Below are 144,179 nucleotides of genomic sequence, written 5' to 3' on the forward strand. Positions count from 1 at the left end.
GCTTGTGGGCCAACAGAGAAGACCCAGAAAGGAAGAAGACACTGGGAGTAAGAGAGAATCAGTGGGGGGCCAGCAACAGAATGGGCTGGATCATGGGAATCCTCCTGCGTATAGTCTAGAGGTTGAAAGGGGTCCACCAAGGACATCTGACCCAAACTTTGGTGGTCTCTGATGCGACTCGTCTGCATCTCACCTCTTGCCAAGTGTCACCTGGCTTCTGGTCGTATGTCTCTAAGTGACAGAGAGCTTACTGCTGCGGAGGCATCCGTTTTAGAAATGAGTAGACGGGTAGGGGCCCAGAGCGCAGACTTTGATTAAATGAGTAGGAAGGCTCCGTTCTCCATCTCCTGCCCTCCCTCTTTCTCCTTCATTCTTTCCCTCTGCACCTCTGTTTCTTGAGGTGCCTTTGCCTGTCTCTCTATGGCACTGTGGTTTCCTCTGACTCAGCTGAGGAATTCACCCAAATGATGGCAAAGCACCGAACTCAGTGCCCTGCACACCCTGGACCGCGGTACGCGGTGAGCATGGTTGTGGTTACCAGTCAGATGACACAGACGACATTTGCAGCAAACAGATGACGGGAGATATCCAACACCGATAGGCTGTCTCTCTGAGTCTCTCAAAACAAGCTCCCCAAGGGCACTGAAAACCCCAGCCTGGGGTTATATAATGTGCAACCACCTTTTGGGAGATGAATGTTGCACAACTCTGGGAACTCTCACAAAAGCTCCAAGAGGAGCCCATGAGTGATGGGATCCAGTTTTCCCGGCTGTTCCCCAGACCCCCACCTGTCACATCCCAGCTGCACACAGAGACCAACACCTCAGGCCAGAGGGCTGCACCAGGGGACACCACAGCATCGGGGCAGGGGGTGAGCTCCCTGCATGTGACCCCTTAGAGGCAGATCTTCGGGAAAGGGAGCCGGGGAGCGGGGCCTGTCAGGGCATCAGAACATTTCTCTTCCCCAGGAATCGGATTCTTGCGCCTGTGCCTGCAAACAGCTGCAGTGAATGAGACAAAGTTCACCGGCTTTGCCCGGCATGCAACAGTGGGACTGCTTTAATGAGCAGAGTACTTGGTAATTAACAGGCGAGAGCAATTAGTAATCAGCACCAAAGCAAGCTTTTTGAAAAGTTTCTCTCCCTCCATCCCAACATTTATGTTTATCTCTGATCATACAGGACTATCCAGTCATTGTAGAAGGTCTGAAAATACAAATATGAATAAAAAGGAAAAAAACACCCCTCCCACAGTCACCCTACAATTTCACCACCCAGACATGTGTGGCTGATATTGTGGTGTATTTCCCTTAAGTTGTCTCTCTAGACTTCTCCTTTCTTTAAAGAGTCCCCACCCCCACCCCAAGACTTACTTGCTCAGCAAAATCCTTCTTCGGGGAACAAAGAGCAGTGTCAGTGCAGCCCCTGCCCTGGGATCTGAGTCCTGACCTGAGGAGTGTTCTCCTGAACTTCCGAGCTGGCCCTCTCTGTCATTGCTGTGTCCAGGCAGGTGGGACAGGAGCTGAGGGACAGGAAACCCAGGGGCTTGGCTGTCCCACCCCAGCCAGGCCAGGTGTCAGGAGCAGCAGCCAGCTTTCTTCGGTGACTTCTCCGGGGCCACCTCCACCAGTGAGCCCTTCAGGTGATCTTCTTGTATCTTGAGAGACCTGCAGGAACACACCCAGGCATCAGTCCTCTCTCTCACCTGCCAGGGGCAGCAGGGAGGGGCCCAGGGGTGAAGCTGGGGGGCGGGGCACGGGGCTGCACCCCCAGGGTTTCCTCTCTCCCACCTGCCCTGCCCCTGCCCTACATTCCACCTAGTACCAGAAAAATGGGGCCATGGAGACTTTGTCTTTCTGTCTTTTTTCTGGCATTCTTTCCTGCCTACTGTGTGCTGGGTACTGTGCAAGGGACGTTGATTATGATGCGAAGCCATCATAGGACAGCGAAGCCATCCCCACCCCAAGGCTGAGCACATAAGCCTTGGGGTGCGGGCGGAGACTCTTTAAAGAAAGAAGTCTAGAGAAACGACTTAAGGCTTCACTGTCGGAATTGGGGAATCGGAATCGTGCCTTGAGCAGTGAGGGAGGCAGAGAGGAAACGTCAGTTCCCAGGAATGGGAAGCACCCAGAGGGACTGTAGGCCAGGTCCTGGAGGGCTTAGGGAGGAAGGAGGCAATGTTGGGGCTGACATGAGCCGTGCACAAGGGTTTGCTAGCAGAAAAGGGGGGTGCATTCTGGGCAGAGAGAGCTTGGGTGTCCCACCGAACCTAAGGACTGACTGAATAGAATGGTCAGAAAGAAGGCTTGGAGGCAGCAGGTTTCAAGGTTCTGTGGGCCTGGAAGGAGCTTTGGTCCTAAAGCAGAAGGGAAGCCATTGAGCAGTTATTTGCTGCAGCAGCTTCGCAGGCTCACTCTAGTTGCTTTGTCAGCAGAGCTTAGAGACCACCTGGTCTGATACCTTCCCCCCTTACTCATTTCATTCATTTACTGAGCACCCAGTATTTTCCAGGCCCAGCGGTGGGGAGAGGGGACGAGCAAAACAGACATGGTCCCACCCTCCTGGAGCTGTAGCCAAGGGAAGGAAGAGGCAGAGGAAACAAGAAAACACAAATGCGTGTGTAATTCCAATTTGTCCAGAGGGGCTTTGAAGGAGGCAAACAGAGCACAGAATCGTGGTGGGAGGGGAAAGGGTCAGAAAGGGCCCCTCTGAGGGGCTAAAGCTCAGTGAGTGAGTGACTGAGGGAGGGAGGGAGGGAGAGTGGGAGGGAGGGAGCGCGCGCACGTGTGCAGGCAGGGACAAGGCAGAGGACACAGGAGACAATGCGGGACATTGTAAGACATTTGGATTTTGTTCTAAATCCAGTGGAAGTCACTAGAGGGTTGGGAGCTGGACAGTGACTCTCGCTCTCCCACTGCACTTTACAGATGAGATGACTGAGGCTCAGAGAGGGGACGTGGCTTTTGGGAGGTGATGCAGCGCATGGGACTATGGGACTGGCAGAACTGGAGTCAGGAAACTGTCCACACAGCGCTCTCCTTCCCCAGACTGGCGAGCCCTGTGGTTTCCTAGGCGCTTCCTGGAATGGGCTTTCCCTTCCCACCTGAGTCAGCGGAAGGCTGCTCAGGTGATTGTGGGTGGGAAGTGGCAGGGGGCACTCACCGGGCCAGGTTCACGATGGGCTCCAGGATGTTGTGCCCCAGGGTGGCACTGCACTCTGCAAAGGAGACCCCAAGCTCCTGCGGGCCAGAAAGACAGGGGTATCGGTGCCTTGGGGGAGACCACTGGAGTCCGGCAGCAGCCCCACCACCATGGGCCTGGCCGGCAGACAGAGTCCCACCAGTGGGTCCCTACGCCAACCCCAATGGGTGAGGCAACCCCATCTCCATGTGGCCCCTGGCCCCCAGACTCACGCCTCTGCCCACTGCCCTTCCACCCTGGCTGACCAAGGTGCCAAAGATGACATCCTGGAAACATTCCACAGCCTTCAGAGTGACAGTGAGAAGTTTTGGTCCCAACTTGAAAAATGTCCTTGAGATTTTTAAACCATTAGTTATGTTTTTTTCTTTTTTTAATTTCAAAAATATTTAATTGGGGGAAATTTTGGAAAATACAGCATAAAAAAGTACTAAATATAAACCACTCCTGTTAGTGTTTGAGTATATATTTCCATTCTGTTTTATATAACTCTTTTATTAAGTGGCAAGGGGATCACCTAAATTATACTGTTAGATTAAGCCATATGAAGTTGCTGTTTTGGTAGGCGCCAAACAAGTATCGGCAATCTTATAGGGGTCAACCTAAGCTGTACCCAGATTTGCAGCTGCTTTTCTGACTTCACATTATATTGCAAGCACTTCCTCCACGCCCTTAAATATTTTACCAGGACAGGACTCTTCATGGCAAATCCTAACCTCTCCCACGAACCTCCAGAATTTAATCACCAGCTGCTGTCCAGTGTTTGTCCATACAAACACTACTGTAAAGAACAGCCTCATAAAAGAAAAATGAAAAAGAAGAAAAAAAAGAAAGAAAAAAAAAGAACAACAAAAAAGAACATCCTCATATAAACTTGTTTGATTATACATTGTACACAAGTAGCCATTACATTATTCTCTTAGGGGTTACTATTTCTGTTTCTTTAGGATACGTTGCTAGAGGAGGAATTACTATGTCAAAGAGATGAGCTACTACTTTTAAGAGGAAAAAGAATTCCTGCCAACCAGGCACCACAGCAATGACCTCACAAGAATGAGAAATGAGAGGAGAAATGGGAAAGAAATATAGTGTGGAAATGCCAAGAGGGGTTATGTCAGAGGTGGGGCAAGGAGTGGTTCTTTTTTTCCCCCCCCTTATTATTCTCCCAATTTTCTGGAATGTGGTCAAATTTTAGTCATAAATAAATAGTATCTACTGTCTGGTCATGGGGCTTTTGATGTAATCTTCCTGGGGAAGAATTTGAGTCTTAAGATAGAATAAATTAGAAGGAATGTTATGTTAATTAGAGACCAGAGATAAAATTAAGATTTGATTGGGAATTTTAAGTGAAGCTTTTAAACCTTTTTACTCTGAAGGTATTTTTTATGTAGGTCAGGACACTGGGTGGGGATCTGCTAATTCAGCAGTGAGGTTCAATATGACCCCCACCATTACAGCCCCATGTTTGGATCTAAAGCTGGGGTGGGTGGAAGGCAGAGGTGGTCAGGCTTCTGTCCGCTCTGACCTGGCCTTTGGCCGGGCAGGGGTAGAAACGGTCCATGGGCCTTTCTTGGTTGCTCAGGCCAGGGTGACCTATTCGCTACCCTCCAGGGAGGGCTCTGCCCAGTCCAGGCGGGAGGAGGGGCCAACACCCAGGTGCTCACCTGGGCCAGTTGCTGCCCAGCCTGAGTGGACACCTGCCGCTCCTCATCACAGTCCATCTTGTTTCCCAGGAGAAGAATGACCACTCCGTCGGATCCTGAGTCCTGCACACAGAACACATTTCTTCAGCCACACATATTGAATGCCTGCTGTATGCCAGGCCCTGGGTGGATTTGGTCCTGCCCTCCAGGAAGCTGGCAGTGGGCCTCTTCTTCCCACACACGTCCACCTTTCCATGTCACACTCACGCCACACCCTTCCCACCTTGACACTTTCCCCTCCATCTGCAGTGAGACTGCCCCTCCTATCTGCCTGCAAGCATGTCACCCACTTTCCAAGGCCAACCTCAAAGGTACCTCCTCCAGGAAGCCTTCATGGATTGCTCCTGCCCATGCCCCTCTCTTCCTAACTGTGCTGAGCAGCCCAGTGCTTGATGACACAGGATGCCTTGGCTCATTTCCTAATTGTTTCATGGATAACAATAATAATAGTTTCTGTTTGCTGAGTGCTTACTGTATACCAGGTGCTGTGCTGAAAGCAAGCATACCAGTTAACCCTCACAACTCCTCTATGAGAGAAGTTGAGAAATGGAAGTTCAGAGAGGCTAAGTCGCTTGTCCAAGGTCACAGAGTTGGGGTGGGGTAGTTGGGTCCTGTCTGACCCCAGAGCCCAGCTCCCTACTTCTTTTGCAACTCTTTGACTAGACTAGAAATTTCTAGGAAGAAGAAAACATGTCTTACTTTATATCCCTCTGCTGTACTAGTATATGCTGCAGAATTGTAGCATATATATATATATCAATTGAGTACATGGGAGAAAGAACTAGAGATGTGTGGAGAAGAATTGCATTATTCCCCAGGTGTTAAGAAGACATCACAGAGCTGCTGTATGTAGGAAAGAAATGTTCATAGGATAAAGGAAGTAGTTTGTTTTGGAGGCTGTACTGTGTGGTTGTGGTTCCTTTGGACTACTCACTCCCAGCCCATCCAGCCACATGCCCTCAGTGGGCTGTGTCACCTATATGTATGTTGTATCATTTGTAATCCTGGGAGAAAAGGGGAAGTGGGCAGGATACAATTTCCCTCTGGACTTCAAAAACTGGGGCCAGCTCCAGCAACCATCTGCTCACCTGGAGACAGTCTAGCCAGTAGCGTACGTGGACAAAGCTCTCCTGGGAGGTGACATCATACATGAGCACCACTCCATCAGCCTTGCGGAGCAGCTGCCGTGTCATGCTGTGGTACCTGCCCAGAGAGTGGGTGAGGCCAGGCCTGGTGGGCTGACCCAAGCCCTGGCCTCCCTCCTTAATCCTCAGCCATTCCACCTACAAAGTGGGTGAATTAAACTTCCCTGCTTCTAATTGTTTCCCAAAGAGAATGCACATATGCTTTCCTTCTTACAGCGGAGTTATTGTTGAATAGGTAACAGTTCTCATGGCTTAAATTTCAAAAGGTACAAAAGGGCACCCAGTGAAAAGTCTGCCACCCCCAACCCCACCCCCATCTGCAGCCAGCCCGTCCCCCTCCCCAGAGGCAACCAGGGTTACCAGTTTCTTAAATATTTTTCCGGAGGTATTTTATGCACGTACACTTATCTATACACATATATAACACCAAACCTTTGTCCCCTGTTTTACACAAGCAAAGTGTAAAACACTCACTGTACTCATTCATATTCAGCAATCTATACTTTGCTTTTTCCAGTCAATAAACTTTCTATTTCCCTATTTAACAAAAAGAGGATCCTCAGTCTTTTTTGTGGCTTCCTGATATTCAAGTGTGTTGACAGACCCTGACTTATGATTCTGGTCCATTTTTGATGACGTTTAGGTTGTCTCCAAGGTTTCATAATATAAACGCTGCTGTGAACATTCTCAGTCCCGTTGATATTATAGTTATGTATAAGTTTATCAGAAGAATGAAGTTCTAGAAGTGGAATGGCTGGGTCAAAGAAGAAGTGCCTTTTAAGTTTTGATCACACTGCCTAATTGGAAAGTGGAAGTCTAGTGTTGTCAGAAGGACAGGCGATTGTGTCGTTGTCCCTGAGGGCCATGTGGGGATGGCCCTCACAGATGCCCTGCCAGACCGAGGGGGCCTGTGGGTCTGCTGCCCGTCTTCCCCACTGGCCTGGACTCACCCCTCCTTCCCCGACTTCCTATGGCCTTCAGGGGTGGATACCCCTTTTGCACTGTGTAGTCTCTTGCCCATGTTGAACTCCTCAAGGTCGGGCTGCCATCCACCCCTTGGCACCCCAGGCTAACCCCGGGCCTCTGACACCACTAATGTAGGCAGTGCCCATTACCTCTCCTGGCCAGCCGTGTCCCAGAGCTGGAGCGCATAGCGCTTGTTGTCCACCAGCAGGTTTTTGACCTGAAAATCCACTCCTAGGACACACAAAGAGGGAGGAGTTAGGCCTACTTTCAAGTTACCATCCAGGACTTCCAGCCAAGGCTTACCCAAATACAAAGTCTGACAATTACGTTTGCGAACTTGTTGCAACGATGTTGCTAACTTTTTTTGATATCAGAGGGATTATTCATTATGAATTTGTACTGACTGGGCAGTTAACCAAGTTTACTATTTGGAAGTGCTGAAAAGCCTGTATGAAAAAGTTAGATGACCTGAACTTTTTGCCAACAATTCACGGCTCTTGCATCACGACAATGCACCAGCTCACATGGCACTGTCTGTGAGGGAGTTTTTAGCCAGTAAACAAATAACTGTATTGGAACAGCCTCCTTACTCACCTGATCTGGCCCTCAATGGCTTCTTTCTTTACCCAAAGATAAAGGAAATATTGAAAGGAAGACATTTTGATGACATTCAGGACATCAAGGGTGATATGATGACAGCTCTGATGGCCATTCCAGAAAAAGAGTTCCAAAATTGCTTTGAAGGGTGGACTAGGCGCTGGCATTGGTGCACAGCTTCCCAAGGGGAGTACTTCGAAAGGGACCATAGTGATATTCAGCAGTGAGGTATGTAGCACCTTTTCTAGGATGAGTTCACGAACTTAATTGTCCGACTTTATATATACCTGTCTCCAACACCAGCCCCAGGGGATGGGAACTTTCAGCTGCTGGGCTTCCCCTCTGCTCCCCAATCCCATCCATATTCAAGGGCCCATGTCTTCCAGGAAGCCGTCCCTGACCACCCAGCCCATGAGGTTCACTGACCCCACTGCTCTCCTGCACCCTAATGGTGGTGCCAGCGTGAGGCTCCTTGCATTGTTTTGATGTCTTTGAACTTATGTGTCTTCCCAACTGCACAGCAATGTTTATTCCTTAGTTTACTCAGGAAAATCTGTTTCATTATTTTATTTTTATAATACTTATTGTTTCATTTCCTAATTATTGCGTGCATCTTCCCCCTTCGGCCAGACGGCGGGGTGGACAGGCAGCTTGGGGGTGGAAGGAGCGCTGGATTGGGCTGTAAGATGACTGATCAGGCTGTAAGTTGTCCACCTCTGTACCGGCTGTGTGACCTCAGACAAGTCATTCACTTCTCTGAGCTTCCCTTCCTCATCTGCCAGGTGGCAATTTATAAAGACTCACAGTGCAGGCTAATTGGGAGGATAAAATGACTTACGTCCAAGGTGTAGCCTAGTTTGGGGGAGTGACGCAGTGCTTGAGAGGTGGTAATTTTTATTATCATTCTTAATTCTCATCTCCCTGAACCCCAGTCCCTCAAATTTCACAGCCTCCCCCCGCCCATGGACGTGGTTCCAGACCTTCTCTGTCCCTGGAAGTATGGCGATAATAGTGACATCCCAGGGAAATTTTGAATCTTTGGGATCCACCTCATGCCAACGCCCATTTCCTAAGGAATCCAGGTGGAGTGGGAATGATGGAGAGGGGCTTCTTTGCCCCATCCATTTTCCTAACAGAGCCCTGGATCTGCGGAGCCCACGGCAGGCTCCAGGCCAGCTCAGGACAAGGGTGTCTCTTCATATGAGCCTTAGCTGGTAGACACTTTTCTCAAGGCCTCTTGTGGTGACGACCCCCATGAGCACCTGCTGCTGGCCCCTGGTGGTGGCTGAAACCATAGCTGCCCTCCCCCCACCATCATACTCTCCACAGGAAGCTGGGAGAAGTGGCAGCCCAGGACATGTAACCTCAGCAAAATGGTGAAGCAGAAGTTTGTCTGTAACATCCACTTCTCTTTACTGCCCTCTTTCCTGAAGGTCTTAGGAAATTCAGGGTCTGCAAGAACCTCTGAGGTTATTTAATCCAAACCCCTGTAATAACATCCAGCCTCTGCTTAAATACCCCCTGTGTAATCTACTGAACAGCTCTTAACAATTATTCTCTGCATTGAGTCACTCCTCCATTACTCCCACTTTTCTACCTCCCTTCCAATCCCCCCTCAATCCACCCGTGTGTGTGCTCACACTCTCCCCCCAAACAGATTACGATGTAACCACATAAATGGTTAGGACTATAATGTTTTCTCCTTCCCAAGGAATCTGTTCTTTTACATGAGCAGCCCCAGAGAGAGGGAAACGCTGAACCCAAATGAGAATAAAATTTCTGGGTGCATGTGCTTGGAAGGCAGGTGGCCCCAGGTATGAACTTTGGGGCCCAGCTAGGGCAAGAAATTGAAGCAAGTCTTCAATTCTCTGTTTTCCTCATCTGAAAAATGGGGATAGATATGGAAAAGCCTAGCAAAAACACACATTCAGATATAACTCAATTGGCTCTGGGTCTGGTGCTCCACCCAGCCCTGTTCTCAAATGCAGGCAGGCTATCGGTCTTATCTTCTGAGCGAGGGGGATGGAAATGGAGGAGGGTGACACTGAGTGGGGGAATTTTCATGACTCAGGAAGCCAGAATCATCCCCAGCAATGGGTAAGCAGATGGATGACAGCCACCAGGGGGCACCAAACCTCAGTTGGAACTGAGACAGATTTGGATCACACATTTGGGATCTCAGATACTCTGGGCTGGCTACCGTGTTTCTCCACAAATAAGACCTAGTGGGACCATCAGCTCTAATGTATATTTTGGAGCAAAAATTAATATAAGACCCAGTCTTATTTTACTATAATATAAGATCTGGTCTTATATTTTACTATAAGAACGGGTGTAATATAATATAATATAATACAATATAATATATATTGGGTCTTATATTCATTTTTGCTCCAAAAGATGCATTAGAGCTGATGGTCCGGCTTGGTCTTATTTTCAGGGAAATGGTAGCCGTGCATGCTAGCTTGCTCTGTCTTTTTATAATTATGTGATCTGTGTTTTTCTTGATTGAATTTTCTGGAATCATCTTACTACATAATAATGGGGGAGAGACTCGGTTATAGGGAAGACTGTTGTAAGGAATAAGGCATGTATGTAAGATGCCAGGTACATTGTAAGTGGTCAGTAACCAGTAACTTAGAGGATTAATAATGGTGGCTCAGCAGACTCCCTGACTCTACTCAACATCAGGCCAGGCCTGCTATGGGTTCCCCACTCCCCAGGACACTGCATTTTTAACTGACTGCCCAGGTGAGGATTCTTAGGCAAAAAAAAGTTTGAGAACTTGTCCTGGGTCTCAGTTGTGTGGGGGCTGTCATGTATCCACTGGTCTGGCACTGGTCCCCAGTCAGCATGCACCCTGGCTGACACAAAATCGTGGGTCACTCCATCTTTGTCCCCAAGCGGGTTTCCTCTTCATTTCTGTGAGCTTGCTTTTCTGTGGTTCTACACAGCGTTCAAGCAGCCATATATCCCAATACTTTTAGGGAGAGGAAGCTTTGTGCTTTGGGACATTTCATTTGCAGGAGCCACTGATTTCAACACTATGAAATATTTACTGATAATAATAACAAGAAAAATAACTAATATTTATTAGCACTTAGTATGTGCCCAGATATTATTCTAAGAGCTTGACATGTATTAACCGAACTAATCCTCAACAACCACTTCTAAGAAGGCAGCACTAGGGGTGGCCAGATGGCTCAGCTGTTAGAGCGCAAACTCTCAACAAGTAAAGATTGAAAACGGCGACTGGACTTGGAGCTGAGCTGCGCCTTCCACAACTATCATGCTTTCAAGACTGGGTCTCAGACTAATTTTTGTTCCAAAAGACACATTAGGACTTATGTTCAGGGAATGTCATCCTGAAAAATCATGCTAGGGCTTATTTTCCAGTTAGGTCTTATTTTCGGGGAAACACGGTAGATTGAAGGACAACGACTTGGAGCTAATGGGCCCTGGAGAAACACACTGTTCCCCAATATTCCCCAATAAAATTAAAAAAGAAAAAGTCAGCGCTATTGCTGTCCCCATTATGCAGATGAAGATTTGGGGGCTGAGAGTGGACAAATCATTTGTCCAAGTGCCTATGGCTAGTAAGTGGCAGGACTGAGATTTGAACTCAGGCACCAAGGTCCCTAACCTACCACACTCTACAAATACATTCTGTGCAAGATATTCAGCTTGCCCAAGGAGACTTCCTGTCAGGGCTTGGCTGGCTGGCCTGGGCCTAGTCATGAACAAACCCAACCAGTGGGTGGAGACTTGCTTGTTTTCAGCATCAACTAGCACTGGCATCTAAATTGCAGGGTGCTTTGTTGATGTGGCACATTATAAGCTAATCAGATCAATGCAGAAAAAAGCAAATTACCTGTAATTAGACATGATTAGTAAAATAGTAAGTGTATGCCCATATAAAACACTGTCTAAGGCAGGGCCTGTGGCCAGGACAGAACCTGCAGCTTCTTCAGGGATGGCTTGCTCCGGGCCTGCTCAGGCTCGTTGACAGGGCCCCTGAGTTTCCCCTCCCTCCCCCGCTGCCCTCTCCCAAGTGGGCTCTTACCCACAGTAGCTGTCAGCCCAGTGGCGAAGGTGTTCTGGTGCAGCAGGTGCAGGAAGGATGTTTTGCCCACATTCGAGTCTCCCAGGAAGATGATGTGGAAGATGTAATCAGGGTCGGCTGGAGGCTGGCTGGCCGTGGGGTCCCCTGGGGGTGATGGGGTCAGCCCAGCCTCCCTGGAGTCTGTTCCTGGGTCTTCAGGCCTGTTCTCTGCCCGTGGCTCCCTGGATTGTAGGGCATCTTGGTCTCCCTCTGTGTGAGCAGTTGTAGGTGGAGGCACCAGTTGGGTTTCCAGCTCAGCCGTGATGGGCAGGGTTTGCATGGGCTCCAGGGGCCCTGCTCCACCCCTAGGCTGAGCCCCTCTCAGAGGAGAGCCCCTTGGAGGTGACAGTTTTCCAGAAGCAGGGGCTTCTGCTTCAGCCAGAGCCTGTGGTGTGTCAAGTGGGTGAGGAGCAGGCAGAGAATCTCGCTGGGGGTGTTCTGAATGCCCAGTTTTCAGGCCCTGAGACTCAACTGACTGCTCTGAACTGAGGCCTTGCCCTCCTCCGCCCAACTGTTTCCTTTCCTCAGCCCTGAGCTCCTCTTCCAGACTCTGGTGGGGGAGGGCAGGCAGCCCATCTGGCCCAAGGACCTGGCCATGATTTTCTCTCAGCTCCCCACGAAGACCCTCCTGAACATCTGGGCCTGGCTTGCCTTGCTCTGGTCCCTCTGTGGGAGCCTGGGCTCCAGGCTCCAGATCCTGGGAGGGCTCAGCCAGCCCTGGGGTGAAGGCTCCAGCTCCTGGAGACCCCAGTCCTGGCTCAGAGCCAGCACTGTGTGGGTCCTGATGGAAAGTTTCTCTCTGCCTGGGTGGCTTGGCTGGGACAGGCCCAGGCCAGGAGTCCTTATCATCTGCATATGAGGCATGGAACTGTTTGCTGGGACTAGCTGGGGCCTGGGGAGGGGGAGAGGTCACCTGGGGAGGTGGTCCATCCTCCAAAGGAATAAGCACTTTGAGTGCAGCTGCCACCAGGCTCCCTGACTCCCCAGTTGGGGCCCCGGGGAGTTCCCAGGGAAAGTGGACCTCAGGGCCAGGCCCTGACTCCTCCTTAGGTTCCAGGCCGTGAGGCTGGACAGACTGCTCTGGCCTGATGTCTTGCCCATCTGGGTCCTCTCCTTTCCCTTCCTTGGCCCTGGAAAGCACCCCAGGGGGGCTCGGTGGAGCTCCGTCTGGATCTGAAGATGGCTCCTGACCAAACAGCAACTGCTGATCTGAGATGGAGATCTGCCTGACCACTCGAGGTGTTTGGGGGCCTGAAGGGGCTCTCGGGCTTGGGGGTGGGCTCCAATAGAGCTGCAGGGCTCTGTGTGGGGGGCTGTTGAAGCTGCTCAGGAGCTGGTCCCAGTCATCGTTGTCCCCAAACAGTCCTGGCAGGGGAGCCTCCTCAGAGGAAACTGCCTGAGGGTCGGGAGCCTTCTCCTCACCTGCTCTGGGGACGCTAGAAAAAGTGTGGGAAACCAAGCTCAGGAGAGGGACAGGTAGATGTCACTCCTTCCTGTCCCTCACCGTCAGTTGCACACCTCTCGGCTAGCCCTCCTTCTCAGTCTTTGCTCAGTAGTCCTTCTCACCTGGCGTGTACTCCCCACTCCTCCCCCTCATCCAATCCTGACCATCCTTCAAGGCCTATATGAAGCCTCATCTTCTCCAGGAATCCTTCCTTGACCATTTTGGCCCGTCCCACTTCTCTGAACTGTAACAAATAGAGTGAGTGCGTGTGTGTGTGTGTGTGTGTGTGTGTGTGTGTGTGAATCCCAGTTGTGTTATCTTGAGCACATGACTTTCCCTTCTCTGTACCTCAGTTTCCTCGTCTGAGAAATGGGCATGATAATCTCAGCAAGGAAATATTGCCATGAGATGACGTCAAGGAGGGGGCTGTGTGTTCCGGGTGGTGACCAGAGCCTCAGAGAACTCAGAGCCTCCCTCCCCTCTTCCAGGAAGCCTCTGGTCTTCACGCTAAACCAGGGATGGCAGTCACTTGCCTTGGTTCCTCCTCCATCTGCCAGGACACACGGCCCTTAGCGACGTTCAGGTGCCCCCTGGTCACCTGCAGCTGCTCCTGCACCTCCTCTAGCTGCCCAGCCAGGTCACGCTTGGTCTGCCGAAGCTGCTGGTTCTCCGAGCTGGCATCCTGGTGTGTGCTGCTGAGGCGGTGGAGCTGGGTCTCCAGCTGTAGGAGGTGGAGGGTGAGGACGTGAGAAGCCCAGCTGCCCTCCAGGACAACAAACAGCCACCCAAAGCCACTGTGGAGCACAGACTCCAGGATCCTGGAGAGCCAGCTTAAAACAGGAGTGGGGGCGGGGCGGTGGTTACCCCCCTTTGACCTAATTAGCTCCATGACGTCCCACCCAGGAGAGACATTTGAATTGTTAGGATAGGGACAAGAGAGGGGACTGTGTAAGAAACACAAACTGCCAGCTCCACAAGGGCCCGAAACGTAAATAGGACCATACCGTCCTCTGCTCAAAGCTCTGCAATGGCTGCTCAGCCCCATCTGGTCTGCAGGGAGCACCTGATCCAGCAGCAAGTCATGTGACTTGGAGATGGAGAGCTACTTGACCACAGAGTGGGAAGCAAAGCCCTCACAATGGCCTCCAGGGTCCTTAACAGACTCTCCTAACCCAGCCCTGTTACGTCTCCGACCGCCTCTCCCACTCCCACTCTCCCCTCCCTCTGTTCTAGCCCACATGTCTCTTTGCTGTTCCTTGAACATTTGTAGCTCATGGCCACCTCAGGGCCTTTGCTCTCACGGTTCCCTCTGCCTGGACTGCTGTTCCCCCCGATATCCCATGGCCCACACCTCACTTCCTTCAGGTCTTGACTCCAACGTCATCCTCTCAGTGAGGCCTTCCTTGGCTCTTCTATCAAAACCCTTCTATCCCCTGGCCCTGAGTTATTTTATTCTCCTTGGCACTTTCATTATCTAATATTTACTTGCTTATATTGTTTATCATCCGTCTCCCTGGCTAGACAATAACTCCATGGGGAGGGGTTTGTGTCTATCATGTTCCTCAGAACCTAGAACTCTGCCTGGTACATAGTAGGTGTGCCCTAAATAGTTGTTGGGTGAAGGAATGAAGGGCCTGAGGGGAGAGGCTTCACATCCACAGGGGACAGGACAAAATTGTCCCATGCGGAAAGTCCAAACTTCTCCCTTAGCAGAAGGGGACTGTCTCAGTTTCCAAGGAGCAGCTGCTGCAGAGGCGCCTGGGACATCAACCCGCTTTGGGAAGGCGAGGCCAGGTGATAGGTCCAGCCAAAGCAATGGTGGGGGACCGTACCCAGTGCTGAAGGGACACAGATATCCTGGTCACCATAGATGGCGATTTTACTAAGGTCAGTGGTTTGGAAGTTGAGGAAAGAAGAGACAGTGGGGCAAAGTCTCAGACCCAAAGACTTAGCCACGATGCCAACTGGAAGTGACCATAGGCTGCGAGAGCTGGGGTGTCAGCGCAGCAGGTATTCTACCAGGAAGCCAGGTCAGATTCAGAGTCAATATCAACTGTGATGTATAAAACACCTACTATGTGCCAGGTACCATCTCAAGCCCTCAAACATAGTATCTCTAATCATCACAGCAGCCTGCTAAGGCAAGAGTTCTGATCTCCATCTCTCTGATGAGGAAACCAAGATTCAGAGAGGTTAAAAACTTGCCCGAGGTCACTCGGCTGATAATTGAGATGAGAGCTGAACACCAGCCTATCCCCGAGCCTCTTCAGCGTGCAGACCTTATGTTTGCCCAGGCTAATTATGTCCCATTTATTACCTCACTTGACATACTTAGCCTGGGAGATGCAGTGGATTTGGCTATTCCCATTTTATAGATGGAGAAGCTAAGGCCAAGACAAGCAAAGATATTCCCTCAGATTTGCATGGCTCTTCACTGGAACCCCAGAGATTTGAACCTAGACCTTCTGACTCGTGTCCCAGTGCTCCCACTGTACTACCTGGCCTCGTCTCAGAAAAGGGCCCAAGACACCTCTTTCCCAACGGGCTACTCTCATGTGGGAGCCCCACCAGCCCAGGGAATCCTTAGGAGAGGGGTGTCAGAGGCTGTGAATCGTCAGAAACTGGGCTCCCGGGGAGGCCCTGTCACTCACCTCCCTCTGGCCCTCCATCAGCTGGTGCACCTCACGCTCCTTGGCCTCCAGGACCTCCTGCATCTGGGAGCTGAGCGCCAGGTTCCGGGAGGCGCTCTGGGGAGCAGAGAGGTCTCAGCTCCCGTACTGCGGAATCTAAGACCCAGCCGGGCTGGGCTGGCCCTCCCCACACTTCACCTCCACCCAGGCCTGGGGTCCAGGGTCCAGGATGTCCCAGCAAGGAGGAGGTTTCAGGACAACTTCCCTGGCGCAACCCTAGATTGTGGCAACAAGGAAACAGGCCCAGAGGGCGGAAGGACTGGCTTCAGGGGACACAATGAGACCTGGCAGAGAGGGGCAGGGGGCTCAGACTCAGCACTCCTCACCCCACCTCTCTGATGGGGGGTATGAGAGGATCCACTCCCAGCAACTCCTGCTACCCCACACTGGCCACTCACCGGCCCCACTGCTTAGCCCGCAGAGGAGTCCAGGGCAGGGGGAAGGCACAGGCTGCAGCGAGGAGCTCACCTCAGCCTGCAGTCGTTGCTTATCCTGGCGGATCTGCTGCTCCATCTCCTCGTACAGCTGCTGGACCTCTCGGTGGTGGTCAGAGTCCCGCCTGGAAGGGGTGGGAGGCAGGCCAGGCAGCCCATCAGCACCCTGGGACCCTGCTGCTGGCAGAGGGGGACTGCACCTCAGTTTGAAGTCCATCGTACTTACTGCTCACCTCAGGGGTCAGTGGTTACTGACCCCGTCACTCTGAGAACAGTCATCCTAATCACAGCCCCTGACCCCTCTGCCCTTGACATTTGTCACCCTGATCCCATCACACTGACTCCTGTAACCATCACAATATTGGTCCCCATTGCCCCATCACTCTGTCCCCACTTCCTACTGTCACTATCGCCCTACCTCCATAATTCAGATCCCCTGCAGGCTGTGCCCCTGCCAACCCCAGGGCCACCACATACATTGTAACCCTCGTGAGCAGTGCTCCTGGAGTTGGCTGCCACAGTTGCCCGCACCAAGACACAGTCGGCATTCCGACTCCTGCTAAGGGCCCAACTCTGTCCTCCCCACTAAATCACCCCTTCTTCCAGCTCAGCTCTTCCCTGTCCAGCTCCCAGGTCCTGCTGTGGAGCCCTGGACTCCCCTTTTCTGGAGCTGAGGAAATTCAATTAAGGTTCAACTAAAATGTAGAGAGCACCCGCTATGTGCCAGATGCCAAATGGGAGAGGACCCCCGGCTCCCACTCACTTCCTCAGGGTCAGCTCCAGAGCCTCCTTGTCGGCCCGCGCCTCCTGCAGGCGGCTGGTCATCTTGGCCAGGAAGCCCTCCAGATTGCCTGCCAGCTGGGGTTCCTCCTGCCGCAGCTTCCCCCACAGCTGCCAGATCTCTGCCTGCCTGGGGAGGGGAAGAGACATGAGGGGGGCCAGAAGCAGGGGGAGCCCCAGTCCTTGGTGTTAATGGCAACACTCCAAGAGACTTGGGCACCTGGGCTACAAAAATCTATTTACAACCTACAGGTGCAATCAAATGCCACCTCCTCCAGGAACCCTTCCCAGATGTGCCCTCTCCCTTCGCTAACCCCCATAACACTTCGTCTCTCTATAGTTTGGTGATGAATTATACGGAGGGGGCCTTGGAAGCCTGACTGCCCAGGCCTTCCATCTGCCTTCTCTCTTTTCCCACTCTGTAGCTGTGTGACCTTTGGCAAGTCCCATGCCCATTCTGGGCTTATTTGTAAAATGGGGAGGCTGATACCTGCCCAGCAAGTTTGCTAGAAATGAAACTCGGCCAGTGAAAGTACCCAGTGAAAGCTTGGGGCTTGGCACTTAATAAATGCTGCTTTCACATGGATTTAATTAAGTCGTAAAGACAGGTGCCAGAGGGCTGAGCCCAGGCCAAGCTGCCAAGTGGGTAAATGGCTCCCCACCACTCCTACCCCGCCAGCCTGTACCTTATGTCCCACCTTGCCTGCCCCACAACACTGGGCCCCGCCCTCTAGAGCTTGTCCTCACACAACCCTGTGGCGTGGGTGAACCTGGGCGATCCCTTGCTGGCTCTGTAGACCCAGTGGGAACTAAAGGGTGTGACAGGGGCGTTTTTAGGCAGGGCCCCCATTCTCTAAGCATGAGTAAACCACAGCCCAGAACCTGACACAGTTTGGACGAAATGCCCTCTTGTCCCCAAGCCTACCAACCCAGGCCATCACCATGTCTGACATCACTCTAGATGGGTCCCTCTTTTTGGGTTAAGAAAGGCACCCTCAGGAAGCCTTGTGTTTTTAGGACAGTAAGTACACTTGGGAAGCTGACACCTCAGCTCATAATCCTTCTTAGGGCCAGACAGGGAGGGAGGGGCTGGGGTAGGATGGACTCCTCATGACCAGGCATCTCCACACATGGCCTCATAAGAGCTGTTATGCTCACTCTGTAGCGGGGGAAACAGGTCAGAGGTTAGGTCACTTGCCCATGGTCACACAGCTAACAAGTGGCCAAACCAGGATTTGCACCTTGGCACTGTATCCAGGTGAGTCCTCGCCCACACTGACTGGCAGTGCCTGTCCTGCCCTCCCCCCACTCTCTACACCCCCCCCCACACACACACACACACACTGTGCTGGCCTTACTCAGAAAGCAAGTGGCCAGCCCCCAGCTGCTCCATGAAGGCAAAAAATGCCTCCTTCTCCTCAGCGTCAGCCTCCTCCAGGACCGGGAAGCTGGTGGCCACAGATCCTCGCTTGGAGGACAGTGGCCTCCTTTTGCGGAGCCTCTGGGAGCTCGGGCTTGAGCCAAAGATCGTCTCTGTGGGACAGAAGGGGACACAAAGGAACAGCGTGGGGTTGGGCTCAGCCCCTGACCTCCCACCTTACCCTACTCCAGCCATTGGGGAAATAGTTATATCTGTGTCGGTCAGGTTCCTACATTCCTCATGTCAACTTTGGAAGTCTACTCAAGGTAGACATTGTGCCCATTTTACAGATGAACATCTGCGGTCCAGAGAGGCCAAAAGACTTTCTGGAAGTCACACAGCAGCTCCATAGTGGCCAACACAGTCTTCATTCATTTAATCAAGGGATGTTTATTGAGTATCTACTATGTTCTGGGGACAAAATTAGCCAAAATCCCTAATAGAGCTGACATTCATGTGAGTGCTGAAATGGATACACTTTTTAAAATAAATTTACTAAGTGAGCTAAAAGAGTAAAGAAGATAATTTTCATTGAGAGACTGGACAGGGTCTGCTTTAGAGGGAGTGGTCAGGAGTGTCCCAGGGAAGTGACATTGGAACTGAGATGGGAATAACAAGACAGAGCAAGTCATGTGGATTCCTAGGGAAATATACGCCAGCGAGAACAGCACATGCAAAGGCCCTGAGGTAGGAGCCATATTGGCCCTTTGGAGGAGGCGAATAGCATTGAGTGAGATCCAAGAGGTTGGCAGAGTCTGGATGGTGCTGCCCTGTGGGCCCCAGGAAAGGGTTTAGATTTTGTTCCATAGGCATTGGGAAGTCCCCGGCATGGTGGGCACGATTGGATACAGATGTGAAGATGGCCCTTGGAGCTCTATGGACAACAATGTTCTCTCTGACCCCACCCCCCACCCTGATTCCAGGCCCCAATTCCGCCTCCCCACTCTCAGCTTCTCAATCACCAGAACTGGAGCAACCACCTCCTGGGGTGGTCTCAACTTATAAATACAGATTCTTGGCCTCTCTCTCTGTTGTCCCCCAAACTTTTGGAGACTCAGCAGACGTAAGAACTCTGGATGGCTTTGCAGACATTTAAGGCTGAGCCATGCTTTGCAGGGTCTCTAGGAGGACACCACATCTTCCATTCCCTGGGCCAAAAGGTCTTCCCCCATCGAGATCAATGGGAGTACTGTTTTCTGCCAGCCTTGGTCTTTTCAGGTCCTTTTGGGCCTGTATGGAGAAGGTGGTGTCCGAGTAGCCCTGCCCAGTGGGGGCTAAGAACCTGGGAAGTCCCACTCACTAAATTTCACCCTTTGCTGCTCCCTGGGACCTAGAATTCCCTTAACCAAAGCCAGAATTCCACAGCCAGAAACAAGGCCTGTGGTCTCAAGGGTGGGGGGGGGGTGCTTAACCTTTTGCTCAAGAGAAGCCTTTTGTTGGGGAGAAGACAAGCCGCACATCAGAAAGCAAGCCTGGAGGCCTCTCTGGAGGAGGGGGGATACTCAACAGAGCCCCCAACCAATGAACTGCTTTGGCTGGTGGGAAAAGAAGGAATCACATCTGCCTGCAACCAACTGCCTTCCCACCCAGGCTAATGTTCTCATCTCACAGTAATCAGGATTCTCATCCCTGCCTTGAACTCTCTCAAGGATGTTACGAAGATCCTCTGGTTGGTAAAGTGTCACTGTTGCCCTTCCTGTCAGCCCAGCCTCGCCCCGTGCTGGGCAGACTGGCTGTGCAGTAAGTCCCCAGGGGCCCTCCCAGGACAGACATACTGAGCCCAGAGCTGAATTCTTCAAGGGAGAGGCGACCCTTCCGCTCCATATCCACCCAGTCAAAGATCATCTCTGGCTCCTCCTCACCGACCAGGAAGCTGAACTTGGCCATCTGTAAGGAAGGGGGAAGTTGAGTGCTATTCCCACTGGGGAAGGCTCTGAGCCACCCTCAAAAAGGGGATGTTTGTCTTCAGCCATGCCCACGTCCCCTCTCCCCCATTTTGAAGTCCCACGCCTAACCTGACCCACGGCCTACCCTTGAGACTTCCAGCCCCCATGCAAGACAGCCCTCTCAGCAGAGCCTTGAACTTCTCCACACCTGTTTCCTTTCTCCATCCAACATTCATCTGTTCTGAGTCTTATCCCTTTAGGACCCTAATAGAGGACAGTAGCCAATCCTTCCCAGAATGTGTTTATCAGTGTCCAAAAATTATCTGGAACTTGAAAATAAGTCCAGGGGCGGCCGGATGGCTCAGTTGGTTAGAGTGTGAGCTCTGAACAGCAAGGTTGCCGGTTCAATTCCCACATGGGATGGTGGGCTGCGCCCCCTGCAACTACAGATTAAAAACAGTGACTAGACTTGGAGCTGAGCTGTGCCCTCCACAACTAGATTGAAGGACAACAACTTGGAGCTGATGGACCCTGGAGAAAGACACTGTTCCCCAATATTCCCAAATAAAAATTAAAAAAATAATAAAAATTTAAAAATAAGTCCAAAAGGTGCACAGCACTTCCTTTCAGTATTCGACAGAAGCAAAAGCCACCTCAGCATCTTCTAGACTATAGAATTGCGAATACGAGTAATTCATCTCATGGGACTGATGAAATGTCCATGTTAAATGAAGTCATAGGTTAACTTACAGATTTTGTCCAGGAGAAATGTAAATTGTTTTTGTCTGTTGGAACAGGCAACCCCAAAGATTTATGGCCTGTTGGACATTAATCAGCTTTTAAAAATCTAACTCAGCAATCTGATTTTGACATTTCTTTGTTAAATTACCTCGCTTTTAAAATGCTTTCGATCACTCATAATAAAAATTTCAATATGTATTCATTTTATTTTCGCCTAAGGGTCATGATTTACCTTGTTGGAAATGAACAGTTTGAGAAGTTCCATGGAGATGCTCCAAGGGATTCTGCGTCAGAATCAAATAAACTGCACTGTTGGAAAAGTGCCCCCATGGGCTCCGTAAGTCCAGGCACTTTCTTGGCACGTGTGATAGAACTTTCAGTTTGCTGATTCTGTTTCTCTAGTTTCCTTCTTTCTTTAATTATTTTTTTTTCCTTTTCCTTTTTGCTATATTTGTGTTTTTGCTTTTGGTGGCAGCAATGATGGGGAATTCAATTTTATGGACTGACCATTCAGTGATCTCTTTGCCACACATGACGGACCCCTAGTGTCAGTTGGTTACAAGACAATAGAAAATCTGACTTGCTAATCTTTCGTTGGTGGTGGCGGTGTTTGTTTTTCTACATGTGACCTCAAATCAGTCAGGAATTTTGTACCTACTGGGAAGGAGAACAGCTCTGTGAGATCTGGACTGCTGAGTTTTTGTGCTGCTGTGTTGACTCTTGACCTAAAGTTGAAGTTGTAGAAATGAAGCCAGACATTCTCTATGTCAGTGCGTCTACGTGTCTGTAATTCAGAAAAGCTTTTAATTTCATTGTGAGTGTGAAATCTTTTTCTACAGCTGAAGGTTATTAGTAACTTAGAGTCCTATGTCTCTTCCAGGGGTTCTGTGTTCGTTGGTTTGTAGGGACAAATAAGTGCTTATATAAATCTAATGTTTCCCGAAGTCACAGAAAATAAAGAAACTGAACTTCTAATGCTTTAAAGGTGCTAAACGTTTTTTAAAAATCCCTCTTACAAGAAATTGTTTGCTCAGAAAACTTTTAAGGAGCCAGGTTCATATAATTAAGGTGAATCTTTGGACAAATTAGATCGGTTTAATAATTTTGGTTTGCAAGACACACATAATAGTTATCTGTGTTTTCTCTGCTTTATATTTAGTATGATACAAGTATACATTTTATTTTTCATAAGACTTGGATCTGTTTTTTGTGAAGAAATTAGTTAATCTGAATATCCTACACTTCTTATTTTGTCTTACTGATCAAATAAACCAATGTTATCTGCACATAATGCTTAAGATTATAAAAATGTAAATTTGTGTTCAACTATATTGATTAGTTATTCTAACAAACATTATATCAACAGTACTTATACTTTGGAGTGTGTCACCTTAAACAGTTTCCAAGATCCTTAATAATTTGAAAAACCTGAATTAATATTAAATTAAGAACATTTTAATACTGAAACCTTGATTGCTAAGCATAATTTTAAGTTTATGTCGTTTTACTTTCACATGCTGGAGAGCAGCTATATCTTTGGGTCATGTTAATGAGTGAATTCATTTTTGGCACTTTAAATAGTTATGGAGGGGAAAGCAGGGACTCGTAGATATTTGTATACCCATGTTCATAGCAGCAACATTCACAACAGCTAAAAGATGGAAGCACTCAAATGTCCATCAAGGGATGCATGGATACATGAAATATGGTACATACATACGATGGAATATTATCCAGCCTTAGATAGGAAGGAAATTCTGACACATACCACAATATGGATGAATCTGGAGAACATCACGCTAAGTGAAGTAAGTCAATTGCAAAAAGACAAATAGTATATGATTCCACTTATATGAGGGAACTAAAGTAGTCAAATCATAGAAACAGAAAGTAAAATCGGGGTGTCCAGGGCTAGGGAAATAGGAGAATGAGAGTTACTGTTTAATGGGTACAGAGTTTCAGTTTGGGAAAATGAAGAAGTTCTGAAGATGGATGGTGGTGATAGTTGCACAACAATGTGAATTACTTAATATCACTGGACTCCACACATAAAAATGGTTAAAGCAGTAAATTTCATGTTAGGTATGTTTTATCACAATTTTTAAAAAAGTTATGCAAGGAATATGTGTGATTGTAGAAAGTCATGTCATCTGTCCTTGTGAGCTTTACTAGTCTACTAAAATGCTTAATATAAGTCAGTTATTTATTCCCCAGTTCTTCTGTGAAATAGAGGTTAATTACTTTGGTTAAAAATTATAATTACTACAGGTGTTTGAGATATACTGGGAATAATAGTGACAGAGAAATACATTGTGTCTACAATGAAAGTGGGGTGTGTTGTTGCTTTCCAAGGGATAAGGAAGAGGCTTTGTCTTAAAGTGTCTGGTTGTTCCAGAACATGAAAAATATAAAAAGGCAAAACCTGAATAGATATAGAAAATTGTAAAGGGTTTGCTGAAAGGAAATCTTATTTGCCTTGACTTATAATACCTGAGTCTGAAAATGAGCTATGAAATATGCTAGCATTTTGCCAAATTTGCTCAATTTTGATGGGTTTAAAAATAAATTAAATTAAAAAAAATAATAAATAAATAAATAAATTAAAAACAAAACTTGTGAAACTTTTACTGCCACGTGTTACAGTTAATGCAAAACTAGAATTGGGCTCCATCTTGATTAAAATGATAAATTGGTTTTAGAGCTCTTAGCAAGGGTTAAAAAGAAATCACTATTTATCTTCTGTGTAAGTTGCCCAGATAACTGATTCCATATCTCAACAGAATAATTTTCTCTACTATGTTTTGGCTTTATCATGTTCTAATTTTTTAAAAACAAAAATCTAAGGTAACTTTCTTATGAAAGAGCTAAATATCCTTGCAGTTGTGTTACCTTCTTATTTATTTCAAAATGTTTTATTTTATTGTCACTTTGATTAAATAGGTAACCAAGTACTATTTCTCTGATAGCTCTTTTCATTTTGCTCCCCAAAATCAGATCCTAAATTTAGAAAAAAACTTCAGGATATCTTTCTCTATATTTATTAACTACTTTACCACTATTATAAGAGCATCATGGGCAAGAAATAACAAGCGTTGGCGAGGGTGTGGAGAAAAGGGAACCCTCATGCACTATTGGTGGGAATGTAAATTGGTGTAGCCACTGTGGAAAACAGTATGGAGGTTCCTCAAAAAATTAAAAATAGAATTGCCATATGATCTAGCAATTCTACTTCTGGGAATTTAGCTGAAGAAAATGGAAACACTAATTCAAAAAGACATATGCAACCCAATGTTCACTGCAGCATTATTTACAACAGACAAGTTATGGATGCAACCTAGCTGTCTATCTATGGATGAATGGGTAAAGAAGATGTGGTACATATATACAATGGACTATTATTCAGCCATAAAAAAGAATGAAATCTTGCCAATTGCAACAACATGGATGGAACTTGAGGGCATTCTGCTAAGTGAAAGAAGTCAGACAGAAAAAGGTAAATACCATAGGATCTCACTTATATGTGGAATCTAAAAACAACAATAATTTTTTTAAAAATCCCACACTCATGGATCTAGAGAACAGATTGGTGGTTGCTTGAGGTGGAGGGTGGGTAGTGGGCTAAATGGGTGAAGGGAGTTAAAAGGTACAAATTTCCAGTTATAACATGAATGTCATGGGATGTAATGTACAGCATTATGATTATAGTTAATAATACTGTATTGCTTATTTGAAAGTAGCTAGGAGAGTAGATCTTGAAAATTCTTATCACAAGAAAAAAAATGTTTGTACCTTTATGGTGACTGATGGTAACTGGACTTATTGTGGTGATCATTTTGCAACATATGCAAATATCAAATCATAATGTTGTACACCTGAAACTAATATAATGCTATGTCAATTATACCTCAATTAGAAAAAAACATTAAAAATCAAAAATTATAAAGAAATTCTTACTTCAAATCCTTGATGCTGAAATATTTCTAATGTCCTTTTGGACAACTTATAAGGTATTTTAAAAGTTCATTGAGATTTATTAATACAGTTGTGTTTAATATCTGCTCCTAAAATATAATAAGCTGATCATTATCAATAAAGAAAAATGTAATATTTGTTGTACGTAGAAGAAAATAAAAACTGAGGCTTTCACCTGTAACAAAATCTGATATTAAATATGGCTTGGGTGCAAAAAAGAAGAGCATCATGGGAAGAACTGTCAAATCAGAAGAGATGTCCAGCCTTTCCTAGGCTAAGCTTACACAGGTAAAATGCTATAAATATCACTATTTCAGAAGTTGCATGCCTTATGGGAAGGCCCTGGAAATTTCTCAATGCCTTTGCTATCCATAATATGTTATCTTCAGGGCAAATACTGGTGAAACCCTCATGAAATAGTTATGTACTGTATCCCAAGAGAGAACTTTACTCTCTTCCACTCTGATATTATTGGTTACTGTAATAAATAGCCACAGCCTTTCAGTGTCGTTACTAAATAAGTTTCTCCTTTCCTACCCTTGCCTGCAGGCTCAGTTAAAAGCTGCAGGCCACAGTTTGTGTCTTCCACAAAGGACAGACTCAAAGTCTTGTAGGAAAGAACTGCACCAGGTTCTCTGAACAACTGATGTTTCACTTGGGAGGATGCCCAGCTGACATTAGCCAACCTTTAGACTGAGCTAGCGGGCTGACAATTTCTAGGACTCTTTTGAGTCCAGAAGCAGCCCGCTCACCCACGATCCAGCAGAACAAGAATTCCAGGGAACTGAATGAATGATTCAAGGAAATCTAGCTGTGGTTATTTGTTAGGAATATATTTGGTGTTATTTTTATTGGTCTATTTTTATAGATCTATAAGAAAGTTCTTTTTCTGTCTTCTTGAGCTCTCTCTAATCTTCAGTTTAGTAGATTATTGCTTTCGTAAACTGACATTAAACATATTAAATGGTATCTGTATCTCACTGACCCCCTCCTGATTCAAAAACTAATACTTTTACTGAATCTCCTTATTTTCCATGGCAATGTAGTTATTTACACAGGTTCAGTAAAAATCTTTTATGCTAGGATATAGTTAGATAAATCAGTTTTGCAACTGTAGTGTCATACTGGACAATAGTTCTCATTTAATCAGGTGTAAAAAGTCTACTCTAAGGGATACCCAGGGAGCCAATGTCTGCAAAGTCCTCCTAGGAACCAGGTGATAAGGAAAGCCATTTCTGGGCAGGAGAGGGATCCTAGAAAAACTGGGAACCTCAAGAAGAAAGGAAGTCCTTCACATTGATAGGGGCTACAGGTGAAAGTTGGTCGAGAGAGAGTCTTGGGTAGGTTTCCTTGCTTTAGAATACCATGTTTTCCTGAAACTAAGACCTAACTTGAAAATAATCGCTAGCATGATTTTAAAAATGACATCCCTTGAACATAAGCCCTAATGCATCTTTTGGAGCAAAAGTTAATATAAGATCCAGTCTTATTTTTGGGGAAACACAGTAGAAGTAGGGAGGTCAACTGATCACCATCGGCCCAAGACTTGTCCAGTTTTAGCCCTGAAAGTGCCACATCCCAGCTACCCCTCCAGTCCCAGGCAAATTGAGACAGATGGTCCCTTTAGATAGAAGAGTAAATAACAGAGATTTTAAAAGTACAACCTAGGATTCCATATGAAAACTCTGGACAGAAGCTAAAATGGCTCAATGTATCAAAAGCCTAGATTTTCAGAGCAAACTCGAGGAGGCCCAGGCTTCATTTCCACCCTTGCTGTGCCTATGGAAATAATCAAGCCAAATCTGATAAGACCAGCCTTTTTCATATCAAGAAGAAAGTGTGGAGATTATGATCCTAGAAATATTATCTGAAATTTGAAAATAAGGCAAAAAGGTATAGACTAGAACAATACATTTAATTCATCTCACTGTTTACCTTTAATTAAGAGTCCCAGACTTGGGCCAGCCCGGTGGCTCAGGTGGAGGTCGCTGGTTCGATTCCCACGTGAGCCAGTGAGCTGTGCCCTCTATAGCTAAGATTCTGAACAACAGCTTGAGAGCTGGGCTGCCCTGGAGAGCTGGGCGTGGGTTGCTGTGAGCCACCGACATTGACCAGAGACCAACTGCCCCTCCTGGGGGGAGCGCAAGGCTCATAACACCAGCATGGGCTAGGGAGCTGTGTCCTACACAACTAGACTGAGAAACAACGGCTTGAACCAGAGTGGGGGAGGGGAGGGGAGGTGAAAGAAGGGGGCGGGGGAAAAAAGTCCCAAACTTACTGAAGTTACTTGTTAACTTGAAGATTTGTGTCCAGGAGAGATGAAAATAATTTTATCTAGCAGAACAGATAACTCCAAAGGTTTATGGCCTGTTGGACATCAGCAATTTTAAAAATTGAACTCAGCAATCTTATCTTAACACTCTTCTGTCAAATTGCCTATAAATATCCTAACCTCTCAAATGCCCTTTGAACCCATCATACATCTTACTGGTTCCCTCATTAACTAATACAATAATTAATTAGGTAAGACCTTTGATTAGTGTTGATTTTGTATTTACTTGAAAGTCTCCTTTTTTTTTTACCCTTTAGAAAATTATATTTTAACATCAGCCATTCATACTTTGTTGTGGGCCTGAGGCTGGAATATAGAAAAGGTCAGTTTTGATGAGGGAAGCACCAAGTCTGGAGCTTGAAGCAGTATCAGGAGGAGACAGCAGGCCCGGTGAGACTCTAACAATCCACATAGGCCCCTTTGCAGGGAATGAGGAAAAAACAAAGAAAAATCAGACAGTCTGGTCTAGGACACAGCCTAAGACTCCTTATCAGGACACACAACCATGACTGATCTTATGTTTCACTGAAGTTTATAGCCATTGATATGGTTTGGTTTCCAGGACTCTAACTGCTCCCCAAGATTTTCCTGTTCACTGGGCCTGAAATTACATCATTTGCAAGTTACTTCTTGGACTGAAAGCCTTTTCCTTTGTTAAAATGTTAATGGCTCTGGAAGAGAGGACCACATAAAGTTGTATCAGTCATTTACACGTTAGTATAAACAAATTCCTCACCTTTTCTGAAATCAAAGTTTGAAAGAAAGGGGAAAGAGCAGGCAAGCCCCACCTTCCTGGGATGGGAAGTCTTAGGAGGCTGCAGAAAATGGGTTCAGGGGTAAGATGGGGTCTTGGACTCACCGCCAGGTCCTCACGGGTGACAAAGCCCCTCTCCTGGGCACCAGAGTCCTGAAAGAAGCCCTGAAGCTCTGCAGAAGCCTGGGAGGACCAGGAATCTGGCTCTGCAGCCACAGGAGCATCCTGGCCATCAGCAGGCTCTCGTGTCTGCCGCCGGCGGCTGGAGCCCAGCTTCCGGCCTTTTCGGGTCACTCTCAGTCCAGTCTCCATGTTGCTTTTGCCTGGAGATGAAGCATGGTGAGAAGCACTAGGCTGCTGTACAGTCAGTGACTGTTGAGAACCCTCCCATGGCTCCTTATTACCCCTGGAGAAAACCCACCATGGATTTTCCAATTGGATCCCCACTGGCCTCTCTGACCTCATGCCACCCCTCACCCCATGGCCTCTAGCAGATCCCACTCAGGCCCTTTGCCCTTTCTGTTCCCTCTGCCTGGAACGCTCTTCCCCAACTTATCCACATGCCCTCATCTTCTTCAGATCTCTGCTCAACTGTCCAAAGTCTTCTCTGGCTGTTACGTAAAAGAGCCCCTGTTCTATTTTTTGACTCGGGGGTGGTTACATAGGGTCGTCCAGAATCACATTGTCTGAAGGACCAGAAATAGCTTGCTGAGCCCTGTCTCCTGTTCCTCTGAGCTCATTTTCTCAGATCCCACCTTCTGGGAGGGGATTCCTTCACAGTTGACTCTTCCCTCTCTCAGTTTCGCCTCTTTTCCTCCTCAACACCATTTCTCTACTCCTTTGGCACACACACCAAGGAATCAGTAGCTCCCCCACATGGCTCTTATGGCCTTACATGACATGCCCCTTCTTCATTCCCTCACCCCCACACCCCACGGTCCACGTCAATCCTTCTGAGCCACTTGCCATTCCCAGAATGCCAGATTCCCACCCACCCTTCCTCCCTTTGCCCCAACCTCCCTGACTCTCTTATCCCCTCACCTAGCTGATATCTCTTCCTTCCTCAGCTTAGAGGCCACCTCCTCCAAGAAGCCTTCCCTGCTGCCACTCCCCACACTTCAAGTAAGGTTCAGTGCCTCCTTGTCTGTGGTCCCATGATGGCCTGGGGTCCCCCATGGATGTCACTGTGCACCTTGGTCCACACTGCTCCCAGCTCCTTAGCACATAGTAGGTGCTCAAGTAAGGGTTGTCCAATTCATTAATTAAGGTCCTTTCATCTGTTGTTGAAGGTCTTAGGTCAGTCATTCAATTAATAAAGATTTTGATGGATAAGAATTTGCCCAGGTGAAGCCCCAGGGCAGGAGAAAGGGAAGCTGGAATTTGGAAGGGGTAGAGTCGGGGCCCGTCCTGAGAGGAATAAATCTGGGTACACAAAACTATGGGGTGGGAGGGGCTAGGCAGCTTCCTATGGGCCATGGGACTTGAGCTCTAAAGGAGGCGGGCAGGATTTAGAAGCAGTGAGCAGCATGTGCACCCCTTCTGGGCTTCCTTGGATGGGGCCAAAGGTCACAGACAGGCTGAGTGGAAGGGTCAGGGAGCTCTGCTTCAGGGATGATGGTGTCACTCCAGTGGACTGGAGACACTGGTCCGGCCTCCCCTTGGGCAAATTCCTCACACTGGTTGCATAGGACTTGGATGAAGCAATTCCTCGCCCCGGGGAGGCCCCCAAACTTTAAAGTTAAGTAGAGTCTCTCCTCTCCATTTATTTATTTCCATCGCTCTGGCTCTTTGTCTCTCACTCTTGGGCCCTTCAACGTCTGTTTCGGATGCAGTTTTCAGATCATAGATGTAAAACTGCAATGGTGTGTTGGAGCCAGATCTTAGGGGCTCTTGGAACCAATTGTGCGCATCTCTTCCTAACTCAGCGGCTTGCAATCAGCCACTTGCAATCAGTATTTACTCCATGCGAACTGGCAAATGCTACAAATCAGGGATTTTTTTCTTCCCAAAGAACAGTTACCAGCATGCCTCTTCTGAGAAGACTTCCTTCTGCCCAACCCCTTCCCCAGATCTAGCATGCACTTAAGTGACAAGCATTTACTGAGCACCAACTGAATGCCAGCAGAGTGGTAAGCAGTCATGCCACGATGCAGGTGGTTCCCTTGGGTGAATTAGGAAAAGGTGCCCCTTCCTCCTGGCAGTTCGTCCCATGGATGTGGAAAAGGAGACCCAAGAAACGAGGTGACTTCCAGTCACAGTGCTCTGGAGTCAGACGGACTCTGCCTCTCCCAGTCCTGCCACTCACTAGTCATGAGACCTGGAGAAGCCGTTTAACATCTCTGTGCCTCAGTTTCCTCACTGGACCATGAGACCACAAGGTTGTGGTGAGGATTAGATAAGATAATTAAAGTTGAAACGCCACCTCGCATTCTGACTTTACTTTCTCTTAGCATTTGTCATCTTCCCAGAATAGTCTTTTATTCAATTATTTTGTAAATTTTCCATCTCCTCTTACTGAAATATAAGCCTCATGTGAGTCGGAAGTTCACTCTTTTGTTCACTGCTCTATCCCAAATGCTTAGAACAGTGCCTCACATACAATAAGCACTCAGCAAACATTTATTGAATCTATAATCAATGTAAGTCACTCACAGCCATGCCCAGCACATAGTGACGGCTGGATAAAGGTGGCAATGACAGTGGTGATGATGACATGGATGAGGGTGAAATTTCATTTGAGCCCCATACAAGCCAGGTACTGTACAGATACGATTTATCCCCACTTGACAGATGAGAAAACTGAGGAAGGGAGGCTCTGAGACTCAGAGACCTGCCCAAGCCATGAAGTCGGTAGGAGAGCCAGCAGCAGCTCCACTCCCCTGGTTTGTCACAGGAGGGACTTCCCTCCAAACCACTTCCTGGAGAGGTACCTCCTTGATGGGCAGAAGGCCCCTCTGTGGATCACCGATAGAGCAGACTGTGGGTGGGACAAGTGCTTCGTGGAGCAGGGCGGAGTGGGCAGGCTTTGCTCAGGGTGGTGAGACTTGGAAACGCAAGTGTCACATGCATTTCCGTTGATGGAGATAACACATGTGAAGCAACAAGATATGATTCTCACTGCGGAAGCTTCTAGAAACAAAGTACTGGGGGAAGAGTCTACTGTGATATGGATACCACAACGCTGAGTCTGTCAGGCTCCCACAAGTCAAGGAAATTAGAATCCTGAAATAAATTCCCTGTGACCATATCCCAAGACATAGGATGTTTTTAATATCCCTCCCAGCGAGTTCCTACTATGTTTCCCCGAAAATAAGACCTAGCCGTACAATCAACTCTAATGCATCTTTTGGAGCAAAAATTAATATAAGACCTGGTATTATATTATTATATTATATTATATTATATTATATTATATTATATTATATTATATTATATTATATTATATTATATTCCCGGTCTTATATTATAGTAAAATAAGACTGGGTCTGATATTAATTTTTGCTCCAAAAGACGCATTCGAGCTGATTGTCCAGCTAGGTCTTGTTTTCGGTGAAACACGGTAGTTGCAGCACATCCACAGCCCATTTTCAGCAGTCCCCTGACATTTTATAAAAAGGAAGCACCCAGCACCCATTCTGCCTCGGCCCTCATGTCAGCCCTCTGAGCCAGCCCATGGGGGGAGGCACTCAGCGGCTCCCTTTCTGCCTGTCAGGAGGCCTGGGGCAGAAAAGCAGCAGGTGTCCTGCAGCCACCTCAAAGTACCTGTCACCATCAGTCAGAGGCAGTGTACTCCCCCCTCACAACCTTACAACACATTCTGAAAACAGTCTGTGCCCCCTTCACGGCCAGGCGTGGCCATTCAGAGACAGAGGGGACATCCTTCAGTGAATCCTCTCACAGGTGTACATGTGTACGCACATACCCTCTCTCTCAGCCAGCTTCACTCAGCCAGCCATCACCACCACTCCCTCATGGTCGGCTCTCTCACAGTTGGACACGACCACCCTCACAGACGTTGGCGTGTACGGAGGTCTCTGCCCACTCATTCACTCAGAATAACACTCCTCACAGCCAGCCAGCAGGGGCACCCCTCGGTCAGCAGCCCCTCCTCTGCCACATTCCCCAGACTGGATCATAGCCGCCCCACACCCTTACCAGGAGCACCCCCCTCAGCACGACTTCCTCTCCTCACATTTCTCCCCCCAAAAATCACACAAAGTTTAAAGCCAAACTTGAAAGCAAATGAATCCCACTCCCAGGCAATCTATAGGAAAGAAACAGCTCCCTGCTATGGGGTTCCGTTAGGGGAGCAGGCTCCACAGGCTTTCAGCCAGCAAGTGGAAGCTGTACCAGAAGGATGGGGTGGGGACAGCGGCAGAATTGCAATACAGCGTCTGCAGGTGCCTTAGGGCCACCCCAATTCCATCATTCTCTCACCAAACGGGCGAGAGCTAGGTCTACTCTTCACCCTATTTACTTCAATAACTACAAATAATAGCGACAGTCACAGGACCCAAATCGCCCAACATGGTGGGCCTGAGAGACCACTTAGTGCCTTGTTCAAGTCTACTCACCCTCTCTCTTCCCCTCACTAACCTGATAAAGAAACTGAGGCTCTGAGAAGCCAGGTGACTTGCCCCAGTTCTCATGACCATTTAAGGCAGGCAATCTACTCCAGTCTCCTACCCAAGTGCCCTCCATCACCCCCATACAGAGAGCCCCAAATTCACAAGAGAAGAGGACTCAGCCTTTGTACCGTGTCATAGGAGTTGGATGGGGACCCCTACTCCCTCTCTCAGCCTCAACTCGCCAAAGAAAAAAAAAGCATCGCAGTTCCAGGGTGGCTCTCACCTCTCGAAGTCTCCAGTCGTGCATGCAGCCTGTGCCTCCCGGACCTGGTGATGAGGCAACCCCTACCCCGAGGAGCTCACGAGCTCTGGAACGGTTAACAGTCTTGTCGCTTGCTTAATTACTCTTTCCTTCCTCAGAGAGCCAATCTCCTGTGTTAATCTATGAGACTTCCTGTAGAGGCCACTGGTTATCTTGTCACAGCCTTGCCTGGTACTCCTACGGCTCCCTTACTCCCAGAATCTCGGAAAGGGAGAATTCTGGAGCTGGGCAGGAGGTCCTTCTAAATAGAGGCCCCGAGCGTGAGGTAAATTGCTCAAGGTCAGCCAGGCCTCAGAGGCAAAGTCAGAAATTGGACAGGGTGATGCCATGCCTTATCCCAGCCAGAGTCTTGATGGGCACAGTTATGGCTAAAGCTGGGTGCAAACCTGCACACCATGCCTCACCTCCAATCCTCACTCTCTGGCACTGTCTGCAGAGTGTCTGACAGTGTCTGGGGGAGGCTTAGAGGATAGTCTAACCTAACACCAAAATATACTATACAGCTACAACTATCAGAACAGAGTGGTACTGGAGCATGAATAAAAATGGATAAATCAATGGTTGAGAATAAAGAATAGACAGGAATAAACTCAACTACATATATATGGGAATTTAGTGTATGATAAAGGTGGCATTTCAAATCAGTGATAAACATGGTTTATTCAATAAACCATTGAGAGATTGGGCTAGGTATCTGCGAAAAACAAAGCTGGATCTCTGAAATAATTCCATATGGATCAGAAGTTTAAGCATTAAAAACAAAAATCATACAATTATGTTGTTTGGGATTTACTTCAAAATAATGGAGGTAGGGCTGGCCCAGTGGCTCAGGTGGTTGGAGCTCCGTGCTCCTAACGCCGAAGGCTGCTGGTTTGATTCCCACATGGGCCAGTGGGCTCTCAACCACAAAGTTGCCAGTTCGACTCCTGCAAGGGATGGTGGGCTGCGCCCCCTGCAACTAACAACGACAACTGGACCTGGAGCTGAGCTGCGCCCTCCACAACTAAGATTGAAGACAACAACTTGACTTAGAAAAAGTCCTGGAAGTACACACTGTTCCCCAGTAAAGTTCTGTTCCCCTTCCCCAATAAAAAAATAATAAAATAATAATAATGGAGGTATAGGGGGAAGGGGTGGGGTATAGACGAAATAATACAGGCTCTGGTCCTGTTCTGACTACTGTTGAAGTTGGTGGGACAACCACTGGCTCATTCTAGTCTTCTCTTTACTTTTGTGTATGTTTGAACAAATGCCATAAGGAATCATGGGATAATTTTTAAATAATCATAGAGCAGCAAAGCCTTTTCAGGCATATCACAAAGTGTTAGAAACCATAAAGGAAAAGATTGAGACATTCAACTATGTAGAAATTTTAAAATAAAATAAAAAACGACTGAATAGCAAAAAAGAGTCACCCTTGACAAATCAAAAGGCAAACTATAAAAAAATTCACATATCAGAGAAAATAAGCTAATTTCTTCCTTATATCATGAGTTTCTACAGATTAAAAAACTAATAATGTGAGGTTTCAAACCAAGATGGTGCAGTAGGTAAACGTCGTGCTTACCTTCTCTTACAACCACATCAAAATTACAACTAATCTACAAAACAACCATTATCAAGAATCGCCTAAAATCAAACTGAACTGAAGCCCTACAACTAAAGACTTGCAGAAGTCACCTCCAGACTGATAGGAAGGGCAGAGACACGGAATGGCCTGGTCCTCCACCCATGTGTGACTATTAAAGGTCAGGAGGGATATTTTGGCTATGGAGGTCCTCCCCACCCACCAGAGGAGCCAGAGGTCTCAGCCCCACCCCAGCCCAGGGTTCCAGTGCTAGGGAGAGAAGTCCCCATAATTTCTGACTGTGAAAACCAGCGGAGATTGTGACTGAGTGAGACTAACTGAGGCTGCGCTCACAGGCGCTCCTCTTAAAGGGACAGCACACAGACTTACCCACCAACAGAATCACTGGCTCTGAGCTCCAGCGCTGGGGCAGCTCCAGCTGGAAAGGCGGCGGGAACATATGGTGGGGAACTGAGTTGTCTGAGTTGTCTGGCTTGGGATGGGTGCTGGAGAGGCGACTTTCTCCTGGATGGGGAGGTGGTGGAGGCCATTGTTTCTTTGCTGAGCCCTTCCCCTTCACCACTTGCAGATACAGGCAGCCACCATATGTGAGTCTCTGCCATTCGTTTACCACGCCCTGGTGATTCAAGACCTGGCCCCGCCCAAATTTTGGGCACACCCAAGCCACTTCCAGTGGCTTTTTTGTGCAGACCACCAGCCTTGGCTCAAGCTGCAGACTTTCCTAGGGTCTCTCAAAGGTTCGTGGAACGCAGACAAGCAGCATCTGACTTGAGCATGTCCTGTACCTCTGGCTGAGCAGCCCTAAGCTGGCACTAGCGGCAGCCGACCTTGGTTCATGGCTTGGCCTCTCAAGGCACCTCCAAGCACAGCACAGGTGGCAGACATTGGTGGATTTTTTTCTGGCTGCTGCTGGGTGGCCCCGGGTGGGGCATGGGCTGTAGCTAAACTTGACCTACAGAGGATCCCCTCCAAGGTGGTCCTGGGGCTGGTACCCCCAGTGGCCAGCTTCAAAACAAGCTGGAGCATCATCCAGCCATCTCCAAGTATGACACACCCAAGGGGCAGATTGGGCAGGCACCAGAGTCCTGCTGAGGCAGCTCCTGCACAACAACTCTTCCACTATAGTCAAAGCCAGTCCTCATAACTAGTGAGCCCTAGGGTCAGTCCCTTCCGTTGATGCGCAATTATCAACCAACGCTCAACTACAAGAGGAGGGCACACACAACCCACACAAGGGAGACACCTGGAGCGTGTGGCTCAAGTGACCAGGAAGACTGCACCACTGAGCCCCACAGAACACCTACTGCATAAGGCCACTCTATGAAGATCAGGAGACATAGCAGCCCTACCTAATACATAGAAACAAACACAGGGAGGCAGTCAAAATGGGCGGGACAAAGAAACATGCCCCAAATAAAAGAATAGAACAAAGCTCCAGAAAAAGAACTAAGCGAAATGGAGATAAACAATCTATCAGACACAGAGTTCCAAACACTGGTTATAAGGATGCTCATTGATCTCAGGGAGAACTTCAACAGAGAGATGGGAAGCATAAAAATAGAGATGGAAACCATGAACAAGAACCAGTAAGAAATAAAGGATACAATAATGGAAATGAAGAATGTATTACAGGGAATCAACAGTAGATTAGATGATGCAGAGGATCCAACCAGCGATGCAGAAGATAAGGTAGCAGAAAACACCCAAGTAGAACAGCAAAACAAAAACAGAATCTAAAAAATTGAGGAGAGTTTAAGGGGCCTCCAGGACAATATCAAGTGTACCAACATTAGCATTATAGGGGTACCAGAAGGAGAAGAGAGAGAGCAAGGAATTGAAAACCTATTTGAAGAAATAATGACAGAAAACTTCCCTAACCTGGTGAAGGAAATAGATATACAAGCCCAGAAAGCACAAAGAGTCCCAAATAAGAAGAACCCAAAGAGGCCAACACCAAGACACATCATAATTAAAATGTCAAAGGTTAAAGACAAAGAGAGAATCTTAAAAGCAGGAAGAGAAAAGTAGTTGGTTACCTGCAAGTGCGCCCCCATTGGCAGCTGGCAGCTGACTTTTCAACAGAAACTTTGCAGAGAAGAAGGGATTGGCAGGAAATATTCCAAGTGATGAAAAGCAATGACATACAAGCAAGATTACTCTACCCAGCAAGGCTATCATTTAGAATTGAAGGACAGATAAGGAGCTTCCCAGACAAGAAAAAGCTGAAGGAGTTCCTCACCACCAAACCAGTATTACAAGGAATCTTAGAAGGACTTCTTTAAGATGGGAGGGGGGATTAAGGGTGGGTAAAAGGGGAAGTGATTAAGAAGTACAAATTGGTTGTTACACAGTAGTCATGGAGATGTAGGGTACAGCATAAGAAATACAGTCAATAATATTGTAATAACTAGATATGGCGCCAAATAGGTACTAGATCCATCAGGGTGATAGATGCGAATGGGGTTGGAGGCAGGGTGAAAAAGGTGAAGGTATTTAGAAACACAAATTGGTAGTTAATATAATATGGGGAATATAATCGACAATGTTGTAAAGATCATATAAGGTGTCAGATGGGCACTGGATTTATTAGGGGGATCACTTCACAGACTGTGTCCAATGTGCTATACACCTGAAGCTGAAGTAGAATAATATTGAATGTCAACTATAACTAAATATATAGGTATATATAGTCACGGGATGTGGAGTACAACATAGGGAAGATAGTCGATGGTATCGTAACAGCTATATAAGTTGTCAGAAGGGTAGTAGCTTGGGGGGTAGGTTATCACTTTATGAGGGGTTTAAATGTCTAACTAATTACATTGCTTTGTACACCTGAAACTAAAAACAAACAAAAACAAACGAACAAACAAAAATGCATTAGAGCTATTGGCACCATATGTAAATAGACAATTCATGGGGGAAATACCAATTGCTTTCTTTTCCCTAGTAATGTGACATTTATGCTTTTACTTTATCTTTTTTTATTAAAATATAGTTGAAATACAATATATTAGCTTCAGGTGTACAACATCGCGATTCGACATTAATATTTCTTACCATGTGATTACCACGACAAGTCAAGTAACCATCTGTCACCGTACAAAGTTATTACGATATTATTGAATATATTCCCTGTGCTGTACACTACATCCTGAGACTTATTCATTTTATAGCTGGAAATTTGTATCTCCTAATCTCTTCCCCTTTATCACCCATCCCCCACCTCCCTCCCCTCTGGCAATCACCAATTTGTTCTCTGTATCTATGAGTCTGTGTTGTTTTGCTTGTTTGTTGTGCTTCAGATTCCACTGACAAGTGAAATCATACTGTATTTGTCTTTCTCTGTCTCACTTATTTCACTTAGCATAATACCCTCAAGTTCCACCCATGTTGGACAAACAGCAAGATTTCATTCTTTTTTATGGCTAAGTAATCAATTGCTTTTAAATCCATGAAAAAAAATGCTTATCTCCACTCGTAATAAAAGAAATAAAAAATAAAATTACAACGAGCTACCATTTTAAACTATTCAATTAGTAAACCTTTTTTAAAAATGCGCTGTGTTGTCAAAAATGTAGGGAAACACTTCTTCACGCTGTTGGTAAGAACATAAACTGGTACATTTTTCATGAAAAGAAATGTGATATCTATCAACCTTTAAAATGCAAAAATCTTTTTACTCAGCAATTTCACTTCTAGTCAGTTGTCCTACAGGTGATATACAAAATGACAATATAAAAGGATATTCATTACAAGACTGTCGGTAGCAGTAAAGGATTGGAAACAACCTAAATTTCCACCAACAGGGAGGTGGTTAAATAAACTCTGATAGGTCCGTACAATGGCCGACTGTGCAGCTGCGGAGAAAATGAGAAGGAGCCAGGTGGACCGATATGGAACAACCTTCACAATATACAGTTGAATGAAAAAAGCAAGGTGGAAAACAGTGAGTCTAGTATGCTTTGCATGAAAAAAAGTGTATGTGTGTAAATGCAATTTATACTATAACACATGCATCCATATATGTTTGTAAGTGCATAGACTATATCTGACAGAATATACAAGAAACTGGTAGCAGTTGGGATGGAAAAGGAGGGAGATTTTTGTTAACTTTCATTTTGTACCGTATTTATACATTACCCATTCAAACATATATTTAAGAATAATTTGTACATATTCAGAGAGAGAATGATGAAAGAAATGTGGTAAAATGATACTGTTTCGGGACTTGTTGGTGAAGAGTATGTGGGAATTGTTTTAGTATTTTTGCAACTTTTCTGTATGTCTCAAATGATTTCAAAACAAAAGAAAATTCAAAAGTAATAAATTTAATCTCTAAATAAATATATATTCTCACAACTAACCATCCTTTTATCACCTTTTTACCAATGAGCAAATTGATACTCAGAGAGTTTCTATGGCTTTATTGAACTAAATAAGGCATTCATTTTTTTTATTCGACAAATATTTATTGAGTACCTGGTATATGCCAGACAATGTGCTAGGCTCTGAGGATACAAAAGTGAAAAAAAAAATTCCATATGTAATATAACATCTGGTAGCAATAAGTGCTGTGGAGAAACGTAAAGCAGAGTGAAGAACTAGAAAGGTGGGGGTGTGTTTTAGAGGGAGTGGCCGTGAGACCCCTGTCCAACAACGTGGCATTGGAACGGAGTATGTGAGAAAAGGGATCTGGAAGGAGGGTGTTCAGGAAGAGGGAACAAACAGTGAGTGCAAAGGCCCTGAGGCAGCAGCATGCTTTGTGCACTTGAGGAACAGTGAGGAGACTAATGTGGCTAGAACAGGTAATGGAGGGAAGAGCGGAGATGAGGTCAGAGGTAACAGGCAGTGTGACCTGTAGACCATATAAGGACCTGGTTTTACAGTAAGTGAGACAGAAGTCATTTAGAGGGTGATGTGATCCAACATAGATTTTAAAAGAATCCCTCTGGCTGCTTTGACTGTGGAGAACAGGCCGTACAGAAGCAAAGACAGAAGTAGGGAGACCAGTGAGGAGGCTGTTAAAATAATCCAGACAAGAAGGGATGGCTTAGACCAGGTGGGCAGCGGTGGAGGTGGTGACGAGAGGTGACTGGACTCTGGATATATTCTGAAAGTAGGGCCAGCAGTATTTGCTGCTGGATTTGGGCAAATGCAACAAATCCAGGACCTTTTTCTCTCCAATGAGGGGCTCTCTCCACTTCTCTTTGAACGAAGTGAGGTTGGATTTTTAAGACCCAGCCCCCAGGTTCTCAAGGAAATCTCAGTTCCTTTGCCCCCTACCCCTGTCCCCACAGAGAAGGCGGGGTGGGCATGGTGTCACCCCCTCTAGGTTGGAGCCTGAGTGCCCTGGAGTGCTCAGCCTGGCCTGCCCTCTGCACCAGCCCCAGGGGAGAAACCTGCCCCTGAGACAACTAGCAGGAGAACATAACCAAGTCCTAAGAAAAAAGTTAGACCCAGGCCTTTTTGGGTACAGTGGAGCTAATTTTAAACTACAGTGTCCCTGGACTTACAAACACTGAGCTCAGAAACTGCATTTTACAAAAACAGAATTAATGAACAAGGATCAAAGACAGTGAAACGGTCGCACTCACGAATTTTCAGTTCCCTGAAGATACTGGAATTCACTTCACAGTTTAGTAAATCCTGAAGCAAGATACTCTGTTCTGGGGTGCGGTGGTGAGATCTGGAATTCAAACTAGGAGACGTGGGTCCCCCTGCTTTCAGCTGCTGGCTGCAAACTAGGAGGGCTGGCAATGCCACGGGAAACCAGGGCCAGCGAGTTGGTTTGGAAGTTGCATTTATATAGCACGTTTTACATAAGAGTGAGAAAATTCTAAATCATATCAAAGACCGAGGAGGGTCACAGAGGAAATAGGTCCTGGCAGGCCTCCTCTTAGAATTGTCACTGTGGTGGTGGCTCGGGTGAAGCACTTCCCCTTTCTGGTTTATTGAGCAGGCAGTATGACCTGGGTCATCAGGGTGGATATCCTGGCTCTCTACCACTTCCCAGGGGTGTGACCTCAGGCAAGTGATTCAAGGGCTTATTGCCTGAGTTTCTCATCTGTAAAATAGAGTCAATAGTAATGCCCACCTTACAGGTATGTTATAAGTATTCAGTGCTATAAACCGTGTAAAACATTTGGAACCATGTTAGACAGATGATGTGTTAGCTATTGTAATTTTTGTGATCTTGCTAATTTGCAAATGACCTTGGTTATATGCCAGACTGGTTGTCAAGAGATGACGAATAGTGACCGGGATGCTGGGACCGGGTGGGTTAGGGGTGAGGATTGGGGCTGGAGTGCTCAGGTTGTGAAGGAAATGCAAGCCATGGTGAATCATTCAACAAATATTTGTTGAACACCTACTGCATGCCAGGTGCTTTCTGGGTGCTGTGATACAGCAGTGAACAACACAGGCAAAGACCTACCCTCACAGAGCTCCCGTTTCAGTGGGCTGGGTGGGAGAGGGCAAGGCCACATGATTTTTGCCAACGTGCTGACTTGGGCACTAGGCTGGCTGAAGGGTGGTTATAGCAGCCACTGCTGCTGCCACACCCACATCCCCCAGACCCATATCTGTGTTCACCTGAAGCTTTGGTAGATAGTTCCTGGCAGGGCTTTAGCTTCTTGCCTCAAATGCGTGCATCCTTCTGGTTTTCTCTGGCATAACGGGAACCAGCTTCACCTGGGAGAAGTAACCTAAACTTGTCCCTGGTAGTAGCCCTCAATCATCGATGGACAGTGTCAGTAGTTAAGTACCCTAGAGGTACCCAGGTAAGTACCCCAGAGGTACCAGGTAAGTACCCCAGAGGTACCCAGGTAAGTACCCCAGAAGGACAGTTCTCGGGCACGTTCCACATGGTCTCCTCAGACCTGGGCGAGTTTAGGTTCTAGTTACACACAGCAGAGCTTGCTCAACAACACCGTTAGTGGCTTTTACCTTTCCTTCCTCATATTCTTCACTCCTTAACTTGTGCTTCCAGGGACCACCCCCCAAGTAAAGCACCTGCATACAAGTCCTTGTCTCAGGTTGCTTTTGAGGGGGAAAAAATGAAGATGAGCTTCTGAAAATGGATCCCTTGCCAGTGAGATGGCAATAGGGACCTGGCTGCCAGTGGTGAGTAGGGTGGTATCTCCTGGCAGGCTATGGCACCGCAATGCCCGAGACTCAGCTGTCAAGTGGACTGGGGTGAGGTGCGGGTAGGATTCCAGGGCAACACTGACTTCGGCAAGGTCGAGCGCTTCAAAGACGTGGGCAATGCTCAATATGCGGACGTGGAGCTGCCTGGCTTTGGTTAACTGCACTAGGAGCCTTGAAGAAGGAGAATGACGGGCTTCATCCAGGGCAGCATGTGGGAGACAGGAGAAATCCACAAGAGCATTCTAAATGGCCTTCGTCTCGCGTGGCCCAAAGGCAGGCTGTGCTGATAAGCAGCCCCTGGATTTTGTACTCAAGACGGTGGAACTACCGTGTTTCACCGAAAATAAGACCTAATCGGAAAATAAGCACTAGCATGATTTTTCAGGATGCTCATAATATAAAATAAGCCCTACCGTATTTCCCCCCAAATAAGACCAGGTCTTATATTAATTTTTGCTCCAAAAGATGCATTCGGGCTTATTTTATATTATGAGCATCCTGAAAAAACATTTTAATGCTTATTTTCCGGTTAGGCCTTGTTTTGGGGGAAACACGGTACAAGAGAGCCTGAATGCACAGCTCCAGCCAGCAGGGAAAGGGCAGGGCTCCGAGGCCTGTAATGGAGACATTTGGATGGATGCCCAGCTCCCCCTGAGCCTTCCAGTCCTGTAGAAGTGCCCTTTCCCTTGTTAGAGCAGAGTATTCTCCCATCACCTGAAGCCCACACAAAGGGCTCACCTGGGCCTCCCAAGGTGATGCTTATCTTTCTTAAGATCGTCCCACCTCCTCTCACACCTCCAGACCACAGTCAGCAAACATTTTCTTCAAGGACAAGAGAGTAAATGGTATTTTAGGCTTGAGGGCTGTGTGGCCTCTATTGCAACTGCTTGACTCTGCTTTTGTACTACTTAAAATAATAATGTAAAAACAGCCATAGACAATGGGTAAGCAAATGGGTGTGTCTGCATGACAATAAAACTTTATACATAAACAGGCTGGCCTCTGAGCTGAGGTTTGCCCGCCCCTTCTATAGACCAATAATTAGGGTCAGGTCTCAGCATTGCCCAAGCAGGAAAGTACCATCCCTGCTACTGAAGGAAATAACTTACAAAAAAGCTACAGTTCTGGCTGGTATGTATTGGTAGGAACAGGGAAACACAGATAGGAGGAGATCTTAGGGTATGAGGCTGGGGCTAGGGAGAGGAGGAATACAGGGCTGGATAAAGAGAGTTTTAATGGAGGCCTCTCTCTCTTGATTCAGGATGGAACATCCTGGCAATGTCCCCTGCAGGTGGTCCAAACCCCCTGTTGAATTGGTCCTTAAAGCTTAGGCACAGTCATGGCCTACAGTCAATGAGGGGACAATGCTGAAACTGCTTTGGGAGAGTACTAGGGAGGGGTCAGAAGGCTCAGAGAGGTGGGTGAGATAGACTGGACTTACTGCCTGAGAACCCACCAGCTTACTGTCTGCCCCAGGAGGGCCCAGAAGACCCTCCCTCCTCGAAGCAATAAAGGACGCACTAGTGAAAGGACTTTATGGTGGCTGAGGAGAAGCTGCTGCCGTGGAACCTCATGCGCACTGTCAATGGAGACACAGATTCTGGAGGAGCAGAGGCCACATAAGGCCACTGAGTCATCAGAGGTAAGGTGGCCACAAGGCCTGAATGGTCACCAGAGGTGCTCGATCTACAAGGCCCTGTGGCAACGGTGTCCCCAGGGATAAGAAGGATAAAAAGATGAGCATTTAATGAGGATATTGCTTGACTGAACCACAGCAGATCAAGACTGGCTGATGCCAGCGGCTATGATAGAAAGTGGCAGCTTCTCACCCAGTTTCCGGGTTTCAGCCAGTTCTCAGACTGTGGTTCAACACACTGGTTGAAGAGAAAGACCCGTAATGCCACTGTTAAGTGTATAAAATAAATAGCTCCTCAATTCTTCCTTCCAAGGTGCCCTCTGGCTATTTCCCAGAATAGCTGTACAGTGTAGAAAGGGAATAACCAGATCTTTGGAGGTCTATTGGATTGAGTCTGAGCTTACACTGGTTCCACATGACCCAAAATACCAGTATGCCCACCTTTTAGAGTAGGGGGACATATGGTCCTGCCCAAGTTCATCTAAGAGTCCAGTAGGTATGTGGACCCACTCTGTGGTTATTTTCTAGCCTCTGAGTGCAAATTGGGTTGGATATACTTAGCAGCTGGCAGAACCCTCACACTGGTTCCCTGATCTATGAAATAAGAGCCATTATAGAAAGAAGAACCAAGTATAAGTCTATAAAATTACCCCACTAGTCAAGACAGTAAATCAGAAGCAATCCCACACATGCCAGGTGGAATTTCAGAGATTAGTCCTGCTCTCAAAGGATGCAGGGTGGCCCCATCGTATCCCCATTCAATCTACCCCATACTGCTCCTGTAACAACCAAATGAAGCATGGCGATTGATGGTTACCCACGAGGTAGCCCTAATTGTAGCCATTATGTCACATACGGTTTCTTTATTGGAATAGTCTACACAGCCTCTGACTGTAAGAAGCTGATAATACTGTGTTTCCCTGAAAATAAGACCTAGCCAGACCATCAGCTCTCATATGTCTTTTGGAGCAAAAATTAATATAAGACCAGGTTTTATTTCACTATAAGACCGGGTCTTATATAATATAATATTAATATAATATAATACAATATAAATACCGGGTCTGATATTAATTTTTGCTCCAAAAGATGCATTAGAGCTGATGGTCCAGCTAGGTCTTATTTTCGGGGAAACACAGTATGGCCAATGCGTTCTTTCCAATCCACATCAGGAAAGGGACCTATCACAGTAGTTAAGTTTTAAATGGTCAGTGAACTGGGGCATGCTGGGTCATTCCTCCTATGGAAAAGGACAAGTTATTCCTCGTATACTGTGGACATCCTACTACTAAAAAGAGGCATAACACTGGGTGGGCCAGTTTGGATTTGGGAGACAATGTACTAATACTCCAGCCCATTTATTGGGTGACTTGGGAAGCTGCCATATTTGAGCAGAGTCCAAGAGTGAAAGAGGGCTCTGCGATGGGTCCATGCTATGGGACAAGCACTTGGGAAGTACGACCCAGCATATCCCATGGTGCTAGAAATATACATGGGAGATAAGTCAACATCTGGAAAGCCCCAATGGGAGAGCCTCACTGGAGCAAAGCCATGCCCTGTACAGCAGAGAACGATTCAACATTTGAAAAGTAGTTCTTGGTCAAATTGCAGGATCTGTAGCAAATAAATGACTATTGTTTTAAGCCACTAAGTCTTGGGGTGGTTAATTAAGAACAGATAATCAGAACATGCCTGTAACAGTACTTTGTTCTTTTTAAATGTCATATAGTATTCCACTATATAAAGATACGCAATTGACAGATCTACTTGTCTGTTATATGGACATTTAGGTTGTTTCCAGTTTGGGTCTGTTAAGAATAATGCTACTATGAACATGTCTTTTGGTGGAAATCTGTACTCATTTCTCTTGAGAACAAGCATAGGAATAGGAATTGCTGGGTTGTGAGGTAGGAATGAGGGGAGGTATATTTAGAAGATATTGCTAGTTTTCCAAAGTAGTTGAAATATTTTCTAATCCCATCAGCCAGGTATAAGAAAGAGTTTTGGTTGCTGCCTATTCTTGTCAACACTTCGCAGTGTCAGTCTTTTTCACGTTAGTCATTCCGGTAGGTACATGGTGGTATGTCACTGTGGTTTTCATCTGCATTTCCCTGACAAGTAATGATGTCAAACTACAATATGTTCTTAACTAAAAAAGACCACATAACAAACTAAAATATTGACAGTGGCAATCTTTGCAGAGGTGTGATGATTTATTGTTTTTGTTTTGTTGTGTCTACTTTTTTTTTTTTACCTCATGGTCCTCCTGTGTGCTAAGCTTTCTGCATTTTTTTAAATGGAAATGCTTAATTTTTAAAATTATAAAAACAACCGAAACAAATTTCATCTACTTGTTCTTAAAAACGACAAGGTATATTTACAAGTAAAGTCACCAAGAAATATTTATTGAGCACCTGCTGTATACCCAGCACTGTGGGAGGGGCTGTGGAGTACACAGAGCAGTACAGCACATGGTCCCTGCCCTTGAGAGGTGTACAGTCTATGTGGAGACAGGAGAACCAGGATACACGAGGAGCCAGGAGAAAACAGCCCAGGCCAGGATATTATAGGAGCTTGAAGGTGTTTGGGGTCAGACCCACTAAGTGCATCAGTGCTTCTAGGGGCTCTGTGTTGAGTGCCAAGAAAGACAACTCACAGCTCCCAGGCCTGTATTAGCTCATTGGTGTGCCCGATCCACAGCCTCTACTCCCACCATCTTAAAACACCTGACTTATTGCTCAGCTGCTATTCAAAGTGCAATGAAATGGGGGAGGAGTGGGGTTGTTGGGGAAGGTCCTTGGATGAGTTTCAGGTCTCACTCTCCCTCCTAGGTAAAGACACTCCCCACACCCACATACTCCTAATGCAGAGAGATCCCCACTCAAGGAGGTCTGCCCGACCACTCAGGACCCCTACCCTGAGAGCGGAGAGGAGGGGGCGGTCGCTGCTCAAGCTGCCTGAGGTAGAACTGGGGAACCCTACTTCTAGTGTGTCCCTCCCCCTTCCGGTCCACTGAGTTGGGGGGGACAGGCATCCCAGAGCTGCCACTCAGGGCTGAGAGGGGACTAGAGGGAAAGGACATGGGGGGGTGGGGGAGAGGAACAGAGCAGGGCTTGAGAGCCCAGCTGTGAAAGAGGGCCTCCTGGGGCTCCTAGAAATGACCCAACCGGGGGATGCCAACAGGATGGAGGCCAAACACCGCAGTTGGCTTCCCTATGGGCAGCAAAGGGGTGTGAGGGGAGGCTGGGTGATTTGCTACGGGACCCTACCTTCCCCATACCTTCACAGGACAGAGTGGAGTATCAAGGGCCAGGAAGGTGCCAGTCCCCAGCCCTGCTCCAAGCTGTGCCTACTTCAAGGTCACCCTGCCCGACCTTACAGGAGGCGAGGGGACTCCAAAGTTTGGATGATATTCCCACTCTGCTGGGCCCCCTTCAAAGTGCTATTTCTTTACTTCTCAAAATACAGGGAATGAGGGCCTGAGAATGCAAGAAAGGGGCAGAATTTCATACTGTCCGTGAGACAGTGAACAGAGGGAGACAGGCCCCTCCAGAGAGCACCACCTAGCAGGTGAGGGTCTTACCAGCCCCACCTCACTTCCGGGAGAGAGGAGCAGCGAGCATAGGATGAGGAGATTTTAAATAATAGTTTGCATAATAAAAATACCAGGCAATCTAATATGCCTATCATTTTGCTGTCTAATGTTTTCTTTAAATAATTCTAATGCCAGGGGCTGGCAGGGGTGGGAGGGTGGAGGTAAGCAGGCTATGTACATGAGGAGGAGTTTAAATTAAAACACACATAATAATTAAGACACACAAACTGAAAGGACTAAGGCAAAAGATGTAGAAGGGGCCTGCGGGGGGGAAAAAGAGGGGGCTGTTTCCAACAGCATGAGACTTCCAGTGGGTGGCGGGTTAGGGCTTCCTCTTGGAGAAGATCAGCCGGCGTTTGGAGTGATAGAAATCTGAGGAGAGAGAACAGAAGTCAGCCAGGCCAGGAGGAACAGGGCACAACAAAGCTACCCGACCAAGACAAACTGCAGAGGGGCCAGGGACCCTCCCTAGAGCCAAAGAGACACATTGCAAGGACAGGGAAGATCTCTGGCAACTCTCACCCCATCTCCCTGGGTGTTTACAGAGCATCCCATCACACTTGACAGATGTAATTAATAACAAGGCCTACATCCCCGGGCCTGCTCTAAGCCAAGCTGCCAGATACAGTAGCCACTGGTCCTATGTGGCTATTTAAATTAACTAAAATCAAATAAAATGAAAACTTCACTTCCTCAGTCACACTAGCTACACGTGGGTAGTGGCACTGGATATTTGCATCACTGCAGAGTTCTAACAGTTCTGCTCTAAGGATACCCTTCGATGGCCCATGTGTTCTGCACAACGCCTGGGCCATATACACGTTAACTATTATTATTATTATTATTATTATTATTATCCTTACTGTTCTGACCCAGCTGCAAATTTGCTGTGGGATTCTTGGCTGCATCTCTCTGAGCATCAGTTTCCTCACTTGTAAAATGAAGATAACATGGGTATGGTGCTCTACGGATTAAATGAAATGCTCTCTAAAAAGGTTTTTGGTCTAGGGCCTGGCCTTGGAAGTGCTCAAATGTCAGCATCACTCATTCATTATTAATCAAGCACCTAATATGTGCCAGACACTGTTCTAGGTGTTAGGGATTCAGCAATTAACAAGAGAGGTATAGATCCCTTTCTGTGGAGATAGTATCCTAGCAGGGGAGACGGACAATATCAAGATAAGGGAATGGCTGTTGATAGTAAAAAGTACCAGAGCAAACAAAATGGGCAGAGCAGAGGGATGGAAAGTATGTGTGTGTGATGGGGATGGGGAGTTAAGTTTGGATAGGGCAGCCAGGAAATTATTATCATTAGTTTTTCTCTCCATTGCAAATTCACTGTGCAACCTTAGGAAAATCACTCTACCTCTCTGAACTTTGTTTCCTTGCCTATAAAAGGGTGGCAAAAATGTGATATAAGATTACCATAAGAACTAAATGAAACCCACCTTAGAAACTTAGTGAAGGATCTGGCATTTAATAAATGTTCCCAATAAATGTTAGCTAGTCTTGGATGCAGACTTGCTGTGTGACCTCAGACAAGTCGCTTCCCCTCTCTGGGCCTGTTTCTCCCTCATAATGAGCAAGCTGGACAGGTCAGTGCTTGCACCATGAATTCTGAGTGTTGGTCCCTTGCAGTGTCAGTGTCATTCCCCGCATTTGTCCTCACCTGTCATGCTTGTCTGCCGCCGTTTTCGGCCCTGAGAGGTGCCAGGCCCACCTGGGGACTCTTCAGACCGCTCAGGGGAGCGAGGTACCAGGGTGCATGACAGTGACAGGTCCACGTGGTCCTCCTGAGCTGTCCCCTGCAGCAGGGCAGATGAACTGCTGGGCCGCTTGCCTCCTCCCAGGTCATCCCGGGACCCCCGGGGCCCCGAGGTCAGGTAGAGCTTGGGCAGGCCCAGACCCCGCACACGCTCCCAGGCAAAGTCGCCCTTCAGAGGTGTCTCAGTGACAAAGTCGAAGTTCCATCGCTCACAGGCCTCCTGGACACAGCTCGCCATTAATGCATCGCAGTCTCGGTGCAGCTGCTCGCTGTCCACTGGGCCGAAGAGGCGGCGGCAGGCCTTGCTGCCACGGGGGATTGGATGGGCATCTCGGGACGGCTCCGACATGGTGCCTGCAGCTGAAACACAGGAAGGCCTTGGTTACTGGGGAAAACAGACCCTCCCTTACCAGGCCGTGCTTTGCTCAAGTGAGGTCTTCCTACCACGTTTCCCCGAAAATAAGACCTAGCCGGACCATCAGCTCTAATGCGTCTTTTGGAGCAAAAATTAATATAAGACCCAGTCTTATATTATATAAATCCCTGTCTTACATTATAGTAAAATAAGACCGGGTTTTTATATTAATTTTTGCTCCAAAAGACACATTAGAGCTGATGGTCCGGCTAGGTCTTATTTTCGGGAAAACATGGTACTAGAAAACGGGGTGAGAGGGTGCCTCTGGCTCCTTCCAGCTGATTTTCCACCACCTCCCACCAACAGACCCTGGGTGGGGGCAGAGCTCAGTCAACCTGGCACCCCAGGGTGACTGGGAGAGCGGGCAGCTGAAGGGCAAGCTTATGTCAACAAAAGCAAGTTCATTGCAATAGCTGAGATCAGAGGCCTGTTTACCACCAGGTATTATCAGCTAAAATCAATTTACTTTCCCCCCTGAAGTGTCCCTCACGGGTGTGAATGCCCCAAGTACGTGTGAATCACCAGTCCAGAAGTTCACCAGCCCCAGCCCTGGCCAGGAGGTCAGTTCCCAAATAAATGGACAGGTTGACATCTCCTCCAGCTTCCCAAGTCCCCCTATCCAGATGTCCGTATGGGGTAACCCCACTCTGATACTTAAAAGTACCCTGGACTTTGGGGTAAAAAACACCTAGGATCTAAGCCTACTTTTGCTGCTTACTATCTAAACTTTAAAAAGTTATTTAATGTCTCTGAGCCTCAGTTTCCTCATCTGTAAAGTGGGGTTTTATGAAAGTTTAAAGAGAATGTCTGTGGAAGCCAGGGAGTCCCTCTAGGGAAGGCAGATGGAACAGAGTTGAGACGCTGCATCTTGTCGTTAAGAGCGAGGGCTCTGGGTTGGAATCCAGGCTCTGCTGGTTAACCTTGGACAAGTGGCTTAACTTCTCTGGGCTCTACTGTCCTTATCTGTAAAATGCAGGCAATAATAGTTAATGTCTCAGAGGATTAACCGAGTTAATGTAGGTAACGTGCTTAGAGCAGCACTTGGTATGTAGAAGTAAGTGCTTGGAAAACAGAAATATTATTATTTCTCTCTTCCTGCAGTTCTGGCTGAGCCTCCCCGCAGGCCATCACCTCCTTCAGACAGCAGCTGACAGGTGCTGTAGGCGGAGGGCCTTTCCCAAGGATGTCATCAGGCAGGCAGCCTGAGGCTGAGGAAGAACTGGGCAGGGCAAAATGATGATTTCTCCCAGGCTGAGCCACATCCTGCCAGGCCCATCAGGTGATCTGAAGTCTAGACAACCTTGAAGCCCCTGCCCCATGTTGCCTGCATCCAAGGAACTCATTTTGCAGGCAAAGAAAATTAAAGGTGGCCAGTCTACCCAGTTCCTCTTCTCCCACTTCAGGAGAGGGAAAGCCAAGGGTGAGTTTGCCCATGAGGCTGGCACCCACCTGCTCTGCTCTGGCCTAACTCCAGCACTCAGTGGCTGCACAAGCTTGGCAGGGACTGGGTTTTCCTGGGGACAAGTCCTGATTTGCAGGCTCTGAGGGTGAAAGCTCTGCTGAGGGACCTCCTGGGCCCCGGCCATACCTACTGCTCCCCACTCTACTTCTCACAGTGAGTACAGCCCACATCTCAGCTGATAGGGGAGGGGAGGCACTAAATGACCTCAGACCAAGTTTAAAGGACAGGAGTTCCAAGAGATCCATATTTGCCCCCAAACCACACAGATAAAAAGGTCAAGGGCCACTGCCCCATAGAGGGGTTACACAGAGCACAGCCGTCAAATAACCTTTGCCCACACTCTTCAGGGCAAAGATTGGGATTAATTTATATATTTTTATGTGCCAAGGGCTGTTCTAAGAAGTTTATAAATATCAATTTTCCTAAAAAGTGGGTATATTAGCTCTTTTTTACAGAAGAGGTAACCAAGGCTTAGAGAAGTTAAGTAGCTTTCCCAAGGTAACACAGTTCACAAGCAGCACATCCAGGATTTGAACGCAGGCGTATTTGCTCTGGGTTCTGTGCTCTGGTGTTGAATCTTACTCCTTCTCTAATTTTGAGGTTTCTTAAACAGAGAGGCCTATCAGAATCACTTGTGAGCTTTTTCAAAATGTAGTTTGATAGGCCCTAGGGTTTCCAGGCGGGAATTCCTGCCCGTTCTCAGGCATTTATTTTTCACTTTCCCGTTCCTGAATCCCGAGATATAAACTGTTTTCTGTTCTCCACAGTGAATAGTTCCCACAAAGTGACGGCGGATACTACGAACCACCTAGGCTCAAGGAGCCGATTTTCCCAATTTCCCGACCAACTTTTCTCGGGATTCGGGAACGGAAAAGTGGGGTAATTTCCCGAGAACGGGTGGGAATTCCCATCTGGAAACCGTAGCGATAAATAGGAAAAATGTCTAAGATACATTGTGAGTAGTACGTTTATTTCCCATTGTGGGTATTACTGGGTTCAAGGAACCGATTGTCCCGATTTCCCGACCAACTTTTCTCAGGATTCAGGAATGGGAAAGCGAAAAAAATTCCTGAGAACCGGCGGGAATTCCCTCCTGGAAACCGTAATAGGTCCTTTCCTCCCCAGACCAACTTAATTCAAATTGAAGGAGATTTAAGCAAGTGTTTGGCAGTCCCTCAGATGGGCACTCTTGGGATGCCAGAGCGGATCAAGAGGGGATACACAGGGTGCTGAAATGGACAGTCTGGGTCTCAGTGCCTCATTGGTACAAAGGAGCTCACCTAGGACTTTATCAGGTAGTTGGATATTCCTTGTCTTTTAGGAGCTGAAGATGGGACCAGAATCCAGGCAGGAACCCTCTCCCTACCATCCCTTCCCTTATGGCTCTCATAGGGTCCCCATCAAAACCTGCCTATTATCATAACTCTCAGCTCAGAAGAAACTCACAAACACAAACCCTTGTTTTACAAACAAGTAACTGAGAATAGCTTTTTTTCGTTGGCCTTCGTGCTTTAGACTTCAACCAATTTTAATTCCCAAGTAAACAGTAAGCACTCAGTAAACAATGTTCAACCAATGGGGTACTCTTTGGGGGGGGACGGGGGGAGCGACCTGGGATCATCCCAGGAGTAGCCGCGGGAAGGAAGGCGGGTGAAGTCGCATTCCGCGGGAAGGCACGTGTGCTATTCGCTTCGGGTCGGAAGGGGGCGCTGGTGTCCAGGAAATCACACGCGGATGGGCGGTGCGTTGGCAGAGCCCTGGACAGCGGCAGTGAGTTGTGATGAGTCAGTTTCCTGCAAATTACTCCCCGCCCGCCAAAACTTCGCTTCCACTCTGGCTGCGCGTCACCCTCAGCTGAGGAGGGGGGAGCGGAGGGGGACCGGGGGCCGCAAACACGTCACGCTGACCTAGCCAGGCCTTCCGAAACCCCCGCCACTGTTGGGAAACCGCGCGCTGTCCCGCCATCACACACACACACACACACACACACACACACACACACACACACACACTCTCACTCTGGTTCTCTCTCGCTCTCGCTCTCTCTCCTCTCACGCACGCACAGGCGGGCAGTGATCTGGTCCCCCCACCTTATCTCCACGCCCAAAGCACCGATGAGTCAGATCTTTGGAAAATAAAAATAGACAGGAGCAAAGAAAACAAAACCTCTCGAAAGTCCTCCCCGAAACGCGACGTGGAGGGAGAAAAAGAGGGAGGGACGCCCTAAAGTGCTTGGGCGTCCTAAAGTGCCAAACCCAGTTCCAAGATTTTTTTCTGCAAGAGGAGGGCGCTGTCCCCCAAGGGCCCGGGGACAGGGCGGACGCCCTGTGGCCCGAGCTGGGCGGCGGCACTCGAAGCGCGACTCGCCCTCCTGCTCCGTTCAGCCCTGTCGCCCTCGGAGAGGGAATTCTGGACTAGGTCCGGGGCGCCCCAAGACGCTGGATACAGCTGACACAGGCCGCAGCGTTGCGCCCCCGAAGCCCCCGAAGCTTCACCCCTCCAGGTTGCGACCCCACCCCGCCTACAACTCAGTCGCTGGGCACAGCAGGGTTCGGCTCCCGACCGCAGTCCCGCAGCCCAACCCTAGCGTTGGCTGGGCCGGGGTCTCCCGGCGGTGGTGGGAGAGCTGCGAGGGAGTCCTGAGCTTCCTGAACTGAGTGGCAGGCTGGCGCAGCCCACCCAGCGCAGGGCCGCGGCTCCAGATCCCGGAGGACGCGTCGCGGGGCGGGGACCGGACGCCCGATCCTGAACCTCCCGGTGTCCCGGCTTCCTTGGGAACATTTTGTACCAGCCAAATAGGTCACTATGCTGATGGGGGTGGGACAGAGACCGCGGAAGGGCAGGGAAGGGGACTTCTGGGGCGCCACTGTCCCCCAGCCCGGGCGGGGTTCTGACCTCACCCGGCCCGTTCCCCGGGGTCTCCTTGTCACCGTGAGTCACCTCGCTTACCCTAAGGGATGTGTTTAGACTTGTTCCCAAGAGCTGGGGACACAGCCCACTCTGATCTCAGAGCCCAGCCGGCTGGCGGACGCGACGGCGCTGGGGACCCAGACCTCAGGGGTCTGGGCGGGGGCGGTACAGATTGGATCCGAGCTGCCGGGGAGCGGATCCCAGATGAACCTGCTCGGATCCTCGTTCCTCCCCTGCCGGACACCTCAGCGTACAGGGGCTTCAATCCCAAGCCGCGAGCCATCCGCGCCGGGTCCACGCCTTTCCTCGTCCCAGCTGAGCTTTAACGCGAGGGGAGCGTGGTAGCGGATACCTCGTACTCTTGTACCTCTCTCCGCCCGGAGTCTCCGCCACATCCCGACTTCAGTAACACACGCACTTCCAGACACACCCATGGGAGCAAAACCGAGACCCACGCACGTCATTCACCTGTGGACACAGCACACAGACACCCTCGCGGACACACACGCGCATGCATGAACACAAACGCAGACACGCTCAGCTCAGCTCCCAACCGCCGGCCTGGGGTCTGCCCTTGACGACCACGGCTCCCTCACCTCGGAAAGTGTCTGTCTCGGGGAATCCGCGCCGGGCTCCGGAACTCCAAACCACCGACTCCAGCAGCTGCTCACACCTCAGCTGGTGCCGTCAGCCGCAGCCTTTATTCGGAATTCAGAGGCGGGACTAACGGGCTGCTCGGCCTTCTGAGCCTGGGACCGCCCTGCCCCGGGACACCGGCCCCTCCTCCACGCCTGGCTCAGATGCCAACCTTGCGTGCTGCTGGAGGGCGCAGCCCTTCTCCCTGCACTCCGCTCCCGGATTAGTGCGCTTAACCATTTACCCCAAGAACTGAGCCACAAATGTGGATTTTTTTAGTTGGGAAGTGAGTTGGCAATCCCCAGGAGGCGATGGCACTGTTAGAATGAGCCCCCTTTCTGGCCCCTAGAAGATCACAAGGGATGACATGAATAGTAAATAAAAATCCATAAATAATAAAAATGATGTGCCTCACTTTGCAATTCCCAGAAAAGCCCCACTATACCACCATTATTCCCACAGATCCCTTATTAGACCTCCTCTCCCCAAGCACCCGGGCACCTAGACACCCCAACAAAACCTCTTGGAGGCCTGAAACGGATTCACTTTCCTCCATTTCACAGATGAGGAAACTGAGGCTCACAGAACAAAACCTATGCAAAGTTGTTGGTTGGCAACGCCTCAGGGAAGGAGGGAATTGGGCACACTTCTCAGAAAGGGCCAACCTGGTCTCCAGGGCAAATGGGGAAAATCAGCATTGAGCAAATCTCTTTGCACTCTCCCCCTCATTCCCCATACCCACCTCTCTCGCCTCAACAGAGGGAACCTCTGTGATTGTAGCAGATTTGATGGCTAGGAAGGGGAGGAGGAGTTGGTGAATGAGTTCCCTCTTGGATACTCCCCACATAGCCCAGATACACTTCTGGGGAAACTGAGGCTCAGAGTTTAGTGACCTGACTCAGATCACACAGCAAAGAAATGGCTATGGTGTTTTGCCTCCCAACGAGAGCTCTCAGCTTGTTGCCCTCTCTATTTCAGAAGTTCTAGAATTAGGGAAACACCCAGGATTTCTCATTTTTAGACAGCTTACTGAAGTGATATTGATGAAGAACAATTCTAGAAATGTTCCCCCTGGTGCTTCTGACAGATACAGAAGCAAGTGAGGTGCCCACATACTTACACTCACCTCCACACCCTAGCCCCCCCTGACACCCCACTTTTGCTCCCTTCCTTCACCTAATACATTTGCAGTTCCTGCTTTTTAAAAATTGCAGAGAACAGTGTTACTCCGAACAGAAATCCTACTAAAAAACAGAATCCAGGCTTGGAGCAACTTTAATTACTAACATCTAGGGCTTCTCAGTGTCTGGAAATCTCTGCCCGGGCATGCCTAGTCTTCTTCCTCTAACACAGCTGACCTCAGGAGGACAAGCCTCCGTCTCCTCCACTGACAGGATAGCAGCATGGGTGGGGTGGGAGGGCACAGCACCAGACCCCCTTGCCTGCCTGCTATTGGAGTCAGGCCAGGATTGTAGCCTGCCCTCAGGAGGGTCTCAAAAAAGCCAAGACCCCAGGACAGGCCCCCTGCTCCCCAGCTCCTTTCTCCACCCTCCCTTTACCCCCTAACACCTGCATACCCACGCCACCCAAAGGCTGGGCTGTCAAATGTCCAGCTGAAGACAGGCGCATCCTCCTACTGCCTTGAATCCCCTCAGCTTTCAGGCACTTCAAATAGACTTGACATTGTCTGACTGTTTACTTTGAGGGGAAAAATTTAATGAAGGCTTGTGTTGAATTACTTAAAGTTTTGTGGTACTGAGCTTCACAATGAAATAATTCTTTCTGTTGTTTTCGTTGGGAAGTGAAGGTTGTTTCTTTTTTTTATTATAACTTTTAGCTCACCACCACCACCACAACAGAACTCAACAAATATTATAAAGCACCTAAGTGTTTCCAACCATACACTTGAATGTTTAGCCAAGCATGTCCTTATAGGAGGAATTCTGCCCTGAAGATGGCAAAGGAACAGGTTGTTAGAAGTCACACAGGACATCTGATGAGAGAGAGAGAGAGAGAGAGAGAGAGAGAGAGAGAGAGAGAGAGAGAGAGAGATCCCAGGCCAATGCCAAGGGATATGCTTCAAACCACACATTCTGTTCAGAGAAACTCAAACCAAGTTTTCCCTGTGGTGTCTGGGGGGCTCCTGTCTCCCACTACCCCCTTTTCCCTCCAAAGCAGGCAGCAACAAGGACAAAACAGCCATCAGCCTCTTCTATGTCAGGCCCCAACACATTGGGACTTGTTTCTGAGGGCCAGGGGGCCCCGTCAGAGCCACAGCCTGCTGCCTGGGCATGCTCCCCAGAAAGCAGGCGGCTTAGAGAAGGGTGATAAGGCTCAGCCTGGGTGACAAGAGGGTCCAGGTCACCCCCCACCCAGGAGGGAGGTGATGACAGAAAGAAAAGGTCGAAAGCCCAAGCCTGAAAAAGGAGGATGTGAAGAGGACTCAATGGTGGTTGCAGGAGCTGCCCAAGAAGGGAGAGGAAGTGCTGGGAACAATGTCACCATTTCTCAGAAAAGGCCTGGGGAGTCCCAAGTCAGGTTTCAGAGGAATTCACCTCCACACTGGCTCCCAAGAAGTGAGACCCCAGAGAAGAGGCAGAACAGACATATTACATTATTACATTACTAAGCAGAAGAAGCCCTGCTTGCTTTTTTTTAAAGGAAGAATGAGATGAGATTGGGAGCCCCAACCCTGACCCACTGGGGACTTTACTCAGCCAATACAAAAATCAGGACTAACCACACAGTGAGAGAGAGAAATTTGTGTGAGAATTTGTGCTATAAAACACTTCCAGCCAGCCTCCCTAAGCTGGAAATTTCACCTTGCCTAAGCCTGAAATTTCACCATGAGAAATTCATTCCTTTGGCATGAACTCTGTTTTTCATTAAGTAAGACCATATAGGAAAAGTGTTTAGTATAGTGCCTGGCACATAGAAATCATTCTATGAATATTAGTTATTATTGCTATTCAAACACCTCCAAGGAGGGCATTCCTTGAAATTGAGTAATTACTTACACTTCAGTGATATCTTTGGTAGGTTTCCCAGAAAACATACTCTGAAGTGGAGATTTGATTAAAGGATGTTTCTTGAGAAGGGCATTCACAATCAACACCTGTGGAGGTATAAAGGAAACAGGACTGGGATGAGAGAGAGGAGTTGGGCTGTGATGGAGGCTGGAGGCCCTAGAGAGGCCTCAGCTGATCCAATAGGGAGCTCTGGAGCTAAGATGGTCCTGCAGAGTTTCCTGAATCGAAGTAAGGGGGCAGGGCCTTTATATCCTGCTTTGACAAGTCATCTGGAAATGGCTGCCCCTGGAGTAGGGGGATGCATGACCCGGGGAAGGGGGGGGGGGCTCCCTTATGTGAGGCTGATTCCTAAAAAGGACTCAACTGTAAGCATTCGCAACCAATATTTCCGATAGCCAGTGGGCAGGATGAGCGCCTGGGTCCTGCAAGGGGTTCTGGGTGACACAGCATGGTGTGGATGAATTGCTCAGATCAGTTAGGGACTAGAAGGTGGTGAGGAAATCAGTGAATACAGGCCACCTGAGGAGTGAAGGGCTTGCACATATTGTTCCCTCTTCCTGGAGTGAGTGTTCCTGACCAACCTATGCTCTCTCCACTCCTTTCTCCACTGCTTGAACTCCTGTTGATCTTTCATGGTCCAACTTACATGACCTTTGTGGAGAGTCCTTCTCAGGGCTCCCTCTGACTCCTAGAGTTCCTGGTGAGCAATCCAGTCCACTGTGTTTTGCTGGCCTGCTTGCTTTGTGTGCCTGCTACATCCCCTGAGCTGGGAGACTGGAGGGGATGAGCCGATATTTTATTTATCTTTGTACCCTTGAGATCTAGCAGCCTCAGCTGGAGCTCAGTGAATATTTACGGAAATGCCATTTTTAGCCTGCACTCTGAGATTGGGCTTTACAAATCACTGACACCTTCCTGTGAGTTTTTCTCCTATCCTAACCCCTTCCTCCCCTACCTCAAAGTAAACACTGTCTTGAATTTTATGAACTTTTCTTCATTTTCAGTAATTTTAGCACATTAATGCTCACCCATTTTTCTATGTACTCTTCTACATTTCCCAGCACCCTCTTGCAGGTTAGGCAGGGTCATGTGACCAAATCTAGCCAAAGAAATGTTACTATAAGAAACATTTGTCTCTTTAGGGCTGACGCCAAGTGAAATTCTCCATTCTTTCTGTCCTCCATGGCTGTGGCAAAAGTGATGCCTCATATTCCAGATGGTGCCCACTCACCATGGTGGAGCCTCCATCAGCCTGGGTTCCTGAGTGGCTGTGTGGAGCAGACCACCCCATCAACCTGTGTGGGATAGGTATGTGAGAGAGAAGTAACCCTTTGTTGTGCAAAGTCACTGAAATGTGGAGGTTATTTGTTACTGCAGCATAACCTACCTGAGATTTATCCACGTGGCTATGATTTGCGGAAGTCTGTGGCATCCAGTGAAGTATACCTCTGGGTATTCACACTTTTTTGTAGTTGCCTCCCTTGAAAATGTCTGACTTGTATCTCTCTCTCTCTCTCTCTCTCTCTCTCTCTCTCTCTCTCTATATATATATATATATATATATATATATATATATATATACACACACATACACAAACATATATACATATATATACATACATACATACATATATATACCTATACATATATATAAATTTTATTGGGGAATATTGGGAAACAGTGTATTTCTCCAGGGCCCATCAGCTCCAAGTCGTTGTCCTTCAATCTAGTTGTGGAGGGCGCAGCTCAGCTCCAAGTCCAGTTGCCGTTTTCAATCTTTGTTGCAGGGGGCATAGCCCACCATCCCATGCAGCAATTGAATTGGCAACCTTGTTGCTAAGAGCTCACGCTCCAACCAACTGAGCCATCCGCCTGTGCCTCTGGCAGCTCAGTGGCAGTTTAATGTCTTCAACCTAGTTGTGGAGGGTGCAGCACACTGGCCCATGTGGGAATCGAACCAGCAACCCTGTTGTTAAGAGCTCATGCTCTGACCAACTGAGTTATCTGGCCACCCCTTGGCTTGTACTTCTAGTAGCCAACAGAATGGGACAGAAGTAACCTTGTGCCCATTCCAGGCCTAAGCCTTGAGAAGGTCTAGCCAACTTCTGCTTTTGCATTCCTGGGAACCTTGAGTTACATGTGAGAAGTCTGATTACTCTGAGACCGCCATGTTGTGAGAAGTCAGGTGAGGCCACATACATGCAAGATAAGCAAGGGCCTCCCCCACAGTAGCTCCAGCTGATCTCCTAGCTGACAGCCAACCTCAACATGTCAGCTAAGTGAGTGCGACCATCTTGCAAGTTGATCTTTCAGCCCCAGTTGAGCCTCCCCAGTCGAAGCCACATGAAGTAGGGACAAAACATCCCCAATGAGCCTCTGCATAAATTGTAGAATTGTGAACAGATAAATTGTTGTGGTTGCCACTATGTTTTAACACGGTTTGTTATGCAGCAACACATTGTAAAAACAGGGGTCAATCATTTTCACTGTTACTTAGCATCTAATGATCACTTCTCCTGTTGATGGGTATTTGAATTATTTCCAATTTTGTGTTATTATATATAAGGCTGCTATGATTGTTCTTATCCACATCTCTGGTGCACATGTGCAAGAGTTTCTCTTGGATGTCCACCTAGGAGTACAATTGCCCCCCCCCGCCCCCCAGTCTTCCCATCAGGAGAAAAGTGATTGGAGAAGACCCTGCACCCACACTGTCTGTCTCTTTCGGGATTACTGAAACAAATCTGTGGCACTGAACACATGTTAGGGATTATCATTGCTTACATTTTTGTGGAGGAACAAAAGGGAATCCAAAGGAATGAAGCACTAATGGTGGAATTTCAGATACTGTGATACCTGAGAGTAGACATTTGGTGACAAGGGAAACTGCCCAAAGACACTGAGTTCAGTCCTCTGAGTTGGGCTTCAAAGCCCCCAAGATACCCCTCTCCCCAGGCCCTTTAATTCAGAACAGTCTGGATGATCCTGAGAAAGTAGAAATTATGCATTCTTTCATTTTTTTTCTTTCCTCACTAATGATCTTTAAGCCCCTCCCAAGAAAAAGCCCCACATATCTCATAGTTCTGAGGATCTTAGGTTTGGGTCCTCTGATTGCATAGTAGTGTGAAGTCTTATAAAGTGATTTCAGGATCTCAGATCCATTATCTTACTCCTCACCATCCCCGCCTTCCCCCTGGGACAGGTGTTTTAGACTCATATTACAGAGAGAAATGGAGACCCCAGGAGGTGCTGGCTTTGGCTGAGGTGACACAAGCAAGCGAGTCTGGACAGACCAGGGCTCTGGCCGTGGCCCCACCCTCTCTGCTCCCACTTCCTATCAGCTGATGTCCTTGTCTTTGCTTCCCTAAGAATGGCTCTGAGTGTCACACGTGATCATAATGCCACCAGAGCCACTGTGGTATTCAACAGCTGCAACTCCCAAGTCCCAAATGCTAGTGGGCCCCCTGGAGCCCAGCTCAGAGCCAGCGAGGAGATGATACCTCCTTTCCCGCACCCTCAGTGGTTTCTAACAACCTTGCCCCCTCTGGGAGCCATGTCTCCTCTTGGGTATATATGAGCAGCTCAGGGCCGGACTTAGGAAGAAAAGTGGGGGTATGTGTTAGGATGACACTAGCCATTGTAACAAACTCAAATTTCAGAAGTTTATTTCTTACTCACATAGGAAGACAGCTGAGGTGTTCTGGTTGGTCGAGTGTCTGACCTCTTATGTGCTGATTCAGGGGCTCAGGCTCTTTACATCCTGTGGCTCCACCATCCCCTAGGGCCCGTGATCTCTGCTTCCAGCTGGAGGAAAGAGAAGTGCATGAAGAAGGCACCGGCGTTTCTTCACCCCTGTCTCAGAAGTGGTAGCACCACTTCTCACCCACATTCCATTGGCAAAACTTGTCATGTGGCCCCACTTAGATGCAAGGGTCCCTGAAGTCCCTGGATGGCAGCACAGATTTGTGATGACCTGCTAGCCATCTCTACAGCAGCAGAGGAGCAAGGCAGGAGAGAACCCCTTGCTCTCCCCTAGTCCTACAAGAGTCGTTTCCTGCTGAGTGTCTGGACAATGGCCGCAAGAAGAACAGTGCCACCTCTGAGGTGTGTGATCTTGGACCTCAATATCTTCATCTATAAAATGGGTACTTTCATATCTGTGATCTTACAATCTCCCTGAGAAGTTGGAAAAAAAAACAACAACAAAAAAAAACCGAGGTAGACATGATGCTCCCCAGTTCCCAAAGGAGGAAACCAGGATACAAAGAGACAGTGTGACTTGTTGAAAATCACACAGCAGGACCCAATTTCTCCCTACTGGTACACAGAATGGTTTTGTTTTGTTTTTTCAAGTCAATATCAAAGACTGCTGAGAAGTCATTGGACTGAAATGCAGGAAAATCTCTTACTCAGCAAATCCATCAGAAAACTTCCTGGGGCCTTTTACTAAGAAAAGGCCTTTTATTATCCAAAATGCAGGTACAGAGACCCTGACAGGTTCTTGATGGGATATGTAGGACCCGCCTGGACCTGGTGGGGGTCAGGGGGCTTACATGGTGAGACTTCAGGGAAGGCCCAGCACTCCTTTGTGCTGGATGCTCCAACTCCCTCCGTTATAGACCTTTCTTCCCCTAGCTCATTGATTCTCAACCTAGGGAGTGAAAAATGCTCTGGTCCTACATGGAAGAAGACGCAGGAAACAATCACAGTGGTTGCCTCTGGAGAGAGAAACAGGTCCATTGTGTCACCAACTTCCAGGGGCACCATTGGCACCATTGAGTCCACGTGGACAGCGCCCCCTGGAGTTGTGCTGTGTAAAGCCGGCCTGTCTCAGGGTGCAAAGTAGGCTTATTCCTCATAATATATTTTTTTAAATAGTTAATACCATTTTAAATAATAATTAACACAATGAAAAACCTATTCCAATTTCTGGTTCTATCTGAACCTACTGAATTAAAATTGGGTGAGGGTCAGCCAGCTACACAAGTGCACAAGTCTTTTGAAGAATCTCCCTGGTGATTGAAACCTCCTCACTCTCCACCCTCACAGGGAACCCTGATTTAGTCTATCTGCGTACAGGGCCCCCTTCCACTTCGGCGGGATTGAGAGAACTAGGACTAGGTGGGGCGGGAGCTCAAGGCTGAGTGAGAGGAGGCCAGCGTTGCCTCCTGGGTAGTCGGTCCGCATTCCCCTCCCCCTCTCCACCGCCGAGCATCGCATCAACATCTCTGGCCGGCGCAAGTCGGCTGGGTCTTGCCCAGGCTTGCCTTTTGTTGCATCATCCTCTGGCCTTGCCGGTGCCATAGGAGCAAGCCGCCCACTCACCACTGGATAAAACCAGCTAATTATATCACCCGGAGAGCCAGGGTAGGAGCGTGTGGGCATTTTTCAGCTGACCCAGCCTATTTCTACTTGTTTTGCATGATGGTTCTTGATTTTTCAAAATAATAATAACAACTACCAACCAGGAAAAAATCACCTGGGGCTGTGCAGCGTGCTGCTGAGGCAAGAGCCAGCCAGGGTCCACCTGCAGCTCCAGGAGAGACCTACTCCGCACTCTTGAGCTTAAAAAACGAAAAACAAGTCTCTTGATTCCCAAGTGAGGGCGGTGAGGACAGGATGCACTGGAATCAGCAGAATCAGAAAGACAAATATTGTTCTGACAGCAGCACAGTAATTCCTGTTCTCAAAATTCTATTTGTAGTTTAGTCAAAAGTGTGGAGAGTTTTTGTGTTTCCACAATTTCCTGTATTTATTATTTTTTACTTTTTATTTTTATTATTAGTTTCAGGTGTACAAAACAATGTAATAGACATTTCACCCCTCACAAAGTGATAACCCCCCCTCCCCTAATCTACCCCTACCCCTCTGATATCGTATATAGTTGTTACAGTTCCAATGACTCTATTCCCTAGGCTGTACGCCACATCCTGTGACCATATATATATATGTATATAAAATTATACTTGACAATCAGTATTATTCAGCTTCAGCTTCAGGTATATACTGCAGTGGTCAGACATCTACACTGTCCCAGAAAGGAGGAAGCTAAAGGAATTCAACCATGGAATATAAGCTGCATTTATTTTTTGAGGAGAAAATACACCCACATAGTTCACCGTCGTCAGATACAAAATGATATGCAGTGAAGACTCTCCCTCCTGCCCCTGCTGCCCTCCAGCCACCCGTTTCCTTTCCAGAGACAGTGGCTGGTTGCTTTTTGTCTCCTTCCAGAGGCAGTCCCCAGCCCTTCATCCAAAAGCCTGGGAGACAGATGAGTTTCAGAATCCAGAACTTGTCAGATTTTAGGCAGGTACTAAGGTGCATGGACTGTGTATTCCGTAACACCCCAATAGGCTCTGTACAGGATGACCCACCGTCCAGGTTTTAGCACTGTAAGCTCCACGTCCAAGGAACTTCTCAGTTCCAGGCAAGTAGGACGATTGGTCACCCTAGGTCTGCGGTGTGAGGTATTCACACTAATAGGGATAAATAACAACTGCAAATGGCTGCACATCTTTTCAGCTCTAATTTGCTACCAAATAAACTCATCACAAACAAAAGAAAAACCCTTTGATTTCAGAGTTTTTTGGATTTTGGAACTGTGGATGAGGGATTGTGGACCTGTAAGCAAATATGCATATATTCTTTTCCCCGCCCAAATGGAAACACAGTGTCGGGTACCTTGCTTTATTCACTCATATTATCTTAGCGCTGTTCCACATCAGCACAAAGAAAGCCCCCAATTCCTTTTTACTGCGCATAGTACTCCATAATATGCAGGAATATCTGGGCTGTCTCCAGGCTTTTGTTATTACAAATGCACATAGTTTTCGATGTAGCTCACGACACACGGGGTAGTGGGGTAGTAGTGGGGTAGCAGAGGAGGCATCGGATACTCATCTCGAATGCTCATTTGTGACTGAATGTGTAAGTCCAAGCCTGCTCAGAAGTTGGGGGGAGAGACAAGAACACCTGTTGAGGTCTCCCAGATCTCATACACCTGTCCAACCACTTAACATCCTGAAAAGTCATTCACATTAAAAATAATTTTTCCAAGCAAGACAACAAATTACATTCAGACCTACTGTATTAGGGTTCTCCAGAGAAACAGAAATATATATGCATAGGAATTGATTCATGCATTTGTGGAGGTTGGCAAGTCTGACAGGCTGGCAATTTCAGCAGGAGTCAATGCTGCACTCTTGACACCAGAGGCAGTCTGGAGGCAAAAGTCCTTCTTCCTGGTGGTTGGAGATGGACTTAGTCTTTTCTTTTAGGTCTTCAACTGATTGGATGAGGCCCAACCACAGATTGAAGGGTAATCAGCTTTACTCAAAATCTACTGATTTAAATGTCAATCACGTCTACAAACACCTTCACAGCAACATCTAGACTGGTGCTTGACCAAACAATTGGGTACTAAGTTGATGCAAATTAACCATCACACCTATGTATACTAACCAACTCCTCAGCTTTGAGGGTTCATCAGGGATGGGATGTGGAAATCCCCACCTTCCCAGAGTGAACACTCGCAGAGGAGATAAAACTGGGCCCATGAATCAACCACAAAGAGTGTGAAGAAGTATCTAATGTGGGATACGTTGGGAGGTTCTGAGCACAGCCTGGAAAAGTTCCCTCAAATGTAGTCCAGAAAGCCAGAGAGACACTGGGAGTTCATGAGTGACATTAACACATGTAGGCTTCCTCTTCTGTTGATTTTGCTCATTTTTAAATAAAAACATAAATCTTTAATGAAGTGTACCAACATAGCAGCATTCATAAAGCCTAAATGTTAAGAAGAACACAAGCTCTCAATAAAGAACACAGGGACAACAGGATCCTTTCTCCCTGACCTGTGATTGTTCATCAATTTCAGCTTCTGGATAAGTCTCCAGACTTCACTCATTTTCCCAACTAGACATGGAGTTGCGTTCCTACACTGCCAGTCACTCCGGGGTTTCAGAGGCTCCTTGTCCCTCATGGATTCAAACGACCTTCCAGCTTCTCCTGTCTGCCAAGGGCTTTGCTCCACCCCAGGACTAAGCAATTACCCTGCTACTGGTTTTCCTTTAAGAACAAAACAGACTAGAGTATATTTGTTCATTCGTTCATTCGTTCGTTTGTTCATTCATTCAAGATACTAACAGCCCAAATGGTGACAAGTAGAGGCTGTGGATATAAGAGGAGACATGAAATACTATGCACCAGTAACAAAGGAAAACAGGCTCACGTGGGCAAAAATACCACTCAGGTCTCTGGAGACCAGGCCCAGTTAAAGAAAGGGACTGGATTTCAGCAGATGGGGCCTTGGAACTCTAATTTGGGAGCTCCCTTCCTAAAACGAAGGGAAGATCCAGGTGGGGCCGAAGTTGATGCAACGATGGAAGTCTCCCATAAAAATAAAAGAAGACACAATTATAAATATTGCCATGACATTTCCCATGCAAATAAAGAGTTCTGGAAGCCTCCCTTTGTCAGCTTCACCATATGTTCACCTCTATGTGTGGCTAAATAAGGATCAGGGAGGTAGTGGTGTGTGTGCAAGGAGTAGCACTCGGGTCCACAATTTTAAAACTCAGAATAACCTGAGCCGGAGGAAGACACAGGAGAGGCAAGAAAAAGAGGATGGGGACATCCTGCAGTGCCCAGCGCAGCCTGTCTCATGTATCCTGGACACCCCCTGCTGGCTCCACACAGGGTGTTCCGGTGGTTCCTTACCCCTATTCACTGCCTCCCCCAATAGTAGTAATAGTAATAATAATAATAATAATTAGTATTAATTAGTACTGTAGCAACTCACACTTATTGAGCATTTTTTATGTGCCAGGCACTCTTCTAAATAACATACTTTATCCATAGTTACTCGGTTAATTTTCATAATAAGTCTATGAATGAAGCGCCATTACTTCTATCCCCATTTTAAAGATTAGGAAACTGAGGTAGAGACAGAGATTGAATCATTTGCCTAAGCCAGACCGAGACGGAACATGGATTTAAACCCAGACAGAGTGGCTCCAAAGGCAAAGCTCTTAACCACTAATAAGTAATAGCTAACGTTTTGGTCATGATTACCCAGTGCCAGCTGCTCTTCTAAGTGTTCACATGTATCAGCTCAATTAATCCTTACAGGTACTATTATTATTCCCATTTTATAGATGAGGCAACCAAAGCACAGAAAGGTCAAGACACATGCCAGGATCACACAGCCCGGAAGCTGCAGAAAAAGGACTTGACCCCAGACAGTTTGGTTCCAGAGCCCCACTCTTGTGCACTGAACTGTACCCTGGTGCCACGACTGGATTTAAGGGTAATCTGAGAGCAGAGGCCAACGTAAGCAGTGGCTTATATTTCTGTGCATCATGTGTGGTGCCAACACTGTAGAATTTAATAAACACTGATACATAGTTAATGAATTTTCTCCTACAATAATCCTTTCTGATATGTACAAAAATCATATGCCAAGTTCATCACATAAAATCGGGAATATACAGATAGGTTCCAAGAAGAAATGCAAGTCATCTTCACTACAGCGGTGATAACAACAGCTAACATTTTGGTACCTTTCCAACGTGTTACAAAACAGGGATCCCACTCTATGTCCTGTTTTGTAACCTCCTTTTTTTTCTCACTTATCATTACTTCGCAAATATTTTCCCATGTTCTTACATTTTCTTCTGCAACTTCTACAGAGGGATACTCTGGATTGCTCAGGTGTCCGGCTCAGCGTGCTGCCAGCAATGAACCAGAATGCTGGCCCCCTCCTCTACCTCTGCATCCCCCACAGATGCCCGCTCTATATACTCACCTCTCTCCTACTTCCTGGCATCTCTGGAAAGCCCATGGCATTCCCTCTGCCTTCTTCCTTAGACTCAGGGTCTCCTCCACTCCTGTGAAGGGTGTGTCCCCATCCTTCCCAACACACCTTATCTCTACTATCATGCTTTCCCCTCTCCAAGTCACTCTGCACCCATCTCACACCCTCCCTCAGTCACAATCAAACTTCCCATCCTGTGCCTCATTCTCACAGGACTTGCTGGAAACAATCCAATTCCATCAGCAAGCTGACATTAGGCAATATCTGTTGCAATGCACAGAGTGGCAGGGGAGACAGTGTCAGCTAAGGTGTTAGAGGCTACAGTGTAGGAGACCCTCCCAGGGATACAGGTGCATTTTGAGCAGGGCCCTCCGAGGGACAATGCCTTATACCTCAAAGGGGTCTCTCCTGGTGTGATTTCAAGCAAACAGACAGGGCCTGTGAGAGCTATTTTGGTGCAGGGAGCTCTTTTGATGTACTTTAAACCCCAACTGGGAGGCGGAGGCCTAATCCACCCTGAGGGTGGGGCAGCTTGGGCGCCTTGCCCTATTAAGATGGAATGAAAGGCTTTTGAAGGTGGTGGCTCAAAACAGGTGGCTTCTTGATTCTAGCCAAGGTGTCTCAACCAGAATGGGGAATGGAGGGGGCCTGTGCAGACAGCTGGCAGGATGGAGGAAGCCTGGGTGGGGTGAAGAAGAAGCTGGGACTTCTTCCAGACTTGCTCTGCCTGAGACCTTATGCTGTGTGACTTCAAGCAGGTGCCTGTATTTCTCTGGCATCATTGTCATAATAGCACCTATGCAACCTACCTCACAGGTTTTTGTACAGATCAGATAAGTTCAGTAAAAGTGTTCTGCCAAGGGCGGCCAGTTTGCGCTGCCAGTGGTTAGAGCGCAGTGCTCATAACACCCAGGTCGCCAGTTCTTTTCCCACATGAACTGCACCTTCCACAACTAGATGGAAAACAACGACTTGACTTAGAGTTGATGGGTCCTGGAAAAACACGCTGTTCCCCAATATTACCCGATTGAAACAAACAAACAAAAAGTGTTCTGCCAAGGGTAAAACCCCGAAGTCACGCATGGTTAGGACTCTGCCTTGGAAGGTGCAGAGAGGTGCACCTTTTCTGAAGGTGCTGACAGCAACTTCATTTTTAAAGCATTTCCTCCCTAGCTGCATTTCCCCTTAACAAGTGGAGGGGGTGGCAGGACTTGGTACTCAAGGAACCATGCCTGGGACCCCTTAGCTCTGAGCCACTGCAGCCCCCTATTTACTGAGCGGCCCTCCAGAGCGGCTCAAATTTTATCACTGGTATTAATTGGGGGTGCAGGCCTGATTCATTTGAGCAATGTGGGGTGACTGGGGCCTAGGTTGCTTGAGATTGAGGGGTTTCCCAAGACATACCGTATTTCCCCGAAAATAATACTGGGTCTTATATTAATTTTTGCTCCAAAAGACGCATTAGAGTTGATGGTCCAGCTAGGTCTTATTTTCGGAGAAACACTGTATGCCCAGTGTGCTGAGTGTGGTTATGTGCGTGCATAGTGGGTGTAGTGTGGATCTGTTGGTACATTTAGATTTTGTGCGTTGAGTGTGTGTTGCTGAGTGTGTGAAGATGTGATGTGTGCATGTGTTTGTGAGATGCATTCATATGTGCAGGGCTTGTGTACTCGTATGTTGTACGTGATGTGGTATAAGTGATATATGCATGCCATTTGTGTACAATGAATGTGTTTTCTTCAGCAGGGGTTTAAGCGCATATTTTGTATTCAGTGTAGTGTGGAATGTAGCACGTCACGCGTGTAAGGAGGGAACAGTGCGTTGTGGTGTCCGCGAAGTCTAATTCCGTGTGTGCGTGTGACTCGTGTAGTCTCTTGGCAAAACACATGGTGCTTGTAGTGAGTGCAGGTGTAGTGTAAGTGGTGCGCTGTGTGTGTTGTGTGCTGTTTGGTGTCTTATGGGATGTATTCATGTCTTTGGCAAGCCGAGTGAATGCTGTATGTTCTGTAGTCTGTGTGGGGGTTGAGACATGCCACTAGTGTGTAGACGCATTTGTGTTCTGCTTTGCCCATGCTCCGCCTGCCGTGGTGCGTGGGCTACGCTCACGATAGGGGAGATGTGCATCATCTGTGGGGCCGAAAGCAGAGTGCGTTGTGTGTGGACGTATGTGCTAGTGTATCTGTGCCGTGCATGCTGCGCGGTGGGATGCGCGGTGGGAGTTGCGGGAGTGCGGTGGCGCGACGAGGACCTCCGCGGTGGGGCCGGGACCTTATCGCCCAGACATGCCCGGGCCGGACTCCTAGCCTCTGCCGCCGCCCAGACCGAGCTGCGGGGCATTCTGGGAAGCGGGGCCACGCCCGCCGCAGGGGCAGCTGGGAAGCGGCGCGGGCGGCGGCGCTGGGAGTGCAGGCGCGGTGCGGCGTCTCGCTCCTCACCTCCTCGGCTGGGCGCTGTGGGAGCCGCCGGGTGTTTACATTGTCCTACTTAATAATGGCTCCTGTCGACCTAGCGCCTTGCCCTGGAAGTGTAATTCCCCTTTAATCCTCACGGCCAGCTCTGAGGGGGGTTCTTATCCCTGTCGCGCAGGTGAGTTACCTGAGGCTCCGAGAGGTGAAGGACCCGCCCGGCCCGTCCCTACCCCCTCAGCTTGCTGCAGGTGAATTTACGGAGAGAAACACGCCACAGGAACATGGAACTCCCTGGACAGCGCGACCCTGAGTTTCCACCAAAACCTGTTGAAAGATGCTCGCCAAAATCTCTCCTAAGAGCTTCCTGAATTTCTCTCCCGTGATGGAAAGGGAGTCTAGGTTCGGTGTCATGAAAACAAGGTTGGCAGAAGGAAGATGTTAGCTAAACTTGTGTAGAATAGTATGATACTTTCCAGGGGGTATGTAGTTGAATAACAAAGAAGCTAATTGTCCAGAATTACATTTAATACTCATGTGGAGCGAAGGATTAACATCTCTTTTTAAGCTCCACACGGTCATACTTCAGATTTGCTTCTGGTGGAATGTACCTCCTCCTCCTTCCTTCCTCCCTCTTCTGCCATTTTCCTGTGTATACTGTCATATAAAATTGCCCTTTATGTAATAAAAACTAGTCAGATGTTGGCAATTTCTTATGTTCAACTTAGTGCACTTTGGGAAGTTCTTTTATATTTTACAACACGCAGCGGAAATGTTTATGTTTGATTAGATTTGTAGAAGTCCTGAGATTCTCACTTTTTGGAGCAGCTTGCACTTTGTATGTTATGCCCAGAGGAGTGGCATAGAGGAGTACTGGCTCACCAGGTCATTGTCAGATACTCAAGAATTTTGCAAGCCAGTTGTCAAACCATTGGTCTTTTGAAATTGGCCAGGGAGGGAGTATTTACACCCTGGAAATTGGCTTCCCTCCCCACCTTCCTGGGAATGAGTTTACCAGCACACGACTGGCTGTTTGCTCTTCTTAGGCCAAGTGAAGTCAGTTTCCCCAGAAACACATCCCCAAATAGAAATCAAGACTGTGGGAAGAGTGGACTGAATGCTGGGGAGGCAACCAACAAGCTCAGTGGCTTTGAAAGAAAACTGAAAACTTGGGGATGAGATATCACTCATAATTATAGTCCACTTTAGTTAATAATTATTAAGCATTTATCATGTGCCAGGCACTGTGTGAAGCACTTTGTGTTAACTCATTTGATCCCCACAATGACCTTATGAGGTGAATATCATTAATATATCCCCCATTTTACACATGGAGAAACAGGCTCAACTAAAAAACTTGGCCAAGGGCCGGCCCAGTGGCTCAGGCGGTTAGAGCTCCATGCTCCTAACTCCGAAGGCTGCCAGTTCGATTCCCACATGGGCCAGTGGGCTCTCAACCACAAGGTTGTCAATTCAATCCCTCGATTCCCATAAAGGATGGTGGGTTCCGCCCCCTGTAACTTTAAGATTGAACATGGCACTTTGAGCTGAGCTGCTGCTGAGCTCCCGGATGGCTCAGTTGGTTGGAGCGCATCCTCTCAACCACAAGGTTGCCAGTTCGATTCCTCAACTCCCACAAGGGATGGTGGGCAGCGCCCCCTGCAACTAGAAAACGGCAACTGGACCTGGAGATGAGCTGCGCCCTCCACCACTAAGACTGAAAGGACCAAGGGCTGGCCAAGGAGTGGCATAGAGGAGTGGCATAGAGTGGCAACTTGAAGCTGAACGGCACCCTCCACAACCAAGATTGAAAGGACAACAACTTGACTTGGGGAAAAAAAAAAAACCTTGACCAAGATTATACAGATAGTACAGTGGTACCTCGGTTTTCGAACATAATCCGTTCCGGAAGACCGTTCGAGTTCTGAAACGTTCGAAAACAGGCACAGTTTCCCCATAGAAAGTAATGCAAAATGGATTTATCCGTTTCAGACCTTTAAAATCAACCCCTAAAACTGCAAATTTAGCATGAATTTTACTATCTAATGATACCATAGATCCATAAAATTTGCAGTGTTCGTAAACTGAAATGTTCATCAACAGAGACAGTCGAAAACCAAGGTACTACTGTAAGTGGTAGAATTTGGCTTTGACCCCAGGCTGTCTAACTCCAGGACACATGCTTTTAACTATTATGCTACCCTGCCTGTATTATATCTATTAGGTTATGCTTCAGTAACAACCCCAAAATCTCAGTGTCTTACAATAATAAGGGTTTGTTCTTGCTCACATTAGATACTGGCTGTGTGTCTGCTGTGGTTTTGCTTTGCATGTCTTGTTCTGGGATCCAGGCTGAAGGAGCAGCCCCTATCTTGGCCTTACCACCCCACCCCCCACCCCAGAGAAAAGAGCAATTCTAGTAACGTGATGATTCTTAAGAGTCAAGTAATAATTAGCATACATTACTTCTCATCACATTCCATTGGTCAAGCGGGTTATATAGCCAAGCTTGACTCACTGGGGACTGAGAAATAGATTCCCCTACCTCTAGACATTGCAAGTCACATGGCAACCTGTTCAGTAGTGAATGATTGGAAACTGTGTGAGTTTCCCCAGAAGTCGACCCTGAGTCAAGAATTTGTGGTAAGTGATTTATTAAGAAGTGTTCCTAGGAGAATTCAGAAAAGGAGTTGGGGAGTGGGACAGGGATGGAGACAACGCTAAGGGTATAATTTCAGGCAAAGTCCTAGGCTGAGCCTCCTCCTGCAGGGGTTTCTGGAGTGTAAATTATACCTCAGAGTCTATCCCGACTCAAGACAGGAAAGCTAGGCTTTCATATTTCCACAGCTCTCACATAAGCAACTGGGCACTTCGGGTTTTCTGAACCTGGGTGAAGCAACTCCAGTAGTCCTGGAACAGTCCTTCAAAAAAGAGTCAACAGTTGTATGGCTCTTAGAAACAAAATTACACAGACATTGAGAGAAGGAACAGAACCTGAAAGGGGATGTGAGAGATCTGGGCAGAGCACCAATAATGTCCACTAAAGGAACATTAATGCCATCTACCACACTGCCTCTATTTTATACTGTCTTATTTTGACAAAAAAAGTACCATGTTTTCCCGAAAATAAGATTGGAACTTATACCGTATTTCCCAGAAAATGAGACTGGGTCTTACATTAATTTTTGCTCCAAAAGACACATTAGGGTGTATTTTCAGGGGACATCTTATTTTTTCACGTACAACAATCTACATTTATTCAAATACAGTCTTGTAATCATCTTCTGGAACATCGTCATAACACACTAAATGCATCCATCCATCTGGCTGGTGATCTTAACTGGGGCTTATTTTCAGGGAAACACGGTATGACATTATTTTTCCTACAGTTAATGGTATGGTTTTTTGTTTGTTTTTATTGGGGAAGGGGAACAGGACTTCATTGGGGAACAGTGTGTACTTCCAGGACTTTTTCCAAGTCAAGTTGTTGTTCTTTCAATCTTAGTTGTGGAGGGCGCAGCTCAGCTCCAGGTCCAGTTGCCATTGTTAATTGCAGCTCACCATCCCTTGCTGGAGTCGAGGAATCAAACCGGCAATCTTGTGGTTGAGAGCCCGCGCTCCAATCGACTGAGCCATCGGGAGCTCAGCGGCAGCTCAGCTTAAGGTGCTGTGTTCAATCTTAGTTGCAGGGGGTGCAGCCCACCATACACTGCAGGAGTCGAGGAATCAAACCGGCAGCCTTGTGGTTGAGAGCCCATTGGCCCATGTGGGAATCGAACCGGCAGCCTCCGGCTGGAGCACAGAGCTCCAACCGCCCGAGCCACTGGGCCAGCCCCTAATGGTGTGTTTTTGATGCCAGGCAGAGGAGCCACAGTTGGCTTCTATTGGAAGAACAGGCAATAGGAAGTCATTAGAGGTTTCTCAGTAACTCAGTGTAGTATTTGATGAGCACATGTGTCCAACATTGAAATCTTCCAGAGTGAAGAAAGATGTGTGCAATAACCACAATGCAATTCTGGCAGTAATCGGCCCAGAATTAGCACAACCTCCACAGGTTAAGGGCACAGTCCCCAATAAGACTCCCCTACTCAGATCCAGCTGCAAGTTCAAGAGTCTCCAGGCCATCCTCACTTCTGACCAATTGGCTACAAATTTAGGGGTTCTCATGACCCCCCAGGTTCCATAATTTTCTAGGATGATATACAGAACTCAGGAAAATGCTATAGTTAATGATTACAGTTTTTAAAATAAAGGATATAAATCAGAACCAGCCAAATGAAGAAACACATAGAGTAAAGTCTGGGAGGGTCCCAAATACGGCCTTTCCATGCCCCTTGCCTATGGAATCAGGATGTGTCACCTTCCCACACATGAATGCATTCACTAGCCAGGAGGCTCACCAAAGCATTGGGAGTCCAGAGTTTTTACTGGGGTTTCATTTTGTGATAGGCATGATTGACTGCACTCAATCTCTAGTCCCCCTCTAAGCACATGGTTGATCTGTGATTCTGGTGTGATCAGCTCCACCATGATTAATAAAGACACTGCTGCCACTCAGGAAAATCGGGAAGGGTTTAGAAGCTCCCTTCCAGTAATCCAGGACAAAGACCAGAGAGATTCTTTATTATACAACATGAATCATCGGATTAAAGAATCATATTGAACCCTGAGCAAAATTTTTCTTAACTCCATGGGTAGATATACAGGTCTGACAGTTAAGTTTGTGAACTTCTTGAAACAATGTTGCTAACCTTTTTTTTGACATCAGAGGGATTATTCAGTATGAATTTGTACCAACTGGACCAACAGTTAACCAAGTTTAATATTTGAAAGTGCTGAAAAGGCTGCGTAAAAAAGTTAGATATCCTGAACTTTTTGCCAACAATTCATGGCTCTTGCATCATGACAATGCACCAACTCACACGGGAGGGAGTTTTTAGCCAGTAAACAAATAACTGTATTGGAACACCCTCCCTACTCACCTATCTGGCCCCCAATGACTTTTTTCTTTACCCGAAGATAAAGGATATATTGAAAGGAAGACATTTTGATGACATTCAGGACATCAAGGGTAATACGATGACAGCTCTGATGGCCATTCCAGAAAAAGAGTTCCAAAATTGCTTTGAAGGGTGGACTAGGCACTGGCATTGGTACATAGCTTCCCAAGGGGAGTACTTCGAAGGTGACCGTAGTGATATTCAGCAATGAGGTATGTAGCACTTTTTCTGAGGTGAGTTCGCAACTTAATTGTCTGACCTCGTACATATACAGCGGGTGCTAAAAAAATGTATACACATTTTAAGAAAGGAAAACTATTAAAATTGTAATAGTCACTATATACCGATAACAAAAGATGAATACATGTCACATTTGCCTTCTGCAATTACAAGAGGTGCTCAAAGTGGTTACTATCAGCATCCAGACACTTCTCATTGCAGCGATCTACTGCTTGAGCAACGTTGACCAAAGTGTCCACTTGCATACATTTTTTTGGCATCCCCGGTATACATATATTTTATGTTATATACAGTTGACCTTTGACCAGTGTGGGTTTGAACTGTACTGGTCCACTTATACATGGATTTTTTTCAATTGACCCGAACAGTTCAATTGACCCACACAGGCCCAAACCTGCTTTGTTCAAGGTTCAACTGTACATTCAACCGTATGTTATGGGTTTGTTTATTTATTTAAACCTCTTGGGTGGACTGGGTTGCTTCTGTTGGGTTCAGCAAGATCTGAGTTTGGGATTTCACTTGATTTTGCCTAAGATTTTTTGCATTGGGACAAGAAGCAAACTCTTAAAGCTGGAAGGGAAATGGGAGATCATAGATGGGGTCTGCCCTCTCCTTTCTCACACGGTGAAGTCGAGGCCTCGGAGAGGAAGAGAGACGAGCTTAATGTCATGTGGTAGAAGGGGCAGAGCTGGGACTGGAGCCCGGAGCTGGTGATTCCTAGGCGACCAGTTCTTGCTGCTGTGTCCACTGTGTTCTGGAGACAAGAAAGAAGCCCCATCACGGAGCTCAAACAGAGGTTTTCAAACCATAGAGATGTTTTGGGGATTTGTATGTATTTGGCTAAGATTTTATTTTAAAGTAGATTTAAAGCATTAATATTTCTATTTTGCCAATTTATAACAATAAAATACTACCATTTATTGGATTAAAAATCCCTGTAATGCTATTTTAGTAGCTTTAGAAGAAAATGCAAAGGTTCAATCTCCCATTGTTACCCAGTAGTCAGGACTTGGTTTTCTGTATCTTTCCTGCCCTCCACTCGGATCTAGGGTGGCAATGAGGACGCGGAGGATAGATCTCAGCGTTGTTGACTTATGTCTCGGGAAGTAAAAGAAAGGTGTCTATTAAAATGATTCCTTATTTTTTAGTTAAAAGTGGGTGGCAGGATTTAAAATTTTATTCTTGATAATCTGAGTTCATGCTACTTGATCACTCCTAAGGAAAAAAAAAAGGAAAATGGGAAGAAAACAAAGTGTGCATGTGAGGGGGAAGAAATAACAGAAGATTAGCATTGAATAAAGAAAAGCCACAAGCAGAAAATAATGACGAGAAAACAGACGTGAGAAAATGTTCTTTCTCTGGCTTTCTCCTCTCTCTCTCTCCCCTCCCCGCTACCCTTCTTCTATTTCTTTTTGTACTTGAGCATAATCCAGTTAAGAATCTGTTCTCAAATGCTTAATAATAAAAAAGGGGGGAAATCACCTCCTTTTAAATTTAAGAATCTTTAAGGAAAATTAATAAGGCTATTTTTGTGGTTATTCTATATTATTGATTAAAAAGACTTAAGAGGTAGTGTTCTGTCTCTTCAGTACATTGTTATGTTTTAAACACAGCAACTACATAGAATGTGTAGACTTTGTTTGGATCTCGGTTTGAGAAAACCAACCAAAAAGTGTCATTTTTGAGCCAAATCAAGATATTTGATTTTGGACTGGGTATTAGATGACATTCATTTTGTTAGTAGACTTAACAATATTGTAGCTATACACAGAAATGTCCTCATTTTTGTTGTAGGTGCATTGAGACATGATGTATGAGATTCGCTTGAAAATATTAAAATATTACTGCAGCAAAAATAAAGAAAAAGAATGTAAAAAGAAATAGATGAAACAAACATGGCAAAATGGCCACACTTGAATTTGGGGTGGAGTTCATTATATTGCTCTGTTTGCAGTCTTTCAGAATAAAAAAATTTTAAATGATCTCTAGAGTTCTGCAAGTTAAAAAGAAATGATGGTCGTTTTAAACTTCTAAGTTTGGGGTGGTATCACTTATAGCAATAGATAACTGGGAAACTGTGTGACCACATTTTACTCACTGCTTCAAAGCAGTTCCATGTCACGTTGGTTGGAGACCTTTGGGAGCTCTTCACGCAAAGGTGTTCTTTGCCAGCTGAAAAGAAGTTCAAACCTAATAGATTATTTCCAGTTTCCTCCTGCCCTAGACAAAGCTTCTTAGGTTTCAAGGAAGAGAAGAAACTCATTGAATTTACCTCAGGAAAAGGGAGTTTAATGAAAGGATACAGAGGGCTCATGGGAATCCAAGAACAGGAACTGCTGCTCAGCACGGCCTCATGGAAGCTGCAACTGTTTTTTATATACATATACATGTCCGTATCCATATCCATATATATATATATATATATATATATATATATATATATATATATATATATATATATATATATATAGCTTTTCTGCCCCTCTCTGCACATATACTCTGCTCTTTTCTCATCACATAGACTTGGCTTATTTATTCATCAGTTCAGAAGTGGATCATCGTGCCTTTCCCCATTTCCTAGTCCCCTTTCTACATCATAGCATTTATAATTCAAGTGCCACTACTTCTTCAGTGCCGGCTTCCAATTTTTGAAAAGGCATCTGATGAAAACAGCTCCTCTTTGCTAAGCAAAGTCCTACAAAGCACAGGTAGCTGTGCTAATTACATCAGAACTGACCTTGGCCAGGGGTCCACCTTGGAACAATCAGCTGGAACTCTGGAGGGAAGGTCTGGAAGTAAAGAGTCCCCCAGAAGGGGTGTGGGCGGGCCATGCAGTGATTGACATCTCCAGAGCCCCTCCTCATTGAGGGGTTAACTCCTCCTGGTTAGAAAAATGAAAGCCAAGATGGGCAGGAGCATGACCTCCAGATGAGAGTAGCACACAATCAGGAACCGCCAGCCCAGGGGAAGATGAGGAATGAAGGAGGGTGAAGAGAAGCCATATCTGGCAGCAGATGGTGGCACCTACAAGCCGTGGTACTGCTTGCAGGTGGCATGTCACCCTTGAAGGCTCCATAGTGTCCTACATACAGTCTCTGGAGTCCATTAGACTCTTCGTTCAAATTCCAGGTCAGCTAATCTATGTATTTATGTATTTATTTATGTATTTATGTACTTATTTATTTTATTGCCAGGATATTTAATGACCTTTGGCAAATTGCTACATGGACATGCCAAATTTGTTCTCCCATCAGGAGTGCCTCTTTTCCCACATTTTCTATAAAATACTGGATAACCTTGGGCATATGTTTTTTACTAGTTTAATAGGATTTCATCACACTATTGTTTATCTGATTATTATTGGTATATAGAATATCTGTTGATTTATGTTTTATCCAGACATCCCATTAACCTGTTACTATTACAATTACAAAATACAATCATCAGTTACTCATTTCTGACAATGTGACAAACATAACCTGAATATCTTTCAGATAGAAACACTTAGAATACTGAATGACATATTTTTAAAACAAATAAATAATGCATAGAAAAACTTGCAAGAAACAAAGAAAAATCCCCAGATGCCAAGAATAAAGCACTGAAAATCACTATAATTGTATTACAGTAGAATTTAAGGGGATTATTCATTTTGGTAATGTAAAGCCTGAATTTTAATACCCATGCAGGTAAAGCAAATGATGCCTTCACACTGAGTAAGTTGTGAAGTTAGAATGAAGGCCTTATATTTTTCCTGGACTATTCAAATGTCTGCATGTCCCTTTCTTGAAAAGACAATGTTCAAAAAATTCACTTACCCACACTGAGAAACTGGGACAGTTAAGAAAATATTTTGATGTTTCCATGGTTAGGGCTTTTTTTTTTTTTTTAATTTATTGGGGTGACAATTGTTAATAAAATTACAGAGATTTCAGGTGTACAATTCTGTATTACATCATCTATAAATCCCATTGTGTGTTCACCACCCAGAGTCAGTTCTCCTTCCATCACCATATATTTGATCCCCTTACCCTCATCTCCCACCCCCCAACCCCTTACCTTCTGGTAACCACTAAACTATTGTCTGTGTCTACAAGTTTTTGTTTCTCATTTGTTTGTCTTGTTCTTTTGTTGTTGTTGTTGGTTTATATACCACATATCAGTGAAATCACATGGTTCTCTGCTTTTTCTGTCTGACTTATTTCGCTTAGCATTATACTCTCAAGATCCATCCATGTTGTCACAAATGTTCCTATATCATCTTTTCTTACCGCCGAGTAGTATTCCATGGTGTATATATACCACAACTTCTTTATCCATTCACCTATCGAAGGACATTTTGGTTGTTTCCATGCTTGGCCACCGTAAACAAAGCTGCAATGAACATTGGAGCACACATGTCTTTATGTATAAATGTTTTCAGATTTTTTGGGTAGATACCCAGGAGAGGGATTGCTGGGTCATATGGCAATTCTATTCCTAATTTTTTGAGGAACCTCCACACTGCTTTCCATAATGGCTGCACCAGTCTGCATTCCCACCAACAGTGTATGAGGGTTCCTTTTTCTCCACAGCCTCTCCCACACTTGTTACTATTTGTCTTGATGATGATAGCCATTCTGACTGGGGTGAGGTGATATTTCATTGTGGTTTTTATTTGCATTTCTCTGATGATTAGTGATGTTGAGCATTTTTTCATATGTCTATGCCATTTGTATGTCCTCTTTGGAGAAATGTCTCTTCAGGTGCTCTGCCCATTTTTCAATTGGGTTGTTTGTTTTTTTGTTGCTGACAGGTCAGCTAATTTAGAAGCTGTGAGACCTCAGGAAAATTACCATCTCTGAGCCTTGATTTCTTCATCTGTAGAATGGGGGTAATAGTACCACCCTTGCAGGGCAAGGGTGGTGATTAAATGAAATAACTCTTAAGTATTTTAACACTTACGAGTGTCTGGCTCATCTCAGCTGCTCATTCAATGTGAACTCCCTTTTTCTCCTCCACTTGGGATTTGAAGCTCCCCCATCCAAGTTGTGAAATGTGCTGGGACAAAGATCCTGGACTGGAGGTCAAAAGGCTTCTCACCCCACTTACACCCTCAAACGAGTTCCCTGCCTCAAGGCTTTGCACCGTGCAAAGGTGAAACAAGCCTGCATAGGTCCAGAGATGCCCTGAGGGGGTTACCAGCCCTTTCCGATTCTTAAAAGTCTGCAAACCAGAATTAGACCACACATGGTTTGGCGTCGTAAAGGAGAGATGTGCACATTAGAAACCAATGACTAGAAACATGGTGCAACAACATTGAAGCAATGCTCTTGGATGGGCCCCTCTCAATTTGAGAATTCACTGAAATTATGAAACCACCTGGCAGATCTCAGTCCCCTGCAGACTCTCGCTGCCCTGAGGCAGCTTGTCAGCTCTGTACAGCAGCAATTGGGGAATGTCCAGCATCGCATGTCAAATGCCAGCACTGGGGGGCACTGAGGCTGAGGGGAGGGACACTGCAGTTCCAGGCCTGGGGTTCATTCCCAGCCTTGTTGCCAACTAGCTCTTGTGTCCTTGGGCAAGTCACTTTCCCTCTCTAAGCCTGGGTCCCCACACCTCTAAAATAGGAAGGTTGGACCAGATGATTTCCAAGAGGCCTCAAACTCAGGTAGGGAAGGGTTGTCTTGGTGTTTAAAAGAACACTTAGAGTTACCCAGGCATGACATCCTCTCTCGCACTACTAGTGGTGTGACCCTGGGCAAATTGTTTAACCTCTATACACCTCAGTTTGCTTATCTGTAAACTGGGGATAATTTATAGTGTAAGGTTGTTGTGAAGATTAAGAAAGAAAATCCATGAGCGCATGTAACACAATGCCTTGCCCATAGTGAGCTTTCAATGGATGTTAGATATTGTTATTGGGAGTGAATGGGGATTTAAAAAATCCTTTTGAAAGTGTAGCTCTATTAATCATGTTGACCTCTCAGGCTCCCCAGACTAGAATCAGCAGTCTTCTGGAGCCAAAGAGGAGCAAATACCAGTTTGTACAACAAAGTCATTTCTCTTCTACCACTCCCAAATTTCCCTTTATTGATGCATTGCAATGAGAGGACCCTTTGCAAGACAATAATCTTGAAAGCCAGGCTTTAGGAAGAAGGAAATGATGTTTTTATCCTGGAGGGCTTACCCGTTAAGGTTACTATAAGCCAGGCTGGAGAGGACTCAGTATATGAACAATATTTCTCTAATTTCCCTGAGAGGGAACTAAATACGGAGTCTTGGGTCCTGCTGCAAATCTACTTGCTCATACTCTTAGTGCCCCAGTTACCGCTTCTTGTCAGGGACGTTTAGTAAACCCTGAGAGAGGTGTGTCCACCCTTCAGGCCCAGTGCATTGTGGGGAGGAGAAGGAAAGGGGCAGGGACAGCCGTGGTTTCCATGTGGAAGAACTGACCCCCAAGGTGGCATGGAGAGAGGGAGGAGGAAAGGGAGAACTGTTAATGAGGTGACTGAATAGTATCTGTTAGATGTTGGTTAAACGGGAACAGACCAAGATGCCTAATTAGCAAGTTGCTTCCTCCCTTCCCAGCTCCCACTCCCTGATCTGGGGCTAGTGAAGACAGATTAAATCACTAACAGGAAAAAAAGAAAAAAGAAAGGAACAGCATCTTCTTTGCACATCTGAGTGTCCTGTGAATGAATTGTTGTTCTTATTATGTCATATCATCGTCATCGAAATGTCACATCATTATCATCAAGAAGTCTTCACTGCGGGGCAGATGGGTGGCTCAGTTGGTTAGAGTGCGAGCTCTGGGCAATGGGGCTGCCGGTTGGATTCCCACATGGGCCAGCGAGCTGCGCCCTCCCCAACTAGAATGAAGACAATGAGCTGTAGGTGACTGGACCTAGAGCTGAGCTGCGCCCTCCACAACTAAGACTGAAAGGACAACACCTTGACTTGGAAAAGTCCTGGAAGTACACACTGTTCCCCAATAAAGTCCTGTTTCCCTTCCCCAATAAAAATCTAAAAAAAAAAAAAAAGAAGTCTTCATCTCAACGTCTCCAGCTCTAAACACTTACAGGTCTGGGGTCACTCAGGAGCTAAGCCAGGTTGGGCCCCTTTATGTCCCGGAAGCTGCCCTGTGCCCTCAGGGCAGGAACTAAAACATACTCTTCTAGTCTGGCTGGGAAATGGTGTTGGGGCAGGAGGCTGGGAATTAAACCCTCCGCACGGGATCACCCAGCCACTAAATTAAAGGGTGAGCCCACACAGATGGATTTTGAAATTCCCAGATCAGTGTGCATCCTGGCCTTGGCATTCTGGGCTCCCCTCTGGTTGCACTGCTCCCGGGTGAATGGTTCATGACCCAGAGGCTCTGCACAGTTTCTGAGTATAAGTTCCTTTCTTTCTTTTTCTAGTCACTTCTCATGCTGCCTGGTACAGAGGAAGAACTCTGAAAATCTGGACATTTAATCCTTTTGATGATTCATTATGGAAATAATCGTATTAGGTTGGTGCAAAAGTCATTGCGGTTTTTGCAATTATTTTTAACTTTTTAAACCACAATGACTTTTGCACCAACCTAATAATAATAAACTCAGATCTTTTTTTCTTAATGTCTTTTTTTGTTTTTTAATTGGGGAAGGGGAACAGGACTTTATTGGGGAACAGTGTGCACTTCCGGGACTTTTCCAAATCAAGTTTTTGTTCTTTCAGTCTTAGTTGTGGAGGGCGCAGCTCAGCTCCAGGTTCAGTTGCCATTGTTAGTTGCAGGGGGCACAGCCCACCATCCGTTGCCAACCGGCATCCTTATGGTTGAGAGGACAGGCTCCAACCAACTGAGCCATCTGGGAGCTCAGCAGCAGCTCAGCTCCAGGTGCCGTGTTCAATCACAGTTGCGGAGGGTGGAGCCCACCATCCCTTACGGGAGTCGAGGAATCAAACCAGCAACTTTGTGGTTGGAGAGCATACTGAGCCATCTGGCCACCTGGGAGCTGACCTCATTCTGGTTGTGGAGGGCGCAGCTCGCTGGCCCATGTGGGAATCAAACCATCAGCCCCGTTGCCCAGAGCTCGCGCTCTAACCAACTGAGCCCCCCATCCACCCCAATAAACTGAGATTTGAATCATCTATTTCTTTTTCAGTTTTTAAAAGTTGTAGTAAAATACATATAACAAATATACTATTTTAATCATTTTTAAAGTGTACAAGTCAGTGGCTTTAGTATATTCGCAATGTTGTGTGACCATCACCACTATTGGTCTATTCCTGAATATTTTCATCACCTTAAAAGGAAACCCTGTACCCATTAAATAGTCATTCTCCATTTCTCCCTCTCCCCAGCCACTGGCAACCACTAATCTGTTTTTTGTCTCTATGGATTTGCCCATTCTAAATATTTCATATAAATGGAATCATATAATATGTGGCCTTTTGTGTCTGTCTTCTTTCTCATAGCATAATGTTTTTGAAGTTGATCCATGTTGTAACATATATCAATACCTCATTCCTTTTTAAGATTGAATAGTATTCCATTGTATGATATATCACATTTTATTTATCCATTCGTCAGCTGATATCCTTTATACTTTTAATGTGTTTTTATATGCATTGTGTAGCCTCATAAAAACTGGGCGGTAGTCAGGGCAAGTATTATTCATTATTACGATTCTCCCCATTTTACAGATGGAGAGACAGAGGCCCTGTCCAAGGTCCCATAGCTGGTTTTTCGTTTGTTTGTTTTATTGGGGAATATTGGGGAACAGTGTGTTTCTCCAGGACCCATCAGCTCCAAGTCATTGTCCTTCAATCTAGTTGTGGAGGGCGCAGCTCACTGGCCCATGTGAGAATCGAACCAGGAACCCTGTTGCTCAGAGCTCGCACTCTAACCAACTGAGCCATCCAGCTGCCCTCCATAGCTGGTTAATGGCAGAGCCAGAATCAGAACCCAGGTCTCTTGACTTTGGATAACCAAAACTTTCGTCGGACAGTTTGCTTGGTAAGTGCTAGTGGGTCCTGGTTGGACAGGTGCTCACTATGGCAAGACAGGTGAGGACCAGTGAGGATTCAACCCTGGACCGTCCTAATTTTGGACGGGTCTAATTTTGTCCACGGGCGAAGCTTGTCACTGACTACAAGGCCAGATCCTGCTAGGCCTCTCCTCAGACCTCACTGAGAACTCACTCCCCTTCGATCTCCCCATGAAGCACCCCTGCCTGAGGATGCCATAGGAGGCTGGAGCGCAGGGAGGGCAGGAACTGGGTCTTACTACCCTTTACTCTCCCAGCACCAAGCCTGGCTGTAGGGGCTCCATAAATGTTTGCCCGCTAAGGTATTTTAAGGGACTAAGGGTACTCTGATTTTTTCTCTCTCTCTTCGGCAACATACCACGAGTAGCAATCTCCCACCATCCAGGGCAACCCCTTCTGCTTTGTTACTTGCAATGAATAACAAGCAGTTAGGAGCTCCAGCTCTCTGACACAAATCAGCAAGTCTTTGGGGAGTGAAATCCTGCTCTGCAGCAGCGAGGGTTTTATCTCTGCTAAAATAACAACAAAACCACATAATGAAAATTTGGAAAATTGAACAAAGCAGCAAAAATGACCCACACTCTTACTACTGTAGCATAACTGTTATTTTGAAGAATTCCCTTCCACTAGAATTCCTTCCGTCCTCCCTTCTTTCCTTCTTTTCTCTCTCCCTTCCTTCCTTCCATCCATCATGAAAGTAATATACAATATTATAATATTGAACAAATTATAATATTGAAAAACCTAATGTCTCACATCTAGAGACAACCACTGTGAACATTTTGTATATTTCCTTCCATCTTTTTTCAATGCCTTGTTTTCATAATTGAGATTATACAAGAATACACAGTTCTCCTAGTATATATGTATTTTTTGTGTCATTAATTTTTCTAATAATTTAACATATCTTATAGACATTTCTAGAAAATTTACAAAAAAAGAAGGAAATCAACATTACCTAGAATCTTCCTTTCACAGATAGAAATTTTAACCCACATTTATTTTACGTAGTTATAATCCTAGTGAATACAGGTTTTTCCTACCTACCTTATAAGCATTATCCAATGTTGCCTCATACTCTTTATAGTTAAATTTATTCTTTTATTTTAATTTTTAATAGGGAAAACATTTACGTGGTACAATATTCAAAAAATTCGAAGGGTGTTTAGTAGAAAGATTTCTTCCCACCTTGTTCCCCATCTACCCATTTTTCCTGCCATGGCACCCACTATTACCCATTTCCTGTGAATACTCCATTAAGGACCCTTCTATGCATATCTAAACAAATACATATATGCTTAAATATATTCCTTCCCCAGTGCCCCCATTTTGTACACAAAGAATAAAGAACTACTACACTCTTCCCCACCTTTTTTTTTTTTTTTTTAGATTTTATTGGGGAAGGGGAACAGGACTTTTTATTGGGGAACAGTGTATTTCCAGGATTTTTTATTGGGGAACAGTAATATGTTTTTCCCAGGACTCATCAGCTCCGTCCAAGTCAAGTTGTTCCTTTCAGTCTTAGTTGTGGAGGGTGCAGCTCAGCTCCAGGTCCAGTCGCTCTTGTTAGTTGCAGGGGGCGCAGCCCACCATCCCTTGTGGGAGTCGAACAAGCAACCTTGTGGTTGAGAGCCCAGCTCAGCTGCAGCTCATTGTCTTCATTCTAGTTGTGGAGGGCGCAGCTCGCTGGCCTATGTGGGAATCAAAACGGCAGGCTTGTTGCCCAGGGCTCACTCCCTAACCAACTGAGCCACCGGTCTGCCCCTCACCTTCCTTTTTAATTCAACAATATATCTTAGAGTCTGCCTATTTATATTCAAAGAGAGCTTCTTCAATCGTTTCTTTTTTTACACCTTGTAGGATTCCCATCTATGTATAATAAGTATAGCATAATGTATTAAACTAGATTCTGTAGTTGAACATTTGTTTCCAATCTGTTACGAACAATACTCACATGACTAACATTGTACACATATCATGTTACATGTGTGAGCATGAATCTCTCAGTAAACTCCTAGAAGTAGGTTTCTCTTGAGGCCTCTCTCCGTGGCTTGCAGACAGCTGCCCTCTTGCTGCCTCTTGACATAGTCATCCCTCTGTGCATGAGTGACGCTGGTGTCTCTCTAAGTGTCCTAATCTCCTCTTCTTATGGGGACACCTGTTAGATTGGATTAGGGCCCACCCTAAGGGCCTCATTTTAACTTCATTACCTCTTTAAAGGCCCTGTCTCTAAACACAATCAAATTCTAAGGAACTGAGGGGTTAGGGCTTCAAATTTGGGGTGATAACAATTCAGCCTATAATAAGACCTACTATGTGCACAGCACATTAACTCATGCCTCTTCACCCAGGGCAGGCACTGTGGGCCTTATTCCTGTTTTAAAGATGAGGAGGCTGGTGTTGGGACAGGCTGGTAATGGCTCATGATCAGCCAGCTGACAAGTAATTTGATGGACCCAGCTGCCATCCACCCACCAAAGTGCTTTTCAAATTTCAGGTCATGGAACCAATTGAGTGAGTCACATGAGTGTTTTCAAAAATAATGGCGGTATTTTAGTTCATGCTCTGCCCTCTTCCATGTCGCCCTTCAGGGGGAAAGCAGATGGAACTGGGCTGAGTTTTAAAAGGCCATCCTGCAGGCCAATGGGAGATGAGTGAGGCTCGAGGAGTGGGAGGAGGAAGCACCTGGGCAGGACCTTGTCCAGATGGAAGCAAGAGGAGACGGCTCTCCAGGCAAGGAGGGTGAGGGCGGAAAGGACCTCCTAGAACTCAGTCCGCCACTCCCATTTCATTGGTGAAAGAAACTGAGGCCCAGAGAGGAGGAAGTGATGCAGTGCTTTAACGTCCTGTCTTCTCCCTCTTCTCAGGCCAGTTGATTTCTCTGTGTTTCCCCGGGGCCCAGCACACCATTCAGAATAGAGAGTCAGGTGTTTACAGGAGATTCAAAACCTGGGAGGAAACGTGACAGTGGGGCAACAGTCCCAACTGTATGCCCCTGACCTCTAGTGGTGTGTAAATATGTGCACTGCACCTGAAGAAAGAGCAAGCAATTGCTAATCACAAACACTCTTAGAGCATGAGGATGTGGATTACACACACACACACACACACACACACACACACACACACACCCCTCCTTTGGAGACACCCTTCAGCCAATATGGAGTCAGCGTCAGAGGCCTTCCTCTCTCTGGTCTCCTCTTCCCTCTTTTGCTTGCATCGACAGGAATTCTCCAGGTCCTCCCATGTTTCTTCAAGTGAGGTTTTTGCTAGACAAGCCAGTTTTTCTTTGGCTGAAATCAGTCACCTCACAAACTGTCTGCTATTCTGCTAAAAGACCCACCGCCCAGTGGTATGCTGGTAAATGTTGAGCAACCAGCTCTTCAGGGGAGAAAGATAGATCAACAACTTCAAAAGAATCGGTAATAGTAAAATAACTAGGAAGTAATGAGTTTTGAGTAAATGTTACTTTTATTTTTAATACAATTTATTTAATTGTGAGTTTATATCCTGCATTCTCAGCAGGGGTGACAATCAGTTCTTGGTGGGGGACAAAAACAGTCTTACTCTTTTTATATATAAAGCACAGATTTACTCCAGTACATAAACAGACATACAGTATAGCTGTGATATTAACATGTCATGGGGAGGGTGGTAGGAGGTTAGGAAAATAATGTCTGAAAAGGCTCCTTAGGAGGCAATAATGAACAAAAGGTGGAGAAACACTGGTCCGTATAATGTAATTTTTAATGGTGCCCGGGTTTAACAACCAGCTCACAGAATTCCTGAATGGGTAGCAGTTGGCTCTTGCAAGCCTGTATGAGCAGGCTCCAGCCCACCTGGGGTGAGGTGGGTGGGGGACAAAGCAGAGAAGGGAGAGAGAAACCCCATCTGTCACCCAAGCAGTTCATCAGGCTGGTAGGAAACGTGGCATGCGTGGGGTATTAAGAGGACAAAGAGAGTCCCAAGCCCCCAACAAATCAGTGGGGGCTGCCCTTGCTCAGCCACGGAGTCCTCACCCAAGACCCTGGGTCGTAGTCCATGCCATCCCACTAGGCGGTTGGGTCCCAAGTCCTCCAACAGCTCCATCAGTGTGGCAGACGGGCGGTGGCATCCTGCAGGGTCCCCCAACCCAGCAGAGCACAACAGACATTTGTGCACACACCCTCACCCTTGCGCCGGAAGGGAGGCTCAGAAAATTCAAATCATCTTTGTTCAGTGCCTCTGGTTGGGTGGTTCTGCTGAAAGGCCTCCCTTAGGCCAGTGCGGGAGTCAGAAGGGGCAGGGCTGGTTTCCCACTGGGAGCCAGAGGGGTCCATTCAGTGATGTTTCTTCCTCATCAGATGTTCCCAGGAGAGTAATGAGGATGACACAGCCCTCAATGCTTGATTAGGTAGAGCTCCCGGAAACTTGGACAGCTTTGGGCACCTTTCAGTGCTGGCTGGGTTGGAGGAGGGGAGTGGGGACGCCAAGCATGCAGTTGCCAACAGACACCAGCTCGGAGCCCCCAGTGGGGCCTTCGGCCACTGCGTGGGAGCAGGGTGGGGAGGAGGGTGTACTCCTGGAAGCACTGACAGTGGCTGCTCTAATTACTTCAGGGGAACTTGTGCAGTCACCAAAGGCACTTTGTTTTCTGTAAACAGGGCAGAGAGGAAGCATCAGGGAACTTAGGGAGAGGTGGTGCCCTCTATCCCTTAGTCTGCCTCTCCCACTTTCCTGACCCATTAGGAGGCTAGGCCCTTGCCCGCTGACCCACGGGCTCTCCGGATCCTGCACAAAACCTGTGCATGGCTCTCAGAACCTCATTCTCCAAAGGCCCAGATACATCCCAAAAGGGTCAGGCTGAAACCCACCACCCCCAAACAGCCACGTTCCTCTGCAGCCTTGCCTTTCTGTTTTCCTGCCCTGTAAAATGGGCCTAATCACTGCCTTCCCGCCCCGTCAAGGAGTGGGGGTTCATTAGTGTGCGTGATGCTCCAAGACTCCCCCGTCAAGGCTCTGTTGGTTGTGGAGAGGAGTGGATCCCTGCCGTGTGTGCCCCAGCTGCCCCCAGCTTCCTTGGCAAAGGTCATTTAGACGGTGTGCTCATTCACTCCCTCTGTAAAGTCTCTGTGGGCATTTGCTCCGCTCACTACCCACAGGATTGTCTCTGGTGGTCCCTAGACCAGCTTCCAGCTTTGGGGCTTTTCCAGGCCTCCCTCAGGAATTCCCTGAGGCCAGCCTGTGAGGAGCTGAGGGAGGCTGGGACCTGCACTAGCAGGTGATAGCCAGCCTCCAGCATGATCTAGAAAGACTGGTGAGGGTCCCAACATGTGAGCTACATGCGTGGGAGGGCTGGCCAAGGTGAGGGGCCAGAGTTCAGGGGCAGGACTTGTCGTTCTCATAGTCAGCATGGCCTCTCCACCTCAGAACCTTTGCCCACGCTGTTCCCTCTATCTGGAACTCTCTTCTTTCTTTTTTCATTTGATTAACTCCCACTCATTTTTTATGCGCTAGCCCAACCATCACTCCTCATTTCCACATTTAAGACAAATCTCTGTGATTAGTGTTCATAGCAAAGGGAACTTGTTTATGGGAACTAACCTTTTTGGGGTGAGAAAATTTGATTAATGCCCATGTCTCCACTGGAAGCTTCCCAAGAGCAGATAGAGTGTCTGCTTTTGCTCATCATTACACCCCAGTCTAAAGATTTATTGAATGAATGAGTGAAATGAGTTACCACCGTCCCCACGTGGCATTTTCCACTTTGTGCTGCAATCAACCATTTACATGTCTGTCTCTCTAGACCTCGAGGCAATGAGATGACTCAAGGTGCAGGATATTGGGGAACGGAGCCACACTGATTGGGTTCATAGGCAGGCTCTGCCGCGTACTAGCTAAATAATAACCTTAAGCAAGTTATTCAATGTCTCTGTGCCTCAGTTTCCCCCTCTGTAAATTGAGGATAATAGTACATGAGTTAATGCACGTGAGATGCTTAGAGCAGGGTCAGGCAGGTAGATGCTGCAATGAATGTGGGTGTCTATACCTCTGGCACCCAGACCAGGGCCTGGGGCATAACAGGTGCGCATTGAAGGCTTCTTGATTGAACCAGCAACATGTGGGGTTGGTCCTGGAAAGAAGAAAACCGAGGGATGGGCAAGTACAAGCTGAGATGAGGATGGAGGGTCCCCAAGGTTACAGAGAAGTTAGATGACCAGAAACTCAGCTGCCACAACACCCCCATACTCTGGCAACGCTTTTTCCACCTGACAGCAGCAGTTCATTCCAGGATAACAGTTGATTCCAGTTTGTTTTTTTCCCAATACTTGGAGAACCAGCCTCATGGATTTCCCCCCCAGGGACACCAACGCCACCAGCTGGCACCTCCTCCCCAAAGGTCTGGGTTTCAGCTCCATGGCCTGCCATCCTCCAAACTTCATTTTAACAATTGCAACCTTTTCCCTTTGTTCCTCCAGCCCTAGGGACGCCCTAGCTTCTTCTGCGGTTGTGACCTGTGATACTTCAGTATTCTCTCTTTGCTTTTTCAATTCTTTAGTTCCTAACGAACAGTTCTGCATGTTTGATTCTGCCTGTTAAAATGACCGGTGTACTTTCTGTCTCCTGATTGGACCCTGACTAATAACACTCATCAGATCCCCAACCCGAGTGGGCTCAGGCTGTGAAAGTTAGAAGCAGGAGCCAGCTCCCCACACCCCTGCCTGGCTTCCACTCCAAGGGGAAACAGCTGCTTCAGCCCCTTTTCTGGAATCCTACGGACGACAGAGGGATGTGCCATCTAATCCGCCCTGGAAAAACCGGGCCAGCAGTTAAACCACACAAACAAAAGAGCTGCAGCTCCACACAGAACGCTGGCTTGGGCCGAGGCCAAGACAAACAAACAGTCACAGCAATCTAGGCCCCACCAAGGCTTCAGGCTTCCTGGGCCCCCACAGAGGGGGCTCAAGGAGGAGGGGCTGAAACCCCAGAGTCTCCTTCCTGGATTCCAAATCTCCCCTCACTCCCTGCAGGATTCTCCAGAACAGGTTGCCCTGTTCTACTCTAGAACCTTCTGGAAAATGTGGAGCTTTCCATGGCTTACCTTCCTGGTACACATCAAAGACCGTGAAGTGAACATAAGGAGCTTCTGAAAATATCGCTGCCTGGACTCCACCATTGGTATTTATTTATTGGTATTTATTAAAGCTCCCAAGAGTTGCTTGGCAGTCACGATTGAAATCCAGGGAGTAAATCCAGAATGTATTAGAAGCAACTCTCAAATTTGAGATGCATTAGGATTACCTGGAGGGCATGTTAAATCACTGCCAAGCCTCCCCCCAGGTTTCTCATTCAGTAGTTCTGGGGCAGGGCCCGAAAATGTGCATTTCTTACAAGTTCCCGGCTGATGCTACTGGTCTGGGGACCACACTTTGAGAACTCCTGGCTATGGAGTCGGATGGCCCAGGTTCAAATCCCAGCTCTGCCAGATGCAGTTGACTATCTACCTATAAAGGTTTAAATGCAGGACAAACAGCCACACATTGTACCTGCCCATAATAATGTTCAATGAATATTGTTATCACTGTGAATACAATGATTAGGAGGCCAGGCTACAGAGTTACAGCATGTGACTTTGAACCATCGTCTTAATCAGGGCCTCAGCTTCCCCATCTGTAAAATGGGGATAATGACACCCTGGCTCAGCCTACTTTACCGGTTTGTGGAAGGATCAAAGGAGTTCCCTGATGTGAAAGTGTTTTGGATACTTATAAAGCCCAGTAGAGAGTTTTATTAGAAAGGGGTAAGGCAGGCACAGCCCCATCCTGGAGCCACAGGCAGGGCTCCTTGCTCACCAAGGACATCTTCATGCGGTGGTGAGAGAGGCATCCTGGTGCCTCCCTCCAGCTGCCTGCATGCTTCCCTGCCACCCTCAGGCACTGACACTCCTGGGTGGGGGAATGGCTGGTAGCTCTTCAAATATCTAAGTGGAAGAGACCGGGTGCTGTGGGTACAGCACCCCCCACCTCACCAGCATTTCTGCTAAAAAAAGAAATGTGGCAGAGACCAAAAGTGTGCAAAGATCTCCCTCCCCAAGCCTTTACCACACTGGCCGGCCAGGGCCCCTTCCTCTTTGACCCTTCTGCTCCCTTTCACACCTGCCCACCCACGCAACTCCGCCCCCCTGCCACCAGGGAGGGGACATGGGCAAAAGCTGCAGTCCCCAGAAAGCCAAGAGGGCTGGAGGAAATGACTGTTCTGCTCAGGTTAGGAACTTGTCCATTTGATTCCATCCCTTTCAGTTCAAGTCACAGACACATCGCATATCTGTTAGTAAATATGCTAGTTAATGCTTTCTACATTAAAAAAAAAAAAGACACAAAATTCCCCATATATTTGGGAGGAGTAGCAGCCTCACAAAAGCTGAGTTGGAAATAGCTGGGAGCCCCTGGCAGTGAAGACATAAGAAGTGAGTTGTCCCCCAACACGGCTGGTGGGGAGGGGCAATCAGGCTTGACTTGACTCAAGGCAATTTGGCAGAACAGGTCAAAAGCCTGAAAATGTGCGTACTCTGACCCAGGGGTTCAGGTTTAGGAATCCATCCCAAGGAAATAGCACAAAACGATGACGCTGCTTTGAGTCTTGGCTCCAATGGTGGGTGACGTTGGGCAAGTGATGGCCTGGTCCCTAAAATGGGGCTTAATACTTGCATCCCACCCCACAGGGTTGAGGAGGAAGCGACACAAGGCTTTGTGTGCAGTAAGTGCTCACGAAGGTTAGCATCTTGGTTGGGGATTCCCCCAGATGCACACTCCACAACAGGATTTGGGAGGTGAGCCCAGGAGGCAGGTGGGGCAGTGGCACAGGAGGAAAGGAAGCCCACACAGGCACCTTTCTCCAAGCGGAATGAGCTGCCTGCTTCCAGAGGTGAGCGAGACCTAGGTGTCTCCATTCCTTTAAGTCTTGCGTTTATATGCTCAGGACCATCTGCCTCTGCAACTCTTTTCCGTGAGAGAAAAAGAAAGCTTCCTCTGGTTTGAGCCACTCATTTTGCTTTTCTGGTACATGCAGCTGAGTTTAATCCTTATCTGAAGCTGGAGGCCAGTGGATGTCCCCTCAGGATATTGTCCAAGGGACCCGTTGTGAAGACCCACTGGGACAGGCAGGTGCTGTGGTGCCAACATCACGTCAGGGAAATGATCTCGCCAAGGGACCCCATTCAGCCTACCCGCCCCTTGGAGCCTGAATCCTCAGTGAAGAAATGCCTCCTCGGCAGGGGTTCATCCCTTTTGCCCCAGTCTCCGGCTGACTGGCATGGACACCTCCCCAGGCATACGGTCCATGCCCCCAACGCTTCCTAGAGGCTTCTTCATTACTTACCTGTTTTGGGTCTCTGCTCTGCTGGCAACAGCCAGCACATCTGACAAGTGAATTGGTGTCAGTGGGTTAACGTGTCACCCTCCCAAGTAGCAAATGTGCATTTCTGACAGCGCCAGGAGGACACAAGGCTGTATACCCAGAGCCAAATGACGTGACACAAGAGGCTGCCCTGCTGCTGGTCTCGTTTCCTCCGTTCCACTCCCAGTTCCTCCTTCCTCCCTTCCCCTCCCTTGGCACAGCTGGCTACGGCCACAGCTCCTACCTCAGCAAATGCCAGGTCTCCACCCTCCAGCTCCATTTGGCCTGAGCTACCATACTGAAAGCAAAAGGAAAATAATAAAACCACTGAAAGAGAAGAAACAGCTGGCAGAATATTGGAAAAATTCCCAGGTGGGAATTCCCAGCCCTCAAGGGCTGTGCCAGGCTGAGGACATTCTGAAAGGGCAATCTTGAAATTTGTTCTTAGACTTGTTGCCAGCTCATGGGAGTACCTGTCCCCTGGACAGCACTGTGCCCTGGAAGGGTGTATGTACAAAGCTGGAGTTGTGTTTTGAGGGTCAGAGCAGAGCTGGGGTGGGAGGGAGAAGCTGGGGCTCAGGGGAGTGGGGGCGAAGGGCATGGACCCTGGTGGGTGGGGCAGACAGTGCCTGAGGGTCCAGGCCTTCCTGGGGTTCGGGAGGCAGGGTCTTTCCCTGAGGCAGAGCACAGTGAGGAGGAGAGGGCTTGGCAAAGCCCAGTGGTCCAGAGGGCGCTGAGTGCAGGTGTGTGGGGGAAGGGGGGGCTCACTAAGAGGCTTTACGGATGGCATCCAGGGGGTGGCAGCCAAAAAAATTAAGTTGGCTGCTCTTCCCTAAGCCAGAGTGAGATCCTACATCCGTTCAGGAAACGTGGATGAAAACTGGAAGAGGTTGAATCAGGGATCTGGCTTGTGCCCCTGGAAGTCTGGAGCCGGCACGCAGTGGTTGGCAGACAGGGAGACAAAAGCAGTGCCACAGCCCCGCACGAAAGTATGCTCCACGGGGGGCCTGCAGGCTGGCCGCCATAGGCCGGTGCTGGCATTGCTGAGGAAGAAATGGGAAGGGTCCCGTGGTGGAGGGCTGTGAGGACGGGCCAGGGGTGGGAGAAAGGCAGTGGGTCTGCGGCTCACCTGAACACCGAGTTTGGAGACTGGCTCATGGAATTCGGAGAGAGAACAGAGGCCGGACCTTGTACAAATCATCAGGTCTTCTGCCCGAGCCTGGGAGGCCTTTTGAGTCCCCTGGTTGTAGGGTCAGGGCTCGACATACCAGAAAGCCCCTCACCCCTCATGAAGCGCAATTAATGATAACAAAAAGAATTATCCACTGTAAAGTCAGTCCTCTTTGATAGGAGGAAACAATTTCTGCCAAGTTCATTAATTCCAGGCAAGGTATGGCCTGAGGAATGTTCCCAGCCCTAACTACTGATTCTCTGTCTTCACTGCTCTCCCCCTCCTATGTGAGGCCAGGGGGTGCACAGCCCCCTGAACCCCCAAGTCTCTTCAGCCACCTGCCTTCCCAATTGACTTCAATTGACACCCCCAGGTTACTTTTCTGAAAGCAGTGATCCCTAACTTCCCCTGCCCAGCACTTGCCACGCTGCAAACCAGCCCCCGTTACCTGGCAACCTCTCCTCTCACCCTTTCTCACTGAGGGTCATGGAGTGGTAGAATGTCAGGGTCAGAGCATGAGCTCTGGGTTTGAATTCCACCACTCAGGGCCTACGCTTCCTCACCCGTGAACCAGAGAAATAACCATAACTACTACTTCATGTGGGTGTTTTGAGGATTAAATGAGTAAATGAGGATAAAGTGCTTAAAACAGTGCCAGGCAGGCGGTAAGCTCCATAAATGTATTACTACTGATCTTGCTGTTACTCATAGCGTGTCCACAGAGGACAGATTTTCGTTTTGTTCACCAACTTCATCCTGGCAATTCGAACGCTGGCACACAGCTTCATGAATGTGTGTTGCACTTACTATTCCACACCCCCTGTTCCACCCAAGCTCGTCCCTGTAACACACTTTATACCTCCCTATCTCCGTGCCCTGGAAGGGCCACACCCCATCCCACGTAATTCCCCCTACTACTTCAAATTCCCAGCTCCAGTCTCCCTTCCTCTCAGGGGCCTGCTCTGGGCTCAGAACCTGCTCAAAACGAGCTCTCAGGAAAGGCTCAGTGGTTTGTGGCTGGGGTTTTTTATACTTTGGCTCCAAAACAGCAGCCTCACTGACTTGGCACTTAGCGCTCACTGCCTCCTGGGGTGGCCCTGAGAAGTGGAGCCCCCCAGCTACTATACATGTCCTTTATCTTGCGGCTTTGCCATTCAGAGAGGGCTTCCCAGGTGAAGACACCTGAATCATTAGACATGTGGTCTCCAAACCACAGTTTCTGGGCTTCCTAATTGGTGAGTTGAGAGACACGGCATCTGTTTGCCCAAGAAATAGGAGCCAGGCAGCTCCACCTCAACAGGCTGCCTTCCCGCCCTGGATGGGGCAACAAACAGCTGCCTCTAACTTGGCTGTTTATGTGCTAAAAAAAGAAATTCCATGGTGACCAGCTGACTCAAGCCAGCTCCCAATGTGAGGCGGTAGTTTCAAAGTAATCCTGATGACACCAAATGTTCTCCACCCAGTCCTTTATAAAAAGAAAAGGATAAACAAGAGCAACACTTGAGCAGGAGCACGCGTGAGTCAGTATTCTGAAGCCCTGGAGTGTGCAGTGTCACAGCTGGAGCTGCATCCGGAAGTGTCTGTGTCGGCCTCACAGACCCCTCCCCTAACAGCAGGCTTGTCTCTTGCAAACTAACCTCCTCTCCCCGCCCACCCCCAGATACAAGTGCTCTGCAATTCCTGAGAGGGCCCATCCCACCGTGAGGAAGGTGCTCTTTGGAAGGCAGGGCCGGAGACTGGCCCAGAGTGGCAGGGCCAGACCAGGCTGCACACAGGCCTCGAATAGCATTTCATGTTTTCTCCACAACCAACAGACATGCACTCATCACACACTAGGCCTTCTTCTAAGTGTATTACATACGCAGCTCTCTCCCCATCCTCACACACAGCCAGGAAGGCAGGCCCAATTTTCTGCCGTTTTACAGGTGGAGAAACTGAAGCTCAGGCAGGGTAACAGGCAGCGCTCGAAAGTGGCCAGGCTGGACGGAGCGGCTGTGCGGGGCCCAGAATCCATTCTCTGAGTCTGGGGCTACGTGGCATTTAGCACCACCTCCTCCCCTCCAGTACGGCTGCCATGCTTCACGCCTCCCAGTCGCGAGCCTGAACTTTGCGCTCTACCCCACTTCCCCCAGGAGAAGGGCACTGATAAGAGGACATCGCCCAGGTTTATAGTTTCCTCCCAGTCTCTCTGGCGACACTTGGGCTTGCTGCTTCCCTCTTCCCCCACTCGGTCACACTCATGTACACACTCTATCACCCTCACACACACACAATTACACTAGTCACACACAGTCACCACCTCTGCTGGATGATGGCTGAGGACTGATAGGCTTGGAGATTTACGTTCTAGAAAATCATGCCTGCCTCTCCTTGCTGCCTTTCCCCAGCCACTGGGGATATAGGCTTCGGCCACATTTCATGTCTAATAAGCGAGCCCATCTTGAAGGACCATGGTACCCCTGCTTCCACTGCCTGAAGGCAACCCTGAGCCACTGGATTGGCGTTGACGATCTGCTTTCTTCCCCACGCTGCCACCTTGTGACCTGACCCCAGAACTGCGGGCTCTGTGCCCAGGGGATAACCACTTCCCAGGGCCGGTTCAGGAGCCAGGTGGGTGGGTAAGGGCCAGCCGAGGAAATGAAGGCGCCTCTTCCTTCACCTGCCCCTCACAGGCACACTCCGTGGGCATGGGAGATGGGTGGGTGTGCCACTTCGACCAGCGTGTGACAGGACCCCATGGCAAAGTCAGCGTGTGACTCGTCATCCAGTCACGGGGTTGTTGGCCTATATCCATGCTTTCTTCACGTCCTTAAGAATCATCCTAATAGTGGCTTCGGCTGAACCTTAGTGAGGAAGGTGCAACAGCAGGTGACCATGTGACCTCCGACACTAACCCAGGAGCTGCTCTTCACTCCTTCCCTGCAGCCTTGGAGGGGCTGCCTCTGGCCTGGAGGGGAGCTCAGAGGGACCCGTGACTGACGCTCCCCTTGACCTCACTTGCCACACCCAGGGACACTCTTCCTGGTGAGGCAGTCCAGGGCGTGTCCCCACTTTCCTACATGAGCCCAGAGCCATGTTTCAGGCAGTGGTTTCACCCAGTGTCTTATTGTGACTGTTTTATTTTTGGTCCTTGGTGCAGTGGGATGAATCAATCCTACTCCCAAGGTGATGGATCACGGTCGTCACCAGCCGCTTTATGTATTCCTCTTTACTCTGTGGGTCACTCCCATTCCCTTAGGGTGCTCCCATAGCAGCCAGCCCAGTATATTCTTTTATTTGTATGTGTTCTAAAGTGCAGGGTTTTGTAGGCACGGACTGCCACACAGCATTGTATAGTGCCTTCTTCTTTCCTTTTTGTACCAGTATTATTGAAAGTGTCTGGGACAGGGTTACTGTATACAACATGCAGGAGAGTGGTAGTGCCTTAAGAGTTCACTGAGACTCTGTATTAATGATCACGGAAGTGACTGCACTTTTTTTCAGTGGTTTCCTAGAACATACAACCTGAGGCTCGTGGACCGTGGGCGCCCCGACCAGGCATGGCTGTTCGGAGGCCTGGGTCCCCACCTCAACTCAGCTCTGCCAGAACACTGAGACTTCCAGCAGGTCTTTCACCCTCTGACCCGTAGGTCCTCATCCATTAATCAGCAGGTTACACTAAGGCTCTTCTAAGGTCCCATCTACCTTCAAGTCTTTGATGCTGGGAAAGCTGTTGTCTAGGACTCACCAGCCCTAGGAGTCAGTCATCTAATAGATTCTTACTGAACACCTACTCCGAAGCCAGATGGTCTAGGTTCCAATCCGTTTCCCCACTTGCTGGGTGACATTCGACAAATTACTTAACCTTTCTGTGCCTCTGCTTCCTTAAATGGAGCTTGTTAACAGCACCTACTCTCCGAGGGCTGCTGTGAAGATTAAATGAGTTAATATAAGTGAACAGTGTCTGGCACCTACCAACCAGTCAGTAAAAATTTTTTTTTTCCATTTAAACCCTATAATAGCCCTATGAAGTAGTATAATTAGTTCCACTTTACAGATGACAAGATCAAGGCTCAAGGAGCAAAGTAACTTGCCCAGGCTTGCATAAGGATTGCCAGGAGTCAGACCCAGGTCTCCAGACTGAATGCTGTGCTCTTCCCACCCGAGACAGCCGCAGGGCCTTGATCCCCAATGTACGAAACCTTCCTAGTGCTCATCTGAGTGATGAGAGGTAACCCAGGGGCCACTGTGGAGAGTTCCTGGCCCTGGGGGGCGTCAGTCCTCATTGGCCTCCTCCTCTCATACTATGACCTTGACACTTAATGGCCTCTCTGAGAAAGAGCTTGCTTCCTCCAGGGGTTTCGTGGGGATCCAGGCCCGCCGATGCCAAGCCTATTCATAGCACAGACATATGGCTGGGCGGGGCTGGGCTGGAGGAGTGTGGGCCCATGGGCTCAGGCCTTGGGTCTAGTCCTGGCTGCAGATTTCCATACTCGGGAGAACTTTCCTTCTCTAAGCTTCAGCTCCCACATCTGTACAACAGGGGTAGTAACTCAACAGGGTCGTGTGAGGACTAAGTTTTAAGAGACTATTTGTCTTGACGCAACACTAACACTTGCCTGGCCCCTGGAGAACTTGCCTTGCATGAACCGTCACCCACCATGCATATAACGTTTTTCCTTTCCCCTCTAGGAAAACGACCGTCTAGACTGCCATCCTTATTCTTGGTCTGGAGTTGCCAATTCTAGAATATCCCTGATGGAAAGGACCTTGCAGCCCATCTGGTCCCAGTGTGGCAAACTCGCCTCCTACCAAAGGCCACCTCTGCCTGAAGCAGTAAATGGGGGGGGGGGGGGTCAGAGTTCAGCTGCAAGAACACTGTGGTCCATTTGCTCCCAGGTGCAGTGTGGAGAGGGCAGAGGCCGCCATGTGGGGCCCATGCCACCTCTAGCCCAACTGCCCCCCCCCCCCACAGATGGGCAAACCGAGTAAGCGAAATGATCCCTCCTATTCCTTCCCCTGACCCTCAGGGTTAACCAGCTCTGACTGCCGTGTTAGCACAGGAGACGGGTTTGTGCGCCACCTGAACCAGCGTAGGGCAGGGCCTACATCACACATGGTGATTACAACCATCCCACGATTGGCTTCATAGGCTAACGTCTATGCCTTTTTGTCTTTCTTTAGAACTATACTAATAGATTTCAGGAAACAATTTATTCATAATCCACTTGACCTCCACCTCAATGAACTGTAACCATTAAAGCAGTGTGTATTTGTTACTTCAGCTATTAAAATAGTATGTTTTAGAAAACAATGAAAATACTTGCTGGGACCCCTAAGACAGCCAGCTGGAAAACAAGAAAGGCCAGAAGAAAGCAAAGCGTAAAGGACACCTTGAAAGTGAGGGAGAAGCCCAGGAGAGCACTTATTAATGGCAGGCCTAAGGGTAGTGCAAGCTCAGGAGCCCTGGGAAAGGAAAAGGGACCTAAAAACCCTAGCTAACTGGGTTGTTTATTCACATCCTGCCCACTCCCAGAACGCGAGGGCTGGGTAGGCCAAGAAACAGAAGTTTATCTCCAGTGGTGGATGGTATGTAGAGTTGTCATGAGGGAAATACGGTATCGTGGACTCAGGCTCGCTGAACACCTGGGAGTTCAGGGACAGGTGTCTGAGACCCACCTGGGCTTGGACTCAGGAGCTGTGGGTTTCAAACCTGGCTTAACTTTCCCACTATCTTTGTGACCTTAACGAAGGGACTTCCTCTTTCTGGAATTCAGTTTCCTCTTTGCAAAGTGGGGCCATGATATCACCTCCCCTACACACAAACGAATAAATTTTCCACACCCAGCACAAAGAGTAAAGAAAAAAGGATACCAAAAACTACTTAAGAAAACCCGAAGCTCCTGGGTCGTTTTTCCTTTTGAGTTTATGTGTGTCCTCTAATATTTCTACCAGGGTCATGGATTACCTTTTAATTAAGTATGAGTCAAGGGGATGAAGTAGAGCTAATGTAAAGGAAAACACTTGACAACTTTCAGGGCCTCCTGTGTGCCAGGCACAGCTGTTGCTTTACAGGCATTGCCTCAGGTTTTTATCCCGACCAGCCAGCAAGGGAAGCAGCGTGGCTCCCACTTCTCGGCCGCAGAAACTGAGTTCCCAGAGAAGTGAGGCTTCACTATTAGGAGAGGCCGTGGCGACGTGGCAGGAGGGGGTGGACAAATGCATGGCAGTGTTACCCAGGTCAGCACTCCAACTCCGGGAAAGCGGAATCTTCTCCCTCTCCTGCAACATGACCACAGAGTCTGAGAAAAGCCATCCCCAATAGAGCCATACTCCGGGGACCTGCTCCTGGGGGACCTGCTCTGGGTCAAGGTCAGTTTAACTTATTATTAAAGAACAGCCTCGTGTCCAGCCAGCTTTCAGTGTATGAACTTACTTTTTAAACAAAAGAAATGCTTGCACCCGGTATTCTCTTCAGTAGCAACACAATGCACTTTCTGAACAAAATGCCGATTATACTGTGATAAGAAACATCTAACAATGATTTAATATCTTTCCGGAAAAAGAAAAAAAAAGAGCAAGTTCAATTTCTAAATGTCCTGCCATTTGTAGGCAGCTTGCTTCTTTCAAAAGGCAAGTCCTGATAAATGGTATTTTGGAAATCCTGTGGGTAGGTAACCCACTTGTTCTGTGCTAGAGCCACCACCTGTGTGCACCCTGGTAACACAGCGCCCCACCCATGCTGCCCCACCCCGATACTGAAACCCGGGCTGATGGGGTAATGCTGAGCCGCCCGAAGGAATGGGGCAGACAAGTCCCTCTGCGGACCAAAAAAAAAACACCCTCCTTATAAAAGCCAGCACAATTCTCACGCTCACAGGTGTCTGTCTGCCTGTTGCTCAAGAGTCTTACTCTGGCCCCAGTGAGAGAAGTGATAAAAAGGCGAGATCAGGGGACAGCCTTTGGGGCTGGCACGGGCACAAACCACAGGGTGAATCAGACCTGCAATGACTCCTGGAGCCTTGTACTGTTTGCCCTCCGTCTGAGGCTTTATCTGCCAGGGAGATGGGCAGGCGGCCAGCGCCCTCTCAGGTGAGGGGTTGAGCAGCCAGCCTGCATGCGGCACGCTGCCACACCAGATGTCATGACCGGTTCCTGAGAAGCAGCACTTCTCAGGGTCAGAAGTCAGGAGCCCAGCACCCGGAGACGGCTCCAGCTGGGCTCCATGGGTCCTTCACCTCAGGCTCTTTATCAGCAGAAAGGTGTGGGCCGGGCCGCATAAGGAATTCTCACTGTGCTGTAGGAGTCTGACACTTGATTGTTTAGAATATGTGCCTAGGTCTACCCATTTTGTAAGAGCATCTTTTAAAACATAAAATCTACTCAATCATATGTATATTTGAACATGCTAAAATGAATTTGTGCTTCTAGATTGTTTGGGGGCAGACCTTCCTATCCTGTCACTTCTGGGCTTGCAAAATGAGGTGTTAAAAAACGTTACCATTTGCACTGACCAAAATACAGGAAAAACTGGGTTCTGAGGTCAATCTAAGACTGCATTCATCAAATCATTATTTTTCCTATCTTTAGAAGCCAGTATTATCTACCATGTTTCCCCGAAAATAAGACCTAGCTGGACAATCAGCTCTAATGCGTCTTTTGGAGCAAAAATTAACATAAGACCCGGTCTTATTTTACTATCTTATTTTACTTATCTAACATAAGACCAGGTCTTATATTAACTTTTGCTCCAAAAGACGCATTAGAGCTGACTGTACAGCTAGGTCTTATTTTTGGGGAAACACGGTACTAGACTTTTTTTTATAGCAGTTATCATTGAAATTGGTTTATGTATTTTATACTTATTTTCATTCCAAAAAAAGGTTTGGCTAAGTTTACAGGTTTAAAAATCACCGTATCTTATGACCTCTAAGTTCTCTAGCTGACTTTCTACTATCTAATCTAAACCCTGAACAAATTCACAGGGTCTTAAACTTGTCCACAGAAAGCCTTGGAAGTTTCCTGCCTTTGCTTTTACGCATATCTTTCTTTATATAGCTGGCTTTCTAGCCAAATCGTTCTTCAACACTTCGCTCAAGTACAATCTCTTCTACAAAACACTTCACATGGCTCTTGGGCCTAAGCCTGTTTCTTCCTCTGCAGGAGAGAACAGTCTCCCTCAAGTGGTGAGGTGTAAGTGAGCTGGTGGTTTGTGTATGTAAAATGCTGGCACCTGAGTTCAAGTAATGCTAATTATTATCACAACTGTCTTTATTGTCATTGGCAGAGTGGAAGACTTTGGAGTCCGAGGAGACTCACTACTACTAAACAGATGTGTGACTTCAGGCAAAGACTGGTCTAATAGTCTCAATGGTGCAGTACTGCCTCCTGGTGGGTGATTGGGAATTTGACTTTTCTTAAATTTGTCTTGTCACCCTGGTGAGGGAGCATAACCGACTCTAGGGACAAAGATACTAGATGTCTGTCACACAAAAAATTGCCCATGCCCACAGGACTGAACCTACAAGTATAAAATGTTAAAAATATTTGCATAAGGCCATAACAGAGAGAATGATTAAATGGAATAAAGACATTGTCTAGAAATAATTGAGTAATTACCCCATGCATTTGGATTACTATTTTTCCTAATCGTTATTCCCTTCCATCAAAGGATGGATACTACTGGGGGTGCCAAAAAAATGTATGCAAGCGGACACTTTGGTCAACGTTGCTCCAGCAGTCATTCGCCATTCGCCGTAATCAGAAGTGTCTGGACGCTGATGAGCACCTCTTGTAACTGCAGATGTGACTTGTTTTCATCTTGTTACAGGTATATATTCGGTATTACAAATTTATTTCTTCTTAAAATGTGCATACTTTTTTGGCACTCTGTATTTAATACTTACACAGTTTAAGCGCCAGGAACTGTTTTGATCTCATGTATTAATTCAATTAAACCTTCATGACAGCCTATAAAACAGGCTCTCCATTTTCTCCCCTCCCCGTCACAGTATATGTGAGTTTTTTGACATTAGCTTTAAGGCCCAGCTTATTTGTGAGATTGTACTTCCTTTCTTCAACTCAGCAGTCTGTTGCCTTAGCATGTTCTACTTCAATTAAGCTTATTTCCTCCTCATATTCAGGTAAGTCTGATCTATTATTCCTGGCTCTAGTTTTTATTTTGGTACCTATATGTGCCTTCACTCGCAATTTTTCTGTAGGTCAAGTATGGAATGAATGGGTCAAGCATCTGACTTCTGGCAGTCATACCTAACACATACAGAAATACATACTATTTTATAAAATGCTTTTTCTGTGTTAAGGCTTTATCTTGACTTTTAAAAAATAATGAACATCGAATATAGATTTCACTTAAGAAGTCAAGGATCATTCCAGAATGTATTTACAAAATGGAACCCCAAGTCTGATAAGGTTGATTGAGGTCATTCTCCCTGTCCGAGCTTGAGTAAACGGGAGACCACCTCAAAATCAGAGCTGATGAGAAAAAAGCACAGTACCTGTGCTCAGCACATGGCAATTCAATTTTAATTCTCTTCCTGTCTCGTCTCCTTTTTCTCCCACACCTTGCTCAAAGGGTATCGCCAACACCAGCACAGCGAATGTGACAAGGGAAAGCAGAATTTTCTGCTGGCAACAATCTCATCCAACTGCTGTGTAACACCAAGGCAGGTACCCAAGGAATGCTGGGAGTTTTCAGTCCAGCTCCACAGCCTCTATACAGAAACAGAACCAGGGCTGCTTATCCCAGCCAAGAGGCAAAAACAGGGATGGGCAGTGTGTGGCCAGCAGGCAGAGCCCCAGGATAAGGGCACAGATGTGCTTTGTTCCACGTACAGGGACGCCTAGGACCGGGATAGGGAAGAGACAAACAGACCATTGTGGGATCAAACCAGATCCCGGACTACTCTTCAGCGCCACCGGGGAAACTTGTAAAGCACACACGCACAGAAGTTCCCACCTCAGGTAAACCAAATCAGAGCCTCTAAGCATCAGAGCCCAGGTATTTTCACAAGTTCCCCAGTGGATTCCAATGTGCAGCAAAAGATGGAAAAAAAAAAAAAACCACTGACAAACACAAAGAATCATCAGTAATACCCTGTGAGGTATGTTTTTATTATCCCAAATTTTACAAAGAAATTAAAGAAGGTAAGTGACTTGCTTCAGGCACATAGCCAAAATATGGAAATGTGAATCCAGAATGGTCTAATTTGAAAAGCCATTTTCAAAGAGCCATCTAACAGTTTTAATCCTTCATCCTCTTTCCCATCTGCCTATCCCTCATTGCAGTAGCCCCTTTTTCTTTAAAAAACTGCCCCGACTCCTTTAACCACAAATGTCCCTCCTGACATTGGGCCCCTCAAATCAATGTCCCTGCAAACTGGACAAGGGACTCAAAAGTAAGGACCAGGGTCAGTGGAAACAGTACACATGGGGAATGCAGGAAAGCTGGCACTCTCGCTTACTCAACACCAAAAGGAGTCAATATTGCTAAAAGCTTCCTCAGGGCATTACTGCACACCAGTCAGTGCAAGCCTACATGACAGCTGCTGTTTACTGAACACAAGTCATGCCCCGTTGAGTGCCTTACATGCATCCCATCACTACGTTGTCATACTAACAGTAGGAGGTAGTTGTTTCCTATTGTTATACCCATTGTGCAGATGAAAAAAAGTGAAACCCCAGACATAATATAGCTGGTCCAGTCACCCCAGCTACTGGCTTCAAAGCCTTAATATCATACTGCTCCCTGGGACTAGCACCTGGATTAACTGTTGGGACAGTCCTCGTCCCAGTTGTCATGGTGTTCCTGCGTGACCTCAGGCAAATCTACCTTCTCCCCTCCAAACACAGGACTGGACCTTGGACTCCAGGCCTCTTCTAGTTAATCTACACCTGTTCCTGCAACCTGGGTTACACTGTTCCAGCTCAATCACTGCTGGTCTGCGACCTTGGACTTGTTCAGCCTTCCCTGTACTTCAGTCTCTTCCTCAATAAAGCAGGATGACCATATCCGCATTACTAATATCCTTTCGATTAATTTTCTTCCTGTCAACTGCTGTCAAGTCCAAAAAGTTGGCCCTGGTTCAGGAACCAGTCTTGGATGATGCACATGTACTTAAACTTTACCTTAAAAACCTTTCCTTTTCTACTCCTCTCCTGAGAATCAACATCATTTCAGGAAAGTCATGGAACATTCTTCCAAACCAACAGACTGCAGGTACTGGTGGACAATTAAAAAGCTTTAAGCATCAAGTCCACTGTTAAAATCTAAATGATCAAATGTGCCACTTAACCTAGACCAGTCTTTTTTCCCCCAGCAACTAAGAAATGCTGCACAATCGACTCCTAATTTGGGCCACAACTGGTTTTGGAACCAGAGGTCCTACCAGGAATCTTTGCAACAGCCTCACCTGGCCATGGGATTCCAGGGTGTTCCCCGTAAGATTCCATTTAAAAAAAAAAGGAACAAATTGTGCACTTTTCTTTATGACAGTAATTTAAAAGGCCCTAAAGTTTGATGTTCACCAGCCCTTGTCTAAAATGCAGTACTCACCAATGTTGCTCACATTCCTAAAAGGTTTAAAACTGAGGTCAAGAGCAGGAGACCGAGTAGCCAGAAACCAGCCATAGCTTTGAAGCACTAGATTAAGTTAACCCGGACACAGAATCAAGGTCGGCCCATCCACATCCGCATGGCTTTGTCCTCCTTGAAAATGATATTCAGTCGTTAGAGTATCAGTTAACATCAAGACAAAGCTAGGTATGTTTCTGCCAAGAAATGTCTTAAAAACCATGGTAGCTGCCCAGATGACGGCATGTGTTGTGGATTTACATATTACATATACACCTCAGACGTACACGCATGCTTCAGTTGTGTAAAAGGAAAAAGGTCAAGGACACATTTTCTAGCTGTAAAAATACTTGATCACGTATGCTTAACTTTCAAGACAAAAATGTTAATATGTTTCACAACTAAAAGGATGTGCTCTAAATCCTGACAAGCACTGACTGGCAATTTTACCATTGGGTTGAGGAAGTAAAAATGTAGTGGAACAGAAAACAAGGGCTTTCCACCTCAGGGATGATGTAGATGCCTGATCACTGCACTGTACACCTGAAGCTGTATAATAATGTCAACTACAATTCTCTCTCTCTCTCTATATATATATATACACATACACATATGTAATTATATACATATATATATAGTTACAAGAAGTAGAGTTCAGCATTAGGAATAGACAGTGGAAATGTAATGGCTGTGTGATGTCAGGGGCAGTATATGGAGGGAGGGGGGTGATCACTGTGTGAGGGATATAAATGTCTATTACATTGTTTTGTACACCTGAAATTAAAAAAAGGGGGGCTTTGAAGTCAAGGCTGGCCTGGGTTCTGAATACAGCACTTTAAGTAGGACAAGTAATGAATAATGTGAGGAATTTTTTTCTGCCCCCTTTTAACAGTGACACCCTACAATGTTTGGCAAAGGAGTCTTCAAAAATTTCCTTTCCTGGAGGCTCCACAAGGGTGGACCGTTTTATACTTCCTCTCCTGACCACCCCAATTATCTGCACTGCAGCTGCCAGCACCCAAAAGGCAGCTTAATTTCAAAGATTCCGTTCTTTAGCCCTCTCCAAATCTTCAGTGTGCTCATTTACTCCTTACAAAGTGGGCAACGCAACCTCACTTCTGGAAGCCAACTTTATGTCAGTCAATGCAAGTCCTACCAGGACCGCAAGTTCAGTCAATTTCTTGTCCCCATTAAACCTGGCAGCTGGGATACATGGGCCAGCCATTTATTTCATGAGTGCAGTCGGACACTCCCAATTTCTTGGCCTTCCTTTCAGTACTAAAGTTGGACAAGTTAACCCACACCTGCTTACTTGGCAGTATGGCTCAAAGTAAAAAATCATCAGACTGGAACTACTTCCTTGTCTTAGAATCCCGTTTTACCTCTAAACCCTAGGGCAGTTAGCTGCACTCACTTCCTGCCCTCTAAACTGCTTCACGATTAAGGGACTACTCTTCACCTGATTCTTTACAGTCTTTTCTTACCTGGAGCTCTGTTCTTGCCAACCCCCACCCCCCGCCCCAATCTGACTCAAGGCACTTGTTTTCCTCTGCTGCCAATTAAGGGGCTTTTCAAAGGGCACTCAAAGATTATTTGCAACCTCACTCCAGGTCCAAGAGCCTTTTTTTTTTAGGGCATGTAAAGCCCTACAACCAACACCTCTTTAAATTATTCTAATCTAAAAATAGGGCGGAACATGAAAAAATTGTTTAGTCCAAGGTTTCAACATAAATGAACTCAGGTTAAATGCGAGCATTGTTTTTCTTTCTAGATACTGAGCTGGTGTTATGCCCTTATCACTGTGTCCTCCCATTCCCCACTAAGTGCCTGAGCCATGGACTGCCATGTGGGAAAGCTATGACCAAAAACGATTCAATGACAAACCAACATTCCAATTTGCATTTACTTGTAAAGCACTCTCGTTGGTTTTATCTAAAATTCATTATAAAAAATTTTTGGTGGCAGAGAGCCAGCTGGAATGGGTTAAAACAAAGTTACCAGCTGCTTAAGCTTAAAAGGACTTAGAAATTGTTTCCTAAGGGAAATTTTCTTTCAAGAAAGTTTTAGCTCTCAAAATTTACTGTTTTTTATACTGCTCTTTTCCATTTCCTTGCTAAATGACAATAGTACCCCACCCTGGAAAAGGTAGCATTTAGCAACACTTCCCCTTGGATCTGAAGTTTTGGGGCTTGTCAGCAAATAACCAAACACTAAAGGATGCTAACTTGCCCCAAATGAAATATGAATGAGGTATGTACTAAAATGAAGGTGCCCATTCGCAAGTGCAAAGGACTTTACAAAGAGCAAAAGTCACCTACAGACTTGTCTGGAAGGCTTAATTTTGCTCCAGAAATAAATATTCTCCATCTCAGGACCTCTCCAAATGATGAAAGCATCAATGTTTTCGGAGATTTTCACTTCAAGACTAGGTACATACATGTACTAACTCACAGTAAAGGCACTAAACGGCCAGATTCTAAGACCTTAGTAAAACAATCATACAATGTTTTTATGTATGTCAGAGAGAACTGAGGAAAAACTGAGATTGAGAAAATTAATGTTCTACACATGTATTTAATGTTAGTCTGGGAAACATTTTAGTTGTCACGTGTTTCAGATAAAGACCTGGGATACTAAATGAGTCTAAATAACATATTAATTCCTACAATACGGGAAAACTTGCATTAATAAAATTAAGCAGTTATACTAGATTTATCCAAAATTTTCAATGACCTATTCTCAGAACCCTAAGTGTACCACACTGGAATTCTTTTGAAATATCCAATCAATAAAACTGGATGAAGAGAATTTGTGTGGACATATAAAATCGTGTTTAATACTAAGTTTTATAAAAATATACTCCAACCCAGTTTTTCTTCAGCTACTTTAATTATAAAAATCTTTCATGTTCCCCCGCCCCCCAAAAAATGGAAAACCAGAAGGCAACAGTCCAGTACAAAAATATACAACTGGAAGACATCACCACCAACTAAATCTGGCAACTTAAATCATGTTCAGGATTCTGAAAATAAAAGCACATTAAGACAAAATACTACGTCAGCAGTTCTTACATAACCAGGGACATTATCACCTGAAGAACTCTTCCAAATAACACAGGGCTAGACTGCCATGGAAAACTGAGCCAATGGTCCTAGAATCAGGCTGTGTATATTTTGAAAAATTTCTATGATCAACACTATTCCTGATAAAGCAGCACTGTATTACGATGAACCATGACTCTACAATAAAAAGCAACCAGGACTTCCCATCCAGATATAGGTGAGTCTAACTAAAGGGGTGGAGAAATCATCTACATGATCGTTGTAAGAAACTATAAAAAGTGTATCAATAGTAGGTAAGTTATTTACACATAAAATTAAAATTTCTCTGTCTAGTTTATCTTTGTCTTCACCTTTCTGCTTAAGACATGGAGTTCAGAAGTAACCAACCCACAATAATCTGAGAACCACAGATCGTTAAATATTCTTGAAAGCATAAAAACCAACTATAATAATCCTTAGGGTTCTTTAAATTATCACCAATTAATAGCGACCTCTAGCGGACATTGATAGTCGTTACACCACAAGTCAGTTTTAGTAATTTGCAGTATCATGTTCAACTCAGGATGCATAACCAAACTGGCTGATGGAACTTCTAATTTAAAAACTACAGTAATTTCAGAACTTTCAGTAGTCACAATTTAAAAGTGCAATATGAGTTTAACAATTCCTATCTTCCATATTTTTGGCAAGCCATAAAATTGTGCTGGGGCTCCTGGTTATTAAAGTGATTGCAAATTTGGACCCAAAGTCAAGATAACTCCCCAAGGTTGACTTGACAAACTCGGCTTATTAGTCACATTATTCCCATAATCTATTATCCTTTTTACAGAAACCCTTCTAATTTAAGACTGGAACCACTGTATACTTCTAAGAAAGCCCATATAAATGTCCATTTATAAGAGCAGTGTAGTTATTGATGTATCATTATGACTTCTTAGCTATTCTTACCTTGTTTTCAACAGGAACAGTATTTAGGCTATGAGGAAATGACAAAAAAACAAAAAAGCCCAAAGGCCCAAAGCCAAAACTCCCAATAAATCAACACTTGTCCTTTAACAAGGCTCATACTGAACCTGAACCTCACTGATACCAATTCTCCTTTGTGATGCCAATGACTCTCCTTAATGGTATTTACATGAAAGGTTAGGACCACTGGAAATAATCTCTTTAGAACCTACATCTTATAAAATCTTTACAGATTCAACTCTTAATGCAATGACTTCTTTCATCTTCAAGTCAGTACAGAATAATCCAAAACTATCATTAAATAGCACATTTAAGGAAACTAAGCCACAAGAGTGTTGCATTATGATTTAATCTAATTGCACAAAAATTTGAAATTACAACTCCTCTGGATTTCTAAGAGGAAGGTTATGCATGCCTCCATATTCAATTCTGCACTGTTACATTTAAACCATATAGTGAATTTTACATCATGATGGATCAATTTAGAACTCCCATGCAACACTTGAAATTATATAAAATGGAAGCAATTTTTAAAGCTTTGTGGAAAGTTCTCATGCTAATGACAAAAGCTTTTCTTATGGGCAACTTTGGGTTATATGCACCGGGGTTGCTAAACTTTAAAATGTTGGTCACTGAGTATCATGGACTTGAAACTGGCTTCTACTCCTAAAAAAATGAAAAACAGTACTGTCACTTAGGGGACAACCAAATAGTCCCTTCATTTCAAAAGCCTCTATTTTGTTTCTTATAAGATTTGTGTAACCAACTGCTTTCCCGGGGACAAGAACTATGGTAATAGTGGGCTCAACTATTACACAATTACGCTATTATTTTATTAATTCAAAAGCACTTTACAAGAAAATATAAGTATGGCTTCCAATAGGAATGTTATACCTGAACTTGACACCAAGCTCAGATTTTAGTTTTGCAAGGAAAAACAGGCTTTCAGGTTAAACAACAATTTGTAACCAAAACTTTAATCCCAAGGATTCTCACAAAACATATTACAAATGACAGCATGAAAAAAAATTTTGCACAGTAACTCAAAGTTCAGCTCTACAATGTACCCTTAAACTGGCATGACACTGGTATCTTGGATAGTCTCAAATTTCCAAAAGAACGTTACAAAGAGCTATGTATTCATATACTGCAATCACAGAAGAAACTTATGACCTAAGGCAAGGTAAACTAACTTTCTTGAAACTTCTTTGATTCTATACCAACTGGACAACCTCTGTCCAATGTGAAGACTAGTTGGACTTTTTTTTTTTTTAACCTCTAAATCTAGTTTTAATGACGCAGCTTTAATTTTTACCTGGCTTGTGCTCACAGCAGCTTTTGAAGACTGCACGTTCAACTGCAGCTGCGTATTATATCCCAGCTATGGAAGATCTTAGGTTCAATTTTTGCTAGTTTCCGTAATATTAAACATCACACTTTAGCTGGGCAGGGGAGGTTTATTATCTATCAGTCTCTGCAAGACTAAAAAGTTAAAAGCAAATTCGATTTTGCTTAAGGGAACATTGTAAAGTAACAATTCTTGATATTACATGCCTCATATGATTCATTTCAAACCATAGAGAATTACATTTTTATGTGTCACTGTTCCAAGACAAACAAATGTGAACAGCTAAAACATCTTAAAAATGCACCAAGCTTATGAAGTCTCAAACAAAACTTGAATTTTCTGTACATACTCCTGTCAAATGAAGTCATTTCCTGTACACCACTCCTCTTGCAAACTGGTCTTCTATTTCCTTTCATTTGACCTAGATCGGCTAAAAAAAAAACAGAAAAACAAGTTGCATCTGTAACTTGGTGACAGTGACAAAACATCAAGATTTTTACGGTAGAAAGTTATGAAAATCGTATCATAATGGCTTAGGACCTATTTCTGTTTCCAGTACATTATGTATGCAAAGTCTTAAATGGCTCAAGTCCTTGAAGATCTTACCTACGAGACCTAGAGAAGGATCGGGACGGCTTGTGATTTCTCTCCCGAGACAGTGATCTCTCTCTTCTCCTATCTCTAGAAAGGGACCTAAAGCCAGTGGGAAAAGAAAATTAGGGCCATTCAGGATTATACGCAAGTATTTCTAATACTTTTGAAAACTAAAAGCTGTTTCATCCTTACAACTTAACATTGGCTCTATATACCGTTTGAGTTATTACTAAAGCCAATGGTCTACTACCACTAACCAAATCATTTGCAAAACAGCAGCAATGCTGCCATTTCTGAGAATGTGGCCAATAAAGGCAGTATTTACCTGCTCCGACTGCGGGAGAAGCTTCTCCGTCTTGGAGATCTAAAAGCAGAAACAGGAAAATTAGGCTAATTGTCAATTAGTATTTATGGCGTGAGGCATTTCCCAACTTTTGAATCTCACTGTTGGGCCCAGTGAATGTGCCGAAGAACTGGCACCCATCATCCAAAAAAAATAAAAAGTAAAGAAAAAAAAAAGGCACAGAAGGATTAAGGAACCAAAAGCTCAAGTGAAAAGCAGGTATTCCAACCATGGATTCACTTTAACAAAGAATGCTTCACAGCAGATCTGTCCAATGCAAAACTTCATGTCAAACTAACTTCACTACCCAAAACACCACACCAAAATGTAGTCCCACAAGTAGTTCCAAAAACAGTACCATAAACCAGTATTTGGAACCCATGCAAACCTGTAAGTCCATGACAAGACTTAGGTACCAGGTGGATAGTGTAATTCTGTGAAAACACGCTAGGTGTAAATATTGATGCCATTAAGTGCTACATTAGAACTGCATTTGTGATCGTCACATTTAAGAGTGTGTTTAGACTTATCCAAATTACCTTAGCTTGGCCCACTTCACCCCCAAAATTTTAAAATTTTGAAAACTGTTAGTAAAACCATTTAAAGGTGATAGGAGTGAACAAATTTTTGCTAGAAAGGAAAGCTAAATCTGTTAGTTATTAAAATTTTTAGTTTGGCATCTCACACATGCAAATAAGTTTCGCCTGAAGGTCTAGTTACATTATGAGTTCCCTATCACCCTTAAAAGTTTTATTCAAGCAATATATATGTACATTACCATTCAATTATGCACAGCCAGCCTTTGATCCAGAAAAAAAGAATTACTTTAAGCCGCTTACTCCTTATTTTAACCAGCAGTAAACTGTATAAGCAGGAAAAACTTACTAGTTTTGGGTTTCAACAAGCTAGAAATGGTGGTGAGGCTGCCGGACTGACGGCCAGGAAGAATTTGCTGAAAAGGTTTTGCCAGATGTTGCGTTGGATTTAGTTGGTTGGCGAAGGGGGTGTTGTGGATTTTTCCTGCTTTTTTGTTAGCCGAAGGCTGCTGCTGTAGTTGTTGTGAAGACATTTGGTAAATAAACAGCTGAGCTGATTGGCCAGGAATGTGTGGGCGGTCGAGGTGGCTGCTGCCGATTTGGTTAAGGTTGGAGAGAAGGCTGAGAGAAAACAGCATGCTCGGGAACCAAAGGGCGGTGCAACCTGACGACTGGCCATGCCTGGGTCATGTGAAACGACACCAGCCAAGCTGAATGGGGCGCGCTGGTCACATGACGCTGAAAGGGCTAGTTGACTGGCTAATGCAGACTCAGAGGGTGGTGAGAAGAGACATGATGGTGACTCTGTAACGGGGTTCATTTTTATTAATAGATGGACCAAAAAGCACAAAAAAAAATGAAAAACAAGCCATCAGTACAACCATCTATTAGCTAACAAATACGCTTTATTATGATGGGCAACAGTGTGTTTTGTTTTTCAAAATAGCAAAAGGGGCAAGATTTTGAACTCCTATCTCCTAGGACTTCACTCACCTGTAAGAGGTAAATTCAGTCCTATAGAAACTATTTTGGAGGTTGGAGATGTGGAGTTAGCATCCAAATACTGCCTGGTCCAAGAATGATGCCATTTTCAATTATAAAAAAACTGAATTCTCTCCTATTTGGGTTTGAAGAACAGATGACTGGGATTACTTTTTAGCCCCCTTTATTGGTCAGTGACTTTAGTTTCAGAATGACTTCTATTTTACCAGTTGTAACATTAAAACAGCTGCCTGTTTGATAAATATTACAATCGTGCTAATAGTAGAAAACACATTTTTGTGAAGAGCTAGAGTTGAATGTAATGTTTGTCATTATGGAGTCAAGAAATGGAAAAAGGCCTAAATTGAAGTACAAGGGAAGACTTGGAAAGATGCAACTAGAAGATGAACTAGAAGATAGATCCAAGATAGAAGTTACTGACTACCAACATGAACCTAAAGACAAAAGCCAACACTCAGCACAACTCACATACCCCAAACTACACCCAGCAAATGTTTCATAAAAACTTCCGATTCTTCACAGTAAGTTAAAAACCCACCAACAAAGTTTAAGAGAAATACCTGCTCCTATTAGCTACTCCATTACACCAATACCTCTAAGCACGCTCTCTCCCAAGTACCTGCGGCGAGGTGGAGGACTCCTTCTCCGATAATCGTCTCGAGGGCGACGACCCCACGAGGGAGGTGGACCACGATTTCGACTTCTCTTTTCACCATTCGACAGTTCCACTCTTACTCGGCAGCCACATAGTGTTCTAGAAGGGAAGAAACATTAATTACATTTAAAGCCACACACTTTCTAAGAGACGTGTGTTAAAGCAAAAACTATTCCTAGTTAATGTCTTAGCAAAAACACATCCAAATGCCTGTAGAATCCTTAATACCGAAACAAGTTTTTGTTCCCTTATTTTTTTCTCTTAAAGAAAACCAACTTCCTTACTGTTAAGAGGCAGCCTCATCAGTGGGCTCAGTGTTAATTTAACAGTTGCAATTAAAGTGTGAAAACCCCTGAATTCATCCTCAAAGAACTAGTTCATCTGTACATCCTGTTGTGCCTTCTTCCTTGGAGATCTCAGCACTTGTTTAACTGATCTTACTACACTGTATTTGTTGGTCTCCCCCCCACCCCACCCATGTAAACAGAGCAATAAACAGGACAGAAACATTTTGACCATTTTACATCACATCACCCTTCCCCTCATTCACCATCCTGATAGTTGACCAAGAAAGTGCAGCTGAGAATAGTAGAAAAAAGCAACTATTCCTCACTCACTTCTCATTGGCCCATAATCATTAAGTTTAGACAAGCCACCATATTTGGACAGTGGGAAGAGGTGGGGGTCTGGAAATGTTTTTGCTATCTGCTTGGATACATAACCTTTTATACAGCTTTACAGCCAACCCTCAGACCATTTAATTTTGGGATTTTAAGGATTAACAATTTTCCTTGGTTTCATGAAAACCAATGGTTTGCAAATACCAACCAGATGGTGGAAGGATTCACTATTAAGACTCAGGCATTACTTATCAGCCAAGTACCTTAATAGGACACTAATTACAAAAGGAAATGGCTATACAATCCATACTTCCTAAAGGAAGCACTTCAAACACAAAATGGTTTAATAACGGTCCCCATGTTAACCATCATCCAGCCACATACAACAAGCATCCTCTTAAAGAGGATATTTAATTCCACAATTGTTTTAGAAACAATTCAAAGGTGACAAAAACAACTGACGATGAAGAATTTAGATTAAAATGTTGCAACCATATTTTGGATGCAGCTGGATCCACCAAGAATTGACCATTAAACTTTTCTTCAAAGGCCAGTCAACTTCCTACTGAACTTCTTACTAAACTCTACTAAAACTGTTGAGTCTTATTTTTGATTGCAAAATAGTTTTATGTAAATCTCTAGTAAGATCAATTTGATAACCACGAAGCCATCCAAAACCACATATTCCCAGGGATTTTAAAAATTAGAAATACATAGTCACCATTAGTATAAATCAATCATTAAATTACCTCCCATCTAGCTCTCGGACAGCATCGGCTGCATCTCGGGGATCTTCAAATTCAACAAAAGCAAAGCCGGGAGGGTTTCTAGCAACCCACACACTTCGGAGTGGTCCATAATAGCCAAAAGCTCGTTCCAATTCAGTCTTGTTACCGTTGTTTCCAAGATTACCTACATAAACCTTACAATCCAATGGACAGGAATCACGATGCATTTCTGTTAAAAAAACAAAACACAAAAAAAAACCTCAAAATATTTTAATTTACCCAAATAATCCACAGTGAAAATAAAACAGATTCTTAAGAATGCCAAAATATATATACAAAAAAAAAAAAAGTGAAATTACCACTCTTGAAACACCCATTTCTCCCTAATCGTTACAGATAACTGTCAGGAAGCCAGCACAAATTGCTTAAGAATGCCTCCTTAAAAAGAGAGGGAAAAATAAACACTGGAGGAACATTTACTAAAACCTGGGCACTGAGTTAGGGACTTTACCTGTTATTTCATCTTGAATAAAAACACTTAGAAAAGTAGGATAACCTCACGCAAATCCTTTGGAAGCTCAAAAACCAAATCAAACAATGCAGAGAACAGTAGTTAAGGCTAAACAATTAGAAAAGTCATACTAATGTGCCTTATACACCAAAACTTTAACCAGCTTCATTCCTAACCAGCAAGAGTGTTATTTTTTTTTAAATTATCTCATAGCAGCGCTATTCTTAACAGCCAAAGGTATTAACCCAAACATCCACCAATGGGTAAATAAGCAAATATATTATCCAAATAATGGATTATTCAGGAAAGTATTGATAAATGCTACAAACACGGAGGAAACTCAAAAACATGCTAAATTATAGAAGCCAGACACCAAAGTGCAGATATTACGATTCCATGTATCTGAAATGTTCAAAACAGGTAAATCCAGAAACAGATTAGTGGTTACCAAGGCTGCGCAGGAGGCACTGGGGAAAAGGGAGTGGTTGCTTAATTGATACAGGTCGAGTACTCAGGAGAGGTAATAAAAATGTTTTGGAACTAACTAGATGTGATAGTTCAACATTATGAATGTACTGTAGCTGAATTATACACTTTAAAATGACTCTTGTGTTAATATCACCTCAAGGGGGAAAAATTAGGTGTTTCTTATGCAGGAATTTACTGAAATTTTGGGGCTTGTATTTGATAAACCTTCACCACCAAGTCGCCTCAGCAATGGTTCTAGTCACCTTGTAGGCCGGTTTCAATTGCATCAAAGAGCACCCTACTCAATAACTGAGCTCGTGGGCTTTTCATGAACACCACATGTTCTTTTTACTTTGGACTTATCCAATTAAAAAAAAACCAGTCCAGACACATGCTACCTGCGTGACCCCACCCTGTGCCCAGAAGTTGAGACCAAACCACTGGAGACTGTTTAAAAAAAGAAGCAAAAAAAAGCCTTTGCCGTGACCAGTTTCAGGCCTACAGATTACTGGGAAGTAGCTACAAGAACAACACCGCTCACGGAAAATCGGTTTAAAAAAATGGGTCCAGGCTGTGAAATATGAAGTCAAATTAAAATAAGATGAAAACAAAGGTGAGTACAAAAACCATTTAATATGGATCTAAAGGTCCAGTCTTGATTAGTGACTTGAGGAAAAAAAAATCCTAGGATCTTAAGAAAACGTGGAGCAGCAAAAAAAAAAAAAAAAAAAAGGCGCCATAAATTCAAAGGCCGCGGCCTGGAGTACAAAACGGTTACCGGCTCCCCCTTTGCTTCAACTCTCGGGTAACCCCACATCCCGGTTTACCCCAGGTGAGGATTACGAACACCACTTCAGGGCCGGGGTACGGCCTCTGGGGTCCTGGAGCCCCTGCCACCGCCCCGTGCAGAACGTCACAAAATGGCGGCGGCGTCTCTTTGTCTCAATCTGGCGCCGCCATTGGGCCTGGCCCTACCTCGGTACTGTTAAGTTCCATTTGCCTCTTCACTACTTTGGACGCTGGTCTCTTACCGAAATCTTGGGTTAGAAATACGGAGGCTCCAATCCACACACCCACGGACGGCTCTTCCGTTCCCCTCCGCCCAGCTTCCACAAGCACTGTCACAGCCCCGGCGTCCACGAAATGGCGGACCAGCGCCGTCTCCTTGCCCTTATTTATACGGCATCATGAGTCACATGACTGGACTGGCTCGCCCAATGAGAGGCCGAAGAGGCCGTGACGTGAAGGCTACAAACTCAGCGAGAACCGCGGTTGCTGAGAGCGCGCTCTGGCCACGCTGTCGGGTCCGTGGTCCCGCGCGCATCTGCGCTCCAGCCGCCTCAGACCTGGAGCTTCTTCAGGTGTTCCCCCGTTGCCGAGCTCCAAGTTATTTTCAATCCCCTCTCCCTCGTCTCCAAATCGACTGGCGTTATTAACCCTACTGCCGTCACTCCCAAACACTGATAGAGCCATTTGCTCCTAATAAGATTTAGATATTAGATGAATTCATTACTTGATCCTAGCCAGCGGTTGGGCTGGAACTAAGACCAATCGCGTTTACAAACGTGCCTCAGAGTTGCTCCAAAGGTCACTGGGCTGTTTGTGACCCAGCTACCATCAGATTGTGCCCGCCCAGATCCTACATTTATGGAAAAGCCCGATCCTGGAAAGTCAGCCCAACTCTGGCTGGTTTTCCGCCTCTCACCCAAACTGCAAGGTTTGGCAGAGACGGGTGGTGTCATCAGCCTGAACTCTTGAAATGTTTAATAGAAATTCAAAGGCAAATGAGACCATTCAGGCCATCTGGAAACTATCACCTTTACCGAGTAACAATAAAAGGAAGTTCCTAAAGAAGACTGAATTTAAATTCTGGGCCCCAAAACAAATGGCAGGAAGGGCACCTGTGGTTTTTCTCCTGGAAAAGGCTGTTATGTTGATCTGGGGTGGGGTTGGGGGTCCGTGGGCCACTCACACCTTCTTCTGTTTTCCACTCCACCTAGGAAGAAAGAGCCGCAAGAATTATTAACTGTTGGGAGAGAAATACTGCAGTTGTGTTAGTAAAATCACCATGATCTCCCCATTCGGAAGAGGGAGTTCAGCTACGGTAGGAAGTGTGTCTGGTGTCCTCAAACTTCATCCTGTACCCCCTTGCAGTGGACTTTGACTTACATATTGCTAAAATTTATTTAAATCTGCTCTCAATGAAAAAGGAAAAACAACAATAACCTGTATCTACTGTCATTAGCTTCAAGATATGACAATTATTTACTTAAGTCTTAGATCTCCCAGATGTTTTCCTTTGAAGTCTTATCTCCCATCGTGGCTCTAAAAGGTTTTTCCATTGTGGGGGGGTGGAAATACGAAGATTTAATCACCCCGAGCCTTAGTTTTCTCATCTATAAAATGGGAATTACAGGGGAAGAAGGGGAATGGGAACTCCAGTTGTTGAGCCAGGCCCTACACCAGCCTTACCTGCAGTGTTTCCCAGGTGAAGGGGGATTCTAGCAAACCCTCTCTTTCACATCTTACTTTTCTTTCCTTCTCTAAATGCTTTTCTGTTCTGGCTCACTTATATTTGCCTTGACTTTCTCCTCTCCTCTTTTCTCCTCTTTTTAAGTTTTTCTTCTGCCAAAGCAAAGGCTTTGGAGTCAGACAGTCCTGGATTTGGACCACAGCCCCACTGCTACTTACAGCTAAAGTATCTTAAAAAGAATCCCTTAACCTGTTCAGGGTTAATTTTTCTCTCTGTGAAATGGGCTGGTACGTTGCAGGGTTGTTATGTAGGTGCTGTCTCTACCCATAGAAACTTCAGCGTTTGTCTATTGTGGTCCTTCCTGCGTCCCCAGGGCCTGGAAACAAATCTGGCACACAGCAGGGTATCAATACATATTTGTTTACTTAAGTAATTAAAAGAAATATATATGCAAATCACCTGGCACAATCTCTTCTCCAAAAATGCTGACTCTTTTTAAATGTTCTTTTCACATCTCAGTATCCCATTCTTTCCTACAATTTTTCCTGGGTTTTTCGTTTGTGTGTGTAATGCTAATCTAGCTTGCATCTTTCAATGGAGCATTCTTAATCCCTCCGACTGTATTCGTGAATACACTTTGAACCTCCTCTGTCCATCTACACACACTTTCTATCTTCTGGTAACTACAGCCAAATGAATTATCTATCCATTTAAATTGCGGAATATCTTACTGTTCCCTTTAAATTTATTCAACCACCAACCATTCTTGTCTAGATCCTAGAACCACGTGAAGCTTCAAGAGAACGTATCAGAATTTCTTGGTAGGGACAGAGAACGGGGATCATATGTTGTAGTGAACATCTCTTGATTTTCAGGGAAACTACCTTTCTCACAGTAAACCATGTTACTGATTCAGGTCTGGTTGGGCCCTACAACCCACTTTTTCAGGGGTAGGGACATGATCACCCCGGGTTCATTAAATCATTCCAGTGCTTAGCCTCACTCCCACCCTAATTACAATGGATGAGTAATCCAAGAATAGTCAGCAGCTGATTCCAGCACTACTGCTAGGCCAACCAAAGAGAGGTTATGTTCATTTCCTCTGACTAGTGGGGTCCTGAGCCAGGGCAGCCATCCTGTTTCCAGAAGGGAAGAAGCAGGCTCGGGTGGACCCAACCTAAGGGAGGGGAGCTGAGAGATGGGGAATAAGGAGCCCTGGACCTCTTGTTGAAGAACCCAGTTCCATTTTCAGAATTCCCAGTTATTTGAACATACATGTGCCCTACCTCCTCCCCCAACTTGCCTAAGCCACTTTGAGTTGATTTTTTTCCTGTCACTTGCACACAGAAAAGATTCCAAATATAGAAATTACTCTGACAAAGACTTCTCACTTCCTCAAGTTGAGAACCATGGCACCAAGTTATCTTGCAATTCTAAAAATATTCACCTGTTACCAATTCACTAAGTACTTTTCCTTTTTTAATGTAAGAAAAAAAAAGTTACTGATGGCTAGGCATGAATATCTATGTAGAAGAATTAATACTTTAAATATTATGGTTGACTTCAAGTATCCATGAAGGAAAATCTAATAAGAGTATAGAGCTTAACAATATTTCATTAATTACTTGGTTTAGTCAATGTCATGGCAGGAAGCACATAGCACACTCAACAAAGAGTTACTGAAGAGGTAATTATGTACAGAGGTATAGGCAGGGTTAGGAAACCGGCAAGGGAATGAGGGACTCCCTGAGGCAGCTCTTAGGCCCAATGGGGCCAGGAAGGGAGCAGGGTTACCAGAACCAGCTAAGTACTGTAGCTACAAAAAGAGGTCACTGTGACACTAGGTAGAGGCACTGCAACAGCCCAGTTGTGGTTTGTTTGTTTTTTGTTTTTTGTATGTGCATTTTTTGGAGGTGGGGATGTCAGAGGTGGAAAAACTGAACTACTCTCTCTTCCCATAGTCCCATCTTTTCATGGTGCCTCCTATATAACACAAAGCCACCTGGAAACCTGAGGGCACGAGAGCTGGGTGATGCAAGCCTAGAAGTCAGCCTCCCAGGGCACAGAGCAGAGCAAACTGGAAAACTCATCTAAGTCTATGCTGTTTAATAGCAGCACCTGGGCACATGTGGCTATTTGAGTCTGAACTGAGATGTGCTGTAAATATAAAATACATGCTGGATTTCAAATAGTATTTAAAAAGAAAGAATGTAAACTATCTCATTATTAATTTTTATATTGATTACATGTGGAGATGGTAATATTTGTGATATATTGAGGTAGAAAGTATATTATTAAAATTAACTTTGTCTATTTCTTTATACTTTTTTAACTGTGTGGCTCACATTCTATTTCTACTGGGCAATGTTGATCTACCAGGACAAATGTAAAATGACCACGCACAATTGCAACACATAATCATTTAAAAACTCATTTTAACCATATGGTTTCACTTATATGTAGAACCTGAAAAAACAAAGAAAACAAAATAAAAACAGACTTATAGAAACAGAGGCCAAAGGGATGGTTACCAAAAGGGAGGGTGTGGGGAGGATGGGTGAAAAAGGTGAAGAGGAATATATTCAATAATATTGTGGTAAGTTTGCACAGTGACAGATATGTGGATGGAAAAGGGGCCACATGTTAAACCTGACAAGCTCAGGAGACAAAATAACCACAGGGTGGCGTGAACATAAAAATTCCTAATAAGGTGGGCCCTGGCAGGAAGTCACATCCTTGGCCTGTAGCTTTCTTGACAAAGGTCAATCTTTACTTTAAGTGAGCCTGTCTGTTATCTTTTTGCATCTAAGATAACATACCCTTGGAATATCAGAGTAATCCCTTTTTCTGGACCCCTCAGGGGGCACAACCCACCACATCAGAACAGGAAACTACCACATCCCTTATTGTTATCTAATTCCCCAAGTGCCATCTCTTTGTGCTGTAAAATGCTATTAACTATACTGTACCCACCAATGTAAAAGAAGTGTGTGTCTCTCCATTTTGCTTTATATCCAATCCCAGAGATTTCCCCACTTTGCTTTCTCCCACCCCCTTAATCCACAACCAATGGATTTCATGTAACCCTCCTGCTTTGATTCTAATGTATAAAATAAGTTGCAAAATGGCCATTTTTCTGGAGCATTTTCTCAATCCGTTGAGACTTTGCTTCCCAGCAATTGTCGTCAGTTTGGCTCAAATAAACTCTTACAAGTTTCCCTTAGGCCGGATGTTTCTTCGTTGACAGATGGTTACTAGAATTAGTGGGGTGATCACATTGTAAGGTATAAAAATATTGAATCACTATATTGTACACCTGAAACTAATATAACTAATATAATATTGTATACCAACTATAGTTAAATAAACTTTAAAAAATCAGGGAGAACTTTTTTTTACTATAATAAAATAAATTTTCCAAAAAAAAATCAAATAAATAAATACTCATTTTAGTTTCATATCCTGAACAACTATGTGAAAACAGTATTTCTGCAAATTACATAGTTTTAAGCTTTTCTAAATAACTAATTGCTTTGATGTTTTGAGATATCACCCTTCTATGTATTTTTTATATGATTCCCTGAAATAGTTTTTTGGATCATATTACGTAGTTAACAACCATTCATTCATTCAAGAAGTATTTATTGGGTACTTCCTATTTTCCAAACACTGAGATGGATTTGGAGGAAAAAGCAGTAAGCCAAAACAGAGCCTCAGGTTGCCAGCGTGGGTCTAAGTTCCAATACAGAGGAACATTAGAGAAAAAACTACACAAGTAGTAGTGAAATTATTTATGTGGAAAATGGTCTGGAGAAGGAAGTGGTACCTTAAGAACATACCTTAGCAGAGATTGGCCTGATTAAGTAAACCAAAGAAGGCTTCCCGGAGGAAGTGAATGATTGAGCAAAAGCAGGAGATATCAGGCAAAGCTTGTGAGAGGAGGGAGAGAATGTTTCCTGGAAGAGGGTACAGCATGTGTAAAGTTCCTGTAATAAGTTAGAAGAATTTTTTAAAAAAATAAAAAAGCCAGTGTTGCTAAGCACAAAAGTGAGGGATAGACTTAAAATTTTATTAATAACATGTAAAATGTTCATGTTATACATGTATTGATTCATATATCAATAAGTCCTTACCAAGTGCCTAATAAGTGCTTTCAATAAAGCAAGATGAATCAGTCACATTCATTCAGTCAATAAACATTAATTGAATACTTCTCTCTGGAAGGCTCAGAGAGCTGCTATAATATAATGGTAGGTTAGAAGTGTGTGCAACCAGGAGACTTTCTCCCTCCTACACATAGAAGATTCCAGGTGACAACTAGACTTTTCATTCTCTGAGGGGAGGAGGGTTTATGTCTTGAAAGGAATAATGATTGATTCTGGTGTTTTGATTAGTATCAAATTTATCAAAGTTAAAAAAAAAATTTTTAAAGATTTTATTGGGAAAGGGGAACAGGACTTTATTGGGGAACAGTGTGTACTTCCAGGATTTTTTCCAAGTCAAGTTGTCCTTTCAATCGTAGTTGTGGAGGGTGCAGCTCAGCTCCAGGTCTGATTGCCGTTATTAGTTGCAGGGGGCGCAGCCCACCATCCTTTGCAGGAGTCAAACCGGCAACCTTGTGGTTGAGAGCCCACTGGCCCATGTGGGACTCGAACCAGCAGCCTTTGGTGTTAGGAGCACGGAGCTCCAACTGCCGGAGCCACCAGGCCAGCCCAAAGTTTTAAGTTCTTGTATCCAATTCTTTTTGTATGGTTAAGCTAACCCTCTCATCATTGTTATTTTATTTTCTGAAAATCTAATTTTTTAAATAATATCAATAATTCCCACTGTCCTTAGAGAAAGTTTTAATCGAATCACAAATTAAGCAGAATTTCCCTAAACAATTAACCTTATTTAAACACTTAATGGATCTAATTCCTTTATATATCTCAAGCAACATTTGTACATTGAATGCATTTTATTTCCTGAAACATTTAACATAGCCAACTTAAAATTCTAACAAGCAAGATATCCTATGTTCATGGATTAGAAAACAATATTGTTAAGATGGCAATGCTACACAAATAATCTACAGATTCAGAGCAATCCCTATCAAAATTCTACAGCCCTCCCTTTTAATAACTTACTCTTTCATTAAAAGTTTTTTTTTCTGATTATTAATACATACTTGTTTTAGAAAATTTGGAAAATACAGGAATGTATAAAGAAAATAAGAATCATCCATAATTACACTACCAACCAGAGCTAATCATTCTGTGGCTGTTACTCTTAAAACATTGAACTTTAGTTCACTTTAACTTCTCCAACCTAGCCATAGATTGTCTTCATGTTTTTTCCACAGAATATAAAACAGAAACATATATCATGTAAAAAAACATACTCATACAGAATAAAATGAGGTTCCTTTATAAAGTAGTTTCCTACAAAAACCTTCATTTACCACATTCCTATGAGTCAGAGACTCTAATACAGACTATGGAGCATTTAGTAAAATAGTAATAAGAAGAGAACAAAGAGGAGAAAGGGCAAGGAGCTTATTTCCAGATTCCACCCCCCTACTCCCCCCCACCCCCCAGACTCCTCATGCTGCTAGAGGCAGGGTGTCCACTCAAGTGAGAGCCTGTTCCTTCTTGGGACATAATCCCCTCGGCTGTCAGTCCTGGGATCAGATAGGAGGTGACATTAGTGGAATCAAACACTGAGTTATACTGAGTAGTCACAACCCTAGGATTCAGAGTTCTGAGGTGCAGGGTAAAGAGGTAAAAAACTAAGGTAGAAAGACATGGAGAAGAGACTTTTTTTTAGAAGAGAAGAAAAAAAAGTAGAAAGGAAGAGATAAAAGAAAGGTAGTCTACAGGCCCCCCCCCCCCGAAATGGAAAAGCCAATCCTCAAATTCATATGAATTTGCAAGGGGCCGTAAGTAGCCAAAAATAATATTGAAAAATAAGAACAAATTTGGAGGACTTACACTTCCCAATTTCTTTTTCCTTTATTCTTTTTTTTTTTAAGGAGGGCACAGCTCACAGTGGCCCATGCAGGGATCGAACCAGCAACCTTGGTGTTATTAGCACCACGTTCTAAACAACTGAGCTAACCTGCCAACCCTACATCTTCCAATTTCAAAACTTACTACAAAGCTATATAATCAATTCATTGTGGTACTAGCGTAAGGACAGACATGTAGACCAATGGAATAGAATTGAAAGTACGGAAATAAACCCATACATCTATAGCCAACTGATTTTTGACAAAGGCCAAGACTATTTAATGGAGGAAAAATAGTCTCTTCAACAAATGGGGTTGTGACAACTGGATATCCACATGCAAAAACTGAAGTTGGACCCCTACCTCATACCATATACAAAAATTAACTGCAAAGGGATCAGTGACCTAAGTATTAAATCTAAAACCATAAAACTCTTATAAGAAAACACAGTGGTAAATCTTCATGACCTTGGATTTGGTGACAGATTCCTAGATGTGACAATCACAGGCAACAAAAGCACAAGCAACAGAAGAAAAAATAGTTAAATTGAACTTCATCAAAATTAAAAACGTTTGTGCTTTAAAGGGCATTATTAAGAAACTGAAAAGGCAACTGTTGCTTAATAAAGAATTTGTCAGGTCTTTGTTCCAGATTCCTGGCATTGAGCTTCTAAAACCCTTGGAATTTCCTGAGCAACCACACGATTAGGAGGTTGGGACTTTGAGCCAGCTCTACTCTGGGGAGAGAGGCAGGGGCTGGAGACGGAGTTCAATTATGTATCCAGTGATTTAATCAGTGAAGCCTATGTAATGAAACTGATTAAAAACTCTGGATTGAAGCTCAGTGGAACTTCCTGGTTGACGAACATATTGATGTGCTGAAAGGACAACTGACCCTGATTCTATGAGGAGAGGACACAGAAGCTCTTCCAGAGCTTGCCCTATGCATTTCTCTATTTGGCTGTTCCTGATATAGATCCTTTATAATAAAAATGCAACAGTAATTACAGTGGTTTCTTGAGTTCTGTGAGTTATTCTTGCGAACTATCGAACCCGAGGGGGTCGTGAGAACCCCTACATTTGTAGGCACATGTGCAGGTGGCCTGGAGACCACAGAAATTGAGGCTGGTGTCTGAAGTGGAGGCAGTCTTATAGGAACCATGGCCTTGAATCTACAGTGTCTGATGGTAACTCTGGGTCGCTAATGTCAGAATTGTGTTGCAATAGTTGAGATTGAAACAGAACAATAACTTACAGAATGGGAAAAAATATTTGCAAATCACATATCTGATAAGGATCTAGTATCCAGAACTAGTATTATATAAAACACTCTTAAAACTCAATAACAGAAAATAACCCAATTAAAACATGTGCAAGTGACTTGAATAGACACTTTTCCAAAGAAGATACAGAAATGACCAACAAGCACATGAAAGGATGCTCAATATCATTAGTCATTAGGAAAATGCAAATCAAAGCCACGATGAGGTACAACTTCACATCCATTAGGATGCCTATAATAATTTTTTTTTTAAAGAAAAATAACAAATTGTCGGTGAGGATGTGAAGAAATTAGACCCCTCATACGTAGCTGGTAGGAATGGAAAATACTGCAACTCCCATGGGAAAGTTTTGCAATTCCTCACACAGGTAAACACAGAATTAATTACCTTATATGTATTTCTGCTTCTAGGTGTATATACATCCAAAAGAAATGAAAACAGGGACTCAAACAAGTACGTGCACATGCATGTTCATAGCAGCACTATTCACAATTGTCAAAAAGTAGGAACAGCCCAATGTCCATCCATGGATAAACTAATTGTAGAATACACATAAGATGGAATATTATTCAGCGATAATAACAAATGCTGCAACGTGGATGAACCTTGAAAACATTATGCTAAGTGAAAGAAGGCAGACACAAAAGACCACATATTGTATGATCCTAGTTATATAAAATATCTAGAACGGGTAAATTTACAGAGATAGAATGCAGATTGGTGGTTGTCAGGGATGGAGGGGGGTGATGGGAAGCAGCTTCTTAAAGGGCACCAGGTTTCCTTCTGCGATGATGAAAATATTTTGGAACTAGATAGAGGTGGTAGTTGTGCAACAATGCGAATGTACTAAATGCTATTGGATTGTTCATCTTAAAATGGCTAATTTTTTATTTTTATTGGGGAATATTGGGGAATAGTGTGTTTCTCCAGGGCCCATCAGCTCCACGTCGTCCTTCAATCTAGCTGTAGAGCGCGCAGCTCAGCTCCAAGCACAAGCCGCTGTTTTCAATCTAGTTGTGGAGGGCGCAGCTCACACCGGCCTACGCAGGAATTGAACCGGCAATCCTGTTGTTAAGAACTTGCACTCTAACCAACTGAGCCATCCAGCCACCCTTAAAATGGCTAATTTTATGTTATGTGAATTTCACCTCAATTTAAAAAAAAAGAAGGGGGGGAGAAAGAAAATTATGGCAAACAAAAGTGTTCTAAGCCTCTAAACAACCCCTATAAATCTAATGTAAAAGACTAAATATTTGTGTCCCCATAAGATTCATGTTGAAACTCTAATTGCAATGTGATGGTATTTTGAGGTGGGGCCTTTGGGAAGTAATTAGGTCATGAAGGTGGAGCCCTCATGAATGGGATTAGAGCCTTTAAAAAAAAAAAAAATGCCAGAGGGGCAGCTGGTTAGCTCAGTTGGTTGGAATGCGTAGTTCTTATCAACAAGGTTGCCCATCAGATCCCCACATGGGCCACTGTGAGCTGCGCCCTCCACAACTAGATTGAAATAACTACTTGACTTGGAGCTGGTGGGTCCTGGAAAAACACACTTAAAATAAATAAAAGTTTAAAAATAAATAAATAAATTAATTAATTAAAAAAAGAGGCCAGAGAACTCTCTAGCCCTCTTTGGGCGATGTGAGGAGGATACATGGAGAAGTTAGCAGTCTGCAACCCAGAACCTGACCATACTGGCAACCTGAGCTTGATCTTGAACTTCCTGCCTCTAGAACTGTGAGGAATACTTTTATGTTGTTTATAAGTCACACGGTCTATCATCAGACCAGGATGTGGGATCTAAACACTGACTAAATATTTAATGACATTAAGGGATTATGATTCATTTTTAAAGAGTTATAATGAGACTATGCTGATGATTTTTAAAGTCCCTGTCTCTTAGAGACAGACATGCAGAAATACACGTGAGATGATATGATGTTCTGGAATTGCTTCAAGATAATATGGGGGGAGGGGAAGTGGATTGAAGATAAAACAAGATTGACTGTGAGCTGAGAATTGTTGAAGCTGGGTAACGGGCCCATGGGGTTCATTATGCTCTCCTGCTTGCCTTTATATGTTGAAATTTTCCATAATTAAAAAGTCAAAAAAAAAAAAAAAAAAGGAAAAGAAAAAGAGAAACGCCATAAGAGATGAGCAGGAAGAGAAAAAGAAGAAAAAAATTATGTTGATGTAATAGTGGAGCATATTATAGATTATGGAACATTTACATTTAGTAATTCAGAAGAGACAGGCTAGGGCTCAGCTTCTTCCAAAACCCCTTTTCTGCCAGCCACACAGTCCTCTAGAGGGAGGCCCGCCTGGCACTTAGAAGACAATAAATGTTTGTTGAAAATGAGTATAAAAGCTCTCCTTCCCAGCCCTGCCCACACTTGCCCAGAAACTGCAGCAATCCTCTCACCTTGGTCTTGGAGCAGAGAAAGACTATGAGCTCCGCGGGCACCCTAGCGATTGCACTTGGTCTATTTCCAACCTACCCAAGCATGGCTTGGTTGCTGCTGTATGCTTGCCACATATTTTAGTAGTTAAATTACAAATATAGAATACAGCTTTACTCTCCAGACAAAAACCTATAGCTTGCTTCATGAGTTTTTTTGTTTGCTTTTGTTTTTAAGTTTAAGGGGCAGGGCCAGCAAATGAGGGCTGTTCATTTCAAGTTATAGTTACGGTTCTATTAAGGTTATATGTACCTCCTCTCATTCACCACGTTGTGTCCTGGGAAAGTTTAGTCCTCTCAAAGTGTGTCACAGAATCAGAAAGGTTGGGAAACACTGAATCAGCAAAGGAATTACATAAGTAAAGGAAACTGGGAAGGCTGGTGGCCATTTTGTGGGTTGTAAGAGGATTCACAACTATTCTTAACCCTCACCTCCCCAAAAAAACACCCATAAAACTCCACACAGGTAACAAAACAATGCAGGCATGATTCATTTGTCAAATATATAAGTAATATATATATATGTGTGTGTGTGTGTGTGTGTGTATGTGTGTATGTACATATGCACATATATACACATATACATATATATAAACACTGGAAAAAATAGGAAAGGCTATATATCAAAATGATAGCATTTATCTCTAGGTGGTGAGATGGTTGAGGATTTTTTTTTAGCTATTTGTTTCTCTGTATGATCTAGTTTTCTATTATTATATTTTAATGAAAATTAAAGTTCTTTTTACTGAAGAGCCAAAATACTTAAAATATAATTTGGATTTAAAACTTTCATTTCAAATTGGTCCACAGATTCCAGTAACCATCAGTTAATTCTCTGATTTCTTTCTAGTCTGGAGGTGTCACGTGACCACTGAAGTTGAGTTAGCTGAGAGCATTTTAGTGATTCTGTTTCCCTGACACTGCCCGCCAGCCCCCCACCCCCAAATACCGTTCTCCATATGCAGCAACTGCCCCTCCCAACACAATAATTTTCACCCTGTGGTCGCCTCTGAATTGTACCTGATTTGTAAAATGTACTGTAGCACTTGTAACAAATGGAAACTGGGATACACAGAGGGTTAAGTAACTTGCCCAAATTCACACAGCTTGTAAGGGATGGAGATGGGATTCAAACCCCAAGTCCGGCTCTGGAAACTGGTGATAACTTGAAGAGTGGAAAGCATCAATGCTCAGAAATTGTGGCCATTTGGAAAGGCTGCATTTGGCTTCCCTGGGTGTGTACGTTTGTTTCTTCAGTTCCCCACGTTCCTCCGGGAACCCCAAGGAACAACATGTTACATGAGCTGAAGTTCTTCCTGGCTGTGCCCGCCACCCCTCCCCCGCTAGGCAGCTCAGTTCCTGAGCCTCCTTTTCTGATTTTAGCTCCACCCTCTTCCCCCTTCAGTGGCCCCGAACTTCAGGGCGGCCTCAGTGTATTCCCTTATTTGGTTCTCAGAGCCACAAAGAGTTCTGGAAAAGGATCCAGGCCAGAACAAAAGTGTTGCTTGTGCAGCTGGGGGATGAGAAATCTTTATTTCAGCTTGGGCTCTGAAAATTAGAAATACAAGGAAACAAGTTTGGCCTCCAAAGTAACTGCAAGAAGCAACTGAAGAGGGCAGAGTGGAGGTGTCAAGATGTCACAATTTTCAGCGTGTGCTTAATTCCGTGTTTTGATATAGATTTGTCTTTATTCAGGTCCAATATGGCTGTCTTTCTTTCTTTCCTGAGTTTCTAGAGTTTATATATCAATCCAAAAACCTTAGGCCCAGAAAGAAAGTGTAAAAAAAAATTCTAGGTAGCAGGTGCCATAGCTATCATAATTTATTTAGCATATGCGTAAATGTAGCACTTAAACCTTTAAAACCCTGTTCAGAACCCCCCTCCCCAGTTCCCCCAATCCTTGAAACTCTCTGAGGTAGATTCTTATTTCCATGTTATGGATGAAAAAATTGAGGCACACGAGGTTAAGTCACTTGCCCATGGTCCCAGAACTCAGAACTACCAATGCCAGTTTTGTCCCCTGCATTCAGGACACTGTAGCTACACGCCCATACTGCTTCTGAGCCCCACAGGTGTCTGGGGTCCTTGTCTTACTTAACATATTGCATTGCAACCTGTGATCCCTTCCTCTTGCATTTTTGTTCTCTCCCTTTCGGTTCTGCAAGTTCCCAACCCTGGCTCCTGTTCTCAGTGCCTTTCAGAGGGCTTCTTTGTCCACTGCTTGTTCATGCAGGGAGCCCTCAGGGTCCCTCCTGGTCTCTAACTGGCTCCTTGTGTATCTCTCCATGAGGGACCTCGTCTACATTCAGGAGCTATGTTCTTTGCTTTATCTTTGGTGGGGTGCTTATTCCTTCATGCCTGAACCATGCATCCAAATACACATGCTTCTTTCTTATGTCCCCAACGTACTTTGGACCCAAAATTCATTATCCTTCCATTCCATGCTCCTCATCTGCGTCTCTGCTTCTAGAGCCCTCTCATGGTTTTCATACCTGGCCCTGCCTGCTTACCTCCTAGTCACTTTGTCTTTCTGTTCCAGAAAGAAGCTATGGACCTCTGCATTCAGTTCCCTTTGCCTAGAATGTCCTTGCCTGGGGTTTTCAAGCTCTGGATCCCAACAGTAAGAAATACATGTGACATCACAATGCAGTACCCACGGGTCCCTGACCCAATGGGAGACAGTATCGAGGTTGTCTAAACTGTGGTTGACAACACCACGTTCATGTTCGAGTTAGAATATAGGTGCCAGGTCGCACCAGTTAGAATTGCAATCCAGTGTGTGTCCACACCCAGGGGAGTTATTCAAAATGTTTAGCCATAGTTCAGCTTGGACCCTAGCAAGCAAAACAGTCATGGGAGGGTGGCAAGAGAAGAGATTAGGCACTGGGGTGGGTAGAAGGTAGGCACTGGGGGTGGGGGATGGGGATTCTCAGAGCAGCAGCTATTTACAAAAACACAGAAATATTTGAATATTTTAACAACTGCTACAGCTGTTCTAGAGCCTTCCAGTTGAACGTCAGTCCTGTCTACCCCTTAGTTCCTGTGCCCCTTACCGACTCCACCATCTAAACTCACTTTCAGATTCCTGGCTTTTCTGCCACTTGCTACTTTTTGTCCCATCCTTGTTTGGAAAAGAGCCCAGGTATTTATTCCTAATAAATTCTAATTCCTGAAAGAAAAGCAGTCTGCTCAGACAGAAGTCAATGAAAGGGGTTCTCACAGTAAAGGAAGGTTGTCCCAGGACTGTTGGGCCACAGTGTTCAGCTTTCAGTTTCCGCCTCATACCAGCAGGTGCTGGGCCACACAGCACAACTGCTTGTGTGACACTGGTAATGACCTTGCTGCAAATGTCTTTCATTAGCAAGACATTAATGGTGGGGAGGTGAAATGTTTCTCAATAGACTCTGACCGCATTACTAGGAAGCAGGTGCCCATACAGACATACTGGGACAAGTCTTCAAAGTACCTTGGCAATCGAGTCTATTTATTTTGGAAGCAAACTCATATCAGGATTGTTGATTGTTGGCTGAGATCAAGAACTTGAACAACTTCCTCAAGCTCTTTTGAGTCTCACTGTCATATCTTTCATATTGCAAAATGGGAAAACAAGAATGACCTACCTGAATCAAAAAGGTGTGTGAGGATTAAAACAACTCTGATTTGAAAACTGGCAATTAAATGGAAAGAATTAAACATTTAATCTCCTTTTTAGTAGGAACTATATTTAGCGTACCTATATAATCTCAGTTGATGAGAATGAGAGAAATCTCTATTTTACTGAACAATGCCAGCTAATCGATGTAGAAATAATGCTAGAAATACAAACGCATTTTTCAAGTGCCAATAAAATTGATTCAAGCAAGGATTGTCAATTGGTGTTAAAACCATTAGGTAATCCACCAATTGTACTAAAATTAAAAAGCCTGATCATACTAACTTTTGGTAAACATATGGAGGAATTGGAACACTTCTGAAATGCTGATGGGAAAGCAAAATGTACAATCACTTTGGAAAACAGTTTGGCAATTTCTTAAACCATTAAACATATACCCACCATATGACTCCTAGGTATTAGCCCAATAGAAATGAAAGCACATGCCCATATAAAGACTAATACATGAAAGTTCATAGCAGCTTTCTTTGTAATAGCCCAAAAAGGCTTCTTGAGGAGATTGAGGATGTGATTCATAGATCCCCTCAACCATCTTAACAACAACAAAATAGAGATGAGATTATCTAGGAAAGATAAGTGGAGGAGCCTCTTGTCTACTGGAGTGAATCCCCATGACATGCACAGGAGACCCACAAGGCTCTTGAGAATTTTATATTAGAAGGAAACACTGACAGCTTGGACTGAAAGGGACAGAGGAAAGATAGAATGAACGAAGTCTGTTGGACCCTTGCCCCCAATCCCGTCAAATTCTATAGACAGGAAGGAGGCTGATAAATCTACTCAGTTGTATGGGTGGCTGGATGGCTCAGTTGGTTAGAGCGCGAGCTCTCAACAACAAGGTTGCCGGTTCGATTCCCACATGGGATGGTGAGCTGCGTCCCCTGCAACTAAGATTGAAAACGGTGACTGGACTTGGAGCTGAGCTGCGTCCTCCACAACTAGATTGAAGGACAACAACTTGGAGCTAATGGGTACCGGAGAAACACACTGTTCCCCAATATTCCCCAATAAAAAAAATTAAAGAAAAAAAACTACTCAGTTGTAAACACACATACACCTTTCATTAGCAAGACATTTGTCATGCAGGGACTCATGCGGGTCTCAGCTCCCGCTCCTCATAAGAACACAGGATAAGGTGAGGCCAAACAGGAACACCCACAGAGCCATGGATAGAGGAGTCATACCACTATAATCTCTGTGGCGGCTGGGTTGGAGACACAGGAAGCAGGAGCCACACGACCTGCAACCTGCCGTCCACTTCTCTGTCAACCAACCAACCCCACTTGCTAGCTGCAATCTGCCTTGCTAAATGAAATCTGCTCTTGCTAGCTCAGCCACCATCTTCTTGCTAGCCCCCATTCTCTGCTAGCATAGCCTCGGCAGGTATATTAGTGGCCAATGGCTCACTGGTTACAGCTGACGGCCAACTAGCCACAGCTGATGGCCATCCAATCACAGTTGATGGCCATTTACTACCCAAGTGAGCATCTTTCCATGAGGGAGAGAGCCTGGAAACTGCACTCCTGGCTCTGTCCCCACAACATTCCGTTAACAAGGAAGGATGACTTGGAGCGCAGAGCCGTGAACCCAGAGAGCAAAGCTGAGAGCCATAGAGGGTTACGCCCAGGCCTTGAGACCTAATGGAATTTACTTGGCTGGCCTTTGAAATTTCTTGGGAACAGTGATTCCTTTTTACCTTCTATCTTTTTCCTTTTTGAATGGGAATGTCTATAACTGTTATCCTCTGCCAGATCCACCATTGTCTTTTGGGAACAGAAAACTTATTTTCTAGTCTCACACGTCCACAGATAGAAAGAAATTTTGCCCTAGGATGGATTATATCCAGAGTCTCACCAGTATCTGATTTAGGTGATTTCAATGATGAGAGTTAAATGAGATTTTGGACTTTGAGTTAATGCTCTAATGGGTTGAGACTTTTTGGGATCTTGGAACAGGGTGAATGTATTTGGAATATGAGATGGACAGAAATCTTTGGGGATCATAGAATAGGCAGAAAAATGGTCCCCCAACGATATCCACATGCTAATCCCTGGAATGTATGAACATGTATGTTACATGGCAAAAATGGAATTAAGGTGACAGATGGGATTAAGGTTGCTAATCAGATGACCTTAAAATGGGGAAATTATCCTGGATTATCTGGGTGGGCACAATGTAATCACAGGGGTGTTAAACGTTGAAGAGAGAGTCAGAGGGAGATGTGACTGGAGACTGGTCAGAGATATATAATGTTGGCTTTTAAGATGGACAAAGGGGACCATTAGCCAAGGATTATGGGCAACCTCCAGGAATTAGACAAAGCAAGGGAATGGATTCTCCCCCAGAGTTTCCACACCCGAACACAGCCCTGCTGACACTTTGGTTTAAACCCCGTGAGACCCATATTTAACTTCTAACTTGTGGGACTGTAAGATAATAAATTTTGTGTTGTTTTAAGCCACTAAGTTTGTGATAATATATTACAGCAGCAATAGAAAAATCAATACAGTATCCTCTTAAAATGTGTCATTTATTATACATCAATTAAACCTTAATAAAGCTGTTAAAAATTAAGTGAATGATTGATAGAGAACTGTACACACAAATAGTGCCAATTAATACTACACGGGTTCACTTTTAGTTTCAAAATGGGGGATGGGGTGGATGTAACTATATAACGGGAGAACTGGGCTGTTATTCCCTTAAGACTGGTTAAATCTTAGCATCAGTGTTGGGTCTAGACGTTAGGTGTTGTCACGCGGGGTATCAGGCGGGGTCTCTGCTCCTGCTCCCCACATAAGAACACAGGACACAGTGAGGCCAAAAAGGAACACCCACGGAGCCATAGGTAGGGGAGTCATACCACTATAGTGTGAGGACAGAGCCCCAGAAAGCAGTTTCCAGGCTCTCGGCCTCACATAGAAAGGTCCTGGCTCAGGTAATAAATGGCCATCAACTGTGATTGGATGGCCATCAGCTGTGGCTAGTTGGCCATCAGCTGTAACCAGTGAGCCACTGGCCACTAATATAACTGCTGTGGCTACGCTAGCAGAAAATGGGGGCTAGCAATAAGTGGTGGCTGAGCCTGCTAGCGGTGCAGTGAGGGTTGAGAATTGTGTGGCTCGTTTCCTGTTTCTCCAACCCAGCCGCCAGCGAGAGTATAGTGGTATGACTCCCCTACCTATGGTTCCGTAGGTGTTCCTTTTTGGCCTCACCATGTCCTCCGTTCTTGTGTGGGGAGCGGGACCAGAGACCCCGCAGGCCTCCCCGCACGACAAATGGCGCAGCGAGCAGGGTACAGTGCCAGCCAAAACCTACCGAAGCACGGTGGAGCAGTTTGTGCGTATGAACACCCAGTCTGAAGAAGACCAGGAGGAGCAGCTGCCGGAGAGCTGGACCCCCGTGGAGGGGTGGGAGGATGTGGACGGTTCCCCAACCAGCATAGTCCGGAGAAAGCAAAGGTCTTTGCAGCCCTGTGGGCTGGGAAGTGCTTGCTGAGGCAGCCCGGATGCAGGACTTGTAGTCACAGGAGGAAACACTTGCTGAGTCCTCTGTGGGAGATGAAGGTGAGGTCAAGGTCGTCCTTCACCCCCAGGACAGCCCTGGCGAATGACTGTGGACTATGGGGAATTGCCTTCCATCCCTAATTTAATGGACCACTTGACTGTTTGCTTGGGAACTTAACCACCATGTAGTGGAACTGGCCGATGTTTGCTTTTGTGTCTTGACCGGCCACCATCGAGAATATGTAAGTACCTTGACTGTGAGCCGCTGTTGTTCCAGCATGTACCCTGAGAGGCCCAGAGAGAGTAGCAGTGCCCTGAGAGCCCTGGCTGTTCCCAGGAAGTCTGGCTGTTCCCAGGAACTCTGGCTGAGCCCAGGAAGTCTGGCTGTGCCCAGAGAGCGTGGCAGTGCCCTGAGAGGCCCTGGCTGAGTCCAGGAAGTCTGGCTGTGCCCAGAAGGACCTGTGGTGCCCTGAGAAACCCTGGCTGTGCCCAGAGAGCCTGGCTGTGTCCAGGATATTGCATTCACCTCCAGGCTCCTCGCACAGGGAAGACGCTTGTGGCTTGGATTGTGAGGCGAGACCCTGTAGGGGTGGAGTGTGGGGACAGAGCCCCAGAAAGCAGTTTCCAGGCTCTCGGCCTCACATAGAAAGGTCCTGGCTCAGGTAGTAAATGGCCATCAACTGTGATTGGATGGCCATCAGCTGTGGCTAGTTGGCCATCAGCTGTAACCAGTGAGCCATTGGCCACTAATATAACTGCTGTGGCTACACTAGCAGAAAATGGGGGCTAGCAAGAAGATGGTGGCTGAGCCTGCAAGTGGCGCAGTGAGGGTTGAGAATTGTGTGGCTCGTTTCCTCTTTCTCCAACCCAACTGCCAACGAGAGTACAGTGGGATGACTCCCCTACCTATGGCTCCGTGGGTGTTCCTTTTTAGCCTAGCCACATCCTGCATTCTTATGTGGGGAGCGGGACCAGAGACCCCACAGGCCGCCTCGTGTGACACATGGCGCAGCGAGTAGGGTCTCCCGCACGACAATAGTCTCACTGGAGGCTGGATTCACATGACGTGCGACCTGCTGTCCACTTTTCTGCCAACCGACCAACTCCCGCTTGCTAACTGCAATCCCTGCTTACCAGTCACCATCTTCTTGCTAGTCCCCATTTTCTGCTAGTGTAGCCACAGCAGTTATATTAGTGGCCAATGGCTCAGTGGTTACAGCTGATGGCCAACTAGGCACAGCTGATGGCCATCCAATCACAGTTGATGGCCATTTTCTACCTGAGCCAGCACCTTTCTATGTGAGACCGAGAGCCTGGAAACTGCTTTCTGGAGCTCTGTCCCCACAGGTGTCTTCTGATGAAGTGATATGAATACACAACATTACTTAAACTGTTGTCCAGCCAAAATGTTTAAATTGAGTCTCTTACACCTTTAGAAATAACTTTCAATTTACAGCAAATGCAGGGTGCAAGATAAACACTGGCACAGGAAGTAAAAGTAAAATCAGAAACTGGAACATTCTACAGGACAGTTGGCCTGGTCTCTCTGAAAGTCAATGTTATCACAAAAGGATTAGAAGACACTAAGGACTGTAACAGCCAGATCAATGAACAGTCCTGCACCAATACTAGTTTCAACAAATTTGCTCTAAGGACATTTTTGGGGAAATTTGAATATGTTTTGTATATTAAATAAAATGAAAGGCTACAAGAGTAAAAAGGAAGAGATTATGGACCCTAAAAAGGGTTATAAAACAATATGAAGGATATGATATTATTTGAGTTAAAAGTATGTTGTCATGCGGGAGACCCCGCTTGCTGCGCCATTTTTCGTGCGGGAGACCCTGCTCACTGCGCCATTTTTCAGGTGGGGCAGCCTGCGGGGTCTCTGCTCCCGCTCCCCACACAAGAACGCAGGATATGGTGAGGCCAAAAAGGAACACCCACGGAGCCATAGGTAGGGGAGTCATACCACTATGGTCTCACTGGAGGCTGGGCCCACCGGACGCGCGACCTGCTGTCCGCCTTTCCGCCAACCGACCGAGGACTCTCCTCCACTCTCTTCGATTCTGTTCCTCTACTCTCTTCCGCTCTCCTGGGCTCTCCTCCGCTCCTCGGCAATCCTCGGCTCTCCTCTGTAGCTGCAGCAGTTATACTAGTGGCCAATTGGCCAACCAGCCCCAGCTGACAGCCATCCACCACCGGAGCCAGCACCCCTCCACGTGAGGCCGAGAGCCTGTAAACTACTTTCTGGGGCTCTGTCCCCACATATGTGTATAGAAAAAGATCCAGATTGATATTCATGAAGATATTAACAGTTGTAATCTCTGGTAATGGGATGATGATATTTTCTTATTTTTGCCTTATGTGGGTTTTCTAACTTTCTACTCTGCCCATGCATGATTTTATTATGATAAAATTATTTATTATTGAAAGAATGCTAGGATAACATGAGACAACAGATAATAGAAATAAAGCATTTGGACTACACTTAGCACACCTGTGGCTACTCCAGAATGTCTAGCGCCATGAAAATGACTCACATTTACCAGTGCGCACAGGGTACCTGGCACACTTCCAATTATTTTGCCTGTCTTCATTCAGAGGTTTTAAAACCTTTTGGATGATGACTCACAGTAAGAAATGCAGTTTACAGAGCTATGCAGCACTCATACATACCCGGACATGCTCTCATACTGTAGACAATGGAAACAAAGCTTTCAGAAAACGATGACCTACCGTGATTGTGTGCAATGCATTCTGATATCTCCTGTTAGATTGTATTCTGATTATATTTCCTTTTAAAAAAAAAAGTCTTGTTAACCCATTGAATTGATTTTATGACCCACTAATGGGTGTTGACCTGCAGTTTGAAAAACTCTTTTAACTCATTTAATACATGCATACACAGACACACACAAACTCTTATGAGAAAGACACTATTATTGTATTAATTTTTCAGAAGAGGAAATTCTGGCACAGAGAGGTTAAATAACTTGCCTAAGCATGCACAGCTCAGGCTGATGTAGGAGGACCAGGATTCTGATCCAGGGAGCCAGCCCCAAAGCCTGTCCTTTGAACCACTGTCTCACATCCATTTTCTGTCTCATCTTGCGAGACACGTGATAGTAAATGAATGTCTGCTGACATAGGTCTCTGATTCTCCAAATAAGTGATTCAAGTAATATTGTTAAGGTTACTGGAGTGTTCAAGGTTACAGCAGATTTAGGGAGAAAAAGCCATGTTTTCTGACTCTTGTATTTCATGATGAACAACAGTTTTGTGTAAAGAGCATAGACTTCAAAGTCAGGTAATTCTGGGTTGAAATAGTGGCCCCACACCAGGGACAGATCCAGATTTTGTGGGGACTAAGCTTATGCAACTTTGAAAACTCCCCCTAAGGAGAAGAATAAAGCTTATGGGTACAGAATTAGGTGCAGGGCATAGAAGGGGGCCCGTGTAAGAAAGGGCCTGTGGCTTGGGCTTCATTAGCTTCTCTGTCTGCCCTTCATTAGCACTTTATTTCTGACACTCAGTTTTCCAATCTCTGAAATAGGGGTAACAATTTTTTTTTTAAAGATTTTATTGGGGAAGGGTAACAGGACTTTATTGGGGAACAGTGTGTACTTCCAGGGCTTTTTCCAAGTCAAATTGTTGTCCTTTCAATCTTAGTGGTGGAAGGCGCAACTCAGCTCCAGGTCCAGTTGCTGTTGTTAGTTGCAGGGGGCGCAGCCCACCATTACTAGCGGGAGTCGAGGAATTGAACCGGCAACCTTGTGGCTGAGAGCCCACTGGTCCATGTGGGAATCAAACCGGCATCCTTTGGCATTAGGAGCACGGAGCTCAAACGGTCTGAGCCACCGGGCCAGCCCAGGGGTAACAATTCTTGTCTCTCATGGATACCAGATCAATGGGAAGAACCTGAATTAGCTGAAAGGCTTAGTACAATGTTCATTGAATAGGTACTCAATTAGTGATTGTTAATAATAATGATTATTTTTAAAATAGAATATTTCAATTAGAAGCCAGTTTTTAGGCAGGGTTTTGAAATAAAAACATGATATGGAGAAAAATTATTTTGTCATTTCATTTAGGCCTCAGCTCTGCAACTCAGCTCTCCCTGGAGTCCAATTATTTTGGTCTCTCCAAAGAGAAGTCTAAGTAAATAAGAAAGCAGAGCATCTGTGGGGACAGAGCCAGGAGAGCAGTTTCCAGGCTCTTGACCTCACGTGGAAAGGTGCTGGCTCGGGTAGTAGATGGCCATCAGCTATGACTAGTTGGCCATCAGTTGTTACCAATTAGCCATTAGCCACTAATATAATTGCTGTGGCTGAGATAGGGGGTTGGTTGGTTGGTAGAGAAGCGGGCAACAGATTACAGATCATGTGGCTCCTGCTTCCTGTATCTCCAACCCAGCTGTCAGCGAGAATATAGTGGTCTGACTCCCCTATCTATGACTCTGCTGGTGTTCCTTTCTGGCCTCACCATATCCTGCATTCTTGTGTGGAGTACAGGACCAGAGACCTCGCATGACAACATCCAAAAACAAAGCAGATAGAAAGAGTATCATGGGAGAAAGTTGTCTGCAGGGACCCCCAAGGACATTTTTCCACTGTGTAGATGTCAACAAGAAGAAAAGATATTTAACTATTTTAAGTCATTCTCAATCAACCGAAGGAAGGCAGATTTCAAGGTGCATTTTGGTGAGAGAGAAAGCAGCTGGACAGACTCCATCCTGGTAGTGTCAAGTTTTAGTTACCTGCAGGCAGGCTCTTTTGTGCTTATTGTTCTGCTCTGTCCTAAGGGACCATCAAAAAGCAAGAGGCAAAAAAACCCAAAAGCAAGTGTCATGTGGGAGACACTGCTCGCTGCACCTTTTGTCAGGCGGGGCGGCCTGCGGGGTCTCTGCTCCCGCTCCCCACACAAGAACGCAGGATATGGTGAGGCCAAAAAGGAACACCCACGGAGCCATAGGTAGGGGAGTCATACCACTATGGTCTCACTGGAGGCTGGGTTCACTGGACATGCTATCTGCTGTCCGTTTTTTCTGCCAACCGACCGACGACTCTTGGGAGGACATGGACGGCTCTCCGGCCAGCGTGGAGAGGGCCCTGCAGGCTCTGGCTGAGTGGTTGCCGGAGGAGGAGAAGGCTACAGCCGGCCACGTGGGCTGGATGTTCCTCACGGCCTTGAGTCTCAACACGGAAAATGGGCTTAATGAAATGGCCCAGGTGCCGGACCAGGTGTCCCGGTTGGAAGTGCTGGAAGCCCGGGTCCGCATGTTAGAGCAGGGGCCCCAAGGTGGAGACTCTGAGGCAGAGGAGGAGGAGAGCCGAGGAGAGAGGAGCAGAGAACCCGCAGGCCGTGCACAACACCAAGATGCCTCTGGGGTTGGCTTCCTACCCGTTGAAGAAGCAGCAGTAGTTGCAGAAAATCATGAGGTCACTGCTTTCCATCTGCATCTTACATTCTCCTCCCAGGAGTTGAGATCCTAAGAAAAAGAGGTTTATTAATGCAGAGTTACATGAAATATAATGGAATGTTTCTCAAACATGTGGCTTCTCTTGATTATCTGTGGGCTTTTTGTTTGGGGTGACAGTGTTGTTTTATTTAGATAATAAACAAATAGAGATATGTGGGAAGAGAAGGGTCAAAAGATGGTAATTAGATTAATTAGACAGTTAAGGAGAGATATGTGGGTGATTATTAACTTTCTTGCAAGCTACACTTAGGCACAAGTGGGTTTTATTATTCTTAGTATTTACAAATGATTCATACCCTTTGCTATTCAATAATCACAAAATCTTCACATTTTCCCCCAGAAATTCCTCTGTGTAATGCTGAAGATGAAACAGCCCTTCTTTTCTCATTCTCTGAAAAAAATTTTTTCCCCATCTGCTATACCTATTTATCTACTAGGGACATCAGGTGATTCTGGATTCATCTATTGTCTCCAAACCCATATTTCCCTAGATTCTCAGTATCCACAGTACTGTGTCAGGAGACTACTTTGGAATATTAACTTTTGATAGCATTTGTCCCCGGGACTTTCTTTTCTCCCTGGTGTTCCCCCCTTCATACCCATTGGGTGTACTAAATCTTTGTTGTCTCAACTCAGGGAAGGGTGGACCTAGCTGAAAGAGAAAAGAGTCTTTTCCTGGCTAGGAGCCAGGAGTCTGCAGGAAGCAGAAAGGACCCAGGTACAAAGACAACTCTCAAGGCTTGGAAGAACGCACCGCACCTCCGATGAGATCAGTGTCCCTGGGCTGATAAGGAGACTGGAGAACTCTGAAGCTAGTGTATTGCAGGCCCTGTGCTGTGGCCCCATAACTGAACCTGAACTTCTGGGCTGGGAGTTAGGAACCGGGATGAGAGGAATGCCCTGGTCACTGTTTTGGTGTCTTCGGTGGCTGTTAGGTGAAATTTCAAACAAAGAGGCTGTGTGGACATTATCAGGCCGCCCTCAAGGACCGCTGCTTTCATCATTTCCAATAATCACTTCGGGTAAAGTTTGGAAAAACATAAGAAAATGTTAAAATGTGTGAGGAGAATGAAGGGGAGCATTCAGATCCCCTTAAACTAGCACTCAGGAGGACTGTACGCTCTTAGGACATTTCAGCTGGGTCAGCACAGATGATATTCAGGAGCAAAGAGCCACCCTCTCCTGTCGCTTGCCATCACAGAAGTCCCTGGAAATTAGATACAGCTCAGGAGAAAAGCTGGGGGTGTGAAATGACCCTGACACATTTAATTGTAATCTGTGATAATTGCTGAATACTCAGGCAAAGCACAAAAAGCCTTGTCAACTGGTCTGGGGGGACAGGGAAAGGCGCCCTGAGCCGAGACTTGAAGAGCAAGTTAGAGTGGACTAGGTGTTTGTGAAGGTGGAAAGAAAATACAGTCCCTGGGCTGGCAATTACCCGGTGAGCCACCCAGAACCATTTACAAAATATTGTCATGGGAAAACAGCAAGGAAACAAGGAGAAGGGACTTCTTAATAGCGGCAAATGCTGCAGACAGCTCAAGCAACATGAAGACCATTAGATTAAAGAATACGGGAGACTTTGTCAAGAATACTTTCAGCAGATTGTGGGAAGAAAGCAAAATTGCAGGAGGCTGAGATGCACGGAGGTGTAGACATAAAGATGGTAAACAGAAACAACTCTTTCATGAAACTTGACAGTGAAGGGAATGATAAAGGGCTGTATCAGGAGCTGGACAGGGGATCAAAGGACGAGGCTTTTAAGTTGCGGAGCCTTTGAATATGTACAAACGTTGATAGGAAGCAGCAAGTAGAGAGAGCAGGTAGAAGAGAGAGGACGGAGAGCGTGGACAGTGGTAGCAAAGGACCCCTGAGAAATTAGGAAGTGACACATGCCAAAGCCCAGATAGGAAATTGGCCTAAATAGGAGGAGAAAAATAGGAGAATGAAGATGTCTGTAGATTTGGTGGCAGAAGGTAAGGGAGCTGCCTGATGGCCTCTGGGAAGTGGAAGGTGACGGATCTGCTAATTGGGTCTGTGGGAGGTTAGTGAAAGGTTAGTAAAATCAAAGAATTGACGAAGCTAGGACAGATTTAAAATAGCTACCAGAACGGGTACAAATTTCGGATGTGCAAGAAAAACCTTATATTTCAGTACCTTTCTTTTTTTTCTTTTTAGCAAATTACTTTTTTTGAAGGAATGGTACAAATAAAAGAACTTAAACAGATGTTTTGGCACAACGGTACCTTTATTTCTATTTTGAGCTCTCATTCCTCTAGGTGGCAGATGCTTCAAGAAGAATTGGCAGGGAGGCAGTTAGATGCATGGGTCTGGAGCTCAGAGGAGGGATATGGCTGAAAACATCAATGTGGGGTTCATGAGAATACAGTTTGCCTCTGGAGTCCCGAGGGGCATTGACATGGCTCAGGGAGAGAGAAGAGGATGAAGAACCAAACTGGGAAAAACTCCAACATTTAAAGAACCCATAGAGGAAGAAGAATCGCAAAGGAGACTCAGAAGGTAGGAAGAAAAGGAGAATGTCATGTCACAATACTAAGGGAAGTGAATATTTAAGTAGGTGAAATAAGAGATCAACTCAGATTAGGGTTATAAAATATATGTGGGTGTCACATCTTTCTTTGAGTTCAGGCACAGAAAC

The 144,179-nt window shown here is 45.7% G+C and overlaps 3 protein-coding genes across 3 annotated transcripts; all 3 read right to left on the minus strand.

The window, feature by feature from the left end:
- Positions 1–1,527: 1,527 nt before the first annotated feature.
- RAB44 (RAB44, member RAS oncogene family) lies at positions 1,528–33,113 on the minus strand. The gene is made up of 14 exons (XM_019738647.3): positions 33,015–33,113; positions 28,269–28,486; positions 20,254–20,365; positions 18,417–18,591; positions 17,042–17,188; positions 16,313–16,403; positions 15,806–15,901; positions 13,688–13,875; positions 11,672–13,146; positions 7,161–7,242; positions 5,989–6,103; positions 4,862–4,963; positions 3,162–3,238; positions 1,528–1,666 (listed from the first exon to the last, which is right to left on the minus strand). The coding sequence occupies exons 2-14, from the start codon at positions 28,473–28,475 to the stop codon at positions 1,576–1,578; spliced, it is 2,958 nt and encodes a 985-aa protein (XP_019594206.3). The 5' UTR covers positions 28,476–28,486; positions 33,015–33,113; the 3' UTR covers positions 1,528–1,575.
- Positions 33,114–45,810: 12,697 nt separating this feature from the next.
- CDKN1A (cyclin dependent kinase inhibitor 1A) lies at positions 45,811–54,308 on the minus strand. The gene is made up of 3 exons (XM_019738831.3): positions 54,170–54,308; positions 48,691–49,146; positions 45,811–47,393 (listed from the first exon to the last, which is right to left on the minus strand). The coding sequence occupies exons 2-3, from the start codon at positions 49,133–49,135 to the stop codon at positions 47,344–47,346; spliced, it is 495 nt and encodes a 164-aa protein (XP_019594390.1). The 5' UTR covers positions 49,136–49,146; positions 54,170–54,308; the 3' UTR covers positions 45,811–47,343.
- A 55,880-nt stretch (positions 54,309–110,188) lies between these two features.
- On the minus strand, positions 110,189–117,810 carry SRSF3 (serine and arginine rich splicing factor 3). The gene is made up of 6 exons (XM_019738814.3): positions 117,694–117,810; positions 115,705–115,912; positions 114,300–114,434; positions 112,125–112,163; positions 111,812–111,898; positions 110,189–111,635 (listed from the first exon to the last, which is right to left on the minus strand). Exons 2-6 carry the CDS (start codon positions 115,908–115,910, stop codon positions 111,608–111,610), a joined length of 495 nt encoding a protein of 164 aa, XP_019594373.1. The 5' UTR covers positions 115,911–115,912; positions 117,694–117,810; the 3' UTR covers positions 110,189–111,607.
- Between the last annotated feature and the right edge of the window lie 26,369 nt (positions 117,811–144,179).

Source organism: Rhinolophus sinicus, chromosome 2 (assembly GCF_057876585.1).
Source record: "Rhinolophus sinicus isolate RSI-liver-muscle chromosome 2, RSI-T2T, whole genome shotgun sequence".
NCBI classification, from domain to species: Eukaryota; Metazoa; Chordata; class Mammalia; order Chiroptera; family Rhinolophidae; genus Rhinolophus; species Rhinolophus sinicus.

Coding starts and splice junctions, on each gene's coding strand:
- RAB44 (XM_019738647.3), bottom strand. CDS start 28,475: ATGGAGACTGGACTGAGAGTGACCCGAAAAGGCCGGAAGCTGGGCTCC. Junction 20,366..28,268: donor TCACCCGTGAGGACCTGGCG/GTGAGTCCAAGA, acceptor CCTTCCTTACAG/ATGGCCAAGTTCAGCTTCCT. Junction 4,964..5,988: donor ACTGGCTAGACTGTCTCCAG/GTGAGCAGATGG, acceptor TTCTGTGTGCAG/GACTCAGGATCCGACGGAGT.
- CDKN1A (XM_019738831.3), bottom strand. CDS start 49,135: ATGTCGGAGCCGTCCCGAGATGCCCATCCAATCCCCCGTGGCAGCAAG. Junction 47,394..48,690: donor GCGGCAGACAAGCATGACAG/GTGAGGACAAAT, acceptor CTCTCTCCTCAG/ATTTCTATCACTCCAAACGC.
- SRSF3 (XM_019738814.3), bottom strand. CDS start 115,910: ATGCATCGTGATTCCTGTCCATTGGATTGTAAGGTTTATGTAGGTAAT. Junction 114,435..115,704: donor GTCCGAGAGCTAGATGGGAG/GTAATTTAATGA, acceptor CTTCCCTTCTAG/AACACTATGTGGCTGCCGAG. Junction 112,164..114,299: donor AGTCCTCCACCTCGCCGCAG/GTACTTGGGAGA, acceptor TTCTGCTTTTAG/ATCTCCAAGACGGAGAAGCT.